General features: G+C 44.1%; 12 protein-coding genes, 1 non-coding gene and 2 pseudogenes across 15 annotated transcripts; 5 read left to right on the top strand and 10 right to left on the bottom strand.

Moving 5' to 3' along the window:
• Nucleotides 1–12878: 12878 nt before the first annotated feature.
• On the bottom strand, nt 12879–18886 carry LOC133889286 (putative chloride channel-like protein CLC-g). 2 transcript variants are annotated; one of them, XM_062329798.1, is made up of 7 exons: nt 18340–18886; nt 18032–18232; nt 17750–17927; nt 16442–16704; nt 15700–15969; nt 14290–15418; nt 12879–13215 (listed from the first exon to the last, which is right to left on the bottom strand). In XM_062329798.1, exons 1-7 carry the CDS (start codon nt 18594–18596, stop codon nt 13150–13152), a joined length of 2364 nt encoding a protein of 787 aa, XP_062185782.1. In that variant the 5' UTR covers nt 18597–18886; the 3' UTR covers nt 12879–13149. The 2 variants fall into 2 exon arrangements, with proteins under 2 accessions (XP_062185782.1, XP_062185781.1); XM_062329797.1 differs by having other exon boundaries at nt 12879–13301; nt 18340–18884.
• A 5435-nt stretch (nt 18887–24321) lies between these two features.
• LOC133889144 (coatomer subunit epsilon-2-like) lies at nt 24322–28458 on the bottom strand (annotated as a pseudogene).
• A 1790-nt stretch (nt 28459–30248) lies between these two features.
• Nucleotides 30249–35528, top strand: LOC133888493 (uncharacterized). Its single transcript, XM_062328766.1, has 11 exons — nt 30249–30801; nt 30925–31000; nt 31409–31494; nt 31948–32041; nt 32108–32184; nt 32277–32404; nt 32946–33017; nt 33180–33250; nt 34382–34457; nt 34810–34953; nt 35125–35528. The coding sequence occupies exons 1-11, from the start codon at nt 30448–30450 to the stop codon at nt 35162–35164; spliced, it is 1218 nt and encodes a 405-aa protein (XP_062184750.1). The 5' UTR covers nt 30249–30447; the 3' UTR covers nt 35165–35528.
• A 65-nt stretch (nt 35529–35593) lies between these two features.
• LOC133888494 (36.4 kDa proline-rich protein-like) lies at nt 35594–36673 on the top strand. Its single transcript, XM_062328767.1, has one exon. It carries the CDS (start codon nt 35813–35815, stop codon nt 36455–36457), a length of 645 nt encoding a protein of 214 aa, XP_062184751.1. The 5' UTR covers nt 35594–35812; the 3' UTR covers nt 36458–36673.
• Nucleotides 36674–36945: 272 nt separating this feature from the next.
• LOC133888241 (uncharacterized) lies at nt 36946–41732 on the bottom strand. The gene is made up of 11 exons (XM_062328404.1): nt 41270–41732; nt 40292–40420; nt 40112–40208; nt 39905–39940; nt 39627–39814; nt 39090–39192; nt 38775–38956; nt 38604–38681; nt 37734–37836; nt 37610–37655; nt 36946–37506 (listed from the first exon to the last, which is right to left on the bottom strand). Exons 1-11 carry the CDS (start codon nt 41608–41610, stop codon nt 37163–37165), a joined length of 1647 nt encoding a protein of 548 aa, XP_062184388.1. The 5' UTR covers nt 41611–41732; the 3' UTR covers nt 36946–37162.
• Nucleotides 41733–44607: 2875 nt separating this feature from the next.
• On the top strand, nt 44608–46886 carry LOC133888793 (protein ANTAGONIST OF LIKE HETEROCHROMATIN PROTEIN 1-like). Its single transcript, XM_062329158.1, has 2 exons — nt 44608–46003; nt 46577–46886. Exons 1-2 carry the CDS (start codon nt 44702–44704, stop codon nt 46661–46663), a joined length of 1389 nt encoding a protein of 462 aa, XP_062185142.1. The 5' UTR covers nt 44608–44701; the 3' UTR covers nt 46664–46886.
• An 8474-nt stretch (nt 46887–55360) lies between these two features.
• On the bottom strand, nt 55361–56192 carry LOC133889106 (uncharacterized). The gene has a single exon (XM_062329568.1). It carries the CDS (start codon nt 56112–56114, stop codon nt 55611–55613), a length of 504 nt encoding a protein of 167 aa, XP_062185552.1. The 5' UTR covers nt 56115–56192; the 3' UTR covers nt 55361–55610.
• Nucleotides 56193–57455: 1263 nt separating this feature from the next.
• Nucleotides 57456–60121, bottom strand: LOC133887806 (uncharacterized). The gene is made up of 8 exons (XM_062327787.1): nt 60010–60121; nt 59378–59568; nt 59101–59282; nt 58712–58996; nt 58540–58598; nt 58406–58442; nt 58231–58302; nt 57456–58125 (listed from the first exon to the last, which is right to left on the bottom strand). Exons 1-8 carry the CDS (start codon nt 60119–60121, stop codon nt 57456–57458), a joined length of 1608 nt encoding a protein of 535 aa, XP_062183771.1.
• Nucleotides 60122–61962: 1841 nt separating this feature from the next.
• On the bottom strand, nt 61963–63840 carry LOC133889747 (uncharacterized). Its single transcript, XM_062330209.1, has 5 exons — nt 63684–63840; nt 63555–63598; nt 63365–63446; nt 62691–62743; nt 61963–62596 (listed from the first exon to the last, which is right to left on the bottom strand). Exons 1-5 carry the CDS (start codon nt 63745–63747, stop codon nt 62393–62395), a joined length of 447 nt encoding a protein of 148 aa, XP_062186193.1. The 5' UTR covers nt 63748–63840; the 3' UTR covers nt 61963–62392.
• Nucleotides 63841–85240: 21400 nt separating this feature from the next.
• Nucleotides 85241–88934, bottom strand: LOC133889644 (pentatricopeptide repeat-containing protein At1g80550, mitochondrial-like; annotated as a pseudogene).
• Nucleotides 88935–97300: 8366 nt separating this feature from the next.
• On the bottom strand, nt 97301–104437 carry LOC133887627 (probable cyclic nucleotide-gated ion channel 5). Of its 2 annotated transcripts, XM_062327575.1 has the most exons (9): nt 104196–104437; nt 103496–103700; nt 102600–102697; nt 101480–102053; nt 100528–100740; nt 99642–99931; nt 98541–98652; nt 98226–98462; nt 97301–98137 (listed from the first exon to the last, which is right to left on the bottom strand). In XM_062327575.1, the coding sequence occupies exons 2-9, from the start codon at nt 103511–103513 to the stop codon at nt 97463–97465; spliced, it is 2217 nt and encodes a 738-aa protein (XP_062183559.1). In that variant the 5' UTR covers nt 103514–103700; nt 104196–104437; the 3' UTR covers nt 97301–97462. The 2 variants fall into 2 exon arrangements, with proteins under 2 accessions (XP_062183559.1, XP_062183561.1); XM_062327577.1 differs by lacking the exon at nt 103496–103700 and having other exon boundaries at nt 104194–104437.
• Nucleotides 104438–105380: 943 nt separating this feature from the next.
• On the top strand, nt 105381–105454 carry TRNAE-UUC (transfer RNA glutamic acid (anticodon UUC)). The gene has a single exon. It is a non-coding gene; the product is annotated as a tRNA-Glu (tRNA).
• Nucleotides 105455–106210: 756 nt separating this feature from the next.
• On the bottom strand, nt 106211–110677 carry LOC133889097 (beta-ketoacyl-[acyl-carrier-protein] synthase III, chloroplastic-like). Its single transcript, XM_062329558.1, has 8 exons — nt 110183–110677; nt 109019–109167; nt 108331–108467; nt 107589–107691; nt 107398–107516; nt 107157–107221; nt 106854–107070; nt 106211–106784 (listed from the first exon to the last, which is right to left on the bottom strand). Exons 1-8 carry the CDS (start codon nt 110365–110367, stop codon nt 106563–106565), a joined length of 1197 nt encoding a protein of 398 aa, XP_062185542.1. The 5' UTR covers nt 110368–110677; the 3' UTR covers nt 106211–106562.
• Nucleotides 110678–116008: 5331 nt separating this feature from the next.
• On the top strand, nt 116009–120760 carry LOC133887613 (glutamyl-tRNA(Gln) amidotransferase subunit A, chloroplastic/mitochondrial). The gene is made up of 10 exons (XM_062327556.1): nt 116009–116695; nt 117071–117382; nt 117768–117947; nt 118068–118162; nt 118248–118323; nt 119537–119614; nt 119725–119818; nt 119897–119946; nt 120172–120285; nt 120442–120760. Exons 1-10 carry the CDS (start codon nt 116153–116155, stop codon nt 120520–120522), a joined length of 1623 nt encoding a protein of 540 aa, XP_062183540.1. The 5' UTR covers nt 116009–116152; the 3' UTR covers nt 120523–120760.
• Nucleotides 120761–121516: 756 nt separating this feature from the next.
• Nucleotides 121517–124613, bottom strand: LOC133887614 (V-type proton ATPase subunit D-like). Its single transcript, XM_062327557.1, has 2 exons — nt 123534–124613; nt 121517–121796 (listed from the first exon to the last, which is right to left on the bottom strand). Exon 1 carries the CDS (start codon nt 124371–124373, stop codon nt 123564–123566), a length of 810 nt encoding a protein of 269 aa, XP_062183541.1. The 5' UTR covers nt 124374–124613; the 3' UTR covers nt 121517–121796; nt 123534–123563.
• Nucleotides 124614–128651: the final 4038 nt, after the last annotated feature.

Below are 128651 nucleotides of genomic sequence, written 5' to 3'. Positions count from 1 at the left end.
GGAGCTGTTCGATTGGGCGTCCCGTCGGCCGGTCCTAGGACCGAGAGACGCGTGCATGGTGACAAATTCACGGCGAATTATTGAATTCTCATGCACGACAAGGTGTGGTTAAGTCCTTTCGCATGCAGTTTTGGAGCGAGCACCTTCTCCGAGTGAATGGTGATTATTATAGAATATGCGGGGGAGGTTGATTACGAGCTTGGGAAACAACGAACGATATTTAGGCCCGATTAGGACGTGGACGGAGGCAAACACGAGAGGCCAGATAGTGGAGTTTTTTATTTTTATATTTTTTTAGTTTAAATTTAAATAAATAGATTCCCGGCGAAAAGATTTGCAAAAGTATACGCCCACCGCACTCTCAGAGAGCTGCAGCCCTCTCAGAAGGCGGGTACGGTGCTAACCGCCCCCTGAGAGGTTAGCCCCTAGCCGCCCTCTGATAGGGCTGCAGCCCTCTCAGAGGGCGGGTACGGTGCTAACCGCCCCCTGAGAGGTTAGCCTCTAGCCGCCCTCTGAGAGGGCGGTTAGGGGCTTTTTTTCATGTGAAATTAATTTTTTTCCATTTTATCCTATAAAAATGTATTATTTTTGTAATTGAAGAAAAAAAAAGAAGGGGTGTAAGGAAATTAAGAAATTAAATTTGGAGTAGGTTATGTAATAACGGGAGGAAAAAATCAGTAATTAGTAGTTGCAGCATTTTACGTGGGTATGGGATGCGAACGAGGACAAACATAGTATTGAACACATGGTGAAAACATTACAATACAGTGTAACCGCGACGACACGATGAGGAAACAAAGGTGGCATGTATGGTTCGCACTAAGACCTTATTAGTGCGCCGATCCTAATCATAACATACCTTAGGGAAGGAAAGTATGTCGGGTTACATTAGGTACTCTCTACTGCGTGCATCTAGGATACTTTCCCTTTCGGAGGGCATCGGGACCTGCCGCCTTAGCACGGCGGGCTCTCTCCCGCTTCCGTTCCCTCTCAGCCTCTCGAGCCTGAGCCACGGTACGGTCGTGCGCCGCCTTCCTCATACGCTCTTCTTCCTCTCGCTTGAGACCAAGTTCCTCTTGCTGTTGCTCGTACTCCCGACGTGCGTACGCTTCCCTTCTCCACCTCATGTTCATGTCGACCCACAGCTTCTGTGAGTCATTTTGCTCATTGTCGAGCCACTGAATAAAATCACAGAGCGGTGGAGGGGACTGAACAAATGGAATAAGATGAGCGGTTAGTAAAAGAGGGTGCGTAATCGGAAGAGATGAGACGGACATCTGTTACCGTACCGGTCGATAACCAGTTGTTGCATTGCGAGGCTTGTTATACTCGTAGTTGGCACACATGAAGAAGCGTAGTCCATAGGTGTATGAGATGTCATGCGACTCGCGGAGCTTACAAAGGTCACCACAGAAGCACATTGGCGGTTCGAGACCTTCAGGTACGGTAGTCCCCCAATGTTTCTTTGGTGGGCTCGATGGAGCTGAGGAAGACATTGCACTTGAGAGATATGAGAAATGAGTGATGCTTCTCCGTAAGGAGGTTTGGCTACTTATAGTTGGGGGAGGCAGGAGCATTGGATTCGCTCTTAAAGAAAGGAATTAGGGTATGGGCGTAGCTGGCGGGAGGAGCATCGGATTCCATCTTGAAGAATGTGACAGTTTTGTCGTTGCCCATGGTCAGAGATTCCACGTTTATTGGTACCCGTGTTGTCATTTACTGATTTGAAAAAGCTGGGTAGTGTTGTCACATCTTGTTTAAAGCCTGCGGCAGGAGGCATGTGTTGTCAAGTCATGGTTAAAGTTTAGTGGTGTGGTCACTTGTTCATTGAACGTGTCTGAATATGAAATGCATTTATGAAATGCTAAGTCGACCATACAAAGTGAACGTGTCTTAATACATATGAGCACATCACGAAGCGAATACGCATATGTTAGTTACAAAAAATTTAAAATGCTACTCATGCCTCCCTCGTTGCCGTCGTCCGTGCGCCCCATCGTGGTCCCGATGCCGCTGGTTAACCCTCACGTGACCCCTGGAGTAGGTGAGGGGGTCAGGTGGGCCGACGTGTCTGGTAGGCCTAGTAGGGACCACTGGTGTCGAGGGCTCATCGTGCGTGGGCTGGGTCCGAAGCGGTGCACTGGAAACCTAGGACCGCTGAAGGACGTCGTAGTCAGGTGTGCCCTCGAAGAAGTCACGGACGATGTCGTATGCGGTGTCGGGGCCAGCCTCATCCTCCTGACTAGGGTAGGAGGACTGTGAAGGCTCGGCAGGCGTCCATGTGTACTGGCTGGAGGGGCCTGTGAACAAATAATCACATTAGATACGAACAATATGGTATTGAAAGTAGTAGTAAAAAATGTATAATTGTACCTGCGTGGTACGACAGTGCAGCAGAAGAAGGCCACGTTGACGTGCCGTAGTACGTTACGGGGGGGTGTGGGGTCGCCGAAGACGGACCGGCCTCGTCACCGAAGTAATCTGAGCACAGTTGTAACTTATTTTGCTGAAAGTACTAGAAATTAGGAAGAAGGGTTCCCGGAGTACCTGACTATGGACGTACAGGGCTCAATCTGCGAGGCTGCGTCGAGACTTGTGCAGACGGACCTAATGAATGTTTAATAACAATAAGTAAAGGATATTGATCAATAATTTTCAAAAGTATAATTCGTACCATGTTGCTCGGAACCTCCAAGACATGATAGAAGGGGTCGTGTGGGTGCCGACACTGAAGAACGTCGGTGCACGTCTGACGGCCGAGACGACTCGGCGTGTACACCACTTGTCCTGGGAGGCGGCCCTGCTACATCTGTGGTAGATCGGCAGGAGGTGAGTTTCAGGGCGCGCGTCGTCTTGTCGAAAATCCATCTAATGAAGCTCGCAACATTCGACGCACTTAGGTGATGCCCTTGCCGGACGTGGTCCATAGCAGCAGCTGCATCCCTATTACATCATAAATGATATCTGTCTGCGGATACGAACAATAGTGAACAATTAAAGTATACGGTTATGTTCATTCAATATGTAGTACGGACTTCAAAAAATGACTTACTACTAAAGCGGCGTCCTTGTCCCAATGCACCGGGTATGTCTCCGTTGTCGATGCGACGTGGCCCCGGACATCATCAGGGGTGTAGGTGACACGAGTCCGCGTACGAGGTACGTACCACCGTAGGTACTCCCTAAAGTTTCCCTCGGTTTGGGGACGCGCCTCATCAACGACGTCCTGTAGCGCTTGGGCCCATGTTGCCACGTAAGGGGTCAAGCGGTCCGCCCAGAGGTGGCCAGCTGGCTGGCCTTTCCGCGTGTACCTGCATTGAAACCACGATAAATGTAAGGCAAACTGAAACGAAGGTTGCTCAAACTAAAATTTATCAAATGTACCTGTGGACGTGCAAGGGGATTGTACCTGGTGACGGCCAAACTGCCGCATGACGCGCTGCGGTGAGTACTTGTCGACGTAGATGTCGAAGACAAGGGGTGCCTTGGTGAGCCAGTACTCCTCGTCACGGGTGCACAAGGGTGACAATCCCGACCCTGCACGTGTATGAACTGACCGAACGTTGTATGGCTCCCATACCACATCGTTAGGACGTAGCCTGTCAAACTGGTTACGAAAATACTCGTACGCGCAGCGAGGCTGCTCGTGGGCCCAGTGTGGCTGAGTGACAAACATCAATACAGATATTTAGAGAGTAACATAGTACGAACGAAACTGTTAATGTAAATTACGTACCCGTCGACGACACCACAGCGAGGCCATTGTCGGCGCGTCCTCTTCCATCTCACCGTACCACTCCTCTGGGTACGGGGAGCGATCCACCACCGGCCTACCTATGGCGAAATGCTCGTACGACCATAGCTGAAGAAGAAGTGAACACCCGGCAAAAGTGGCTAGCGCCTCCTTCTTCATGCATGCGTCGCAGAGCGCCCGATACGTCGCAGCAAGAACAGTTGATGCCCAGCTGAACTGCGGTACATCCTCTGCATACGCGTCCGCTATCGACTGGGCGTACGGCACAAGGGTCCTCATAACAAGGTAGCCTTGGCCACTAGTGAACATCACCCATCCAAACAACCAAAGGAGGTAGCGTTGGCTTGTGGGTGGATGTACGCCGGCTGCATATATGACTGGTGTCAGAAATAATCATTACGACATAATTTGTTAGAAATCGATAGGTTGCATGTTACCATACCTGGAACTGTAGGATCCACTTCTTCGTTGGCCCTCGTGCATCGGCTAAGAACTCAGGCACGTACGGGGGTGCATCCGCCTTTCGCTCCACCAGCCCAAATCGCTGATGCATGGCGTTCATCCAGTCAGCCTGCATATCGATCACCCCAACCACAACTCCCGCGCAAGGAAGGCCTAAGAGGTAGGAGACGTCCTGCAGGGTCGGGGTCATCTCTCCGCACGGTAGGTGGAACGTATGTGTCTCCGGCCTCCAACGGTCAACCAGTGCTGCTATCAGCGACCGATCGAAGTAGAAACGACGGGTCGCAACCTCGGGGTTCTCCGTCAATCGGGTCTCGACCAACCGGCAAAGCGGTAGGAGTCCGGCCGCTCCCAACCTATAAGTATTGCAGTACATCAATAATATGTAACAACAACAGCGAAATGATATGTAACACCATCAGCTTTTCTAAGTACCCGTGGGTCCAGCGCTCGTCTACCGTCAGCAGCTCTCCAGGGCCTCGTGGGCGAAACACTCCTAGGTCCGTCTGGTGCTCGGCGAATAAGAAGCTGCGATGCTTCTTGTCCACGGCAGGGTTCAAAAGCTCTGAGGTCGAAGGCTGAGCCATCTCTGCATTTGAAAGACATGTACATTAATACATTGAGAAATAAATACAAAAACAACATACTTCGAATGCAAATTAACCGTACGCGAAATTAACACATATTAAAATGGTACAAAACTAGCTGACCTAGACAACAGGTGCATCACCGCCTGCACTTTTGGGACAATATTTGTAAGTGTGACCTACTTCATTGCACTGACTGCATCGCTTAATCCTAGGGCCAGCCTCGGATTCATCCATATCGTTACGAATCCGCCGAGATTGTCTTCGGCCCGGTGCGTTCTTCATCTTTCCCAAATCAGGCACATATATTCTTGAAGGCCCTGGGTTACTTGTAAAAGTGTCAACAATGCCGTAACCATACAGCTCCTGGTTCCAGGTGTTCAGTACTTGATCTTTCATGAAATATTGTGACACATATTGCCTTGGAAGCATATGGTGCTCCGCGCACGCAGCTATGACATGTGTACAAGGTTTGTGGAGTAATTGTGGCTTCTGACAACTACATATGCATGTCCCACTCCTTAGCACACACTCTTGAACATGCCGCTCACGTCTACCCCCCCTCCGACCCTTATCCTGACACAGGACACTTAACCTGTGCTCTGCTGTGCCCTCTTGATTTGCGCGATGCATGTGGGCCTTCCTATTTGCCTTCTCCATGTACTCATATAGCATCCGGTCATAAAGCATATGATTGTCCTCCATTACAACCTTAGCAGCTGCAAAACGATCAATGAAGTACTTGCAGGTGCCATGCAAAATGCCTTCTACAATTCCAACTAGTGGTAGGGACCTCATTCCTCGCATGACCCAGTTATAAACCTCTGCAAGGTTTGTAGTTATTACTCCATACCTGGCACCACCACTGTCGTACAGCAGAGCCCATTTTTCATTGGGCTCATTGCGTATCCACTGTGAAAAGCTCCTAATAGATGAGCCAGATCTCCGTACAATCTGCGGAGTATCGGTTGGGAGCCGACCGAGAGCTATTGGTCCCTCACAGTTAGGTACGGCCTCCGCAGTTTGTTTAAGAGTCAGTTCATCAAGTCTTGCCCATAATGCATTGAACTTACGTTGTTGGTTCTGACTGTACAACTTCTTGAAGAGCTTCATTAACTCTTTGTTTTTAAACTGTCTGTAGAAGTTCGCACCCATATGTCGCATGCACCACCTGCTTTTGAGATCTGGTAACTGTACTGGTACACCCCGTCGCACGCTACCGTGTTGCATATCCAGCAAAGCCTGCAACAATCCTGCATGTCTATCATGAATGAGACACACATCTGATCGGTCAAGAACAATTGCATGCTTCACCCGCTCTAGGAACCAATACCAGCTGTCCCCATTCTCACTCTCCACGAACGCAAACTCTAGTGGCAGCACTTGGTTGTTACCGTCGACCCCTATTGCAGACAATATCTGCGCTTTGTACTTCCCAGTTAGGAATGTTCCATCTAGGCATATGATGGGTCGGCAATATCTAAATGCTTTGATAGTTGCACCGAATACAAAGAAAGCACGCTGCAACACTCTTTTTCCGTTGTACTCCACATCAGTAGAGGGGTAATGCTTGATATCATAGTAGCTGCCTGGATTTCTTGCACAAATTGTGGCTAATTGACGAGGTAGATTGTGATACGAATCTTCATATGTACCGAACCTAATCTCAATAGCCTTTTGTTTCGCCCTCCATGCCTTCGCATAATTTATTGTGTACTGGAACCTTTGCTCAATAGCACGGATTATTGATCGTGGCTCCTACCTTAGGTTGTCCACAATCTCTCCGTACATAACATTTGCAATGAAAGCAGAAGACAGGTTCCGATGGGCGAACTCTATTTCCTCAATATGACAATTATGTTCCTTAACTATTGAGTATTGCCAGTAGTCTGCCTATTTCCCTCTAAATGCGTGCACCCGCTAAGGGTACTCAAGAACCAAGCACTTCACATCGTACTCTCTTTTACTTGATTTAACAACCTTGAATTGCCTACGAAGAGACAACGACCAGAATTTCACAGCATCAATAACTGCCTCTTTTGTAGGGTACATAGCACCCTGTGACACCTCATTTTCATGGTATGGCCACGGTGTCTGGTCAGCCTCGCTAACCACCAACTTCGAAAATTCTTGATCCCGCCACTCTGCAGGAACTGCAGCATTACCCTCCTCATCAGAAGAATCCCCCTCGGCAAGGCCTTCCTCCAACTCTTCATCCTCCAAATCCATATCTTCAATGATGCTAGGGATGTGCTCCCCTTCATCAACTACACCCATCGGCTACAAGTCTGGAACATCACCAACCTCCTCTCTGGACCCTACATTAGCCGCCTCTGACTCATCTTCCACTGCCTCACTTGGTCATGCTACTGCTTCTTCAGAGTTCACCTCATTTTGATCTTTCAGGTACGCCACAGCTAATAAAACAAGCGGCATGCCACGTTCACAGCATATATCTACATATTGCCTCCAAGTTGATGTGGCTTCGATGGGAACAAGCTCACCAAAGTATCCATGACTAGCACGGCTCAGAACACCTTTCAACTTCAGCTCATATTGCTGCGAATCCAGTTGGAAAAAATCGCATGAGCCATTTGCACACCCCCACAATAGTCCTCTCATTAGCCTTACTAAGCCCCTTCATAACATGGCGAAATCCAAAGAGATCTACACCGTTGGGACCGTACATAATTTCACTCTTACCATAATATATCTAAAAAATTAATTTATCTCCCATTCCTGAAAACACCCGCAAACATAACACATATTAAGACAACAAACTATATTTCTGATTATCGGATAAAATAGTTTTTAAATGCCACCCTAGGTTCGTAAATTATCATCTACTGTTGACTCATACGTCCGCATGTACAAGTAATATACTATAAACTATATACTACAAACAACATACTGAAAATAATATACTACAAATAATATACTACAGGTAACAAATTGAAAATAATATACTAAAAATAATATTCTATACTCAACTATTATCGTGCAATTTTCTAACTAAATTTTACAATTTTCTAAACCCTAGATCTAAATATCTAAAATTTATGTCATATACTACTACTGCACTAATTAACAACAATAAAAAAGATAAAAAGATTGACCTAATTTTTTTTCCCAAATCCGCAGCCCAAATGCAGCAGGGCTTCGCTGATCTCTCTTCCTCCCCTCTCCTCTCCTCTCTTCTCCTCTCTCTTCTCAACTTTTCTTTTTTTCCGAATTTTATGGTTTTTTCTCCAATTTTTGGGGTTTTTATAGACTCAGGGCGCAGGGGGCCGGCGCGGGGCGGCGGGCGGGAGGAGCCCTTACCGCCCTCTCGGGGCGGTAGGCTGTGGGCACCGGGCGAGAAGGCCTACCGCCCCCTCAGGGGGCGGTTAGCACCCGTACCCGCCCTCTGAGAGGGCTGCAGCCCTCTGAGAGGGCGGTGGGCGCCTACTTTTACAAATCTTTTCGCCGGGAATCTATTTATTTAAATTTAAACTCGAAAAAATATAAAAATAAAAAACTCCAGATAGTGTACTCTAGTAGTCTTTGTAGGAGATGGTTTAATGGGTCATTCGGGTGGATCTAGTATGGGCCTAGTTTGGTATAATCTGGTTACGGCTCAGTTCGAACGATTCAGCTATTGTAATGAGTCGTGTTGTGTCGGTCCGCGTATCTTCTTCTCGGTCCACGACATGGCCTATCAGTCACTGTGTCGTTTCGGGTCGGTCTGGGTACGATTGCGGTTCGACGGTACGGTCGACCCGGCGGGCACGACGCTACACGTGGCTCAACAGCACACGGGTGACCTGTCGGCATAGCCGACTTGATAAAATTAAAAAATAGCTACAAAATTAAAAAAATATAGAAAATAGATAAAAATAGATTAAAAAATAGCTACAAAATTTTAAAAAATACATAGAAAATAGAAAATAGCTTGGCCTATGCGTGCCAGACCGGATTGTACCTGGCCGTGTCGTGCCTATACCGGCCCAACTCAACCGGGTCATGATGTGCCGCGCGCTCAGCCCACGCATGGCCCGTAGCCTCGTGTCGTGCCGTGCTAGCCCGTGTCGGCTCGAGTCCTGCCATGCCTAGTCCATGCCTACAATATCGTATCTCGGACCAGCCCAGTATGTATGACCCATTTAGACATCTTTAGTCTTTGTGACTTTTGGCTGTGATATTTCCTTTTCCTTTTGTGAATATATTTGCCATTTTCTCTAGTGCGAAATGTGCGTCAAGCATGATGGCATGAATATTGGTGCCTCTTTCACTACAACACAAAATATCTTTACTATCAACTCTAAAGTGATCTTTACTGTCAATTTTACATCTAGCAGTGATTGATCGACAATAAAAGTCACGCCCTAATCACTGCTGATTGTATAGTGAAAGTGGTTTCGTGGAAAAAAAGGAAACGAGCAAGTTTGGTTGCCGTCACTGCTAACGCGCTTCGCCGCTGCTGCAAGTCGACTCGGCCTTGCTCAACCCTACACAAGAAAACGGGACGGACCGTCGCCACCCCAGCACACACAGTCGCGCCTTGCTTGCCATCGTAGCTCGCACCCTGCATGGCGAAGACCATCGCGAACAAGAGACAATAGATGACGTTGAGAGCCGACCAGAGCTCCTTGATACAAAAGGAGCGCCACTCGAGCGTGTCGCCACCATCCTTCTTGACGTCAACCACGAGCACGAACGACACCATGCTAAAGATCTCAGCGGCCACAATGAACCGACGCTTGGGCCCATCGCACTTTGTGCCCTCGAGGCACACGCCGCTCTTGGTCACCTGCATTCGCCTGCCGTCGTGGGCCGCCAGCTCCGCTATACAAGGTGATTAATCATTTTTGTTTTTAATTAATCTTGTGTGTTTATTTTGTAAAACTTCTTAGCGTCATGGTATTTTCCAACGTTGTACAAGACCAGGCGTATTGAAAATCTATACGAAAATGCTACATCAACATATGTTTCTTTCTTTCTATTAAGTTAATAAACGTATATAATTAGATCACCATCCAACACGTCCAGCTCCCCCTCTTTTTTTTCAATGCTAGTCCCCGTTCTACCCTCCTCATCCTATCTCTAGCAGCCTCTCTGCCGCCGAATCCACATCGTGACCCATTGTCACGCTAAATCGATGTCACCGTCGCCCCCACCGTACCCATTCCCAACCGGCGCTGGCCACCACCGCCGGGCTCACCTTGCGCCCCGAGCTTCCCTATTGGCACTGGAACACCTCCCGATCCCTGAAAATCCCCTCTCCTAATCCCTAAGCTTGTCGGGTAGCCATTCCACGGCCGTCGACTGAAATGGATTGAAATTTCAGACGTCTGTATTATAGGAAGTGTGAAATCTATAAGGTCATGGAGCTGAAAACACGTTACCTTTACTCATCTTTGCGCAGATGCTGCCTCGCTCTCTAATACAAAGGGGCGACTAGGCACTAGGCAGTGAACATTCATCGCATGGTGATCTGTGAACACTTAGACCAAAGTGGAAACAGCACGGCCTGGAGGTCTAGTTTGTTGGTGGGCCCGTCCCGTAGCAGAAGAATGGTTGCATGAAGAGAGCGTCAGCTAGCGCGATGCGCTTGATCCGGCCGCCGCTGAAGCTGCGGCGGGCCTGGCCTGTTTCGCCTGGTCGACTCCATGGCAGACTCCCAGCCCCAGAGGGTGCGCTCGTCGTATGTCAGGATGGCTTGCCGATCACTCACGAACACACGCGAGAATTGGAGAAACGATGCACAAACATAAGAGTATTTTTTGCTGTCCAACTGGGCAACTTTTATGTATATTTTACTCAACTATATAAAAAACTGTATAGCCTAAATATAGGATAAAACAGCTAGCACTAAATTGCAGTTTTACCGCACTTATTCTACACCATTATGTGTTGCAGCAAATGAAAAGAAACGGAAGAAATAAATGCTGGAAACTGAACAACGCCCAGCCAAAAAATAAGTAACCGACACCCACATAAAGTGCATGAAGCATAATTTGCTCATACTAATTAAAAGGCCTAATTTCACAGGTGTAACTGCAAGGATTAATTATTTGTCATTATACCCCCCCCCCCCAATACTTGCTTGGTTCACCTGGAATCTCGGCGATGCCGATCTTCGTTCGCTGTTCCAGGAACTTGACACAGCCTAGCGGCTTCGTGAGAATGTCTGCGAGCTGATCCTCTGTACGAGTGTGCCAAAGGATGATTTTTCCTCCATCAACGCACTCCCAGATGAAGTGAAATCGAGTGTCGATGTGCTTTCTCCAGACGTGGAAGACGGGATTCTTAATCAAAGAAATCGCGGACATGCTATCCACCTTGAGCATCGGGGCGCCGGACTCTAAGCCGAGGAGATCGCTCAGCAGTCACGCCAACCAAACACCCTGACATGTCGCGGTAGCCGCAGCGATGTACTTCGCCTCGCAGGACAACAGTTCCACCACACGCTGTTTCTGTGATTGCCAGGTGATGGGGTTGCCTCCAAGGAAGAAGAACACTCCTGTGGTGTTCCTCCGGTTATCGACGTCGCCGGCCATGTCACTTTGAAGCCGATCAGTACCGGCTCGTCGTCTCCCTTCTTTGTGTAGTGAACGCTATAGTTGCGCGTCCCGGCGACATACCATAGTATGTGCTTTTATCGCAGTCAAGTGTTCTTCATGCGGTTCCTCCATGAACCGGCTAGCGTAGCCCACTGCGTAAGCAATGTCCGGGCACGTGTTTACCAGGTAGCGAAGACTACCGATGATGCTCCGGTAGAACGTGGCGTCCACCAACGGGTTTGAGCTTGACTTGCTGAGCTTCAACCAAGCCTCCATGGGCGTCAGGCAGCTGTTGCAGTCGATCATCCTGCTCTTCTCAAGCACTTTGAGTGCATAGGCCGATTGGCACAATGAGATGCCGCTTGATTCTTGCTTCACTTCAATACCGAGGTAGTAGGACAACAACCCGAGGTCGCTCATCTTGAACTTGTTCATCATCTCAGCCTTGAGCACACGAATGTTGTCGACCTCGGTGCCTATGATGATGAGATCGTTGACGTACACTCCGACAACCACCCGTCACATGCCGTTGCCGCGAGTATACACCGCATGCTCGGAGGTGCTCCTGGAGAACCCAAGAGCAACAAGGGTGGCGTTGAGCTTGGCGTTCCACGCCCTAGGTGCTTGGCGCCATACAGCGCTTTGCGGAGTCGAAGTGCCTTGTTCTCGCTGCCATCGACGATGAACCCAGGCAACTGAGCCACGTACACCTCCTCGATTAGGGTTCCGTTCAGGAACACGCTCTTTACGTCCATGTGATGAACCTGTCAGCCCTTGTGCGCCGTCATAGATAGTGCACGAGCCGACTCTATGCGCGGAGTGAAGATTTCATCAAAATCGATACCAGCTCGCTGCACGTATCCTTGGCAACGAGTCGGCTGGGCGTTGTTCAGTTTCCAGCATCATACACCTTGGGGGCTCCGAGAGCTGGCCGCTGTTGGTGTCGCCGGAGGCCTCGAGCTCGTCATGCTCGCCTCACTTGCTGAGCTCCTTGTCGGCCGCGAGCACCACCACGATCGGTGGGCGGTGGTATTTGCTGTTGTCCTCCTGCACCCCACGAGCATCATGTGGATGTTACGCGGCACAGGGACTCCGGAGGCTTCCTCCAGTCGAGGTGCATGAAGGCAGTTTTGGAACTCCAGGTGCCAATCAGATGAAAAGAAAACAAAAATAGGGGGGAAAAAAAGAGTGGCGCAAAATCTGAAAGTCGTACGGATTGAGTGGTCTGTGTGCCCACGCATTTGATACGCCGGACAGACCCAAAAAAAAAAAGTTGCGAATATCTATTTTTTTAAGAGTCTGAACATATATAGGTACATCATTGTGCCACAGCATCACGTCTCCTGCTGCAGACAAATTGGAACAAAAAAAGGTAAACTATGTGCTACCGGGTTGCACAATGATTGCAAGACAGATAGAAAATTGTTGTCAGAGTCTAGTCCTGTTTGATGTTGCACAATGAAGGATGTCCTGTTTGATGTTGCATAGGAGTCTTGTCATTGTTGTAGAGTCCTCAAAGGTCTGTATAAGGTATAACAAAACTCCATCCTCCACAGCTCCACTTCGTGTTTCTCGCATTAGTTGGATTCGTGTTGCTGGAGAACTACCACCCCAGCTATGTTCTGTCATCTTGTTAGCAGTTACAACAATATTTTTCTGCTCTAGTAGTATCAAAGGTAATTCTACATGATCCTTTCATATGATTATTCTCTGCAGAATAGCATGGTTCGTCTCGACGAGTTTGGAGTAAAACAGCAGAGATGCAAAACTAATTCAATGATCCTTCTGCGACTTCCCCAAATCATCAGTTACTAGCAAACTTCAAAATATGTTGGTGACTTTTAACTTGCCAAGTCGCACCTTCTTCCATCTGCTCTTGAAGAGGAAAGGATGAAGACCCAATATATGTTCGGGCATGAAATCGTGCCTTGTCAGTATGCCAACAACAGGTGCCCTCTGCATTTAACAGAATTAAGCGGCACAAACTTTAGCAGTGATAATCATGAGAACTAATTGCAATTCTTACTACTGAATTGTGTGCTATAGAAGAAAATGCTACTAGTAAGAAATATAAATGAAAATCGTGTGATTCGTGTAGTTACACATCATTGTCAATCTAAAGTAATCATCGTGGTTAGCAACAATACTTGCTGCTAACAAGGGGCTCAAAATTGCAACGAAGGAGCTAGACTTATCAGCTCTGAAACATCTATACTTCAAGAAGGCACCGTATCCGAATTGGATACAATATCCGATATCGATACTCGCTGGATACGTATCCGGCAAATACCCGAAAAAAATAATTATGTAAATTTCGAGTACACAATTGGATACTTCTCCGATACTTCGGGGATACGTCTCAGCCCATTTGTGCCTACATGACCTAACAAAATCGCCTGCAGTCCTGCACACCAGCCGCCGCCAGCAGTTTCACATGCCTCCTCGCAGAGATGCCCGCATACCAGCACGCTGCCCTCAGCCATCGTGGCGGTGAGTTCCTCTCTGGCTTTCTCCCTTTTCAGGTTAATTGGTTAACAAAATTGGCTAGTGGTTATTATTCACATGGAGTGGAAATAGTTTTGCATGTTGTGAAGATGACAAAGGAAATTAGTGTTGATATTGCATAATTTAAACTACCTTTTATCATCTTATATGCAAATTACTGATGAGTTAAATCTAAACATATGCTTTGGATTGATAGGACATGTTGGCAATAGTAGCATCTGAATGATTAATAATCTAAACATGCACTCCAAACTTATTACTGTTAAAAAAAAAGTAAAATGTATCCGCGTATTGGGTTTCCTGGAAAAATAACGTATCCCCGTATCTGTATCGGTGCTGCCTAGCTTATCAACATAAGCATGAAAAAGAAATACACAATAGAATCCTGAAAATAGCCATCAAACAATAAAGTAAATGAAGTGCAAATAGCATCACTAACCTTAGAGGATTTTGGTAGAACCAAAAGGTGTCTCAATCCAAGTTCACGGAAAAGTATAAGTGCCTTAGCCGAAGACATAGTCTCAAGGACGGTATAAGGGGATGTGTTTGTGAATGGATGCAAGTCTACAAACATTTCCAATTCTTCTGCACTTAATTCAATGTCCTCAATCCTGTCATGTTTTCCTGAGCCACGTTTAGCAAACTCGTCGTGTGAGAAATGCTTTGAAGCATTCAGTGTAGAAGTTGTGCAAGTACAGATGAGATCTTTTTTTCTCAATAGAACAAGCAGGTGGTCCCGAAGAATTAGACCATATAACGCAGGAGTATCTGAAAATGGTGGCTCATCAACTACAGGGAAACCATTATGACCAGTTGTCTTCAAGACATGCACTATATGGCCAACCTTCTCTATGCCACTGAATGTCTGTAGAGGACCAGTTACAATATCACTGACTGACAACTGCCTCATGTAGGGTTCAGCATACCCTTCAAGATGAGGAAACCCTTTCAATCTAACAAGCAAATCATAGACGTTTGCGTTAAAAGCATCTGCCACCACCTTTGATATGAGAAGGACAAGCATAACCAGAGGAAGCATAAGCAGATTATTGGTCAGTTCTAGGATGACAACACAAACTGAGACGGTCATTCTCATTGATCCACCTAGAAGAGCAGCAGAGCCAAGAACAGCAAAAAGACCATGGTCTAAAGTTGATTGTGACCCAATCAACATGCCTACCAGACGGCCATAAGCGGCACCAGTTAAAATAACTGGCACAAAAAGGCCAGATGGTAAAGCAAGGCCATAGCTGAAAATGCCCAGAAAATACGATGCAACAAAGAACACGAGGATTGAAGAGATGTGGAATTCATCATCAGTGCCAGCACTGTAGAGGTTTCTAATAGTGTCGTCATTGGTGTTGAAGAACAGGCTAGCCAAGTCATTGTATTCATTCATTGCACATTGGAACTTCTTGAAATTACCAGATCGACCAATTGATGGACAAGCTTCTTCTGTGTCAGCTGGACAAGTTTTGCAAGAAGCAATCCACGGCAATCCAAAGAGACAACAGGATGTACAAACAGTGACTGTTGCAGCCAGGAGCAGTTTGTATGTTTTTCCTTTCCTGAAAGTAAATAAAAGACTTTAGGCAAGAAGATATTGAAAATGTTTGACTTCAAATGGATATAAGAGTCTAATTGATAACTGCAATCAAGTACTTATAAATGGTTCAGTAGATGCACATTGCAATTTTTATTAACAGTTTTAGTTATGGTTTTTAATTGATAGAAGACAACAGTGAAAGTGACGTATTTAGGGATATTAAAGCTTAAACAAAATGGACTGTGTACAGTTCAAACTACAGAAGTGGGGATCATTTAAGATTAAGGTAACATCAGTACATACTCGTTGATAAGGTTGTAGAGACGGAGAACCTTGTCCAGGAAAAAGTTGTACAAACTCCCCAGTATTCCTCCAAGAACCCCTAGAGTGATTACCGGAGGTAAATCGACCAAATGGTAGGTGACATAATTTGCCGTCACATCAAACATTATAAGGCCACCTTTCCCAAATAAGCCACACTTGCCACTTTTACAGAAGTCTATCAATGCCCTAAGCACAACAGCCACCATTGCTGTTGTGAAAAAGGCTCGCCATAGTAGGGCACTCCTCCACCTGCAAATAAAAGAAAAAGATGTTCTAATTGCTTATGTTGGAATATGTGTACATAATAGGTTACAGATAGAATTGAGTTGTAATTGGGTGGAACTAGGATTAGAATTGTAGTCGAATTCCTAATTCCGGGCATTTAAGTAAAAAGCATCACCGTTGTAACTAGGGGGAAGACTGAAACAGTTGGGGAGGAACGCCCGGAATCATGCCCCGAGGATGTAGACAATTTGGTCAAACCTCGTTAAAAAACATCGTATCTTGTGTGTTGATCTTGTGCTTAGCTTGATGATCTTGGTGATGCTTCCACTAAAACCCTAACAACTTGTATAGTTTACACAAAACTTTGTCTACGAAGGATACAATTTTGCAGAAGCCTCTAAATATTTTATTCCTTTTAAGGGTTTTTTTGCTCCGCGATAGTAATAAAAAGATAATTACATAAAGACCTCATCAAATGCATTTTCAAATAATTTACCATGAAGATACTGTTTCCAGGGCAAAAAGGACTCCACCAGCCGGTGCCCGGAAAGCAGCAGCAATACCAGCAGCAGCGCCACAAGTAACAAGGTCCCTCCGATCCCTATCATTCTTGAAGTACCTTAACCATTTACATGTCATGTGATATTTACGTGACCCACCTTGCCCAAGTATTGATGCAATGCATGCACCTGTGTGTACCAATGGCCCAGCTTTGCCCACATGCAGTGATGATGATACTGCAGCAATGCATCCCACAACCTGCTCAAAACAAGCAAATATGAATTCAGATATTTAACAGAGGAGGAAGGCAAGTAGGCAACACTAAGTTATCTAGTATTGCGAAACAAGTTGAACTGACAAAATTGAATTCCTTTTCACAAACTAAGAACCTGTCTAGTCAACCAAATGATGTAGTCACTTCAGTCCAAACTTAAAAGAAGCTGCAACAAAAAGGATAAATCGACTTTATAAATCTTAGCAAATGCAATCACTTCCTATCAAAATAGAGTTACTAGATCGTAATCTAATTAAGAGGAAAGGCCTAAGTGCACTCCATTGTACACTTCAGCACTTCTCTCTATGGCAGATAAACACTTTTTTCAAGCCAGAAATGCTCTCTACATTATGTTCGCTTTTCATCAAAATGGTTGAGTCAGGCAGATTAAAGGAATGCTCATGTTCCAAATAAAGCTTACTTAAATGCATCAAAATTACTCTAAGAAACTATGCTATCATATCGCAAGCCCACAATTCCCAGATGCCTTCGGCATTTCCCCTAAAAAATCACCATAAATTAGCGTAACAAACACTGGCCACAGTGTATGACATGGAATGAGGAAAACTGAAATCTGGAATAAGATTTGTAAATTTTGAAGTTACAAACCATGCATGTCAGACAGAATGGTTCCAAGGTGAAAATCAAATATATTCTGGGATACACGAACATGGATTTCACAGCAGGGTGCAATAGAAATATCCAACTTATATTATACATTCCAACTCTTCCATGACTAACTCACAACTGTACCGTAAGTTCCTAGCCCGTACAAACCCGATCATGTTCACCACCCCAACTTATGTAAACCATTTCTAATATGATCTTGAATTTCACTTCAGCAGCACGATGACGTACAATAGAAACAGGACCACAGCAGAACCAATAAAAGTGTCCTACATGCAGGCTAGAAATACCTCTGCTACAGTGCCAAGTGCCGGCCGTTAACAATGCATGGTGTCACACTAAAATACAAATGACAATTTTTTTCCGTGAAATCGTACAAACGAAAGAGAGAGGAACTAGTACCTTCACTATCAGAGTTTTCAGAGAGAATATGTTGGGGGCGTCGACACCGTTCAGGTAGGCTTTCACCTCCGGGATGCCTGATCCGGCCGCCGCCGGCGCCACATACACCGTCAGCACCGCCGCTAACATTGTGAGCGCAAAGTTGGACGCAAGGAACACCGCAAAGGCCGACCCGTGTCTGACCAAATTAATTTTTGAGTCAACACTGGAAGCTCAATGCTCAAATCCACACCTGAATTCCAATCGACTCAGTGTTAGAAAGTCTCTGCTGGTGCTGCTTACTTGCCCTCGAGCATGAGGTTGGAGGTGACGACGAACTTAGCGCCGGCGACGTTCTCGACGCCCAGATTGGCGACGAAGCCGGCTGCGGCGGCGAGCGCGCCAGCGAGGAAGCAGAGTGCCCACTTGAGCGCCACGTAGCGCAGGATGTGGCCCCGCCCCCGCGCCCTCCAGTCCTGCTTGAACACGTCGTTTTCGATCAGCCTGCACGCGCACAGCACAATCAGAATCCGCATCGATCGATCTAGTCAAGGCCAAGCGGAAGCAAGCGAAACCCGTGAGATTGGGGAGGCTGGGTGCAGGGGCCGCACTCGTAGTCGAGGCTCTCGATGGGGCAGACTTCGGCACCGACGAGCGCGACCTGGGAGGTGGTGTTGGACTGCGAGCGGCCGCCGAGGAGGGACCGCCGCCGCCGCCGGCGCTGCTCCTCGTCGCCCTCTCCTTCGCCGCCGTCCTCGTACGCCGGGTCCACGAAGAACGAGGAGCTGGAGGAGATGAGCGGGGCCTCGATGTCAACCTCCGAATCCACCGCGCCGCCGCCGCCGTCTTTCGGATCCCTCGGAGCCATCGCCTCGGCCACTCCGCTGCACTCCGCCGTTGCCGCCACTCGCAACTGACACAAGCAGAGGGGAGTGATGCCGTGGTGGTCGATGGCGATGGGTTTAGTAACGATCTACTCCCCGGACAGGGACAGGGACGGTTATTAGTGTGACACTGCTGGTGGGATCAAGCGTGTCTTGGCCCACACGGATGTGACGGTGGCGCGAGGCGCGCGTGTGGGGCGTCGAGGTTGGAAACGGCAGGGGGGAAGGCTCCGATGGCAGCAGCAGCAGCAGCTAAGGTGCCCAGGACGAGGAGCAACGGGCCGAAAACGACAAGATCTTCCTGCGCTACAGTTCGAAAGTTGTGTACGTCTCGTCGTGCGTTTGGTTGGATCTGATTCCTGTGACAGTGGGATGCGTGTTGGACTGATTTTTTATTCTGATATTTTAATACTCTCATATAAACACGAGGTTCTCGCACCACCCTCCCGTACCCTCCTCCGATTTAACTAAAACCCCTCAAATTCGAATAATTAATAAATGTCTTAGTTTAATAATATGTCTAAGCTTATTATAATATTTTTTAATAATTTTTATTGAAAAGTAGTGTGTTATTTAGTTACAAAGCATAGAAAATTAATAGAAAAAAATAAAAAATATATTAATGAAAAAGAAAATTATGTATGCTTCAAACTTGTAACCGAATCGTATACACTTGCTTGTTCAATTCTTTTTTTTTTTGTCAACTGTTAAAATCGTACGTCAATTGTAAACAATCTAACCAAATCAAAATCAGTTTGCATTATATGCGTGTTGTGCCTTAGCTATGAACTGCTTGATGTGACGATCTTGAGCTATATTGTGCTTCTTAATATATTATCTTGGTAAGAATATTGAACTTTTTTTATTATTTTATTATAAATTTTAGTTATTGATTAATTGCATTTTACATGGACTCTTTATTTAGGTATTTGATTTTTTATAAGACTATGTTTGATATGGATTGTCATTTTTCTATTCTAATTCTGATTTTAATTATTATTTATTTTATTTTATTTGGACTCTTTATTTAGATATTTTGTTTCCAAACTGTATGAAAATCGAACTACTAAATTCCTATAAATTTTAATTCCAAATTTAAGTATTTGTTAATCGTATTTTATATGGGCTCTTTGATTTTTGACTTTATGTATTTATTAATCGTATTTGATATAGTCTATTTAGTTTAATCTAGACCATTAGATGTTTATAATAATAAGTGGTTTATATTTTTTCGATTGATATGGTAATTTTGTGACCTTAAAAACGAACATGGTAGCTCCATTTTTCTCTCAAATAATAATATAACTATCAAAGTGGCCACGCTAATAGCGTGGCTAGTATCGCTGCAAATTTTTATTACGATAACCTTCAATTAAAAATTAGGCTCTTTAGTTTTTATACGAGGTTAGTGCCATTTACTTACAAAACATATATATTATAATAATAGATAAAAAAAGATGTTAGTGTAAGAGAAAATTATTTATGCTCTAAATTTGTGCTCGAATTGTATACATATATTGGTTCTCATATATATTTTGATCAATTATCAAAATCGTGCGTTAAATGTAGCCAGTCTAATTAAAATCAGAATATATTTGCCTTGCTTCCGTGTTGTGCTTTGACGACTACCTATCTCTTGCGACGACCTTGAGCTATACAATATTTCTTAATCTATTATCTTATTAAAAAATTAAATTTTTATTATGAATTTTAGCTATTGATTAAGTGTATTTTATGGACTCTTTATTTAGGTATTTGGTTTTTATAATAATTTAATTTTTTCTAAGACTATATTTGATATGTATCCTTCTTTTTCTATTCTCACTCTAATTTTAATTATTAATAAATTTAATTTATTTGGATTCTTTAATTAGATATTTTGCTTCCCAAATCATATAGAAATCGAACTGCTAATTTTTATATCTTTTAATTTCAAATTTAGCTATTTATTAATTATATTTGATATGAACTCTTTGGTTTAATTTAGACAATTAGATGTTCATACTAATAAGCGGTCGAGATCTTTTTCTATTTTATATTAATGTGGTAATTTTTTGGCGTTGAAAGCAAATATGGTGGCTCTTTTTTCTCTCAAATATTAAGATAATAGATAGATTTATCCACTTTTGTTATCTAACCTCGTCCTCTAGCCTTTCCTTCTTGTTACCGGCTACGGATATGTGACCATTTTTACTAATAAAAATAAATAATTAGCGGATAATCATCTCCTCTTTTTTAAATTTCATCGCTCTCAACATATTTATTCACCCTAATAGTGTATCCATATCTCAATATTCTTCCAACATATTTATTCATTAATGGTGTATACATATCTCAATATTTTAAATTTATTATTGATATTATCGTGTTTAATATTTATATTTTTTTCAACGTGTAGACGTTTAGTTAGCCTTTTAAGTGCCTGCCCACTGGTTTTTGTACTTTTCTGGTGTTGTGCTGACAGATCTATGAAACTTTTCTGAAGAAACTAGATCCATTACAAAAATTAATCCCGGCCTTTTTGGTAGTGTCGCCTTGGATAGAGAGTTCACATGCTACCTTATTCAAAGAACATCATGTGGTAGGTCTGACAGTCGTAATTCTTAACCTATACTTTTGTCAGAAGTTTAGAGTAGAAGCATGCCAACCTTTTGTCTTCGAAACCATATTGCAGCTGATCTGGCGTCTCAAACCGTACAGAACCCTCATCAAGGAGAAAGGCCACATGCAGAGCGGCGTTGGAAACCTTAAGCTACTGAAACCTTCCTCCTGTGCTGGTCCCTCATCACGCCTGTGCCACCCCCTCGGTGGAGACGATGTGAGCCTGGGTCTCTTCTTGGTGGCGCCATGGGGCCTGTCGACGCCCTGCCTGACGGCTTCCTGGCGCTTGGAGCTGGTGGGCGCTCTCTCCGTGCTAACCAATATGTCTGCCATCGAGCTTCTCGCCACGATGAGCGCCTCCTTCGGCAGGGTGCAGACCTGCCTTTCTTCACCGCGGCTGCTTACTCTGCTTCCTTCGCGCCTCTTGATGACGACGCCTTTGCCTGCTCTATCCTCCGTCTCTAGATCTGGATGAAGCGGGACGGAGCTACATTTTGCCTCCACTCGTCCCCACCTGCACGTGCACTGCCTGGTTTGTCTCAGATTTGAGATTAGATGAAATTTTTTCTTGCTATGTCCTATTCTGTTTTGATTAAAATTATTAAAAACTCTAAATCAAATTTAATTATAAGATAATAGTTATCATAACATACAAATCAATAAAAACTACATTTAAAATTCATAAAAACTAACCTAATATAACAATAGTTATATAAGTTTAGTAAAAGTTTTATTAAAAATAATAATAAACTTCTTAATAAACTCATTAAATGTGTATGTAACATATACTCAGGACGGGGCAGGGCAAAACTTAACCCACCCCGTCTCGACCGGTGCCCCATCCTGATGAGTACCCCGCCCTATCTTACCTCAACTGGGGCGAGACGGATGGAGACCCGATGGGTTAGATGAGGATTTAGAACTCTATCTCACTCACGCTGTCACTTCTTTCTATGGCTCATTCATCACAATAAGATCAACACTAATATATTAGATAGCAAGATTTGATATTTATAATGACTATTGTATGGATGATTGGTTTAATGGACGATCAATAAATAGTACATGCGACTAATGAATAGTGTCTACGACTATGAGCAGTATCTGCAACTAGTGAACAATATCGCCGACTATGAACAATTCCTTCGACCGGTGAACAATATTTGATGATAGGGTGCCTGAATTCATTAAGTTCATCGGAGATTATGGTAGAATCATTTTAGAATATGTTGCTCAATTTATCTTGCAGTGTGGTAAAGCTTGTGCTAGCGATGCATTAAAATTGAGATTATTTCTTTTATCATTGTCTGACACTACATTCACCTGGTTTACTTCTCTGGCACCTAATTCTATTTATATGTGTCCCCAATTAGAGCAGAAATTTCATAAATATTTTTATAATGAGGACACTGAGCTTAGGTTATCGCATCTAACATTAGTTAAACAAAAACACGATGAGTTTGTTGCCGATTATATTCGGAGGTTTAGAGATACAAAGAATTGATGTTTTAATGTAACAATATCTAATAGAGATTTGTCTAATCTAGCTTATTCTAGTTTACTCTTCTACTTTTAAAAAAGCTAGAGAATCATGATTTTCTAGATATTAGCTAGATGTTACAAAAGGCTCTAACTAAAAAAAGTGGTGCTAAGGAGCCTAGGAATTTTTAGATGTGAAATGACAAAGTAAGAATCGATTGTCCTAATGTTCGCATGCTTGAATATGAGTTTGAAAGTTCGGTTGAATTGATGGTATAGATATATGTGTGGCTAAATAAGCTTGGTCTTCTAAGTTAAAATCATTCATTTGTTCTCCTCTTAAGTCGGTGCCTTCTAAAAATCAGCAAGAAGAATTTAAATTTATTTTTGATGTAGCAAATGTGATAGAAGTTTTTATTCATTGCTACAAGAAAAAAAGATTAAGTTGCCTCATGGTAATATAATTTCAGTAGTATATGAGTCAAAGAGGCAAGCTTATTGCAAATAGCATAATTTTTATTCTCATGCTACTAATGATTGTAAAATTTTTCATCGACAGATTCAATCGGACATAATCAAGAATGATTAAAATTTGCGGAGATACAAATAGACAAGCAACCATTTCCAGTTAATGTGATTGATCTCAAGACAAGAGCGTTGTAATTCGATCAACTCAAGCCAAATCAAATAAAAAATGTGATTGTTGGTGAACAAAGACCTAAGCCTTTGGGGGAGAACAAGTAACTATTGTTGTCCAAGTTGCTTCAAAGGCCAATAATCATGAAGCAATCAGTAGCAATCCGCTTTCTAAATACCTACAGTTGAGGTGGTATCCTCAAGTTTATCTCATACACAAAAGAGAATATTGCAGCAGCTGCACAAACAGTAATTGGTATAGCAACAAGCTAAAAAATTGCAGGATAACATTTTCAATGAGGTTAAACCAATGCAACCTGCAAAGCAAATGTAGAAACCAAAGTAAGATGGTATAATAGCTCCTACAACAATCCTTCACCAACAACAATGCTAGCACCTATGCAAGTGACAAGGGAGATGAAGAATTGCTTGACTATGGTGATTCTTTAGTGCATGATAATGACGCTTTGCCAACCGAATATATTGATATTAATTTGGTTTTAACATTACCTTTGGAAAATTATAATGGTTGAGGAGTGAATGAAACATATATAAATGGCTGATATATTAATCAACATTGTCCTAAGAAATATTCATGACCGATGTTTTGCTTGTCACCGCCCTAAGGAACATGAGGCTGGTGTTTTGATCATTGTCCTGAGAAAGGTAAGAGAAGAGGAAACATATTGTCTATACCGGTTATATCATGCAATTATATTGGTAAGCAAGTTGTACCAAAAAGCAGGGTGTAAGCATGCGTTAATGATAAGATTTAGTATTTATAGTGACAATTACACAGATGATTGGCTTAATGAGCGACTAATAAACAGTACATATAACCCATACATAGAATTTATGACCATGAACAGTACAAGCGACTATAAACAGTATGTGCCTAGTGAGCAATACCTCCAACTAGTGAGCAGTACCCCTGACCGATACAACAAACATGTATTTTTCAAAAAACAGAAGAACAGATACAACAGCAAAAATTCATGCCCCCGCTTGGCAGGCTCTGTCAAAGCTCTCTTCGGCAGAGGACATTCACTTCACCAGCGTACGGTCAGGGTGTGCTAGCTTCAACTGGCTGCAAAACAACATACTTGCATTAATTCAGATTAAACCATCTCGGACAGTAACAAAGATAACACTCACCAGTCTGTAATACGTTGACTCGTCAGGCAGAAAGAAAACAAGACACTACATCCAAATGAAGATTTCCCATCATTGTAGGCATCACTTGAGGTTGCGCGTAGCAGGTTTTCCCAAGTTCAGACTGCACAGCGTGAGGTTAGCAAGAGTTTCAGCATCCTTGGCGTCCTGAACAGCGAACAGTTTGGGCAGTTTCGTTAAGTACTTGTCAAACTCATCAGACCTAAGGATTTTGTTTCAGAAGCACATTGGCGTGTGCTGCTAGTGTTGAATATTGACGAAGGAAATGGCCGTTTGGGCAAGCTAAGATCGCTAGAGCTTACCTTGTTTAGTGATTCCAGAAGCACTACCTTCGATTCCTCAGTTCCTCGTGTCCATCGAACACATGGCTTTCCCGTTAAGAATCACGCAAGTAGTTGGGTACTTCTCTGACAAGTCTTGGAAAATGAGGCGTGCTTCTTGGATCTTGGAGCCACCTGAAAAATATGGCAAGTTATGTTGTATTGTGCCAACAATATTTGCAGAACCCAGAAGTTTCTTCAGAAAGTAAAGCTGCTACTGAAACTCTGAAACTGATGACAAACAACAGTAATTTTCTCTCATGACATTTCTTCCCATAGAGAACTCTCCAAACCACAGGAAAATGTGTGCGCTTACCATGACAAGGTCGACCCATGCATTCGCGAGCTGCGTCAGTGTGTGGTCTTCATCCAGCTGCTGCATGACCCTGAGTTGCTTCTCTGCATGGTCCGCCCTATGCATTTGAAGGTATATCTGAACATTCAACGCAAGCCTGCACCATCAAACTGAAGGACGAGTCCTTAATGTTTTATGCGTTTTAAAGCACCTCTGAGAAGATGAAAACTCTGCAGTTACACTATTTCAGATATGGTGTCGGGAAAAATATGATCGCGCAGATGACAGATTAAGTTACAAAAGTTGAGTGGAAGAATGGATGTGTACAATTCCATGCTCCCACCAGAGTTGTTGTGCTTCAGAGCCTCGGCATAATCTCGTCCATGCATGAAGATAGTGCCTGCAATCAACCGGAGAATCGGGTTGCTCCCAACTGCCGCATCTCCCAAGAGCTCATGAACCCTCGCCACCGCCGATTCCTTGCCAGCGATCACGAAAACGCACGTGTAAAGTCAACGGGGGAATGGCTGATGCACGGATCCTGCATTTTCAGGAGCCAAAATACGTGCAAGCAAATGGTAAACGGGGGATACAAAAAAGGTGCAGACGAGATGGACCGACCTTGTTCCCGGCGTCGCCGGAGAGGTACAAGGCGAGCAACTTCACGGCCTGGAGCGCCGTGGCCGCGCTTGGCCCGATCTCGTCGATCACCAACTGCATGAAACCAACCGACGAGCCAACGAGTCAGAACTGAGAGCGTGGAAAATTTGGATATACACGTAATGATTTGCATTGACAATGGTTCGGTATATATAGAGTACGAGAGAGGCAACAAACTAGGAAAGAGATATGCATGCATATAAACAAAGAAACTAGCCTAGGTTGTCGTAGAGATCGATCCGGCGTCCTGTGATTGCGGATGGCCGCAGGCCCGCGCACACCAGGAGGCTACGCTCCTGTAGCGCGCCGTGCTTGCGAAGGAGAGGCTCCTGTGCCTGCAACACATATAAGCTAACATGCCCCCCACAGGAGCGGAGCGTACTTGAACTTCATGAATAGTAAGGATGGGAGGTCTTTGGTGAACACATCTGCATACTGAGATGAGGTAGGCACATGAAGAACCCGAACAGCACCGGCAACCATACGATCCTGAACAAAATGCATGTAAATCTTAATATGTTTGGTGCGCTGATGCTAATCTAGTTGGTGGAGAGATAGACCACACTGATATTATCACAGTAGATCACTATAACATGTTATGGCGGCAGTGCAGCACAATCAGCAACTGGCACAACCAAGAGGTCTCAGCAACGGCATTAGAAACAACCCGATACTCAGCTTCAGTTTTGAAGTGAGAAATAGCATAATGCCGTTTGGAAGACCAGGAGATGAGGTTATCTCCAAAGAAGACGCCATACCCTGAAGTGGATCAGCGAGTGTCTGGACATCCTGCCCAATCTGCAACTAAGTGGGACACCAACGATAAAACAGAAGTACGGTGAAGCTGCAAGCCAAAGTCAAGTGTGCCCTTCAGGTATCGAAGAATTTGTTCACCAGAGCAAAGTGAGGCTCTGGAGGGTCGTGCATATGAAGATAAACTTGCTGCACAACATATACAATATCTGGTCAGGTGAAAGAGATATACTATAGAGCACCAGCTAAACCACGACAATGTATAGGATCAGCCACGGGAGGACCAGCATCTGAAGCAAGCTTTGCATTGGTATCAACAGGAGTTGAGCATGGTTTGCAGTCACTCATATTTGCCCGGCTAAGAATATCCAATATATACTACCACTGACTGAGAAAGAGACCACCATCACATCGACTGACAGAAAGGCCAAGAAAGTGATACAAGGGTCTCGGTTCCTTCATAGAAAACTCATGCTAAAGAACGCTGATAATCTGACGAAGGAGAGCTTCAGAAGAAGTAGTAAGCACAATATCATCAACATAAAGTAACAAATAAACTATGTCACTGCTATAGTGAAATATGAATAATGAAGAGTCGGACTTAGCACCAATAAACCTAATAGAGAGAATAAAGGATGCAAACCGACTGTACCACGCACGAAGAGCCTGCTTGACTCCATACAATGACTTGTTCAGCTGACATACGTGATCTGGCTTGGCTGGATTCACAAAACCAGAGGGTTGCACACGATATACTATCTCGGTAAGTGTGCCATGGAAGAATGTGTTCTTCATATCAAGCTGATGAACATGTCAATCCTGGGAGAACGATAGTGAGAACTGTTCTGATGGTAACAGGCTTAACGACTGAGCGGAAGATCTCATCAAAGTCAATGCTAGGATGTTAGGTGAAACCATGAAGAACCCAGCACGCCTTGTAACGCTTGAGGTTGTTAGTGGGAGATAACTTGTGACAAAATACCATTTTCTAGCCACAATGTTGGCGACAGGACGAGGCATAAGGTTCCAAGTATAATTAGCCTACAAATCTGTGAACTCTTCAATCATAGCATCATGCTCGTTGGGGTCAGCCAAAGCACCCTGATAGGTCTTGGGTAGCGGTGATAGGACACCAGCATGGAGATTCATGCGTGTTCATGGCTGACTAAACTCGGCTTTGCCCTATGTAACCATGCCATGATCATTAGTTACAGGTGCAATAGGAACACAGACGCTGGACGTTGTGGTGCAGGAGTAGGCGCGGCTACAGCGCCCCCTGCCGGTGCTGCAAGTAGCCCAACGACTGCAGTTGGCCCAGGAGTGAACCAGCGGAGGAGGCAGCAGTGGGCTAGCTGTGGCCAGTAGTACTAGACCCAGATGCGGTGCCACCACAGCAGCAGGGGACGGAGCCTCCTCAGGCCCGGCAGGAGCAAACGGCCCATGAAGGCCGTCATGTGCTGGCCACGCGGACTGGCAGCCCGACCGCGCATGGAGATGGCCAGGGGCACAGGAGCGCCCACAGCCGCGCCACCAGAGAGCTCCTGTGCAGTACCGACTCTGCTGGCAGCAGCCTGAGGCACAAGGCCAACAGGGGCATCGAGGCCGGCACTAGGTGGAGACCCTGCAAGAGGGTTAGTGCCAATAGGGGGTAAAGGTGCCACGTCAAGCTCCGATAGAAAATCAAAGTCGAACGTGCCAGAGTACCGCGGGAGTGACGACCGACAGGAGGAGGCCGTGCGCATGAACCTGGTGGGAGCCGATGGCGACGTAGGAGCGGTAGAGGAGGGCGTCGCGCTCGACGAGCTCGTCAGGGGAGAGGGCGTGCGCGGGGACGGACTGGCTGCTGGTGATGGCGGCGTGGTACGCGCCGATGTAGAACCTGTTCCGGAGGCTGAAGAGGTGGTCCGGCGAAGCCATGCTCTCCGGGGCGGTGCGCGCGGCCGGGCTGGTGGTCCTGCGGTGCAGAGCTGCAGACGATCGATCGAGGGGCCGCGCGTGCGCTGGGAGGAGGAGGTTTGATCTCGTCAAAGCGCGGGTGTTACGTTGGTGAGCGTGTAAAAGGGTAGCCGTGCTTACAGCGTACGTATCCCGATTTACGTATGGATTGGAGCGTTTGGTTGTAAGGCTGCGCCTGAGAAACTAGAAAAGATTAATAACGTACTCCTCTGCTTATAAATACTTACCGATTTTGATTTTTATGGTTTTCTATATGCAACTTTAATCATTAATTTCTATTAGATATAGTTTTAATACCTAATACAGATTTAAGATTATAAAAATATTTTTCAAGATAAACCTACATATATATAATTTTTATATTTTTGAACTAAATATTTTGAAAGTTATTAACGGCAAAATTTTAAAAATTTGACGAGAGCATAATCAAAGTGATAAATATTTATGGTCAGAAGAAGTAATAGCTAAGTAATCGTAAGTTACAAGAAAAATATAAATATTGAACGTGATAATCTCAAGCACAAACTCAATATATGAAGATATGAATATGATATGGGATCATCGTCGAATAAATCCGTCAAGAATGATATCGTAGTTTGATTTTAGATGGGATCCGAAAAAATATGATGAGATTATTCATTAATTTTTGTCATAATTTTTTATTTATTTTTATTAGTAAAATATATTTTATATCCGTAGCGAGCAATGAGATATGGATGTTGAAGAATGAGGATAAATAATAAAAATAAAAAAATAATTTAAATTTTAAAAAAATTTATTAAACGGGAGAGATTAAAATCCACTTATGTTTTATACCATAGAGATTCATGAAAGCAGCGCACTGTTTTCCTAAATCAATCCTTGTCTCAAGTTGTTTCAAGCTGCTAATCCGCTCTCTGCTTAAAGCCAGGTCATCGATTCGAGTTCCTAATCCGCTCCTTGGAGAGCTCTACTACATCGATCTGAACTTCATCCTTTGAGATGGCCAGCTTAGCTTTGCAGGTCGGTGTGCGACGGTAGCGGCGGGGCGGTGCGTGACCAAATCGACGATGGCGGAGCCGCTGGCTGCTGCAGCCTGCAGGCCACGAGGACGGTGGAGACCCGGGGCCCACAATACGCGATTAGAGGTCGACGACGCCTATTAACACACGATTAGACATTGATTTTGGACGCTGGGCCTGGACGAGCTGCCTGTGCCAGGCAGCAAACGAGGACTCCAACCAAACAAGTACTCCTTCCGTCTTATTATGGATTAAATATAAATTTAAGAAAAAATAAAATAATCATATTACACATTTTTAATATTATTAGTAAGAAAGCTACTTAACAGAGATATAAGACTTAAAGAACTTGAACTAAAATTATTTCAAAATTATAAAATATTATATATTTTAAATATTATAGAAGAGACTAAAATACAATCTATTTTAAGACGAATAGATTAAAATGCAACTCTCCAACACACTCAAAACCAAGTAAAACTCCTTCAGCCATGCAACCAAACGTACCTATATATATCTCACATGTAGACCCCTCCTTGTTTGGGACTTATCAACGTACAATAGTTGTTCATCGGGTACGACTGTAGAAAATTTTCATATGGCCTTGCACAAATAAAATTTATTAGAATTATTTATTTACATTGGGATTTATGTTAGAGGAGCAGGTAAAAAATCAAAGGTAAATGAAAAGGATCTCAGAAATAGATAAATATCCAGGGAAAGAAAAGATGGCTGAGATAAACGTGTGCGCAGAATTTTCTATTCCTCAGGCCACAGCCACAGGAAGAAGGAACTGGCCGACCCCACACCAATCCACGGAATCTTCCGTCGCGTGGCTCGACGCCGCTGCGCGCCTGCGCCACCCGAAGCGCCTCGCTTCCTTCACGGCCACACTTCGACGGAATCCACGACCACCCGAGCACCACCAACGCAGCGTAGCGACCCACCGGCCGCCGCCGCCATGTCGTGCTCATGCCCCTGCACGACCTCCTCCCCCTCCACCCCACTCTTCCTCCTCCTCCCCTCCATCCCCGCCGCTTCCAGAAACAGTAACGGCGTTGCCTTCCCCTCGTGCGGTGGCGCCTTCAGCCCTGCTGTGAGTGGGCGGCTGCAGGGCGGAGCGAGAGATAGAGGCCGGTATGCGACAGTCGCAGCGAGCAGCAAGGATGGGAGTGGGAGGGCGGAGGGGGGGACAGACGAGGACGAGTCGGCATTCAATCCGTTCGGGTTCGTGACGGACAACCCCTCTAGCCGCAGCGCCATCCAGCTGCCCGCGGTTCCCGCCGAAGACGGCAATGTCGGCCAGATGCTCTACGTAATGCCTCACGCCTCGCTTCGCCTCCTTGAGTAATTGAGTTTGTGTTTGATCCTTGTTACTAGAGATCAGTTAACGGTATCTATTGGAGCAGTGAGTAGTGACTCAACTTGTTGCGTCCAGAGGATAGAAGACAAGGGAAGGGAGTACGGCTCGTATGTGAGATCAGGGGAGTTTCGATGGTTCGTGAGGGAAACAGGTACTACTTGTTCATCTTTTAGTTGATGAGATGATGTGATTAGAAAGAACAAAAGAAAACCTTGGATATGTATTGTCATAGTGTCCGACCGACAAGGTATTTCACTCGATGAATGCAAATCAGATACAAGATGATAGACTGTTGGAGACCTTGACAATATTGATTTTTGTCCAATGTCATATAACCCACATCGTCTGTGAAGCTTCCACATGACCCCTACGTGCTATGCTGCTTCTGCTATAAAGTTGCTATTTGTTATAGCTGTATGTGCTGTATCAATTCGTCCACCAGTTGCATTGCTGAGCGAAAAGAACCAAAGGACTGTAACAGCAGCCTCTTGGATGATTAACTCTGGATAAGCAAAACTCATGCAATTGTTGGTCTCATGTATTTGTTGATACATTGTAGGTTCATCTGATGCACGACGGGGGACTATTGTGTTCATTCACGGAGCCCCTACTCAGTCATTTAGTTATCGCAATGTTATGTCTCAGGTTAGCTTCACTGACCTTGTCATTCACTGGACTAAATCTAACTTATGCAGCAATTAGTTGTTGTTAATGTGCATTATTCAACAGTAAATATAGCTAGTACTGGAAATTTCTTTACACTTCTTTAATTAGGAAGATATGCTTAAGTGACTATCAATTGTCAGTAAATTTGTATGTGGTTCTTCGATGTAGATTATCCCTTTTTTTCATTAGAAAAAGTTTAGAGCCTTGCACTATTTGCATGGTACTCGAGACAGTTTGACAACTGCATTTCGGGAGCCAGATGGCTCCATTTTCATTGGCTATTGAAATAAAAAGGATTTGCTTTTGAGCATTATAGTTGACAATTTCTATAAAAGCTTAAGAACCTCAAGTTTAATGTAACATTACTAATAACACTGCTGCTTTTGTTTCAATCAATCATTTCATCCCCTAAGCAGCTGTTGAACTTACTAGATGGCAGATGCTGGCTACCACTGCTTTGCTCCTGACTGGATAGGATTTGGATTTAGTGATATGCCACAACCTGGATATGGATTCGATTATAAAGGTTAGGAAAATGTCTATAAAATTAGAGGTGTTTGCTGAAGACTCATATATATTGTATCATTTGCAGAGGAGGAGTTCCACAAGTCATTTGATGATCTTCTTGGTACTCTAAATATCACTGAACCATTCTTCTTAGTTGTCCAGGTACAAACTTGGAACTTTCAGGGAATCCTGGTCCATAGTTGCTCTCATTTCTCATATAGATAGTCTGAACTGTTTTGTTCATTTCATCGTAGGGATTTCTTGTAGGTTCTTATGGGCTGACATGGGCATTGAAGAACCCAAGCAAAGTTCTTAAGCTAGCGATCCTTAACAGTCCACTTACCGTTTCTTCTCCACTGCCAGGATTGTTTCAGCAACTAAGGTGAGCTATTTCTGTTTCCCTCGATTCCTCACTCATAGTTGTTCTCCTTTATAGATTTAACCTGTATCACTGTATGCTTCTGTAGATTTCAAATGCATGACTTCAACCTTTTGAATTGGTGATGTGAATTCAGGCATACAGTCCTATGAACTTTTGCAAGTAAATTAGACATAGATATGCATGTTTTCCATAATGGAAAACAATTCCAGCATCTGCATCGACATAGTTATGCATATGTGCGCTCATATTCTGTTGTTTCTTCTTTCTTGTTTTGGATGTTTATAATTGCAATATTCTACTCTTTATAAAATATTACAAAGTCTTGAGGTCAAGGATGATTACGTTATCTGCTTTACTTACTTCATTAGTGTAATGCTGTTGATCTTTCCCTGTATAGTTTGGTTTAAGCACGAATGTGCTGTGTATTATTACCCTTGTTCTAGTCAATATCTTTCACCTATGTCATGGTTGATGTTCGTCTTGCATTTTTGCAGTCAATATTCTACCTATGTAACTAAACTGAGGGAATCTTTTGTTACAGGTGGCCACTTGTTGGTGAATTTACGTGCCAAAATGCTGTTTTGGCTGAGAGATTCATTGAAGCAGGCAGCGCGTATGTATCCTTGTCTTAGAAACTCTGTTCATTGTGCCTCTTTGCTTCTTTGCTCCTCGATATGATGCTACTCTATTCTAGTCCTGCCACTATATATGTATCATGATGTTCATTTTGCGCATTTGCTTAAACTTTTCATTTTGTCCTCAACTTGTTTGACAGCTATATGCTGAAATCGGAGAAGGCTGATGTGTACAGATTACCATATTTATCCAGTGGTGCACCTGGATTTTGTAAGTCCAGAGTCCTAAGTCATATACTTCCAAATACAAATACTTCTTCTACATAGCTTTGCATTCAGTTTGGAGTATTGTTCCCAGCCATGAAAGGAACTTATCCAAGATATATGAATTACTTATTTTGAATCACTTGACGCCATGCATTTACATAAATGCAATCTTAGTTGAATGAATGCTATCGTGTATATTCAAAATAATTCATAACGGTATATTTTCCGAAGTTTAGATTCAAGCATTGACCTTGCTACACTGCTATTTTGAAAGTTATCTTACCCAAGTTATAGTTATCACGCTTTATCTCTTGTATACTAATTAGGTATTTGGTTTGTTTGCCACACTTAGCCACACTTAATTTTGACTTTGGCCAGCATTTGGTTCATGGCCAATTGGCCATGGTTGCTGCATGCTTCAATTTCTTAGCAGTAGTGCGCATTTCCTCACCAAAACTTGCCACATGTGTGGCGGCCAATTTGGACACCACTAAATGTGTGGCTTGTCATACTTTGCCACAAAAATAGTGTGATGAACACTTTTTTTTGGCCAAAAAGGCCCCTAGTTTCCCATTTTGCATATGCGTATGTATTTTCTATAGAAGTTCTAGTATATTTCCTTAACCTTCGTGAAGAAAACTATAACAAATAGAAATACACAAGTTTTAAAAACTGACAATCCCTAAAATTATGATGTTTTAGTTAGCTTATTATAGATTACGTGCTTGCATGTTTGGGTCACCGAATTATATGTGTCAGCTAGGCTAAATGAGTTAAATCCAACGAGTAACAATGAGAAATACACATGTTAAAGCCGCTGGTTTAAGGCATTCAGTATTACAGCATCGATTGGAATTGTTATTTTGTTCAATAAGAATACGCCAGTATGACATACCAGATATCATCTTACATCCTTTAACTTCTGCAATTTTTGTGGGATTCCTTGCATCACTTAGGTAATAGTTTAATATTCAGAATCATTAATCTTTTCTTGTCTATGAACATATGTTTTCTGAATAAAGTAATAAACATAGTCATCCAATTGCAGATTTTTTTTTTTTGAGCTTGCAGAGTTTCCAGTTGCTACAACTGACTGGCAATCTTAACATCTCATTTCTTGTGTCTTTTCTTTCAGCATTGCTTGAAGCTGCCAGGAAGGCCAAACTGCAAGATGTTTCAAGTAGAATTTCAGTTGGATTTTCATCCAACAGGTAAGTTTATCCAAACAACCAAGCACCCATATTTATTATGCATATAGCCTCCGGTCTAAATAAAACAGGTAGATTATGACTTATTATCCGCATGCTTGGAGTTCGTAGTAAGCTCTAATATCACTCATCAGTCAGCAGAGCACTATCAGAAAGTTCATTCTGAACACAACATCAACATCAACAACATCAACTACAGCCTTTGTCCCAAATAAGTTGGAGTAGGCTAGAGATGAAACACACAAGATCCAACTATAAAGATTATGTGAAAACAATAATGATAATAAAGGTACTTAGACAGGCAATCTGTAAAAACGCTTTCCTGGGCTGAAATATTCTTTTTGACTTCGTGCAGCTGGGAAAAACCAATATTGCTGGCATGGGGAATATCTGATAAGTACTTACCGCTCTCGATAGCTGAGGAATTCCAGAAACGTAATCTCGACTTTGTAAAATTGAAGCCAATAGAAGGAGCTGGTCATATGCCTCAAGAGGACTGGTAATAATTTCTATGAGCTTAATGAGTTCAGCTGATTTGCGTCCCGTACTTCAAAAATTACGTACACAGTTTCACGAATCTTAGTCGATATGTTCTTGAACTGTACGCAGTAAACGTTTAGACCTCATACGTCATTCTGCTGATCCTTCACGCATGTCGCATGTTCTGCAGGCCAGAGAAAGTCGTGGAGGCCCTAACATCCTTCCTGTAAACATGGACAAGACCATGGACAAGGGTACGGGCAAAGATGATTTCGTTCGTTCAAGGAATGCTTGGATCTGGTCACGAGTACATTCTTACACTATTTCACTGCTGCGCGTAGCACATGCTGTATGACATACGCAAATCAGGACGGAGCTTAATTCAGCAAGTTATAGGATTGATCATAGCCGGGTCTGTCTTGATTATAAGAAGCCAAACTTTTTCTTGCGTTTCGTCTGTAGTTAATCACAACATTTGTTATATATGTTACTCTATACCTGTACAGTTTGTATATAACTTGGGGTGTGTAACGAGTTGCCTTGTCTTGATACCAAGAGGAAAGAGTATAAACGATCTTAATTTTCATAAGTACATTATTTCTCTTTGCTCGAAAAAAAAGGTTCATTATTTCTCACACGTTTGCTAATAGTAATACAGGAGGCACCATGAAGTTTAACTCCACGAGCGCGACGGAGGATCACGTACCAATGCCGTTGGTTCGCCGCCCTCGTCACCGCTTTCTAGTTCCGGCCCAGGCTCTCGTTGCTCCCTTGCCGGCGCTCCGAGTCCAACGTTCCTGCCGCACCGAGCCGCTGCACCACTGGCTCCGTGGCACCCGAAAACAGGATGCGTACACGTCCACCCATACGATCCAGGGATGGCACGGTCCACGCCACCCCATAGACGGCACGGCCGTACCTGCTCTGCGGCGCCCTACTTTCTGGCTCTGACCCGGAGCCGGAGGCGGCAGGTTGCTCCGGCGTCCTCCGCGCGCACGCAAGCCACCAGCCGGCCGCAGCTCGCAGGTGGAGCAACTGTCCCGCCGGTCCTCGGAGGAGGCAGCCCAGTCACCGTGCCACCCGTCCTCGGCACCCCTTTCCCCTTGCCACCGGTCCTCGGTGGAGGCAGCCCAGTCACCGTGCCACCCGTCCTCGGCATCCCTTTCCCCTTGCCACCGGTCCTCGGTGGAGGCAGCCCGAAGGTGCGCCACGGAGGCCGGAAGGCGTACCCGCCGCCTCCGTCGCCCCCGACGCCCACGCCCTCGCCGCCCTCGGACACGTGCCCCATGGACGCGCTGAAGCTCGGCGCGTGCGTGGACCTCCTCGGGAACGAGGTGCACATCGGCGATGCCAACGTGCAGTGCTGCCCGCTCGTGAAGGGCGTCGCCGGCCTGTCAGCGGCCGCGTGCTTGTGCACCGCCATCAAGGCCAAGGTGCTCGACCTCTCCGTGTACGTGCCCATCGCGCTCGAGGTGCTCGTCAACTGCGGATGTGCCGTCCCGCCGGGCTACACCTGCGCTTAATCGAGTCCATCCATTTGCCTCCTTTTCCCTCTCGAGTACAAAAATTTGTAAGGCCCTTCGATGGATTTGGGTGGTGAAGCCACTCGCTTCCGGTTTGTTCAGTTAGTACATTGTTAATTTTACCCATTTGCTATTCTTGTTGCATGTTTGTATATGAGTGTAGTACCTCCTGAACTGTCATTGTACGTTGTGTATATTGTATCAAACTATATTTTTTTTCCAAATGAATTTCTTGTTTGCAATGCTTTCTGTGTTGTACACTTCTACTCTGGACGGAATATCTCGTGTAGGAACCATTTTAAAACAGACCTTTAAATTTTGAATGGTTAAATTTAAGGTGGATTTCTTAGTTGTGACGACTAGAAATTGCAATAAAACAGTTTCAGATCTGTCCAACTAAAGATTCAGTTCTGAAAGCACCACAAACGATTCTCACCATCCCCTGCACGTCTGTCAGGCATACTATGGCATTTTGCAAACAAAGGAAATTTGCAGGGCGGATATCCCTAAAATTCTGTATGCAATCAGAATCAGTACACAAAGTTAGATCCATGAGAGAGACGGCTTCGGCCCAACAGTAAATTTCCAGGCACCATTATTCATAAGGGCAGCATTATGTACAAATCGACCCTGCTAAGTAAACTGTGAATTTGAGGCTAGCTGTATTTTCCTTCTGACGCTTGAGATCTAGTAGAGTACTGCACATCAAGAACTAGCAGCGGACTCCAATAAGCTCATGTACTCTGCAATAGCCTGTCCTTCCTTGCTGACATCAATATCATAGTCATCTAAGGCATCCCCCGTCAGTTCATGGGCAAGCTCATTTTCCATCGACATGTCTCTGACTGGAACAGGATGAGGGGGGTTTGCTTCTTCATCACTCATAACTTCATCATGGTTTACAGTTTCTTCAATGTTCACAGCCTCTCCATTGTTCACAAACTGGGCGTCATTTCCCTCTGGAGGGTTTCCATCCGCAGGATGTGGTGGAGCGATAACCGAAGTCAAGGCAGCAGCAGCCCTGGAGCTCGATGATCCTGCACCCAACCCTAGAAGGAAAGAAGAGAACAAAAAGGGGGTGAAAGTTCAGTACTCCAATTCATTTGAGGCCACTCAATTTCAAAGAGTACTGATGCATTAACCTATACATACCACGAGATGATCGAGATGATCGGCTCCTCCTTGCCAGAATTTTACTCTGCGAGTGAAGAGAAAATGTTAACTGCAGAGCAGCTTGGTAGGAGTGACAAAGTAAAGGGAGGCAAAGAAGGCATACTTGCAGGATGCAGTTTTGTTCGGGATTTGTCAAAAGATTTAATGCTTTTTCAGCATCATTTTCATTGATGCGCAGTGCTTCTGCAGCAAGATACTTCTCAAACCTTAAAATTAAAACAAGTGGTCGGATACAGATAGGAAATGCAGCAACATAAAGCAATGGTAATGTAAAATTAGTGTCACCATGCACAAGCAGCTGAAATTTCTACCTTGTATCCGACATCAGTACTCAATTTCTAGAAGATAATGCATGGGCTGCCAAGAATAGGTGTCCTAAAATTATAAAAAAGATCCTAGTTTTTTAAGGCCACTTCACAACATGATACATTAGATTGAATGAAAAATTAACCACATGGAAAAACCAAGGTAATGTTAAAGCAGTTGCGAAAGAAATCCTTTTGCGGAAAAGAAACAGTGGTAGCTATAGTAAGATGCTATCGAAATTTAGCCAATAATAGTTATGTGCCGACAAAATAGACACTACTACCTTTCCAACAAAAACATTTACTCAAAACCATTCTTCTGTAATAGCTAAGAAATCTGTACTTGAATTTAACTGGTATCATTTGCAAACATCAAGCGAATGCTCCATTAAATTAAGCTAACCGCACTCAATCTGATTGAAAAGCTGAGGTCATTTTAGGGTCTGTAGCATTGTGGTGGCCTCTCAAAGCACTTCTATTTGATTTTATATTTACTACCTGACTGGGAGTCTCTTGTTTGGTCATTATACATCTGGTTTTCCAGGTCTATCCAACAGCACTTCGATAGAACTAGGGTAAAACAGTACAAATTTATATTCCCAAAAAAGGAAAGAACAAAAGATAAAAAAAAACTCTTGAGATCGATGTCGTAAGGCCACCATTCTTACCCAATTGTAGTCAAGCCTCTCAGCTTCTGCATGTCAACTGCCTTGTTCATAGGTGTTTTACCATATGTCTTTTGTTCCCTAGGATAACACCAAGAAAAAATTATCACAGCTCAGAAAAAATGATAAAGAAAAAGAAAATAGAGGGAAAAAACCGCTTGATGAGAAGCTCACATGATCTCTCTTTGTGCCTTTCGATCCTCCTCTTTTCTACGATTTTTTTTGTCACGCTCTTCACATAAGAGGTCAACAGATGATTGAATATCATAGCCAGTCATCTTTAATGCTCTTTTTGCAGACCTTGCTTCATAGCCCATATCCATTAACATTGATATAGCTTCATCTGGTACTTGAAGCTAAATTTCAAAAGCATTTAACAAAATATAAGTGTGACATTGATTGGCAGAACGTGTGATGGTGCTAAAGCACTGAGGTGTAGAATAATAAAAGCTATAGAATAATAAAAAAAAGATGATCAAAAGAATATACCTGCAGGTATTTAGCTTGCGCAGAAGTGAGAGATCCACGTGCTTTTTCAGAATTACCATTATGATATGCTACCACTCCTTCCAAAAGCTCCAGCCTTACATAACTATTAGACATGAAAAAAATTGTGAATGCTAGGAATCAGCATAAGTCAACTCTAGAATGCTCCACAGGACATTACGCTTAAAGAACCACCCCTAAAACAAGCTGAAAAATTCTCAGTCTATTTTTTAAAAAACAAAATATAGTTTCAAAAGCTCCTTGCCACTATTGCCCCCTTTTCCTTTTTTTTTTAAGAAAAGTACATGCTAGGGCCTTCCATTCATCCACACAAACTTTTTTGCTTTAAAATCTACATATTTTGTGTCTAAGGAGCAGTCTCTCACTGCTCAATGAAGATAAACACAATCCATAACCAACATATAATACAGTAAAGCGAAGAAAAAAAGGTAAGAATTTATCACTTCTCGATGAAAATAACCATGATGCATAACGGACATATAATACAGTAAGGGGAACGAAAAAAAGTACAAGTCTTACATAGCAAGATCTGCTTGACGGCCAGCCTGGAGTAATCTGAAGCGAGTGGAATCTTTACCATGGGAACGTTCAAATCCTAACCGTGCTTTTTCGAGGCGAGTTCCTGCGACTTCTAAGCGTGATATGTCACGAAGCATAAAATAGCACCAGACTATATCCAGTTGAAGCATTGGCACATTATCAACCCTCTGCAGAACATGAACCAAGTGTAAGTAAAAACTTTCAGCGCCCTCTTTGATACAGCCACAGGTAAGAATATTCTTCACCATTCAAGTTACCTCAATGAGTTTTGCATCACAAAGGGAGAAAGCTTCCTGTTAACACAATGAAGAATTGGTCAATGTAGAGCTATTTAGTTGCATACAAAGCATGCCAACTCATAGCAGTTTGAAAGCTGCACACGTTTCTTGCAGTGGGAACAATCAGTGCAAACACATAAACCATGGGTGCAAGGAAGCATGGCAGGGCAGTAAAGGGCAGCGTACCTCAGCCATTACTAACACATCAAGTGCTTCCTTATGCATTTCCTTCTTCATAAGAGTTTTGGCTTTTTGATGTAGCATTAGAGCCATCTTCAAAGCCCTACAAATACCATGGTGGACGGTGTTAAATAAGCATACTCATATGATAAAAAAAAACCTTGAATGCGATATTTAATCTATTACTTCATATCATCTACAGATCCAAACATCACTTTCTGGCCACTTTGATCCTCGAGATCTAAGTTGTAGTCTTCTTCTTCTTCGAGGAAGGAACCATCCGTATGCCTTTGAGACAAAGCTTTTGCAGCATCCCTATAAAACCATCATACTGATCGGTGATCATCAAATAAAAGAGATAGTGAGTTCCTAGAGAATTCGGTGTATCTTAGTGGCCAATCCGGGTTTAAGTGTGTGTCATCCCTATATTCAATCAAGGTACACAATCTAAGGTTCTAAGCAAATAAACTCTCAGCATTATCCTCCACCTCATGTGCCTCAGTGTGATTTTTTTTTTTTAGTTTACAGTGAATTTATTGATTGGATTACTGAATTTTCCACATTATGACGTGCACTATGATCTATAAATGGAAAAAAGTATGGGATTTTTACCTAATTATGGTCCTACCTGTTTTTCCATATCATAAAACCATACAAACAATCATGGGTGTGTAAGGCGTGTTTGGTTTGCGGAATGAGGTGGTGATGGATCATCCAATTCTAACTTCGAACCTAATTCACTTGTTTGGTTTTTGGAATGGAATGGGTTGATCCTTCACCACCTCGTACCTCACAGGCACATGGTTAGTTTAATTACGAGGGATGGTGTCATCACACCAAAATTCATGGCATGATCCCATGATGGACCATCCCATGTAGGATGAGTTGATCCCTCAAACCAAACATCTAATAAATCACCATCGGATTGATCATTCCTTGGTACAACATTCAATACCTTAACCATGAATAAAGTGATTTTTTGTCCGTTTCGCGGTTACAGTACGTAATCGGAGCAGAAAACCCATCGTGTTTCCTAATTTTAGACTGTCAAATGGAATCCTTACCCGTTATGACTGTAATTTCGGCTCGAAACAAGGGAGGGAAACCGAACAATCCCGCAAAACCCTCGAAGGTTTTTATCAAAAGGATCGGGCCAATCCTTACCAGAGCCTGACAAGCCTAGCGGCGTGCTCCTCCTCGGCCTTCGCCACGGCGGCCTCGGCAGCGATTTCCTTGCCGCGATCGGGGGAGGTGACCGTAGAGAGCACCTTGGCGTTGCCCTTGAGTCCCGCCTGCCGCAGCGACGCGGGGGGGTCGTCCTTGAGAACGCGGCCGCCGAAGATGAGGCCGACGCGGCCGGGCTCCACGCCCCCTGCCCGCCGCGCTACCTCCGCCCGCAGAATCGGCACCGTCCAAGCGCCCAGGTCCACCTCCAGGGCGCCGGCCCACGCGCCGACCACCCGAATTCGGTCCGCCAGCGGCGCGGAGGCCTCATCGGACGCCATCGGGGTGATCGGAGTTGAGGGTTTGGGTCGGCCGATGGTTTTGTCGTGTGGTTTTGGAGTTGTAGGCTGATAGCAACAATCTTTCTTGTGGAAGACGGATATTGGAGACGCGATAGGCTTTGACGTTTCGCTGTATTTCTCTTTTACTTTTAGGTTTCGCGGATTTCTCGTTTGTTTTTAGGCTGTTGTTATGGACTCGTTTGTTTTGGGTTTTTAGAGTGGATACTTGGAGACGCGATAAGCTTTGACGTTCCGCTGGATTTCTCGTTTACATTGAGGTTCCGCTGGATTTCTCGTTTCTTTTTAGGCTGTTGGTATGGGCTCGTTTGTTTTGGGTTTTTAAAGTGAAATTAGGTTTTATAGTTTACAGTTTTGAGTGATTTTATAAGAGTATTTTTTTTATAAGAGTTTACAGTTTAATGAGTTCGATGTTGAATATGTGCTACATACAAGTGTAAAGTCGGAAGTATTAGCAAAATTTATCGTCGAATGGACAAGCATTGAAGAAACAAACCTGTATATATCGCGTGTGTCTCACTTCATATTCGATCTTTGATCTACGAAGGTAATCCTGTTATTTTCGGACACATTGTCAGAAATAAATTCTCGACATACGCCATAGGTTATTGTTGCCGAACATGGCTGTAGCTTCGACTTCCTACGTTGATATGCAACTATTGCCTCTATCCACCAACTCTGTCATGGGGGGAAATCATGCACCGCGTCATTATTGCAGCCCCATCACCCCTCCCCCTCCACGCAGCAGCTTCGACTTCCCCATCGCATGGCTATCCCCATGCGAAGAGCAACACCCGAAAGAGAATGTTCAGTGCGATCAGGACCGGTCGCCCACATACAAACCGCTCGGATCCTGGTGGCCACGAAGAACCCGGCGTCCATCACAAATTTGGCTGCCATCCACGCATGCCAACACGAGGAAACAGCAGAGGCGCACAAATCCAGGCGCCCTAACGCAAAAAGACCGTCAAGCAGGGGAAAAACCGACCACCGCCATTGGGATCAAGAAGAGAAGGAGGGGAGGGAGGGAGAGAGGGAAGAGACGAGGCCATGCGGACGCCATTTGGTACTGTCGCCGGTCGGTGATGATGGCCCTGATGACGGCGGCGTCGCCCCCTTAGCCGCCTCACATAGACGACGTGGGGCTATTGACACGCTTGTGCAAAAGAATTTATTGTACTAGTTCAATAGGGATACGATTGATTCTCACTATTGAATTGCATGGGAGCAACGACAGAGGATGAGCGTGGAGGAGCACTGTCTCCCTAACTGTCATCGCTATCTGTCTTTGAGCTGCTGTCATTACACTCTTGATAAGTTTGGCTCTTTGAGACACTATTCGTACTCTTATCACTTGTCACTTGTCTTTTGTCCTTACCCTTAATATTCTTACTCTTTTTTGGATACACAATTTGTTTCTTACTCTTTCCCATGTGTATGTCACCTACCACTTTAGTAGCCCACTATAGTAGTATACGCTCCTCAGTCTACCATTACAAATTAGCCGGGTTCACTGTGTGTGACTAGGTGAGTTGGTAGGGGTTCATCCTATCAGCACTTTACAAAATCCAACAACAATTAAACATTGAGCCAAACTAAGTACTAGGCACTAATCAACGCTATTGGACACTAACCAACCCTAACAACCTAAAAACGAACCTTAACCGACACTAACTAGTTTGTGTATGTTGCTAATCATGCATAAATGTCTCAAAAAACAATTAACTTCATCAAAATTAACTACCCTTGCCACTAGCCCACTACAACGTATTAACTGAGCTCGATCGTTCACCGAACTGATGACCTTCTAAGCACGCATATCGACCGAATCGAGTAAAAAATCACTAGAGTTTTAATGGTTACTAATCGAATCTAACGAAAAATTGCTCAGTGTCAGCACTGCCTTTGCGGTCGATAAGTAGGGATGGCAACGGGTCTACCCCCACCGGGTTTTCCTGGAATGGACCCGAACCTGAAACCCGACTCGCCAAACTTGATCCGAACCCGAAATCAATATCGAGCGCAAAACCGCCCCCGCCCCTGGCCCCGATGGGGACCCGAAACCCGACAGGGCAACCTGAAACCCGGCGGTGTGACGGTATCGGGTCGGGGCAGGCGAGCGGGGCAGGGTGGGCGGGATTTGGGGTTTCGGGTGACACCTACGGATGAAAAAATAGACCAAAACCCGACCCGAGTTAAGGCCCCAAATCGACGCGACCTGATAGCTTCGTAGGGTTTTTTTTTAATCGAACCCACCCCTGTCGGGTCTGAAACCCGCGGGGACCCGACCCGACGGGAGAAATTGCCACCATTATTGATAACCACTCTTCCCTGGTCGGTAACCGCTCCTTATCGCTTGGTAACCCCTCCTTCTCGACCGAGATTTACCTATCTCCGTCGTATTTGCATGACAGCACGTTGGATCTGGACGGCAAGGTAAGGAGAGTGAAAGTTTTGTTGTGGAATGAAGCAGGGGACCTGAGCGTGAGAAGGAGACCTTATGCACCCTTATACCATTGAGATAGGTCGAAACGGGTCGTTTACATTGTGTATTTGGTCTGTTTCGAACTTTTCTCATTTTTTGGCTTTTTTTTCAAACTCTTAATGTTTGAGCACATATTTCGTGATGCAAATAATTTTTTTTTCAAAATGTTTTTCACAGATAGTTTTAGAATCGCCTCTAGTTTTTATATAATTTTTAACTGTTTTTATTCTTTCAAATTCGATTTGAATTTTTTAAATTTAAATTCAAATTTGTGAACCCTTTACACAACACGACGACGTGGCAGCGATCCCGCTTTGGAGAAAGCACCCCGTTTCCCACTGCCAAGCCCATGTAGTCGGCAAGCCCGAGGCGAGGGGGAGCCCATCTTGACCCAGCGACGCAGTGTACACAACACGACGACGTGGCAGCGATCCCGCTTTCGAGAAAGCACCCCCGATCACGCTCCAGAGCTCAATCCACTGCTCCCACTCCCACCTGTCGCCGTCGCCATCACTACCGCTCAACTCCCCGAAACCCGCAAAAAGCAACCACCATCTCCCCACTCCGCGCGGCGCGCGCTTCCCGAGGATGGTTGCCTCCGGCCGCAAGCGCTCCCGCCGCGCGCCCATTCCCGCGCCGTCGTCCCCACCGCCGGCGCCGGCTCCGGCCCAGTCGCCGCCGCAGCTCACATCGCTACTGGCGCTGCTCGCCTCGTCCGTCACCCTGGCGCTGCGGTTCGCGGCCGACCGCGACCTCCTCCTGCTCCCGTCCCAGACGCTCGCGCTCGACCCGCTCCTCCTCTCCGCCGCGCGCGCCGTCTCCCGCCTCCTCGCGCTGCTCCCGCTCCACCTGCAGACGCTCACGCTCACCTCCCTCTCGCTCTCCCCGCCCACGCCGTCGCCTTCGCTACCCTCTTCCTGGTTCCTTCGCCTCCTCTCGTCGCCGTCCCTCCCGGACTCCGCCTGGCGCGACGCCTTCCGCATGTCCAAGCCCGCATTCTTCCAGCTCCTCCACGCCCTCGCGCTCCCCACCCCCACCGCCTCCTCCTCGTCCTCGACCCTCGCGCTGCCGCCCGACCACAAGCTCGGCGCCGCGCTGTTCCGCCTCGCCCACGCCGCGCCCGCGCGAGCCGTAGCTCGCCGGTTCGGCCTCCCCTCCCCCTCCGTCGCCGCCCGCGCATTCTACGAGGTCTGCCGCGCAATCGCCGACCGCCTCGCCGTGATGCTGGACCTCGCCGCGCCCGACCGCATCGCCCGCGCCGTCCCGGGGTTCTGCGCGCTCTCGCTGCCCAACTGCTGTGGCGCGCTCGGGTACGCGCGGTTCGGGGACGCCGCCATCGCGCAGGCGCTGGTGGACGCCGATGGCCGCTTCCTTGACGTCTCCGTCGGCTGGGACTTGGCGATGGCGCCGGCGGAGATCCTCCCGCGGACGAAGCTGTACACCTCCCAATCTATTGTGCTCGCCAATGCGCCTCAAGGCGAGCTCATTGGCGGCTCAGTGCCGCGCTACTTCTTGGGGCCGGCTTGCTGCCCGCTGCTCCCCTGGCTTGTGACACCGTACAAGGATATGGGTGCCACCGATGACTTATCCAAAGAGAGCGTCTTTAACTATGTGCACGCGCACGGGATGCAGGTGGTGAAGAATGCCTTTGGCCATGTGCGGGCACGGTGGCGGCTTCTAGAGGAATGCTGGAAGGGAGAGTGCCAAGAGGCACTGCCGTATGTCGTGGTTGCTGGTTGTCTGCTCCACAATTTTCTCATCAAGTGTGGCGAACCACTACCTGAGGAGATTCAGGGGGATGCCAATGCCGATGTGTTTGTGGACTTTGAGGGGGAGAAGGACAAGGAAGGGGAGAGAATCAAGGATGTTCTTGCTGCACACTTGAGCTTGGTAAGTCGTAACCAGTGAGCAAATTGTATTTGCTCCAAGTTTTTCCCATTGTATGTAGTAGTAGGTTGTAATTCCCAGCATCATCTGGAATGCTTATGTAAATATGTAACTTATGCTAATCTTCTATGCCAGCTGCTTTTATCTGTTCTGTACTCTTCTCAGTTGACTAGTTAACTGCTAACTTTAATGTAGCACCACAAATAATAATGTCTTCTCTGATGTTGATAAGAGTCACACAGCTCCATCGTTAGGACTTCAGTTCTGCCTATTCTGCAAGTTCTTCATCATTTGTTGAATAACAATAACTTAGAGTGAGGTTATAGTTCTAGGAGCAATTTATTCATCCTGCTTAGCATTTCACCATTTGCTAGAATAAATACTGATGCGGTTTTCATTTGACTTCAGCATATTGTATTTTCTGATGTAGCAGTTTCTGTACTCATTTGAGATCGCTCAACGCTCTCGTTGGGAATATTTTCCATCTTGCTTGCACCTTTGCGATGCCATTGCATTTGCTTTTCTAGTTGAATATAGCTGCTGCTCTATGTTTTAATGTATATGTTCTTTATTCAGGATGATTTTATTGCTATTAATCTTGGCACCCTTCCAGGAAGCTACTTAACATGTCCCTTTTTTAAACCAAATGAGGATGCCATTTGATCCCTGTAAAGTGTCAGGTCTGTACAATTCATGGTTTAACCTTTGTTGGGTTAAAATTGCATATATCTCCTTTTTAGTCCTTATTTGTTTCATGTGGGTAAAGTTCACTTGACTAGCCAACCGCTAACTTTTGTAGCACTATAATTTTTCATGCCATGTCTGATGTCGATTGAATCACACACCTCCATGTTAGGACTTCAGTTCTGCCTCTTCTGCAAGTTATTCACCGTTTCTTGAATAACAAAGGAGCAATTTATTCTTCCTGCTTAGCATTTCACTATTTGCTACAATAAAAACTGTTTAAGCATGATTTACATTTAACTTCGGCATATTTTATTTCCTGACTTGGTCGTCTCTGTACTCATGTGAGACTGTCAACACTCTCGTTGGGAATATATTCCATCTTGCTTGCTTTTTTTTATCACTTTCAATAAAGACAGTAAAGTTGCACGTTTGTGATCCTATTTTATTCGCCTTTCTAGTTGGATATAGCTGTTGCTCTATGTTTGTATGTGTATGTCTTTCTTTAAAAAAAAAAAAAAAAAACTTGCTAGTAATATTGACATCCTTCATTTCTTTTATCATCTTGAAGGTCTCTTTTTACTATATTAAAAGTAAACCTTTATACAAAATCTACTCTCCAGCAAAGTTTGTGTTTTGTACTTGCGGTTATTATGAAATAGCATATGGTCTACTTTTTTGCGTAAACCTCATGAAAACAGTAGTGATCGACCGATATTACCGTCTTCAGGAAGCTATTCGACATGTCGGGTTTTTTGAACCAAATGAGGATGCCATGTGATCCCTGTAAAGTGTGAGCACTATTCATAGTTCAACCTTTGCTGGGTTAAAATTGCACATATCTTCTTAGTCCTTATTGGTTTTGTAGGACCGAGTCAAAGGATCCAATACTTCTAGAGGGGTGAATAGAGCTCTAATTAAACTTTAAAATAACTATTGATTTTTAGAATAAAAAACAACCTTAGCTTAGAAGTAGGAAATACAACTATTCAAACAAGCAAGCTAGAATATAGAGAATAAATATGCAAGTATATAACTTAAGGGTAAATTATGGAATTGATATTTGCATAAAATAGATGCTAGAAGTAAATTGCGGAATAGAAGAAGAGTAGGAAAAGAGGACATTGATTTTTCTCGAGGTATCGAAGAGTTGTTACTCTTCTCTCATCCTCATTGGAGTATCCATATAAGGATATCATTCCTTATTAAGTTAACAAAACTCAAGTGCTTATTAGTTATCGTCATTTTTCTATCTTCAGATTAGCAAGTATCAAACTAAGTACAAGTTTTTCTTGAGACTCTCATAATAACTTCAAGTGCTCACTAAGAATACATTCAATCATCACAACCGGGTACGTGTTATTAACTACCAAAAGTAACAAGCTAACTTGTTCATTTGATCTCAATTAAGCCTAAACAACAGCTAGATATATACTAGTTACTCTTAAAGTACTAATAAAGTTTTTAATCTTCAATTAGTGACTTAAAAATCAACTTAAGTGATCTCTCTTATTGATGATATATATAGTGTATGAACTTCTCTAGGTTGCAAGAGAGACGAATGAGGCCGAGTGAGAGGGTATATATAGGCTAGAGGTCTAAATCTAATCGTTGCTTAACCACCCACGCTTTCTGTGAACACCAAATGGTCCGTTGCACACACTATTGTACACATGGGACAATCCGGTGAGTAATCTTTTCCAAAAGCTGGCATACCAGCTGTCAGTAGCCGTTGTCTAAAAAGCTTTGGTGTTCTTCATATCACATCATCGGACAATCATATGAGTTCATTTCCTATGCACCGAGATATCAAGTTTGAAAATACTCTAGTGTGTTACACATCTCAACACCAGATGATTCGGTGCCTTGAATTCCAATTCTTCTGAAAATTCCAAGTTTCTGTTAAATACTTCAATGGTCATCTTCTCTGAACATCGGATAATTCGGTGTACTTAACTTCAATTTTTCTCAGAAAATATTTTTTATGTTCAATATTCTAGTGCACATATTTACCATCATCAGACAATCGGGCGAGGTCATTCAGCTTCTGCTCAGAAGAGGAATAAGGTACAATGAGTACAAATTATTCATCACCGGACAATCCGATGTGAACAAAAATTATGAGAACAAACATTCTGAGGCTCATCCAATGCAATCGACTTTGAGCATTAATTTCTTGACTTCTCACCCATAGGTTTCTTTGAGATACCTAGTGCTAGATTTTTGTAAGTGTGCGTTCAACTAAGTTTAGACTCAACTAGGTCAAACTACAACACTTAGTCCCTTTTATAGTACGATCAAAAGACCAGAAATAAACCTATATCTACTCTAAGTGTCCTTCATTTTGACGCAAATATTCGTTTATCGTTCAATAGAATCTCATGAGGGACAAGAAAACACATACAATCATTGTGAACTAAGTTTTTAATTTCTTTCAAAACATACACGTTAGTCACAGTGATACGATTATCATTAATCATCAAAATACTTACTATTTTTCTATGTATCTAGATGCTACAATTTTCTCTTTTTTGTGATTGATGACAACATAAATAGGAATATAAAGATATAAATTGAAAAACACCCTATCGTACTAGCGACATATAACAATTAAGTAAGAGAAAGGCTAGCACTAGAAAAGCATATCATGCTAGTAGAATAAGAATTAAAATAGAGCATACAAGAAAACACAATGCGATGATAAGCGAAACACATCAATTAAGAGCCAAATAGCTTGTCATTACATTAAAAAACCATGAAGAACCAACATTCTAACCCTAGATTACCCAAGCTCACTCTAAGACTAAGAACTAAAAAGCTCACTAGCCACTCTATTATCTCTCTCCAACACAAAAGACTCTCCCTATCAACTAAACTCTCTCCCCTTTGTCATATAAGCGCAAAAAAAGAGTACACTCCTAGACATCTGAAGCCAAAGGAGAGGAGGAAGTCAGCGCTGCTGCTGACTATCGCACCTCGAACTGTAAGCTTGAATCTGTATCTGAATCTGACAGCTCAACGGTAGCGGGGTCAACAACGGGTTGAGGAGGCTGTACTGTCTTTGTAGGTGCCTCTGAAGCTGGAGCTGGGGTGGAGTTGGTAGTACTGGTACCCTAAGTAGTCATCTCTTGTCATGCTACATCGGGCTCTTCGTAAACAGACTGAACGATAGGTGGAGACTGAACGGACGGCTGCTGAGACAATACGATCGACTATGGTGAGACTGGCCTTTACATCGTCCTGATAGGCTAAGAAAAGATATCAGTGCTGAAGAGTGGTGACAAGTGAAAAGTTGTCACTGATGTACTAAAAGACCACTGACACTGTCTGGGAGAGGACTAGGTGATGGGGTTGGTGCCTGAGGAGCTACCGACAGCTAAAGGCCTGATGCATGAAAGAGAACCAAGATATTCGGATATGAATGAGAACATGCGGTTGTTGTTCTCTCTGTTAGCTTGAATGGCTGCTAATGTGGCCTGCAGCTGCCGCTGAAGCGATTGCATCAACACAAGCTGCTCCTCCTGCTGGCGTAGAATGTCTACTTGTAACTTGGCCTGCTGCTCGGCTTGGGCTGCCTACTGCTACTGCAGCTGCTGAAGGATGAGAACGAATTTTGACAGAGGTGTAGCAGGGGCACGGAGGGCAGTGTCTTAGGTGCTGAAGTAACTATAGACGTAGGAATAGCTTGAGAGGATCCTCCAGCCTCAGTGTCGTTTGACCTAGCGATCGGTGGGAAATACTCAAGATTCGAAGAGTCTGAGTTGCTGTCACTCAGGTGAAAAGCGTGTGGGAGCTATGCCTTGGCCTCTGCAAGGATCTGGTCCTCTGCCGCTACTCTCTCTGTCAGCAGCTAGCACCTGCTCCTGAGCGTGGAACATCGCATGTTGACCTCGGGGTCTGTCTGAAGGTCCCTTTTCCGGGACTTCCTCCTTTCAAAGAAAAGCTCTTCTAATGCAATCAATCTTCTTTGCAAATCATTTCTGCATCAAGAACACCATAAGGTGATATAGTGATATGTCAGTTGTGTCGAGAGAACAGATTTGACTAAAGTGTCTCTTTCCACTAAGGAGAATAATTTGTCTTTCTAGCCTGGAAGTCTGCCTCCAAGCTTATCAATCAGCGGTTGAATGTCAACCTTTTTTAATTTTCTTATGTGCAGTGGGAGCCTAAGGTACTTTCACTGGAATAATTTGATCTGCCTTGGGAAATCCGAGAGTAGTTCGTCAATGTTCACGTTCTGGCATCATTAGAAATAATTTTGTCTTAGATAAGTTCGTAATCAAATTGGAGCATCTCCCAAAAGCCATTAGAACCTCATTTAAAGTCTTCAGTTCTTGCTTGTCATTGGCATACAAAGAACACCTTAGTTTGGCCTTTGCATGTAGCACCGGGTTCAGAAAGCTTTTCTCCTCCGTCCCGCACTAGTCTTTGCAGCGGATCAATCACTATGATAAAAAAAGCATGGGTGGTAGTGGATCCTCCTGCTTTAGGTCTTGCGCATGAATTATGTCCTGACCCAACACCCTGTTCAGTAGAATGCGAGAGGAAGATGAGACCAGTAGTTGACATATCTAATCACACCATTTCTGGCCAAACCCAACTCAAGCCTGGTCGAATCGAAAGCCTTGAATATGTCAAGCTTCACAAATAGTGACAAACTCTTTTTCTTATGCAATTCCTTTGTGACGCTTTGTAAGTAAACAAAGTTACCATAATGCATCGTTTTTTGCTTTGGCTTCTTGAGACGATCTCATTTAGTCTTGGTGTAAGTCTCTTTGCTAAAAACTTGGATATGATCTTGAAGAAATTATTGACGAGGGATTTTGAAGAAATTATTAATGAGGCTTATCAGTCTGAAATCAGACACACGAGTTGCATCTTATTTTTTTAAGCAAATAAACATTGGCATTATTGAGGATATGGAAGTTTGAGCACCTTAAATCAAAGCTGCTGCCACCAAGTCATTTTTAATTATAGATCAGCACCTCATGTAAAATAATATAATGGAACCATCAGGTCCGGTGATTTCTCCGACGGTATTGATTTTATTGTTTTGGGAGAGCTAGTAATTTGCACGAAACGGAAGATTTTCCCCACCGGACCGGCATGGAATGCTTTCAGCTTTCACTGTTTCATGAATGAACGTCGCCTGATTAAGTGTGATCTCTTTCTCAGCTAAGTTTTTATTTATTTCAGCTTGTAGATTATAATTACATTTCATAATCTACAAGCTGAAATAAATAAACATGTGCAATATAGCTTTTAGTAATTCGGTAATCTGTCTATGATCATAATCTGCACGCTGAAATAAATAGACATGTGTAATATAGCTTTTAGTAATTTGGTAATATGTCTTTTACCAGTTTATACAGATTATGTAATTTAACTTTTATAATACAGCTTCTTATAATTCACGATCTATAAAATATTTTTTATTATCTCTAGCTAAAATAAATATACCTAATAAGTGTGACTAGAACACCTCTGGTTAGAAGCTCTCGGCAATTTTTCTCGATGTGGACTGAAATTAAGCCGCGATATAGAAGGCCATCGTCTCTTCACGTTATCCCTTCACTGTCACCTACAAGAAAATAGAACGATGCTAAGGAGAAGGGTCGGCAAATCGCCTTTCCCTCAGATCCGTCGAAAACAAATGGACCGGCAACGAAGCACGGGACAGTGAGCAGTGAACAACGCAGCCAGGCTGGTGGTGCTCACGGCGTACACCGCTCAGGAGCAAAAGCAAACTGCGATGGTTCATGCCCCGGACCTTGACGGTGTAGAAGTAGGACTTTTTGTTTTGACAAGAAATGTAGAAGAACTTGTTCACGAATCCACGGTTCAGGGCTTTCAGGCAAATACTTGTCCGCGAAGGAGAATACCGGCTGACAGAAACACTTGCATGCGTGTTAAAGTGTGCAAGCAAGTAGTCTGACTGGCGGTTCACCAGATAGGCACCGACTAAATGCAGACAAGAGAGGTAAAGGGGAAGGACGCAAATTAAGCACCTCTTTCGTGCATCTGCAAGCTGCCATTCACGTCTTGCGAGGGAGAAGACCCATGGCGACGCTGAGGAACTTTTGTTCAATAATTCTGTATTTGTCATCTCTTGACCATTTCATTTTCATTGCTGGTTTAGCATCCAGTCACATAAAGTGAATTTAAATCATTCGATGTACTATCAGAAACCTTTGAGTTTCTCGAGTTGAATGAATTCTGCAAGAAAATTCAAATGAAAAACTGCACCACTGTTTTTTTTTGTTCTATGTATTCTTTTGCGACGGAGATGCCCATGCGCGGTCGAAGTAGGTCACGTCGTCGGTCTCCAGCTCGTTGCGCGCGAACACCAGCGCGTACTCGTACACCAGCGCCGGCTCCAGCCGCGCCGCCGAGAGCCACGCGTGCCATTCCATGCCCGTCTTGTCCGGCACCGAGAGACGAGAGCTGGCACGCGTAAATGAGGGCCACATTTGGATTCGATGGGGGTCGGTAATTGTGTTCCATCCAAAAACAAAGGCAGTGCTTCTCCTTTTCCTTTCTTTGTCTGTAGATTGAGTTAGAAGCTGAAACTTTATATGATTCTGAAGTACTATATTTCCCGCCACCATGTATTTTTTCAGGGTTTTTCTGCATCTGTTCCGCCGGAGAAAATAGGATCTCCCCTGGCCATTATTTGGGTTCTTCAGCAGCAGCAAGCAACAGGGTGCTGAAGCCATGGTGGTCGCTAGCCAGACTCCAAGCGGCGCGGGCGAGGTGCCGTCTTCGTAAGTGCCGCACACAGGGTAGGAAAATTCGTTACCGCTACATATCGATTTTTTGAAATTCGTGAAAACCAAAAAAATTAATTGAAATTTAGCAAGAATTTGGACAAATTCATTTAGTCAAATTTATAAATTGAAGACAAAAATCAACCGAATCGAGTGAGAAAACCGGTCGAATTCTACTGAAAATCGAGCAAATTCTCCAATTTACTGATCACATTTTACGTATTGAACGCATTTTGAACGAATTAATAAAAAATCAATCGAATTTTCTGATTTACCGAGCGCATTTCTCGAATATCAATGAAGTTTTAAAAAAAATTGCTCAGCCTTGTAAAATCAATAACTAATTCATCTGATCTTCAAATTAAATGAAACAAATTTTATAGATTTATTTGTACCTTGAACTCATGAAATAGCTATTGTACTATGTAGGATTGTGTAAATGTGTTACAACTAGATTAATTCATAAATAACTCATCATACCTCTAAAATTAGTAAAATCACTTTTATTAGTTTACTTATACTATGCTTTATGTAAAAAAATAATGGTAGACATGAGCAAAATAATTACAGTGTTGTTTCTTATGCTTGTGAATTTTGTAAAAATTATGGAGAAATTAATAAAACTCTAAATAAAGTGAAACTAATTTTATAGATCTTTTAAGTACACTAAAAAAATATGTGTTTGTACATTAATATTTTCCTTAATATAAACCCTACTAAATGAGTTGCAGGCTTTTTAAAGCATGCTTTTGTTTTCAAACTTCTTCTCCGTGAAATAATGCAAAGGATATTATTATTGAAAAAAAAAATTCATAGAAGATCTTAGAATTGTCTCTGATATTTTTTTATTTTTGAATTCAACTTTGAAATTTTGGTGCAGGCCAAATTGAGCGGTTTTCATGAATATCAACTGGTTTTCGTTGAATTTTTGAACCCTAGCCGCATTGAGGCATCGCCGACTGGCAGTGGGTTCAGCAAGGGTTAATGTAACACCCCACGTTTAAAATTCACTCTTCATGGGTTGACACGTATACACTCGTGCAGTGAGAGTTAGCTCTGAATACCATCTATAACACTTCATGTTCAAAATTCGCCTACAATCCAGTCCAACTGTAGAGCGGATCCACATACGTATAATACCTCTATTACACCTTCATCATCATTTCGTATAAAAAGATTAACCCGAAATATTATATTTAGAACCTAAAGATTTATAAGTTGACACGAATCTATTTAAACTACTAATATATAACTAATCCTATCATACCAGAATATTTACACTATATACTGAAATCAGAAATACTAATAGACTAAGGTATTATTACGTCAGGTTCGCCGGAAGGCGGAAGCTGGAGGTATCGTCGTGCGTTCATAACGACAGCATCACGGTCTGTTGCACTCTTCTCGTCGGCGTCAGGGAGACGAAGCCGTCGTTGTTTCCCTGAAGATGCACGACCAAGGTCCCAGCGCCTTCGTCGACTACTTGCCCAGGTTGCTGGTTGTGAAGCAGAACACTGAAGCCTTGCAGCCAACTGACGTAACGTTACAGTATATGGTGCCACTCGATCGGCTTGATCGGGCATGATTTTGTTTCTGCCATGTATTGGTACGTACTTGGCCGCTCGATGTGTAGCAATCAGGCATGCAAGGTAGTACATACTGGCGCTCTGTTGGTACAAAACGCCGCACCTAACTACGATTTCGAGTAACCAGCCACTGCATGAGAGCTAGTGATCAACCCCCAATATTGTACCCAATACTGAAAAACAACTTTAGAAATAGCTCATCATAAATATTATTTCTAACAGATGCACAAAATATGAACTGGAATTGCAGAGAAATTTTTCTCTCTTTTTTTAGGAAAAGCTCAGAGCAACCTTGTTTCAATTTGCGCGAAAGAACAGAAGCAGAAATCACCGTGTTTATTATTCAGCAACAACCACATCGCGAGCCATCTGACGACACAATAAGCAAACCAAAACCAAGCGTCCGACGGCTTGTTCCGATCTTAAACTATGTAGCCTGTACATGCAACAAGATCGATAGCACTGAACTTGGGAAAGAGCGCACCAACACTATACGCACTTATCAAACATAAGCACAATCACTAATTAACACTGAGCAGTGATCCTCCATGCACCATGCACTTGATCATGGCGTCAGTTTGGCTTGAGGTCCTGGAACAAGCGGTCCCACCTGACCATCTCGTCGCTGTCACCTCCACCGCCGGCGCCGTTGTCCACGTCCCTTACAGCGTGCACCGCCGCGGCGCCCCTTCCCCTGATGGTGGCTTTGGGCGTCGACCCCTTGGGCTCGGACTTGGCGGCCCTCCTCAGCGCCTTGCTGCCGCGCTTGGGGTAGTCGGGCTGGTGCTGGCTCGGGTCGAGCACGAGCACCGTGGACTCCTCGAGGCGGACGAGCGAGCGCACGTACCTGGCAACGCGGTCGAGGAGGCGGGAGAGCGAGCGGGCTCGGTCGCGCCTGGCGAGCTTGAGGATCTCGAGGCGGTGCTTGGCCACGGAGATGCCCATGCTGTGGAGGAACTCGTGGTCGAAGTAAGCCACGTCGTCGGCCTCCAGCTCGTTGCGCGCGAAAACCAGCGCGTACTCGTACACCAGCGCCGGCTCCAGCCGCGCCGCCGAGAGCCACGCGTGCCAGTCCATGCCCGTCTTGTCCGGCGCGCGCGCGCCGTGGCCGAGTGGGTTCGCTTGGCTCTGCCACTCCGCCGCTGTGTGCTCTGGGCGCTGGCGATCGCGCGATCAGCTGGAGTTTATACGAAGTTATCACGGGCGGGGAGTGGTTGCGTATGCTGGAAAACGATGGAAGCGGGCGGCGAGTGATCTGGGCCGTCCGTTTTCTTCAAGCCAGATGGTGGCACGGCATGTCACAGTTGGTGCTTGTGACTTTTGTCACGTACTCGCTCATCTCCACGAGACAATGCCAGATCGTACTCTATAGTCTTTACGAGCCGAATAATTGCGTGTTACTATCACGATTAATTTTGTTGCAGCACCACAGCTAATAACTGAGATGCCGAGTCTGAAGATACAGAGCTTTCCTCTGCGAGACATGCAGTAAGTGGTAAACTGTCTATGTTTCCAGAGGCAACAGAGGAGCTGTGCAGAGTCATCAATGTACCAGCCTGAATCATAGAAAGAACACTTTTCTTTGACCTTGGAAGCATGTTCTTTCGTAGAAATAAAAGAGCTGAAGCTGCGAAGGAGACACTTAAACAAACACGAACAAACATGCGCACTGAATTCTGTTCGACAAAGGAAACTGAATCAGTGTCGTCACAATCACCTAAACATCTACTCATATTGTCAAGCATGTGTACGCTACTTGCCACAATCTCAATTAGGTAAGCATCTACGACACCATCAGCCTTGCATAAAATTCTTGCAAACTGCAAATTGCATTGACCTAAGAAGTTTAAATAAAACATCTGCAAATACAAGATCAATTCCACAATCACTATTCATAGCAAAGCAATTAACTATGTTCTTGAGATACTTTGATTGTTAAAAAAACATGTTTATTTCTTATAGATTTATATGGTCTAAATAACATTTCGGTCATTTTCCTGCCAAGGCTGGCTGTTAGACCATATAGGTCTCCAGATATAATGATCAAAACAGGCCCTCTTGGATTCACGATTTATTGTCCTTAGTTGGTGTAGGCTTTCATGAAACAAAGTCTGTGCTACCAAACTCACGGGTAAGCATACGTCCGAACTCCGAACACCCCATGTTTTGTTCTTTCCCCGTGCATTAATCAGTTCCCCTTTTGTTATGCCCGCAAACATATGGACATTGCCACAGTAGAATTGGCGCAGAACCAACCAAGAGAGTAATCATGGGTTAGCTTTTCACCGCTTTCACTTTCAGATGCACAATGTCATATAGTACAACTTAATCAGATGGACGAGGTGTCATGTTCGTAGCCACGGTTGGGTTGTCAGTCGAACGATGCCGCTCGATCGTGCCTGCCATGCCATCACGAATTCACAACTGCTTGCACATCGTGCGCCGCCGTCGTTGCCGTGTGTGCACCATCCAGAAGACGATGGACAGCATCACGGCGGCGGAGATGACGAGCAGGCCGATGCAGACGTGCCTGCTATACCGCTCGAGCCCGGGGCAGTTGTTGTCGCTGATCGCGGTGAACGTCTCCCGCACGAAGGAGCAGTCCTGCAGCTGCATCAGGAACGGGCCGTACCGGTACAGTCCTTGGCTGATGCTCGCCGCCGCCGTCATCTGGTTGTACGCCGCAGGCGTCACGCGCCCCTCCGTCACGCACACCTCCGACCCGGGCGGGCCCGTCGTCTGGCACTCGAATCGCTTCCACTCCCCCGGCGCGCTGTTGAAGTCGGCCTCGCCGGGGCCGCACGCTCGCGGGCTCATGTCCGGGTTGAAGGGATTGCAGAGCACGGGCATCAAGGGGCCCGACTGGTTGAAATAGAGCGGCCGGAACGCCGGCGGGAAGTCCCGGTTGGAGATGTTGACGACGACGTTGTTGACGAGCGCCACCAGCTGCGCGGTCACCTCCTGGCTCCGGTACATGGACTCGTTCGCCGTCACGACGTCGACGCAGGGGAGGATGTCGTCCAGCGCCGTGTGCGCCTGCGGGTGGGTCACCCACTCATCCATCGCCACGCACGTGTCCGCCACCACGCTGCCACGCACGGTGCAGCTAGTTCTGTCAGTGCCTGAACGTTCTGAACAATGCATTGCTGCATCTGCTTGTCCAGAATTCAGAAAAAAAAAATGGACAGCTTACTTGTGCAAGAGGAGGAAAACAGCAGACGACATGATCGTGACGGCGAGAATGATCCATCCGGCGATCACCAATCTGCAGGGATACGAGATGAGTGCCTCTGGATGGGGAAGCAACATGGACAGAATAATGGAATGAATGGCAAAGTTGCTATAAGTCGAACATTTTTTTTACTTACAGGGAGACAAGAAACCGCAACCCCAGTATGGAGAACACTGCCAGAAGGAAAAAACAACCGAGTTCAGACTTCAGATCAGTACATCAGAGGGCTCCGGTAGCAGAAACAGAATCAGGTAAGAGATTGATGCTTACAGAATCCGAGTACTGCAAGGCCAAGCATTACAGCTGCAACAAACACCAAATCTTGCTGCCTAAAATCAGCAAAATGAAAGCACATTGCTGCACTTAGAAGTTGATCTTTGAGGACAAGAAAAACTTGAAGTAAAATATAGTGTAAATCGTGTTAATATAGAGCCATACGCACATGCGGTTCACCACATGCTTGATCTTCCTGGAGTTCTCCAACGCGCGAGTAGAGAACTCGTTTGCCGAAGAGTTCAGCTTCTCTTCGATGACATCAATCTTCTGCTGGACATCAACTGGTAGGAAGATTTGGTCCACGCCAATGTTCTTCGCCGCCGCCAAGCAGCCGGAGAAGTTCCTCAGGTTGTCAACCGTCAGGTTGCCCTGCCCGACGACGTAGTCGATGGTGTTGATCGCGCTACTGTGGAATAGCTCCTGACCACAGTGTAACATCACACACCCGACGCTGTGTGATAGGACAAGAGCATGATCATTAGCACATACATAATGTTTCGATGAAACAACTGACATTGTGACGAGGTAAGCTGAAACAATGGCTGGAGCAGTTACATTGTCACCAAGGTGAGTATGATGAGAAGCGCCAATGAGCTGAAGTAACACCCTGGCGAGTACGTGTTGTTCTTGTTTCGGCAGAAGCAGCAGCAGCAGGAGATGACGAGCAGCACGACACCGAAACCGATCAACCACAGCATTGCGACGAGGAAGAGCGGAACCGCGGTGAACGCCACGGACTGCAGAAGGGTGTTCATAGGAGAAGATGAGAAGGATGGACACATGAAATTGACGCGGAAAATTGCGAGGTCGAGTTGGATAAGATTTGCCGTACAGCCCAGTAATGCTGGTCGCTGATGTTCCAGCCGCCGTGGTACGTGGTGAGGTTGGCGAGGGGGTCGCTCCGGTGAGTCCTCGCCTCAGCCAAGACGAGAGAATTGTTTACGGGAGGAGCAGCACCGGGCAAGGGTTTCTCCTCGACAAGCGATCTCCTCCATAGAGCCACTATGCCCTTTCCGTGTCCAACTGTTGAATCCGTGGCAAGTTATGAGTTGTACCAATCGGCAATAAAGTTCAATAAATCAGGACAAAAATATCAAATTCTAAAATTTTCTTTTACTGACCTATGAAACCTGCGGAACAGAGAACAAAAAATAATTAAAATTTCTTTCTTTTCACCGGTGAAAAAATAAACAAAACGAAATTAAAATCCCTGCAATAAATTGCACATCCATAACTCCATAAAGAAAAAATGTATCGTCCTGTTGGAAACTGATAGGAAATTTATTACGAAATTTCATTACTACAGGTGAATTCAGCAACCACTTTTGTTTGAGTCGCAAACAAATTAACAAAAAAGCTGAAGGGATTCAGAATTTCAGATTCGACGGACGAAATGAAACTGGTGGCGAAAACAACCATATCAAATTAATCTACGCGAAACAAAGCGATGAGCACATCCCGCACCTGATAGAACACGCCTACCCTCAAAAGAACCATGCGAAACGGGGGCGCCAGCGAGGAACAAGAGCAGGACAGCACACGCGACGCCGGCAGACGAGGAGGAGGCCGGCGCCATGCGAACAAATGCGTATATCGTCTGTCCTCCGATTCCTATTCAATCAGTTCGCCTAGATGATCCAACGGGATGGGTGGAAACTTTTACGGGAATCCGGCTGATCGATCGAGCCCGGAATGCGTTGCTCCGCCTAGGGAATTCACACCATACTCTCTCCCTTGGGCATCCTTCCTTTCTCCCCTTCGCCCTCTTCTGTGTTTGCTCCCATCTGGGAGTTCGGTAATGGCGACGGGCGGTGACGGAGGCTCCTGGCCTGCTGTAGCACCCTCCGAAACAGCCATGCCCATAAATAGCAACACCACCAAAGCGTCTGGTTTGTTCGTGCATGGCCATGGCCTGCCTGACAAGCTTTTCTCCCATTCCCTCTCTCCCTTTTTTCCCGAGGCTCGCTCGGCCCAGATATTTGGCCCAAGGGAAGGGAGGACAAAGAAACACATGCCTCTCAGCCCAGTAAGCTCAAGCTGGAACATCCCAAGGTCAGGCCCATGATAGTCTCTCGAGTACTTCTTCTTATCAAATGGGTCGGGCCGGCCAGTGCATCAATTGGTTTCTCCCCTCAGAAAGGAAAAATGAGTCTCCTTGCACTCCAAAGCTGAAACTTTCGAGGAAAATAACAACTAACAAGCTAACATAATTCACCGGACCTGATCTGAATAGTTTTGCATTTCTCTATGTGCATCCGCCGCTGCAATCCAGCATAATATATTCAAGGAGACAGTTTGGTTTTTCAGTTCGTCCCGAGTACATTATATATTCAAATTCAAATATTCAATAGCAGGTTCTCAAGTCTTTCTGATCGAGTAGGATATGTTATCACAGGATGGGCAAGCTCTGAAAACATATCTCCATCCGTCTTGTTCCATGATGCCCGCTGCGACTTATTATTTCCGTTTCCGGTCAGAACGGCACGCACTCAGGCAATGATCAACAGCGTCAGGTGGTTGTCAGCATAGAGCCATACAAAAACGCAGGCACGGAGAAAACACTAAACAAAGGTCCCGTCAGAGCTGAATCGATCGCAATACATGCGTTCCGGTGGTTCTACACCTGCTACGTACTATAGCAGTGTACACATCCCAACGCGCGCATCATGCATGCATACATGTGCGACAGAGGAGTGAAGAGTACCGGATCAGTTGCACTGTAGCGAGCAGTAAGAACATCAGAAACTTACAGTCTGGTAACAGCATCGATCATGCTCTGTGCCGTTTACTTGAGCTCAATACTTTTCTACTGCCCTTTCAGTGGAGAGTATGTAAGCATGACAAGTTAACAACATCGATCGTAAAGGTGCCTTACGATTTACGAAACAAGTGCTCAGTTTGTCAAAGCGCTCGAGCGGCGAGTTTACGTCGTCGACACGGTACGCGGCGTCTCGCTGTCTTGCCCGGCTTTCGCGTCGCAGGCGCTGGTCTACCACGCCACGGCTGCAGCCTCGCAGCCCAGCACGCCGTAGCGATATCGCCATCGGCGGAGTGGCGCGCGCGGCACAATGCGCGCACTACCCGCATCACATGCCTGCCTGACCCGCGCGGGCAGCCGCGCGCCCAACCCAATCGGCCTCGCCGGCCGGAAAGCGACGGCTCGTCGGGCGCGCGACGGCAACGTGCCAGGCCCATCCATCCATCCGCGCGCGCGGTGCCACAACGTCCCAACTCACGTACGTACGGGCCGTACGTGCACCTGCTCACCACCACCACCACCACCCGGCCGCATATATAATTAACTAAGCATACAGCTGCATGTGACAGACCCCTCCCTGTCGATCGTCGTCTCACCAACTCGTCTCTTGATTGGAAGCGTTAATATATATTTGCATATTACTCTCACTGTCACCGGTAAACAATGGAGTAGCAGAATATAGTATCGGAGAGTAGTGCCAGATTAACCGATGCAGATCAGAAGCGGTCAAAAGCGCGGTGTTACACAGGCAGGCATGTTACATCCGCGGGGCACTCGAGATGAAAACAAGCGGCAGAAGTTTTGTAGAGTAGTATCGTCGTCACAAAAGGTGCAGCATTTCCTTCGATGCTGTCCAGTATCGAGTGGTCACTAGCTGTACGCGCTATTCTATTCAGGACTCAGGGATCAGGATCGGAGCACTTGCTAGCTATTACTAATTCTAGAAGATAGCCCAGCTATAAGCAGCTAAACTAATGAACGAAAAAAGCTAATGGGCACTAGAAGCTAGCTAGCTAGTAGAGTACTTGTACTGCGTGCTGCACTCACGTGCTGATCTTTCTCATCGAAGGTCGGCTGACCGGCGTTCGTTCAGTTGTGGATGGGAGGTTTTCTTGTGGCCGGTGAGTAATCCATTCCGGCAATGTCGAGGATGTCGGGGTATGTCTGCCGCTGCCGCGGCGCGCCCGCGCCGCGGACGACGGACGCTGCTTCCTCTTGGGAACCGTGGCTCGCCACCTCCGCTTTGTGAGACGTGGCCTCGGCGACACTTGTGTGACCGTTCCTCTCGGTGATCTGTAAATATCATGCATGCATGCATGAGATGCGAAAATTTTTCATGGTAAGAATGTTCAGTCGGTGGTTGCTGAAAGCCTGAAAATTCACTGACCTGATTCTTGGCTGCACTCGTCTCAGCGTGCGTCAGTGGGTTTTTCACCTTTCCTGCATCAAAGATTACAACGACCTGTTAGATTAAAAAGCTGGTACGTGGACGAAAGTAAAAGATGCGAAAAGTTGCCAATTATACCGCATTTTTTAACTTGTTACTACTGACTGTACGCGATGTGTAAAAATGTTACTGTAATGCCTAGACCGGCGACTCAAGTGCCGAGTTTTACGTTTCTTGCTACCATGGCATCTATGCTAGCTAGTAGTATCGTTACTGTACACCGCTCACGTGAATCAATGCATGCATCCACAGAGAAAATCTGAAGATAGTAGATGGAAACAGATGGGTTCAGAACTAACATCTGCTAAAACTAGATTCAAAGTACATAACAACGATCGAGCTGGTGCAGAATAGAACACTACAGCTATAGATTCTCCCTTTACATTCTCCAAACCAAGATAAAGCATGAAGAGAGAGAAGAACTAAGGCTAGCTAGGGGATAATAGAGGTAAATATAATGCAGCTATATGCTCAGACAGCTCAGTGATGAATAGGTTCATGGCCACTTGGCCCATAGTAATCCTCATGGAACCTTGGTGCCGCATACGCACTGACCACCACCTCGCTATCCTTCGCAACAACAGTAGGAGTAGTAGTCATCTGCTTCATTGTACCTGAGCAATGCCCATCGGGAGTGCAGTGCTTGTTCACCGAGTAACCAATGGATGCTTCGCCGGACTTCGCATCGCCCATCTCCTGCTGGATACAGAATGAGCACAACGAAATAAGCAAACATTGTAAAACTTGAATCATACTGCCGGAAGACGACGAACCATAATCACACTAGTTCATAGATATACTAACCTTGCTGTTGATTGCTCCATGTAACCGCCTCTCTAGCCTGATTCCTGCATGCAGAAATGAATGATCAGTCATTCAGTCACCTCAAAGAGCCACTAGCGCAGGAGATAGGTAGCCATGCATGAAGCATACCATGTGCTCTTGTAGCCAGTAGTAGGAGAAGAGACGCAACAAAGGCCACAGCAGAAGTCCTCATCTCTGTGCCTATCCAAACAAATTAAGAAGCAAGATGCAGTGGTTCGTCCGACTGAATGAGAAGTAGAGCAGATAGGAGTGGAGAGAATGGGAGCGAGCGGCGAGCCTAAGGCGAAGTGACCTCAGGCGCTTGTAAATTTATAAACAGGCAGTGGTCTCCCTCGCCCCACTGCACCGAGCACTGACATGTCAAACTCCACGATTAATGACAGCTTCAAAAACAATTAGGAAAGGTAATCTTTAATCCAGCCCTGTATGGCTGTATCTTGAGTTTTGGTTGGGCTGTCACTTTTTAAGGAAGGATGTTCCCCCAAAACTCGGTGCCTGTTTAAGTTACCTTGTGCTTGTCCTGGCTCAGTTATACACTTTATAATACTGCAGTAGCAGATTACCTTATGCTTGTCCTGACTCAGTTATAATACCGGAGTAGTACAAGATAACCTTGTGCTTCTCTTGGCTCTGTTATACTACTGGAGTTGCAGGTTCGCTTCTTCTTATTACTGTTCCAAACTCAACTGCAGTAGCTGAGCCTTAGCAGGTTTGCTACCTGTGATTACTGTTTCAAAGTCCAGACTCCCCTGTGGCTGCTGAGCCTTAGCAGGAGAGGCAGTATGGTCCCTACTGCTTGCAGATTCTGCTGGATTAGGTAGGATAGAGATTGACGATTAGATGGGTAAATAGGTGTTTTAATACACCTTAAAATTCAAGTGAAAGTAAAATAGAGATAAGTTTTAACAAAAGAAAATCGAGGCAACACGACTCTACAGATGGTATAAAAACCATATATTCTATTTAAAATCAATCCATATGTCTTAACACTTGAAATATCACAACTTACAAAGAAATAAGGAAAGATTAATACCGAGCAACGAAACTCTCAAAGTTGATTGTCTAAAGGCAAGATAATTCAAGACCCCATCACATAAGCTTGTGTATATGAATTTTATGTTTCTAGCAATAAGAAGAATGGTCTTATAAGGTGCTAAAATTTTAGCTAAAAATAAAAATAAACTTTATTTTAGAAAGGGTCAATCCTATTTTAGATGGGTTACAAAGATTTTTCTCATAAAACTCTCACCTAATACATAAGATAAGTACTTATATTCCCCATCTCTGAAACCCTAGTACAAAGCTATCATACGGATGACACTAGGAGATCAAAATGGCTGGTTTATCTCCTTCCATAGCACTACCTATTTATTTTTATAAGCTTAGAAAAATTGACCCTAAGTTTTCTAGTTTTTCCCAAAATACTCCTTTCTTGTAGTACATTCCTACTTCCCACCGAGTGTATTTTGGTCTATTTTTTTTCGATTCATCAGACTGTCATGGCACCTTCACAACTTAACTTCGTCTCGACGTAAGCTTCATGATGATACCACGTACTCCTTCAGTCCTCCCACGATTTTGAAACCAAACCGCGAAATCATAGCACACTTCTCAAAGCGTTACTCCCTACTTGCTTACACCTTAAGCAAACGCTTCGATATCGATGCGTGTACTCCATCTTGCAATTCTGACCGTCGGCAAGTCTCTCCCACACCCAATCCCTCAGACTGTCTTCTTACTTGCATCGACATCCCCTTCATTTGACTTTATCAATACGCCACCTCCATTCGTTTTTCATGTTTTACTTGACCTTCACGTGTTCAGCAAGTATCACCCTTGACTCTGCCCAGCCTCCTTGATCGTCTGGCACCAAGCACTGCGCTTGGCCCTGATCATCCCATCACCGACCACTAAGTTGCATCCATCACCTACACACAGCGAGATAAGCAAACACATATCTCCAACTCCGATTCTAGTTAGTCCATAATTAATATGCTCAAATGAAATATCAAATCAATTCAAATCACATTAAAGCGCATGCAAAACTAAAGATTATCAAACCAAATAAATATCAATGTCAATCACTCATCATAAGTAAACCAAAATATATTTCAACTTAATTTTTTAATCTCCCTCTTGATGAGTCCACTAACAACCCTCAAGACACAAAGATTTTAGTTTGAAAAAAATTAAAATAAGATAACCTCATCCAAGTGAACAAAAACTCAAGAAAGAAAAAAATATGTCACTTAGTATAATAAAGGTTGCAAAAATCCAAAGAGAGGCAAAGACGAACCAAAAACATCAAAAGGACAAGAAAAACTCAAAAACCCTAAAAACACATGCTCCTCCTTGATGATTGCATATTTTCTATTTTACCCCTTTTCATTTATAGATAAATGCAATTTTCTCCCACTTTGTTGAATATTTGTGCATAATATCTTTGAGTATATTTACTCCCCTTTGGCAACGCAAACATCAAGAATACAAGATAATGTTAAAGATGTGTAAATTAAATATAAACCTACAAAGTTTCACATATATATCACAAAACACTTGCAAAGACTAAAGATATCAAAGCACTATAAAGAGTAAACAATATAACTCAAAGACGCACAAAGTCTCGAAGTGAGTTCATATCACAAGCACCGAGAATGAAGCAAGTTTTGATTATATTGTTTAATTATCCAAAAGATGTCATCACAAAAGCATCCACAATTTCATGATCAGTGAAAAGATTAGAGAAACTAGTACTATATCAAGTTCAAACTAGGCAACCAAGTTTGACCCGATGGGCTATACAAACACCCACATATTAATCCAAACCTTAGTTTGACAATATGAAAAAGAATATGCTTAGCAAATTAAAAAATATAAGTTAACTTTCTCATTTGATCATTTAACTATCATCAAGTGAACTTTAAGCAACCATGAGTTTACTTCTTTTGCAAACCACATAAATCCTTAAGTCATCATATTGAATTCAATTTTAGCTCAGAACTTGATCATTCATTTTATTATCTCAACATAGGATTCAAGATATGTAATTTTTTCACAAAGCTAAAATAAATTGTGCCTTTACGACACAATAGAGCGCATGCTCTTCTAAGGGTTAATCATGAGCTAAATATTTACATAGATAAAGGTCAAAGAGCCCCAATCTGCTGAACTGAACAAAGCGTTCTAGCACAAGCTTTTTACAGAACTAGCCTAATTTAAGCATTGATCAAGCTAAAATAAATACTCAAGGCTGACAAGATATTATTTTCATATTTCAAGTTCATTCTTAGAAAAGACAAGCTTGCACAACAGATTTTATGTCATGTTTCAATAAAAACTCAATCTTGCACAAATTGTTATACATCTAGTACAGTTAGCACAAATTCACAACTAGTATAAGAAAGTGCAAATAACATATAAGTGAAGCTTGCTAACATAATTATCTTACAAAATACTATACAATGCAAATGTAATAAAAGTAAGATAGAGTATGTACAAAGGCAACTCTCCCTCACACAATACCATAGGAATGGCACACACTAAGCTCTACACTTAGAAAGGCAAACTTTGTTGCATCTAGAGACTTGGTAAAGATGTCGGCTAATTGGTGTTGGATATCTATGTAGCTCAACTCAATGTCTCTCTTCTCATTATGCTCTCTCAGGAAGTAGAATCTCATATCTATGTGTTTGATTGTGAAGTGTTAAACTCGGTTATTGGCTAAGCTTATGGCACATGTGTTATTACACAAAAGTGGCACACTATTGAAGTCTAACATAAAATCTCTCAAAGTAGCAACAATCCATAAAATCTGTGAGCAACAGCTAGCAGCAGCTAAATATTCAGCTTTAGCAGTAGACTGTGCAATGTTAGACTGATTGCAAGAAGACCAACACATAAGAAAAGTATCCAAGAAATGACAAGTACCAGAGGTACTCTTCATGTCAATTCTATAACCAGCAAAATCCGCATCCGAAAAGCCATGAGGAGAAAGGGAAGAGGATACAGAAAACCAAAGGCCATACTCAAGTGTGCTTGAGATACCTTAGAATGTGTTTCACCGCTTGGCGGTGAGACATTCTCGGTAAAGCCTGGAAGCGAGCACACAGACATACGGCGAAGTGGATGTGAGGTCTTGTCACAGTTAGATACAGGAGGGAGCCGATTATGCTCATGTACTCCCGTTGGTCCACCTCCTCGCCATCTTTATCTGGATCAAGCACGGTCGAGGTAGCCATTAGTGTCGCTAATAGCTTTGCATCGCTCATGTCGAACTTCTTCAGTAGATCCTTGGTGTACTTCACCTGGTGGACGAAGGTGCCTTGCTTGCACTACTTGATTGAAGTCCAAGGAAGAATTTGAGCTCATCCATCATCGACATCTTAAACTCCCTACTCATAATTTCTACAAACTTAGTCACAAGTGTATGAGAAGAGCTATAAAAATAATATCATCCATATAAATATAACAAGTAAGAAATCATTGCCATGTCTGAGAGTGAATAAAGTTTTATCAGCTGACCCCATCACATACCATGCCCTAACAAAAGACTTAAACCTATCATACCAAGCCTCAGGCATATGCTTAAGCCCATACAAAGCTTTCTAAAGCGTGTATACTCTATGAGGGTATTTAGGATGCTCAAAGCCTCGGAATTGCTTAACATAGACCTCTTTATCTATGAAACCCTTTAGGAAAGGCACTCTTGACATCCATTTGATACAACTTGAAATCTCGGGATGCCGCAAATGAAAGGAGTATTCTAATAGCTTCTAGCCTAGCTATTGGTGCAAAGGTTTCTCCAAAGTCTATTCGCTCTACCTGAGTGAAACTCTGAGCTACCAATGTAGCCTTGTTTCTTACTGCAGACCCATCCTTCTCCTTTTTATTTTTCAAAACCTATTTGCTGTGAACATTTGGGGTGTCTATAAGGATCCAAACTTGGTTTCTCTTAAAGTTTTCTAGCTTTTCATGCACGATATTGACCCAACTTGAATCAGATAAAACATGTCCAACATCATGAGACTCAAAGGAAGCAACAAATGTACAATCAGTGAAATAAGCATAGTGAGCATATTTGGATCTCATTACCCTTTCATTGATGTCGCTGATCATCATTTGTCGAGGGTGTCGCCGCTGAATGTGTTGAGGAGCTTCGCGCTGCGAGATGATCTCCCCCTTAACACTGCTGATGTAGGATCGAAATCAACTGATGTGGAAGTAGAGGCCGTAGGACCCTCTACCGGTGTAGAAGAGGCAGGAACTAGCTCGGGAGAAAGTGTGATGGTAGGAAGTAGTGGATCATCCTTGTCATCCTCAAAAGTTGAAAGGTTACCTTCTACAAAGATGTGTTCACTCATCTCCTAGTCACCTGCACACTCAAAGATATGGCTAGCACAAGGGGTCGATTCATTAAAGGTCACATCACAGGACTCCATGATGATGTTAGTGTCAAGATTAAAGACCCTGTAAGAATGACCATAAAGAGAATACCGTCAGAAAATATCATCGGAAGAATATGACTCAAACTTGTCAAAATTGTCACGCTTTAGGAAGAAGCACCGATACCCAAAAACTCTCAAATACGAAACATTCAGCTTTCTCCTAAAACACAACTCATAAGAAGTTAAATTCAAGATCGAGCATAAGAAAATTCAATTGGAGATGTAGCACGCCATGCTAATGGCCTCAGCCCAAAACTTCTTAGGAGTCGTATGCTTATCAAGCATCGTCCTAGCCATCTCCACCAAAGTACGATTCTTCTTCTCAACCATGTCATTCTGCTGAGGAACGCGTGGGGCAAAAAATTGTCATGCTCAAGACCGAAAGTATCAAAGAGATAGTTCTCAAATTTAGTGCCATTATCACTACGAATTATTTTCAATGCACCAGGGAGTTCTTTTAACAATCTCAAAGCCAAAGTTTCGAAAGTGTGAAAATACTTCATCCTTGCTCACAAGAAAGAAGACCCAAGAGTAGTGAGAGAAGTCATCAACAATGACAAGAATATACCACTTCCCACCTGTCGAACGAACCTGTGAAGGATCAACAATATCCAATGGAGAAATTATTCCGATCGTTTAGTTATCTCCAGATTGACTGGTGAGTGAGAAGCAGCAACCATTTTGCTATGCCGACAAGGAGTACAAACAAGGTTCTTCTCAAATTTAAGCTTGAGCAATCCTCGAATCAAACTTAGGTCACTCAAACAAGTAAGCAAATCAAAACTCATGTGTCCAAGTCTCCTATACCACATCCAAAGCTCAGAAGGAGGTTGTGCGATCAAACAACAAGAAGAACCAATAGACTCAGAAAATTCAGCTTAAAGACTCTCCCAACTCTGCAAATTCGGCAAATCAAAACGCCAGAAGAATCAAAAACTCGAGAAGTAACACATTTGAAACGCACTTCCAAGTCCTCATCTAGCAACTAAGACATAGACAGAAAATTGTATCTCAGAGGCTCCACCAAAGGCACATCTTTGAGAGTAAAACTCTCATTCACCCTTACCATACCTTTGACCTTCACTCTTCATTTCTGATCATCCTCGAAAGTGATGTACTTGTTCCGCTTCATTGGGGTGAGGATGGAGAACCATGATACATCTCTAGTCATATGGCACGAACAACCGAAGTTGACGAGCCACTTATTCTCCAGGACTTGACATGCCACCTACATATAAGAAGAATATTAGGTGGATGTCTCAGTACTGGGGTTAGATAAAAATCCCTTAGGAATCCAGTACTAGGTCATCCGCTCTAAAGCAATGAAAGCAGGTGAATGCAGATCAACACTAGCACACTGGGGGTGAGAACAATGATGAGGAAAACCTGGTCCGCCAAAGTGCTGGGACTCAAAGTCTCTTACACGTGGAACAAAACTATATAAGTCATGGTAAAATTCAAGCCGGAAAAAGCCTCTGGAAGAAAACTGATGAGCGTCTAAGACTCATGGGTGAGAGCGAGGAAAAGACTCATGTACACCAACAGATGGGCGCTACATATCCCGGGTATTCCCACTCATGCCGCTCATCTCTCCCACAATGAAAGTAAAACCTAACAAGGTGACACTCTCTCTGGCAGTAGGTGGAATGGTAGCGTCTTTCTGGAACTCTACTGCCGGTCACTCTAGGTTCTCTCACTAGGGCTCTCACCTTAGGTTGTGGAGGTTTCTTGGATTGTGGTGCTGAATTCTTCTTGATAGGCTATGGTATGGGTTTCTTCTTGATGGATTGTGGTACAACATTGATTTTAGACCTCTCAACTTCTAAGGCAGTAGGTGTGGTGAAAATAGTCTTACTATCCCCACTGTAAATAACCCTCTCAAATCCCAACCCAAAAGTCAAACCCACCTTGTCAGCATACATCTTGGTCTTAGCTAAGATCAAATTTATTTTTCCCTTACCTTATGAGTACTTCTCCACTAGAGAAAGGAGATACTCATTCTCATCCAAGAGTTTCTTAACTTACCCTCTAACCCAGCTGAGCTTATCCTGAAAGACTATACAAGTGGAACAGTTCGGCTACATATCATTCAAACACCTAGCACTCTCTAATCTAGATTTTAGCTCTTTAATGTGCTTGTCTTTCAGTTTAACATCTTTTGTAAGCAAAGGGCAATTCTTACAAACACCTAAGAGTGTAGATCTGGACTCCTCCTTAAGGAGTTCCTTCTCAGCATTCTCAAGCTGGCTGGTGATTTGAGCATGCACATTCTGAAGCTCGGTAAGTTCAGTCATAACCAACAAATAACTCTCACACTCCTAATCATCAGACCTAGACCTAAGCAATACAAGCTCAGAAGAAACATATTCATACTTAGGCATAAGCTCCTTGAACTCACGCATAAATTTCTTAAGTAACCTATCCTGTCTTATGAGAGTATCATTCAAGATATTGACTTGGACAGAAAGCTGATCGTAGGGAGGTAATACATCGGAGGGATCAAGCTCGGGGTCTATCGTTGTTCGCATCTGCCATGAAGATAGGCCGGTGAAGTCCTTGTTCTTCTTCTTCTTGTCCTTCATCGGCAGCTCCTCCTCCTTCGAGATCAACTCCTTGCTAGAAGAGATGTCGATGTCGTTGAGAGTAGCCACGAACGCCCTAGAAGCCGCCTTAGTCGCCTTCTTGGCCATCTTGTCATGGTTCTTCTTGAAGAAGGGTTTCTTGTTTATCATCTTGTGCTTATTGTGGTCATGGTCACAGTCTTCCCTCTTCTTGAGCTTGGAGCAGTCCGTCTTGAAATGGGTGGTATCACCACACTCAAAGTAGGCACAAGAACTGCCCATCCTCTGGTCTCGGTGATTATTGTAGAAGTGGGTGAACTTCTTCACAATGAGAACAAGGTCCTCATCATCTAAAGTGTCTACCTGCTCCTCTGTGATAGAAATCAAAGAAGACACAGCAAAACCACTTGATGAAGTGTTAGCACAAGAAAAGCTAGCTCCAGCCTGATTGCCACCATTCGATCCGGAAACCAACGCTATGTTCTGAGACAAGGGATTTCTAAAACCAATTCGAGTCACCTTGGTTATCTTGGTGGACTTGAGCTTGCTAAAGAGTTCATCATAAGTCAATGTGTTATAACTTGTTGACTCTTTAATGCTCGAGATCTTCACTTCCCATATGCTACGGTCAAGAGCATAGAGAAGCTTAACCACTCTCTCGTGGTCAGAATAAGGCAGAACACCAATTGAGCAAAAATTGCTAACGATCCCATCAAAGTGAGCAAACATTGTATCCAAAGACTCTCCAGTGATTACACAAACATTTGATATTTTTGGTTGTATGTGTTTTGGCATCTAGCCTTAATATGATTAGTGCAATCATTAAAGACACTCAGAGTAAACCAGATCTCCCGAGCAGTACAGATGTGTTGGACCCTGTCAAACTCATTTCGACTCAGACTTGTAAACAAAATATTTCTGGCCTTGTTGTCAGCCTCATACTGTCGGCCTAATACTTCTCGATTTGAATTTGAGTCGTGTGAGCAGTAGGAATCATACAGTTGAAATCAACTATTTTCCAAATTGTACTTGACTTAGAAGATAAGGCTCCATGTACATCTTCTAGAACAAAAAATCTTGACCATAAAATAGAGAAATCTTTCCATTTCTCTCCATTGTTTCCTACGGATCACAAAGCTGATAAAGATCAATAAGTGATCAAATCGGCTCTGATACCAATTGTAGAATCGAGATTGGTGACTAGAGGGGGGGGGGGTGAATAGGATCCTCAACAAATTTCTTACGAAATCGATGACGTTCTCCTATTTGGATCACCCAACGCACCCTCAAAACTCAAGTAGAAACAAAAAATAGAGAGAAATTTTAACAAGAGAAAATTGAGGCAACACGACTCCACGGATGATATATGAACCATAGATTCTATTAAAGACCAATCCAATATTTTAGCACTCAAAAGATCATAACTTGTAAAGAAACAAGAAAAGATAAACACCGAGCAACGAAACTCTCCAAGTTAATTGTCTAGACACAAGAGAATTCAAGACTCCCCCACATAAGCATGTGCATACAAATTTTATGCCTCTAGCAATAAGAAGAATAACCTCACAAGGTGCTAAAATTTCAGCCAAAAAATCAAAACAAAAATCAAATTTGGAAACCGAAAAACTTGCATACTTTCAAGGGAACTAATAGAAGGAAACTAGAAGGAGTTGAGCATAATAACATGAAGAAAAATAAATTTTATTGGAGTAGAGATCCACCCTATTTTAGTCAGATAACAAAGATTTTTACTCACAAAGCTCTCGTCTAATACATAGGCTAAGTACTTCTCTTACTCTTCTCTAAAACACTAGCACAAGACTCTCATATGGATAGCACAAGGGACTTAAAATGGTTGGTTCATCTCTTTTCATAGTCCTACTTCCCTATTTATAAGCCTAGGAAACTTGACCCTTAAGTTTTCTAGCTTTTTACTAAAATACCCCTCTCTTGTAGTACACTCTAACATACAATCGAGGATATTTTGGACTATTTTGTTCTCGATTCATCGGATGACCGCAACGCCTTCACAACTTAGCTTCGCATCGATGCAAGTTTCGCGATGGTACTACGTACTGCTCCAGTTATCCCACGATTTTAAGGACAAACCGTGAAACCCTAGCACGCTTCTCAAAGCGTGACTCCCCACTTGTTTATACCTTAAACAAATGCTCCGATGTCGACACGTGTACTCCGTCTTGTGATCCTGATCGCTGACAAATCTCTCCCGCTTCCGATCCCTTGGGCCACCTTATCATTTACACCGGCATCCCCTTCGCTTGACTTTATCAACACGCATTCTTCATCCGTCTTTCATGCTTTGCTTGACCTCCACATGTTCAGCTAGGATCACTTTTGACTGCGTCAGCCCTCCTTGATCGTCTAGCACCAAGCAATCCGCTTGGCCCCGATCATCCCGCCGTCGACCGCCAAGTTACATCTATCACTTATACACTATGAGACAAGCAAACACATATATTCAACTCTAATTCCAGTTAGACCATAATTAATATGCTCAAATAAAATCCCAAATCAATTCAAATCACATCTAAGCTTATGCAAAACCGAAGACCATCAAACTAAAAAATACTAATATCAATCACTTATCATAAGTAAATCAATGTACATTGATTCTCAAATTCGGATATGTTACCATAATTGGGTTATTGGGTTCAGAAGCAGCCAATTTGCTACTGTATTTTAACTTTTAGATTTTCTCTTGGTAATAAAACTTATGGCTTTCTTCAGAAATGCCAGGGTTGAACTTTTTTCTAGATTCTCTGCCTGACATGAAAGCTGAATTGAATTAAAACTATTTTGGGTTAACTCTGATAACCAGAGATTTGTTGGCTGCTGAAATCTATAATAGACCATTCATCATCAGATGCATGCACAACATAACCATGTAATAAATCAACGAAGCTTAGTCAAAATTAAATCTTTACAGCTACTAAACTGCTCCATGAGAGTGCATTAATCACCAAAACTAAATAATTTTTGTTATTGTGGTATCGTATGTGCACACATTGGAATAACAAAAAGAATGTGAAGGAATGTACGTGCGTTTGAACAAATTTCGGTCCCAAGGCAAAGCTCCCGAGTCCCAACCGAGTCAATGCCGCTCATACAGCAAACATGCCATGTACCACCTGATCTTGTGGCTATCCATCAAACCGGCACAACGCCCTGTCTCTTGGGCAAGAACATGCAAGGATTGATTAGTATACTCTGCCTGACCTACCTACGTACCAACTAAAAACTGATTAAACATTACCTCAACAGCACATCAGAACACTAGAAAATTATGCACGTTAGATCCATACTAGATCCTCTGTGACTGGAATGGTTTCAGACACTATTCTTTTGAGGTCAAATTCACTAACAAATGGAGAATAATAAGTTGCTAGTGCTGAACTGTACGAGCCCGTACTATACCTATAGCTTCCCTGTTTGTACTAGTACCTGCATGCTTTTGCCATGAACAAGAACCCTGCCCCCTCTTCCAGCTGTGTCAGTTTAAGTGTTTAACTAACAATAAGATTCCTCTGAAAGAATTTTCAGAAGTAACAGAGTTGAATTGAAGGTGTGATAGTATACTAGTGGTATAAAGCATGCATGGTAAATTGGTAATGGTGTAAAACTTGCTGCTGGCATGCAGAGGTTCGAAGAAGAGTGGAGTACGAAGAAGTTGAGGCTGGCCCAGGTAAATTGGCAGTTAGCTAGGGTGGCATGACATGGCCAGGTGGGCGTGGGAGTTTGGGCACGTTGGAACTTGGCCTAGGGCATGCATGCATAGGCGTATCATAGGTATAGGTTCATCAAAGCTCCTGTGTCGATCGGGAGGTGTGTCGCTGTGCGTGTGGGCGTTAGCACCAAGCGGGAGATCGATCTCGACGGCGCCTTTGACCAGATGCTGTTCAAAGCCCAGGCACGCACGCCGGGCGCGCGTGAGGTTACGCGCGGTCCTGTGTACCAGTGTACGTACGTACGGCGAGCATGGACGATCAAGCTAGCTACTGTACTTATCCTCTAGATAGTTAGCTGCTGCGGTGCATTATTCCTCCTAACTGTTCTCGTGTCAAACTGTCACCTGACCATACATGCATGCGTATGGCATAATACAACATCTCATGGTCTGAAACAGCGTGAACTGCATGCATGCCTGAATCCTGATGGGCGTAAACCGTGGACAGCATGCATGTTATGGCAGTTCATAGGCGGGAGAAATATCATGGATGCATAGACACGGATTGTCCTTTCTGTCGGCATACGTATGATACGAAGTGCACCGTTGGTCCAAATTAACAGCGGTGTTCAATAAACCTACGAGCACAGCAGTTGCGAGTTTTTTTGACGAAGAATCAACAGAAGGCTGGATGCAAGAAATGGGAGTATTAGTAACGAAAAAGTTAGCGAAATTCTCATGTTAACCACCATCAAACTAAATTCCCTCACTATTATATAGTTTATTAGTGACTATGGAACCGAGAACGGCGACTAGAGAGGTGAATAGGCGTCTCACTAATTTCTTTAAAAATGTATGATATTCTTCTATTTTGATCACTCAACACACCTAAAAACCAAAACCGAAAGTAAAAACAGGATAGAAATAAAGTTGTGATAAAAACACAAAGAAATTATAGCTCTCATAGATCTTAGTGAATCCTAGATTCAATTGAGACTCGTTCCATAAGTCATCACTATAATAAGATAGTAACTTAAGAGAAAAATACTTAGATCTAAATAAATATGTATCGGGTGAAGAAAACCTCCAAGTTGATTATTTAAAGATAAGATAATTCAAGATTAATTTTGAATGTGAATTTTATGCCTCTATCAACAAGAAGAATAAAATTTTAGCACAACAACTAGAACGAAACTCGCAGCTAAAAAGGGAAAAACTCACAACAAAGCAAGAGAGCTAAAAGAAGAAAACTAGAAGGAGATGACCATGAGCGTCGGAGGAAATATGCACTTCATTTTTTGCAAAGTTCAACCCTATTTTCGGTATATTAGAAGATAGTTTACTCATAAAAAACTCTAACCTACTACAAAGGCTAAACTCTTCTATCTTATTTTCTCTAAAACTATAGCATGCAAACTCAAATAGCTGGCTCTTACTCTTCCAACAGTTCTACCCCTCAATTTATAGTACTTAGGAGCTTAATTAGATGTCAAGTTTTCTTATTCCCAAAATACATTCTCTTATAGTACACTCTTAGCTACCACAAAGAGTATTTTGATCTATTTTCTCCTCCATCTATCGGACGACCGTGGCGTCTTCACGACTTAGCTTCGCCTCGACGCAAGCTTCGCGATGATGCCACGTGCACTCTATCCTTCCATGGTTTTGAGGCTGAACCGCGAAACCGTCTAGTTCGCTTCTCAGAGCGTGGCTCACTGTCACTTGAAGCAAGCATCCCGATGTCAACACATGTACTTCATCTTGTGATTTTAACCGCCGGCAAGTCTCTTCAGCTTCCGATCCCTCAGACCGCCTTGTCACTTACACTGACATCCCCTTTACTTGACTTTGTCAACACGTCATATTCATTCATCTTCTCATGGTTTGCTTAACCTCCATATACACAGCTAGTATCACCCTTGATTCCATCCAACCTCTTTGATCGTCCAGCACCAAGCACCCTACTTGGCTCTGATCATACTGTCGTCGACCTCCATGTCGCATCTTTCACCTCAACAATATAAGACAAGCAAACACATATCTCCAACTACATTATAGATTAGTCACAATCAAAATCCTCAGTCGAAAGCACATCTCAGAGAAAATATGAACGTCGGATGTTCTGATGTTCACTCCTCCTGAGCGACGAATCATCCGACGTGTTCATTTTGTAACCTCTTTGCAAATATTAGTCTAGCATCCATTTCACCCCATCGTCGAACCATCCGACGAGTGCAAGTACAGCAGAACCGATCTACAACCTCTCTAGAACAAATGCTCCGGCGTGCACTGATGTCCAACGCCAAACCATCCAACGTGTACTTCAACTTTTTCTTCTGAGTTCAAATGCTCCAGCGTGAAATCCTTCTAAACATCAGACCATTCGGCGTGTTCAATTTCTCAAGCGTCGGATCATCCAGCATGTACAATTCTCCTGCCACAAAGACAAAACACTCAAACTCCATTTTTCTCTGCAACTTTGGTTAGTCATAATCATAATTGCAGTACATAAATATGTTCCTGCAATCCAACAAATCATCAAATTAAAACAACAATATTGTCAATCGTTTATCATATATAAATTAAGGCACATTTCAATTTAGTTTGTCAGTGACAAATTTTATATCGCCACAAGATATATCATTAGTGATAAAATATAGTGACAAAATATTGTTTTGCCACTGTTTACCAGGTTAATTGTGACTAAATAATTTTTTCCACACTATTATATAGTTTATTAGGGACAACTTTTATATCGCTACAAGGTATATCATTAGTGACGAAATGTAACAACGAAATATTGTTTTTCCACTATTTACTAGGTTAATTGTGACTAAATATTTTTTTCTCCCTATTTTGTAGTTTATTAGTGACAAAAAAAACATAACGTCATGGGATATGCAATTAGTGACGAAATGTAGGGTAGAAATATTGTTTTCTCACTGTTTATCAGGTTAAGTGTGACTAAATAGTTTCAAAATATTATTTCTCCGCGTGATATCACATTAGTGATGAAAATATAATGACTAAATATTGCTTTGTCACTGCTTATTGGGTTTGAAGCAACAGAATGTAACTAAAAATAAACAAAAACACCTAGTTAATTTGTAATAAATACTCTGTAGTTGTTTGAACTTTTATCGTGACTATTACAATAATAATTGTGATGATTAAAATGTTATAAATATTTTGTAGCTGTATGAATTTTTATCGTTGCTAAAAGAAATGTAAGTGACAACAATTTTCTGACTAAAATCAATAAGTGATGACAATTTCTGTTACTAATTTATACAATTTTTTAACCACAAATACCGTTACAAATGGGTATATATACCAATAGTGATACTTCCATTTGTCACTAATAAGCATAGTTATTTATAAAAAATAAAAAGTCATCACCATATTTTTTTGACTTGAGCATTTGTGACGACTAGCTGTGATTGAAAAAATCACCACAAACGTCTCTTTATAATAAAAAAATATTTTGTTCGTCACAATATCCTTATCCCTGTAGTGATATGCCCACCTAAGCTTTCGATTAATTGAGGCAATCAATCATACATGTCTATGCAGTAGCGATGTTTTTGTTTCTGCATACATACGTCGATCATATACATGCATCGATGATCGATCAAGGCAGGTAGTCAAAAAGATGGGTATGAAGCGAAGATCATAGCAAATGTTCGCCATCGCAACCTCAAAGGGCCGGCCGAATATTGCGCCTACACACTCTCCTACGCCCACGGAGAGAGAGAGAGAGAGAGAGAGAGAGAGAGAGAGAGAGACGGGCTCGTGTAGAAGAAAGAGGGCACCTTTCGATGACCTTTAGCCTGACGAGGCCGACATATGTTTAGTTAGCTAGGTTCCATGCCGGAGATGGCTGTGCCGCTGTGCGGATCAACCGTGCAACGCACCGCGGTGCGGCGCACAAAAAGGAAGGCTCCTTTTCGGTCGATGCGGCGGCGAGGCAGCAGCTTTGCACTGTGCCACTTGGCTCAAGGAGCGAGTCGGTCGCCCGTCCACGACGCGCGCCGCTCGCGCTCGCGCTTTTTGATGCGCGCCGGAGGTAAGGATGCATGATCCGCCCCCAGCTCAGCTCATGTAATGCCAAAACAGCAGGATAAGAAGAGATCAGAGTGAAGCATACATATTACTAGCTAGATAGGGATTGTTAATTAGTTGCTTGATTCTACCTTATCCATAGGTCACATCTTCTTGCCGTTGGATCGTTACAGTTCGTACTCCAGCCGACGGCATCGATGTCATCCTCTCTTTCGGATACCGAGGCCCATAGCAAAGTTCTTACTGGCATAATGTACTTCCCCGGTTTTTTACTTCCGTGTCAGCATTGCTGTTCAGGAGGTGAGCAGCACGAAAGCACTACTCTTTTTGAATTGGGTGATGCTATACTTCATGCATCTGAAAAATCAAGATTTTTCGGACAATAAATCTCGGTTGTCGGATATGATTTTAATGATGAATGAATCATCTTCAATCTCCGGACACTCTTCTGCTCGCATATTAATCATCTCATCGTTCGCTCCCGCCCTACCCTCCTTCACAGTCTCCACGTGATGCCTCATCGTCGGATTCACATCCACAGCCCAACGTCACGCTAACCTCTCTATTTTAAAACTTCCCGTCTCGACATCAGCACATCTGGCGGTCCTTCATCATCCGAGGCTGGCAGTGTCCCCGCCCTATATCCGTCTCCTTCGCTGAACCAACTTCCCTCCCCAACACCTATTCTAAGCCCAGTGATAAAGGAAGCCTCCCTTCCTACCATAATCCTTGCCGACGAGCTATTCTTCGTCGCCTTTGCAACACCTATGTTTTCAAGTGTCCCAAAATTAGGAAGTGTGTTTTAAATTTCATAAGAAAGCCCAACCCTATCGGATTCTAGAAAATATCCACGTGCCAAGACATGGGCTTAAAGTGTATTAGGCCGCACAATTACGTGTGTATTTTTTCGACCAAGAATTACACAGGTATCTTAGCTAACAGTTTCTGAAAATTACAGCATTCTGCGGTTGACAAAACGTGATGGGAGCCAAGAAGCCATGCGTGGACTTAATGAAGTGGTTAGCTAGCTCGTCAATTCTAGGAGCCCAGTTGCTCACTACTAAAAATAATTTAGTAGGATATTTTCTATACAAACATCTATTTGAGGTTGTTTATGTAAAATGTATCATAGATAGTTCTAAACTAGAACTGTCTCACGAAGTGAGATACTTTAGTACAAATATTTCGTATTTAAGAATCATTCGTACTAATAATACATACGACTCTAAAATATATTCATCTATACAAAATGATATAGTTTAGACGATTCCAATAGAAACCGTGCATCCCGCAATGCCTATACGTCTCGGCTCTCAAAGCCTCCACGTGTTCTGTACCCGTCTATACTAAAGCTATCGCCTATTAGTACACCGTGAACACCACCATCCACATAACTCTAGCCGCCTCCGTTCTCCTTTGCCTCCTCCGCCTCCCTTCTCCTCTGCCTCCGATCCTCCACCTCCTATAGAACCCTAGCCATAGCCTCTCCGCGCGTCCTCCTCCGGTGCGTTTAGATCTGATCACCATATCTGTCGCCCTCTATATCGATCTAGGCGTCCTTCCACCACCTCTCTTCCTCATCTCTAAGCCTCGTCCTCGTCATTCGCTAGAGCGGAGATCCGCCCCGACTCAGATTGGTTTCTTTCATTACTGATAAGGAATTGAAGCTCTAGCTTGCCTCCATGTCTGTCTCTCCCTAATCCATTTGCTTTGTCACGGATTTGTTTTGCTTTGAGCGATGTTCCGGTCCTACGGTGCGAGATCTCGGAGAGGAGCTCGATCCGGTGCGATATGCCCCTACGCTGCCGCTAGTCTGCACTACTTGCTTGATTTGTCTCCAGTGTCAACGACGAAGTCCCGCGACTTCACAGAGCTCCAGATTAGGTCAAGGTATGTACTCTGTAGCCGAGATAAGTTGCTCGTTTTACTTGGTATTGTTTCAGATTTCTATAGATCTACAATTAATCGGTCTGTTGATCAAGCAATAACAAATGGTCTGTTTAAATAAGTGTGGCGTGAGAGGTAGTGGGCGTGAACTCATCTCTGGCTCTGGCCAAGTGGCCATATGGTACGGCCGCATGATATTCCCCTATCGACCGGCGCCCCGGCTGGCTGGCCGGCAGAGTCGCCACCACGGTTCCTTGCCCCGCCGACGGCCGAAAAGTGACTGTGTTACGACGTGTCGGGCGTGGGCCGTGTACCGGCCCGGACACCGTGACCGTTCTGTGTCGGCGCCGCGGGCGTTCCCGTGTATGCCCCAGCGACCCACTCCACTGCCTGGCTGAATATGGAATGCGATGGGAGCGCTCGATCTGATTCGTCCACTGCATGATTCGACGGTCCAAAATCCTTGCAATCAACTACCGCAACCGCCTTGGAAAGAGCAGATTCATTCCCAGCATCGTTTTATCAAGCTTGCACCAGGAGAGATGCATGCCTAGAGTCAGATCCGAATCTGATATGACAACGAGGGCTCGTCGACGTTTTTCGGTGATCTATCCGGCCGGCTACGCGCGCGTTTCTGCGGTGCCACGCGCCGACGCGGACTGCCCGGCGCTGGCGCACGCCGCCTTGTCCGGGGGCAACGTCATTAACGCACGGCCACGACCCGCGAGGCGCCCGTCGTCGCTGCACGCACTGCGGTTGCGATCCGCAGCGACCTGCGGGGCTCGCATGCCGTCGACATGTTCCAGGCCGTCGGCATGGCGCCATTACTGCGTTGCTCTCCATATGGTCCCGATCGACCACCCGATTGATACGGACGGCACGCGCGGCTCCAACCACGCACGCCCCCGGCCGCGTGCACGTCGAGCGGATTTTTCCAGGTGCAACAACCGACTAGCTGCATTCTGTCTGCGTACGTACATGACCCATAGCCATAGGCCATAGAATTCACCTGGCCCGGAGATGAGGTGATACCAAGGGAGACAATGTGGGCGGACGCCTAGCTGTGCCGGTATACGCGCCCGCAGACATGCGCATGAGCGCACTGTAGTTTACAGGAAGCAAGCCGTGAATACGTGCTCGTGGCCGCGGGAGAAGGCAGCAGATCTGCCGTTCTGGTGAGGCTGTCGACGGTTTGGTGGATAAGCAATGCCGTGGACCTACAAATGCACGCCCGTAGCCACATGGTCGATCGTCTGTCTACAGATCGATCAGCTCTTGGTTATGACATTGTTCATGTCGCCGCTCCAGCCTCCAACATTTTTTTTCAAACGGATGGCAAGAGCTTTGCCGTTTTTATATATTAAAAAAAAGAGATTACAAAAACCAAAGAAGAAAAAGTTATCTTCTTACAACTATCAACTAACATCTGATAATCAACTTAAATCTAAACCTAGCCTCTTATAAAACCACGTCAATGAAGAGAAGTAGTCATAAGCCCGATATGGAGAAAAATGGCCTAGTTGGTACCATCATATGTCTGCGCATTGATGATCACATCGATTCGCTTTTGGATTGGACATATATCCCCCGGTTACTATAGAAACCAAGGGCATGTGCAACTGTAAGCACGGTAGAGAGTGGTAGCTACAGAAAGCAAACTAAGCACAAAACTGCAGGTGGTGCCTTGCTCCAACTCACAGGTTTTTCGTCAGCTAAACAGTAGGAAATCTGATTTTATGTTACACTCCCAGCAAAAAGAAATACAGAAGCTAAACAACAGTGCAGCTAGTAAAAATATATCTTGTCTCCCAGGCTGCAGATTCATTGCTTCAGACTCAGAACTACCGGTAATTCCTTCATGCAACTTAAGCATGCAGAACTTTGTCGTCTAGGTTACAGCTCCAACTTTTATAAGCGCTTAGTATCCTCCTTGTGAAACCTTGCAACTTTCAGTAGATCTGTGGATGACCCTCTAACATCTGCATATTCCTTCTGATCCCTGCATTTGATAGAGTTGCGCAGTATTAGACAAAAGAATTATGCGTAGAATAAACCCGATCAGGTGATAAAATTGCTTGATTTGACAGCAACGTTCATGAGCTTGCAGACAGCCCAAACGAGAGCTGCTCCATACATATAACCCCTATAACTTTAATCATGATGATCACAGGGACTTTGTCACTGATCCTAATACTAGTAGCATGTATGAAGATCATATTACCAAAAACCAGTCAGCTAAAAAGCGCTTAGTTGATCCAACGCTAGAGTAAGCAATGCTAGAAGCCTTTCTACTTTTTCTTTAAAAGTTTTCTTCAGAATAGTTTCCTTCAAAGTGAGCTGATATCATTTACAGCCGTATGACAGATGATTAAAAAAACTATGCTCTGTCCTGTTGACATGCCAGAGTTCAAGGCAAAGTTAGCCAAGCTGTGCCATATCCATTGTACTGAAAAAAAAAAAACGCCGGTACACTGGCAGACGAGGCTTCCTGAAGCACGCACCATTGAAGCCTGTTCATATGCAGTAGAAAGCAAAACCAGAGGACCAGGATTTGGGTTCGAGGATCATCTTTGACATGACGTTGACGAGAAGGGGGCAAAGAAAGAGTTAGCACGCGGCCTCTGAGCCATTCCGTCGAACACGTTGAGGCGGAGTCGGAGACCCTGAACTCGGGGCAGCGCGATCCACAGTACGACGGCGTGGTGGTCAAGCCGAGCGCGGAGGCACGAGGACAAGGGTGCGGTTGACCAGCGCGGCGTTCCGAAGCTCGCCCACCTGGTTGCTGAACTCTCTGAGCAGCGCATACCCCTCGCCCTCGATCTAGGGGGCCGGAGAAGGGGAGGTGGGCGGAGGAGCACGAGGAGGGGAAGGTGGCGGTCCGGTTGAACCACCGGCCGCGAATGTCCTGCAAGTCCATGTCGCGGTGTCGCCTACGGCGGCGGCGGCAGCCGTCGCCGTCGGCGGACGGGAAGCCATGGACATGAGAGGGGAAGAGTGGCCGGATGAACCAGACCAACAGCTAGACAAACCGGATGAGGGCGCCAGTGGGAAAGAGGAGGTTGGCTCCAGTGATCTGGCCGGATCGCTGGCGCCGGCCTAAGGATTGGGGAGCAGCACAGCATGAGATTGACGGAGATGTGGAGGAACGGCGTCGGAGAGGAAGGGCTAAACTGAGCCAATTGGTAAAGGAGGTCGCCATAGTGTCTCCAAGGACTACGCCGGTGCCTGTGGCGGATCATGCAGTCACCGGTGTTCCTTCGGGGCGTTTTTGGGCGACCGATTCCGACGGCGAGGACGACGAACAACGTGGTGGTGATGCGCCATCACAGTTGGTACGTGAGCTTTTCATGCAGGTTACTCGGTGCAGGAGTTGGCATGCGCTGTAGCCTGTAGACCATCTTGTTCCGGCGAACGACTCTGCGAGAACGGAGGTATGCGATCCTTTGTTGTCTGCAGGTCATCGTAATTCCACGGCGGCGGAACGGATTATGCTAAAGATTGGAGGTTGTCGCGATTGAAGTCTTCGTTAAAAATAAGTGATGATTTAATAACAAACTACGGTGGATGGTATTTTAATTATTATGTAGTTTGTTTTTTATTTCTTCATTCAATATGTTGCGTAATGCAGTAATGATGCAATAATTAATCAGGTTGCCTACATCGACATGGTATAGAAGCTGGATATACTTTTCCATTATCTAAACACGAGAGGGGAGAGGAAGATAGCTGGCGTAACCGAGAGAGCACTCCCCAAAATATTAGGGGTTCCAAATATTTGGATTATAATTAATAGTCACGATCTAATTTAGAGGGTTATGTGCCAATATTTTAAAGGGTTATGTGCCAATATTTGAATCATGATTAATAGTCATGATCTATTTTAGAAGGTTATATGTAAATATTCGTATCGTGATTAATAATCATGGTCCATTTTAGAGGCTACATGTAAATATTCAGATCATAATTAATAATGTGATTCAATTTAGGGGTTATATGCAAATATTTGGATCACCATTAATAGGCACGATCTAAATTAGGGGGTTATCCACAAATATTCGGATCACATTCTTAGTCGTCATACAAATTAGGGGGTTGTCTAAAAAAGGAATCGCGGAATTGTTGGCCGCAGTCAGGCAGCCTCCCCTTGTTGCCGCCTGCCCGGCGGCCGACGCCCGACACAGACGGCGAGCCTGCTGGGGCTTCCCCCGCCCATTTTCTGGATAGAGAACCCCTTAATCTCCTCCAGATATTCATCGGCTTCTGCGTAGAACACCGTCGGGAGGCTCTACGCTGGCCGTCGCTCCCAATGCCGCCACTGCCCGGCGCCGAGACGTATGCATCATTCCTTCAGTTCAACAACTTGCCTCTCTCGAATCGCTGCCCTTCGCGGCGCTGTTCGCGTTCGCCGCTCCTCCCCCTTCGATTTATGCCGTCGAGTTCTTTGGTTTCGTTTCTCCTGCTGATGCCGAACGAACAGACCAATGGCAGGACGGTCTCCGAAAACCAATGGTGGTAGTCGAGGCAGGCCGAGCGTACAGGTCACCGCGGTACAGCACCGTACTGTACGTGTGGGAGCGGATGTACATGGTAGCTGAAGCGGATACATATGATGTAAAATGGATTATAAAAACATTTCAAGAATCACGATGAACATAAGAGCATTGATTTCAATTCAGACTAGGAGAAAGTTGAAGTTTCGCTAATATCAGGTGCTAGGAGAAAGATAGTTGCATGAATAACGGCTAGATAGCTTGGTTGCAAAACAAAAATAATGCAAGCATAAAAACCTTATAGTACCAGAAACAAGATCGGGAAGACAAAAAGTTTAGTAGCAAACTAGAAAGAGTATAGTTCATTTACCTGCCATTTGTATGAATAGTTCGCGCATCTTATATTACGCATCGGATGCTGTTGTTTTAAGCTTAGTCATGGTATGAGATGTCCGTCGCATTTTTCCTTGGATTCTCGGGAAGCATCCTTGTGATTACTGATGATGGCTAGGAACAAGTCTTTCTCATTCCATCTCACTTTGATTTACATCCAGGAGTCAGTATCAAAATCCCTTCAAGGCAAGGCATCCACATCCTTCATTTTTGCAGTTTCCAACATAAATCTTCCTGCCCAGCTGCTAGAATACACCATTCTGCACATTCTATGGGACCCACTCTGCTCCCATCCACACAGTCCCCAGGTCTTTTGTCAAGTGTTTTATTTTTTTAACAGAAAATGGCAGGTACTCTGCCAATTTATTGAAGAGGAGTCAAATTACAAAAGGGGTATGGCTAATGTGCCAGCCTGAGCAAACCGAAAAAAAAGGAAAAAGAAAAGAAAGAAGAAAAACTATTGTACAGCTTCCGACAATATAAAGCAAAGAGAGCGATGCAGACTTCCTACACCAATTCATTTCCTTCCTCCTGCACTGTTGACGACACAGTACCTAGCCTGCCAATGTTCTGTTTGATGATCTTGACCACCTGCATGACAATATCAAAGCTTTTGCTCTAAAAATGTCATTGGTTTCTTTCATTCCAAATATTCCAAACTGTATTTGTGAGGAATTTTCTCCTCATTGGCCTGGATGATACTTCCTTCAACATATGCCTGTGCCACCAGTTTCTGTTATTTTGTGAGGAATTCCAAGGCTGGAGAGAATTCATACCTAACAAGCTCCCATTGGGTGCTGAATTGATAAAAAAAATGTGAAGCAGTTTCATCTCGCTGATCACAGAGCTGACAAGTTTGCATCCCATCCCCTCGCTAGAAGTTTGCCTGGTGTGAAGTTTGTACAGAAGGAGCAACCACGTGAAGAATTTGCATTTCATCTAAACTTCTGCTTTCCAGTTATGATCCCACTTTAATTCGACAAAAGACCCAACAAATTACACATGATACGCCAACTCAGCTGAATAAATACCTGGAGTGTTCTTGTTCCATGTTATGCCGTCATGCTAAGTTGAACCGGCCTGAGCATGGACCATAATTTTACAAATTCCCTGATCCATGCTTCATTTCTGATTCTTCTGAGTCCTTTCATCAACATCTTATGACAACTTGGGAGGGAGCGCCTTCAGCAATTCATAATCATTCTCCCTACACGTGACCATGTCCACCAATGCTTTTCCAGCAACCCATAAAAACTCTGTGCTAAGCCCCTGCTCTCACATATTTCCCAGGCAATATGATTCATTCTAGTTTTAATTAAATGTAAAATCCATGAATTCACATTAGATCTCCTTCAATGCAAAGCAACCTATATTTGGGAGCATGAGCATCATCACGTCGTTGTTTTAATCAGCCTCCAATGGTCAAAAGAGAACCAATGGGTAGCAGAACATGATAATGTCATTAATCCTGTCTATCTCTCAGAAATCAAAGCACAACATTCAGTACATTATCACTGTCAGACTCTGCTCCCGGCAACTTAGTTCCCAGCTCTTTCCTTGGCTTAGGTGAGAGTCCCTTCGCAAGCATTTCCTCATCATACTTCCTAGCCAAATCCACCATACCCTTTTGCAGTAATGCATCAATAAGCGCATTGTATGCAAATGCATCCGGGCTGAGTCCCTGCTCTTCCATTGCCTTCCACACAGTGAACACAGGCCGAAGGAACCCCCAGCGCCCAAATCTCTTTATGAGCATGGCATATGTGTCCATCCTAGGCTGGCAACCCCTCTCAAGCATTTTCTCAAACAGTCCAAGGACCTCCTGTGGACGGCTCAAATACTGGAAAAAGCAATGGTATGTGAGCACATTGGGCTCACACCCGGCCTTGTGCATCTGCTGAACAAACGAATACCCTTCCTTGAACCTCCCCTCCTTGCAGAATAACTTGATAATCGTATTGAAAGTGGGGGCATTCGGCTTGCAACCAGCATCAACCATCTGTCTGTACAACCGGACAGCAAAATCAAACCCTGGGCTTGCCCAACAGCATGGATCGCAGTATTGTATGCAACAATATCAATTGGAATCTCCTTGAAAATCTTGAGTGCCTTCCACGGCTTGCCTGACTTGGCAAGGGCATCCATGTATATCGAGTAGGAGTGGAGGTCCTTGGCAACGCCGCGGCGGTCCATGTCGAACCAGAGCTGGCGGAGGCGCGCCCAGGCGCGGGTCTTCGCCCACCCGCGGAGGAGCAGGTTGTGCATCTTCGTGCCCGGTGGGAACGGCGGCGGGTCCTTGCCGAAGCATAGGTGGTCGGCCTCGTCGATGCGGCGGTGGTCGCAGAGCGCGTCGACGAGGAGGTGGAAGGAGGCCTCGTCGCGCAGGCCGATGGAGGCGGCGGTGGAGTCAAACGCGCGGACAGCGTCGTCGACGAGGTTGGCGGCGGCGAGGCGGTTGAGGAGGGCGCGGAGCGCGGGGCGGAGGAAGGAGGGGTCCGCCCGTGCGGGGTCGTGGTGGGAGAGAAGGAGGGAGGTGGCGAGCGGGAACTCGAAGTGCTTGCCGAGGATGTCGACGGCGCGGGCGAGGGTGGCGGCCGTCGGGGGCAGGTTGGCGCTGGCGGGGGAGGCGGACCAGTGGAAGAAGTCGAGCGCGCGGCGCCAGTCGTTGGCGTAGAGCGATAGCGTCTCGAGCACCGCCGCGGCGTCGAGAGATGAGGGCGGCGTGGGGGCGGGGGCGTGTAGGGTGGAGAAGGGGATGGCGAAGCGGCGGCGGCGGCGGACGAGGAAGAGCATCTCACAAGCAGAGATGGATGCAACCGCGTCACACGGTGCCTGATCAGATTGTTAGGAAAACTAGCAGATTAAGGGCACGTTTGTTTCAGAGATTCTGAAAAACAGTTTATCGAAGTTGGATTGTGAAAAGCTGGATTATGAAAAAAAATTATGTTGTAGATTAAAAAAAAATTATGAACAGTTTAGTAAAATGGACTTTTACAATCTATCAAAAGCTGAGAAAAACCAGCTTCTCAGATTCTCACAATCCAACCAGCAGATTTTAAAAAGCTATAACCAAAAGCTGTCTGTTTGTTTCAGCTTCGGATTGTAAAAGCTGAAAGTCACAATCCAAAGCTGAAACAAACAGGGCCTAAGTATTGAAGTGTGTTCGTCTTTAATCTTAGTAGGATTGAAGTCTAACTCTTATGATTTTTTGGTTTTTCATATACAGGAGAGACTTTTATTGTAACACACAGAAAAATAGATTAATAAAGAACATATGCATTCTTGGACAGAATCCAGGGGATATCTGTGGTTCTATTCAGCCGTTTTCTGGCCTGTTTCGGTACTTTATGGTGTTAATAGGCGCGTCCTCGAAGTGATCGCATATATGTTTATTATCTACCAGTAACCACGCCTTTGCAAAGTTGATCTCACAGATCATACAAATCAGGAATAATTTTTCGGATCATCGAGTGAAGTCCATTAGAATGGACAACGCTGGAAAATTTACTTCGAAAGCGTTCGATGATTATTGCACTGGCATGGGGATTAAAGTTGAACATTCTGTATCGCATGTCCACACCCAGAATGGACTAGCCGAAGCACTGATAAAAAAATAAAGTTCATTGCTAAACCGTTGTTACAGCACTGTAATTTGCCTGCTACATATTGGGGACACGCAGTTTTGCATGCAGTAGCCCTCATTAATTACAGACCCTCCTCTTACAACATCCATTCACCTATGCAATTAATGCAAGGGGTGATCTCGAAGATTTCCCATTTACGCAAATTTGGATGTATGGTTTATGTGCCGATACCGCCGCCACAACGGACTGCTATGGGGCATTTGCAGAAAGTTAGAATCTATGTCGGTTATGAGACTGCATCCATAATCCGATATTTAGAACCAATAACTGGAAATCTGCATACGGGCCGCTTCGCTGACTGCATTTTTTATGAAAATAATTTTTCGTCATTAGGGGGAGGAAATAAACCCTTAGATGAGAAATGCCGGGAAATTATATGGCAGCCCGAAGGAATTGCGGCACATGATCCTCGCACTAGTGAAGCAAATGATGAAGTACATAAAATCATCGACTTACAGAAATTAGCAAACAATCAACCTGATCATTTTTGTGATTTAAAGATCGTGACTAAGTCGCATGTGCCTGCACGCAATGCACCGGAGAGGGTGAAAGTACCAAAAGAAGATATCCCTCATCTTGTCCTAGGAGCTCCAAAAAATAATAAAAGGACAAGAAATCCGGTTACTCAAGTCCCAAATAGCCGGAGACGTCTGGCGAAAGTGGGAAATAAGAGCTTACCACGGCCGATCACAAAAGTGTCCCAAAGGAAAAAGAAGGGGAGCCAGTTGAGACCTGGCGATGGTATAGAACCTCAGAAAGTAGGCATACCATATTTGAATCTCCCCACGCAGGAAGAAACCAGCAAAAATGCGCGCGCTGAAATCGACGCTGGTAAACTAAAGGCCCTTGCCCCAAATCACGAAGAGCAAGATGAAGAAGCACCTAAAAGTGCAACCCATGATGAAATAGCAATAAACTATGTGAATTTAGGGGAATCCTGGAATAGAGCAACTACGATAGTCGACACATACTTCGCAAATAAAAATACCACGGTCATAGATCATGACCCTGAGCCTGCATCGCTCGCTGAATGTAGAATGAGGTCAGATTGGAAAGACTGGCAGAAGGCAATAACAGCTGAACTGTTGTCCCTGAACAAAAGAGAGGTCTTTGGGCCAGTATGCCGCATACCTCCCCACATCAAACCAGTGGGATATAAGTGGGTTTTTGTTCGTAAGAGGAATGAAATTGTGAGGTACAAAGCACGACTAGTGGCACAAGGTTTCACTCAACGACCAGACGTTGATTATGAAGAAACTTATTCCCCGGTGATGGATGGTATTACCTTTAGATATTTAATCTCAATGGCAGTCAACCTAGAATTGAAAATGAAGTTAATGGATGTTGTGACCGCATATCTTTATGGGAGCCTAGATTCGGACATTTATATGAAGGTACCTGAAGGAATACCACTGCCGAATCAGGATAGAGGAAATAGATATCTTTATAGCGTACAATTGAAGAAATCGCTGTATGGGTTGAAACAGTCAGGTAGAATGTGGTACAATAGTTTAAGTGAATTTTTTGAAAAACGAGGCTACACAAATAGCACAGATTGTCCATGTGTGTTCATAAGAAGGTCCCAGAATGGATTTTGCATAATATCTGTATATGTAGATGATCTGAATATCATCGGTATAGAAAAAGATATTGAAAAAGCAAGTTCATACCTGAAGTCTGAATTCGAAATGAAAGATTTGGGTAAAACCAAATTCTGCTTGGGCCTGCAGCTAGAACATGTGGCAGATGGAATCTTTGTACACCAGTCAAACTACACTCAGAAAGTGTTAGAGCGGTTTGGTTTTAAAAAATCATTTTCTACTAAAACCCCCATGGTCGAAAGGTCATTACAAGCAGATCAAAATCCCTATAGACCTAGAGAAGAGGGGAGGAAATATTGGGACCGGAATTCCCATACTTAAGTGCAATAGGTGCACTGATGTATCTGGCTAATTGCACTAGGTCAGATAGAGCATTTGTGGTAAACCTACTTGCACGGTACAGTGCAGAGCCCACTAAAAGATACTGAAAGTGCTTGAAGGATATTCTACGCTACTTGCAAGGTAGCAAAGATCTAGGCCTGTTCTACAGAAAAAATCAGAATCTAAGTTTTGTTGAATACACGGATGCTGAGTACCTGTCAGACCCGCATATAGCGAAATCACAAACTGGCTATATTTTCCTATGTGGTGGAGCTGCAATTTCTTGGAAATCGTCAAAGTAGAGTCTTGTATCGACTTTGACGAACCACTCAGAAATAATAGCTCTATACGAAACCGCACGAGAATGCGCATGGCTTAGAAGAGTGATCAATCACGTCCAGCAGTCATGTGGCTTGAACACTACTAACACACCTACCATTATCTATGAAGATAATGTTGCATGTGTCGCACAAAGTGCAAACGAGATATGTGAAAAGCAACTTAACGAAGCATATCAATCCCAAGTTCTTTTATGCTCATGAATTACATAAGATGAACGAAATAAAGATAATGCATACAAAGTCGTGTGAGAATCTTACAGATTTATTCACTAAGTCTCTCTCTGCATCTAGTTTTAAAAGATGTGTTCGTGGCATTGGGATGATGAGGCTTAGAGAGTTGCACAGTTCAGAGGGAGATATTTCACATAACACCGATAAGAAGAATTAAATCTTAGTCAAGAAGATTAAGTAACCAAGGTTAATCATGAATATTACTTGAAGCATTTGGGTGAATTGTACTCTTTTTCCCTTATATGAGTTTTCCTGAAGTTTCTCATGGCACAGTTTTTAATGAGGCAATTCGTGTGACCATGTCGCGAGCTATGTACTCTTTCTCCTAATTTTTTCCACTGGATTTTTTGGGAGTTTTGATGAGACATATGCATTCCGTGAGAAGTGCCCAAGGGGGAATGTTAGAAAACCTAGCAGATTACGTATTGAAGTGGGCCTGTCTTGAATCCTAGTACAATTGGAGTCCAACTCTTAGGGGGTTTTAGTTCTTTATATACAGGGGGAGATCCCTCATTGTAACACACAGAAAAACAGATGAATAAAGAACATACAATTTTTTCCCTACGCTTATATCTTCTTTTGTAATCGCTCTCGAAGAACCGTTAGACTACACTCGATAGCAACAGTTCCTCAATACAGATATGGCAGTGGCACTTGCCCCGGGACCCCTGCCCAAACGGCTTACCCGTGAAAGATCCTGTGGAAAATCGCGTAGAAACGGGCGTTTCTCTCGGCAAAACGGGGAAAATTTGAGCTCCGCCGTCGGCTGCTGTGCAGCGGCGCCAGTCCTCTGCTTTGTGCTGCCTCCAAAGTACTTTGCAGTTTGCAGGGAACGAAACAAGCATCACAGCACTGAACACACAAAAGATAACTGGCTGGCAATTGGCTTATAAGGCAAAACATTATACATTTACATTTCTCTAGAGGTAATTTAGGAATTTTTTTAGCCTTTTTTAAATTAATATTTTAATAATAGCCTGCCGGGATTTATATTTTCAGGAACTGGCCCCTTTCATCGCGCCAAAGGTTTTGGCGTGACTCACCACGCCGTCACGCCAAAGAGCCTGGCGTGACTCCCGTGCCACGTCGGCGGGCGGTCCGGCCCGTGCCACGTGGCCGTGCCGACGTGGCAGCCAGAGTTGCGCCAGAGGGCGTGGCGCGACTGGAGTCACGCCAGGCTCATTGGCACGACAGAGGCCCATACAGGCGCTCGGCTGTGTCCCCCTCTATCACGCCAAGGGCGCTGGCGCGACTCCAGTCACGCCGACCCCTTTGGCGTGACAGAGGGCTATACAGACCCGACGCCGGCCCCTTCTCCCGCACACAGCATAGTCAAAGTCAGGAAGCGGAGGCAGAACCCAAAACCCCGGTGGTGCCCTCTCTCTGCATTCCCACCGATTTGGTGGCCCGATAGGAAGGAATTTGAGCGGGAAGAGTCGAAGAAAGGTAGGTCATCCAATCCCTCCATTTTTTTCGGTTAAATCGGTTTGGATTGCAACTTTTTGGGTTGTTAGGGTTTAGAACTTGATTCGGTTGTTCTACGAAATTTCAACGTTTCGCTCTAGATCGGTGCTCATATATCGTGCTATGTACGTATACCAACGCATATCTATCGTGTAGATTTTGTTGCATGCAATCGGTTGAGCGTAGGAAATTGAAATTCGTATATATATATACGAAATGTATATGAGGAACGCAGGTTTTTGCATTTGTGAGATGATTTGTAGTCGAATTGAAATGAATAATGAGTAGCTTCGATATTCATGCAGTTTATCGGTATGACGTCGAATTTATGGCGCAAGCAAAAGTGAGCACATATCGGTAAGAAGTATCCCGATGTGAGTTGTAAAGATGCTCCAGTTCCCCCCGCCCTCCCTGTCCCGACTTGTGACTGTGGTAAGCGAGCCGTGGTTCTTCAGTCGCTACACGAAGATACTGCCGGTCGGGCTTACTACCTGTGCTCGGATTATCGTGTGAGTGTTTTTTTGTTAAAGATAATGGTAGAAGGAAATAGCATATGTGACGTTTTAATAATTTGTAGGAGTGGGAGATGTGCTATTTCTTCCAATGGATAGATGGGCCCGATATGTATGATCAGAGGATTCTGCAGGTGAAACGGTTTAGTTAGTATCCGAAGCCATTTGAGAAGTTTGTTCGTTGGGTCCCCCCACCACCAAATCCCCCAAAATGAACGGATAAAGAGAAGTGGCAATTGAAGAGTACACGTGTTGTGGATCCTCTGTTGTGCAATTGCGGAAAGCGAAGCGTACTTTGTGAACCTTCTGGGGGGTCGCCCTACTTTCGCTGCGAAGGGATGACAAGGGTGAGAAATGTGCAGGAGTCCTTGTTTATGATATGAATGCGGTTGAGTATTGTGTTGCGTAACATGTATGTCGAACTGTAATGCAGCGCCATGGTGCAACATGTGGCTTCCGGGATCCATTGTACGGACCTGATGGTCTATGGAAAGATGAAGAAAAAGATGAAGTGAAGGGGAAAAGGGTTATAGAACCTTGCGCCTCAAGAAAGTGCCCTTGTGGTGTGAATGCGAATCACGGGATAGTGCCATCGGAACTTGGAGTGGGGTACTACTGCGGACATGTGGTCGGCAATGATATGGTTGGTTAATGCGTTGTATTTATATTAAATAATGCCTATCGTATTTTTAATTGCTGTGCATATCTATTTTCTTAAGCAGAGAACACGAAAATGTTCGTGGGAGGAATACCTCGATAAAGGAGCGGTTGATCATGAGATTGCATGGCGGAGTAAGCATCCTCGAAACGTGCTGTCAAGCTATTTGGAGATCAGGAAGAAAGAAACTCGTGATTACTACCGTGCTTTGTATCCCCCTATGAGAAATACTACCATGGCGGGTAAAGATGTTTCGGCTACAGAGGTAGAAATAGAGACAATGAAGGCACTTGTCGGTAATTTACCAGTGGTTATCCCGGACGATGATGATGACGAGGTGTTATATGATGGGCTAGACGATTAGACGTAGCAGCACAAATTGTCTTGTGTCACCTACTTATGAACGTGATATGTAATCATCGTCGACGAGCAATGAATATTTGTATGTCGGACCTAAATTTAATATGGCAACAGTGTTGCTCGTTTTCGGGTCTAATGTGGTAATGGATTTTGTAGTATTTGTTTGAACGCTACTGTCCCTTGCTCTCTGTCTTGCATAACTTCATGTTCGGACGCCACGGCGTTCTAGTTTTTCCTTGTAAACTTCGGTTGTTTGTTTGTTTGTTTGTTAGGAGTGGCATGTGTACTATACTGCCACGGGCGCTGTCGCGAAGGGTAATCCGCGCCCTGAGGAATTAATATGCAAATATGAGTTGGGTACATTGAATCTCGTATGTAAAATGAGGGAGGGAATTTTGAACGTGGCAAAAAGCTATTGATTGGATGCGCGCGGAAAGAATGTGTTGGAGCAGTTAAGAGCCATGTTAGCAAAGAATGGTTCGTCGAACTTTTACCAAAAGGGTACAGGTCACAAACCCCTGCCGCCCTGTGCTCTCTGTCACGCCAACCTCACTGGCGTGACACGACACCTTGTCACGCCGGGCCTTGCCAATTTGCAGTACCCCCCGGGATCATTTGGGGGGGGGGATGCCGGGCGTGACTGTGTACACAGTCACGCCTTAGGTCTTCAAAACCCAGAACATGCAGGACAGCCAAGGAGTCACGCCACCGTCCCTGGCGTGACTTCTTACTCAGTCGCGCCAGATGCCCGGGGTAACTCTGCAACTGTACCATCCGCGAGTATGGTGGTACCGGCACCCTCTGCGATAGTACCTGGAATTTCCTGAGTCAATTGCTCAATAGGCTCAACATCCTGGCTAGTTATGCCCGGTACACCATCAACCGATGGCATCGAGCTTCCGCCTACAGCCACATCAACTACCAACTCCGCGCAACAAACTTGAGAACCATTCAAACATTCCTTATACAGCTTCCAATCATTTTCTGACGTCACCTCCATAACAATATAGTGCGCCTTACCACCTCTGCCGACATCCAACCTTCCCCGAAAGGTAACATTACTCCCTTCCGCATCAACTTTCAAAACTTCCCTAACCCGAGCAACTATTTCATCGAAGCAAGGAACGCTCCCAAATTTCAACACTTCCTCTCGCATCTTATCGATCTCCCCAGTTGAACTAACCGTGCCACCATAAAAAACACGGACAATGCGTTCCATCTACACAAATCATCCAAAAATTACACGTTTATCATCGCTATAGCACGTTAACAACCTACACATTAAACATTTCTATTCGACTACATTACATCTCTACAATGCATAACATCCTCCGCAAGCATACGAATTTCAATTTCCTACGCTCAACCGATTGCATGCAACAAAATCTACACGATACATATGCGTTGCTACACATACATAGCACGATTCATGACCACCGATCTAAACCGAAACGTTGAAATTTCGTAGATCAATCGAATCAAACTATAAACTCTAAAATTCCAAAACCTAGCAATGCACACCGATTTAACGGGAAAAAATTGAGGAGATTGAAAGAGATACCTTCGTAGCTTTCTTTTCCTTCAAATCTCCTTCAAAACAGGCTCAAATCCGTGGAGAATGGGGTGAGGGAGGGGGAGCCGACGTTGGAACCTTCTCCTGCTCGCGACCGGTTGAGGAAGAAACTGTGCTGCGTGCGGGAGAAGGGGCCGGCGCCAGGTCTGTATAGCCCTCTGTCACGCCAAAGGGGTCGACGTGACTGGAGTCGCGCCAACACCCTTGGCGTGACAGAGGGGGACACAGCCGCGCGCCTGTATGGACCTCTGTCGCGTCAATGAGCCTGACGTGACTCCAATCGCGCCACGCCCTCTGGCGCGACTCTGGCTGCCACGTCGGCACGACCACGTGGCACGGGCCGGACCGCCCGCCGACGTGGCACGGGAGTCACGCCAGGCTCTTTGGCGTGACGGCGTGGTGAGTCACGCCAAAACCTTTGGCGCGACAAAAGGGGCCAGTTCCTGAAAATATAAGTCCCGGCAGGCTATTATTAAAATATTAATTTAAAAAAGACTAAAAAAAAATTCTAATTTAGCAGGATCTTCCGTTATGGTCTGTGTGGTCACAGGGCTTTTACAGATAACAACCACGATCTTTCGGCGTCTGTCTTCGAAATTTGTACACAATCTACATACACTGTAAAGTACAAGTACAAGCGAGTTCAGTGTGATTGCTTCGTTAGTCGGCATCGTCGACACCAAAATCTGGTTCTGGAGGCTTTGGCAGCCTCACAATAGCGGGGATGGCCTTGCTTCTTAGTCTGTGAACCCCTCGCATGGCGTTAGCCGCGAAACGAGATGCGTAGATAGTCGCCCCAAGGCTAGGGTGGCTGCTACTTTGCCGGCTTGCTGCCTCTTCTTCCCTGCGACGCTGCTCTGCCATCTTCCTCTTGCAGTAGCGGCGCCACGCCGCTTGAATGAAGCAGGCTGCCCAAGTCCTCCATTGCTGGGAATAGAATCGGAACGTGTGCTGAACTTGCCTGCTGTGCAGCCTCCTGAACTGACTGGCCACAAATTTCAGCTCCTCCGCACATAAAGCAAATGCCTCGACCTCAGTGAGTGCCTTGACAGCCCTAGTGGAAGCTGGGAAATTAGCTGCCGACTTGGGATCCAATGCCCAAGTGAGCAACTCATCGCCACAGAAATCGCCTTCCTTCAGCTGGACCTTGTTAAAGAATCCACTTCGCCCACCATCGGTTGTCACACTCTCCAAACAACCATGCAGAATAAAATGCATCTCATCTACTGGATCACCTTCTCTCAAAATGTATTCATTTTCAGTGTAGAGTGCAGGTCTTAATCGCTCGCATATTGCATCCAACAACCTTTCATCCATATTCTCAAACAATGGTACCTATCAGCAGCGAAAACAAAACGACAACAGAAGTAAGTGGAAATCATTGAAGAAGGCAGAAAAGATAACTTGAACAGCCATAACTGACCCTTTTCACTAAACCCAAACAGAGGTGCCGTTTGATATCCCTCCTAAGATCTTTTGGAAGGGTTTGAACCAAACTTTCTTCATCTACTCCTCTGGTCTCCAACCACCTATATCGTTCATACCGCCTTACTCGTTGTTTGATTTCCGGTGGCAGTGAACGATGATGCATCCACTGTTCAGCATCACGTTTCTTAACTCTCATCTCTTCAAGGCGTATAGCGACTGATTGTAGGTAGCTCTGTAAAACTTCTACTCAGTACCAAGCAAAGAAATATGGTTGAAAAGAACGAAAGTAAAAAAAAAAAATCACTCTTACCTGCATGTTACCAATCAGGAGAGCAAAAAGAATTAGTCCAACGACACATATTGCAATAGAGAATAGCACCTCTCCAGGGTATGTGCTTGTTACAAGCCCTTGACCAAGGGTACTGTCAAATGGAAATGGAAATTAATATAGCAAGCATAATGCACCAAAAAGTAGTACACAGAAAGATGTCGACTACACTGCATATTCAACAACCAAGCACAAAATCCCAATTCACAGTCCTAAACCTAAGCAGGAGAGTTGCAAACTGATTTTAGTTCCTGGTTCTTTCCCCGTTTGTCCATTCTTCTTTGGTTCACTTCATCTTGCATAAGCGTTTATACTGCCATTCTGTTAGACATAGACAACATATAACAACCATGGAACCAGCCGGTTACTTTGGTTCTGTTAACCTGCCCAGGATAAGTCTATTGATAGAAGAAAGGACAACTTGAATTGCTGTACATTTATCAAAATAATATAATCACATTTATTCACATTCATTAAGAAATTTAGCTCAAAAAACATAATGTTAAAAAACATATATGCACATCTCATTTTGGACAGATTTTAGTTTGGAAACAAGATTTTACTCAGTTACCGATTCTATAACTCACACATTGGATAGTATATATACACATTTCATCAGCAATTTGGCTCCAACCCATGTGGTTCTTACTATCTTCCTAAATAGAAGCAACATCACCGTTATGCACTTTGAAACTACAAAATAGTCTACACTGGTTCTGTGTGTGCGACTTCATCCAATATAGTGCACATCAAATACAGGTAAGTTAGGAATGCTAGAAGCCTCCTTCACAGGGCTTTGAGATTATTTATTCCTTCCGACATATTACTCCAGTTTTGTCTTAGACCATCATGCAGACAATGAATGTTGCATAAAACATAGGTGCATTAGCTGCATAGATTTTCTTTTCTTTCTTCAAGAAAAGGGTGAACAATTGAATTTACTTCACTTCTGACCAAAAACGAATTTGTAATTTGTACTGAACTATGCTCATTTCCTGGACATTGTTGAGCTTCAGAATTGTTCAAACACATTTAAACTCCGCAACATGAGAAATCACTCGATCGACAGTGACTAGGGAGTACCTCAAATTTTGCAATCCCCACCAGAAGCAATAACAGATTTTAGAGACAAAATTTCCTGGACCAAGTATTCCAGAAACCAGAGCTTGCTGATAGATGCCAAAGTTGAAAGTAACACTACCATTGCACAGGTTGAATACTTGGGTCCTATTAAGCCAATTGCTATAGTTACCACCAAGGTTATCACTACAATACAAGTAGCCACTATCACATCCATCCTTGAGATCACAGTATGAATGCCAGCAGTCATCTTCACGTTCTATGGTTAAAAAGTACCACAAAGTACCGACATTCTGCAGAAAATAGTATATATAAAGCTACAGCACAAATCACGGGAAATATGAACGCCTACAGAAATTCCGAGAGACTGTCTAAATGAACAATGCTAAAAATGATTGTTTTTTTTTCTGCAAGAGATAGCATATATGAAATGTACAGCATGAGTCATGGGAAACATGATTGCCGGCAGAAACATATGAGAGAAACTCAACGCATAATGTTGACAGTGATTTTTCACTTACATGAAGCTAGCAACAATGACAGGAGAAAAGAATCTAGAAAGGATAGCATAAAAACTCAACAAAGAAAAATATTTTAACAATAATTTAAAAATCAATTAGATCTGATGATGTATACAATGATTTCATTTATCTCTAAAAACTGTAATGACGGCAGAAGAGTTTAAACAGTTTCTACTGGAGTATGAAACACATTTTTTAGCAAAGATAAAAATATCAGTTATTTAGAATGTAAAAGAATTTCAGGTAAGATCTCACTAATAATGTAGCCAGAGATCAACCCTGTTACGGTGTTACCCACTGCTGACTTCCAATCAGTAAAATATGATGGAAATAAAACTTGACAATACATAGCATAGTGAAGCACTTACATGACCAGCCAACATAAACCATAAAAGGTAATAAGCAGCACCAGCCCAAGCAGTTTCAATAAAAACACCAGCTGTCCTTTTCAAATCTTTGATAACAGGGAATATCCGTAGCAACCTAGGAATATACTGAATCAAGACAACCCAAACCAGTGCATTTTTTGTACTCAGGACATCTGAGCCATCTGAACTGTGGAGATATCTCCAAACAACAATCTGTCAACCACCAACAAGATAGTTCAAGGTAAACAGGGGAAATGCTTAAAACCAAGGAAGCTTCAGAATATGAATGGATTTATGAAAGTAGCCAATGCTTGATCAAGCAAAAAATGTGAAGGGAGGCAAGGTAGTGAAATAATAAGCATCTGTTGCACAAAAGGTTCTAAAGGACAAAAACAGTTGCACTGCTTGTAAATAAGGAAGAAGATTATATTTCAGATAAAGACGCGTAGAAATGTAACATTCTTTGTTGAAGAGGGACAAGATCAAAGGAGCACAATTTAATACATTGGATTCTGGTGAAATATGCAATTGAAAGAGATCGCAACTTAATATCTTCGATGCTAGTGAAATATGCATTTGGTGTCCGTGTTTGGGTGATTGGATCATGGGGATTAGGGTTTCTGAGAAGATAGGAATCGTTTCAATTATAATGACAGGGTTTACTAGGATTTCCATGCATATTTTAGCAGCTTGTAGTCCAGCCTATCTCCAGAATTACCATAATAGCAGGGATTAAATTATGTCAACAGGACTTGAACCATGACAGCATCACGAGAAACCTAAGAGGTTTGTAATCCAGAGTCTTGGTTGTTGAACATCTGTAACTACCAACAATTATTTCTGCGTGACTAAAATGAACCAGATATTACATATGCAAGGGCTCTAATAAACATCCGCGTACAGTAGAACAATCAATAGCACATTGTTTGACACAAAGAATGAAGGGCTGTACCTGTGGAAGTGGTAGCAATGCGAAGAAGTCCATTACAAAGTAACTTTTAAAGTACCGCATAGCAATTAGCACCGGATCAATCACAAGCTCACCAGTTCCAAACACTCGAGAAGATGGAGCAACATAAGCAGTACGGAATTGAAGAATCATGCGTATAAGGTAGATAAGATCAATAACCGTACGTACTATTGTTGCTGTCACTGCCAATTTTTTATCTATACCAATGCAGTTTGAATTGTTGATGATGGGTAGGAAAAAGAACAGAGGATCCACTGCAACAGCAAGAATACAAGACACAAAGAAAACCCTATTCATTCGCAGAAGAAGTTTGTCTTGGGGATCAAATATATTCTTCTTATATGCTTTAAGATCTTCCGCAAAAGCTGTCTTAGGAGCACCAGATGTAAGTGATTGCCTAAGTGATTTCAGTCTTCCAGAACCCTTTCTGACCCCTGACACGAAAGATCTTAGCGCATTAAACGAACCATAACCAAACCCAGGCATGCTGAACCTCATGATACTCCCGCCTCCCACCTCAGAAGGTACAGATGACCTAGGGCTTGACTCCTCCAGCCTATAAAAAATTACGGAGATACATTTCAAAAATCAAAATGCTCAGGCGGTTGAACAAAGAGATCGTATACAAACACTTAAGTCTCAGGTCTGTAATCGATTTGGAAGAAACATGATATTATTTTCTTTCTTTACTATGTCACTCCTAAACAGTCAACATGAGGCAACTCTTACAGGTCAAGCCAAAATTATTACCATCTAAAGAGGTAAAGACCTGTCCAAACTAAAAAAAACTGCTATGATAAACACCAGATTTCTGGGGTACCACAAAACTAACAGAGTGAACAATCTTGTCCTTGTTGAAGTTAAAGAATACTTACTTTCATTCTTACATGTTTTCCTACAAAATAAAGAGGGAACATAGGAAGAACAACTTATGAATGCTGCAGCAGATATGAACTTTACGGAAATATTAGCTGTTTCAGAAATAGGATTTCATTATACACAAGAAAAAGAACAATACTACATGAAACGTGTGACAAGTCTAGTGAGCTTTCGAACAGATGTGCAAGTATTCTAGAGGTGTCCTTAAGATAAAAAAACCAACCTCATAAACTTCTCTCTGTGCCCACCCATGTATTGAGCCTTCTGAGCAGAGTCAAACATTCTTGTGCTAGTTGGAACGGCAAAAATGCAGCAAAATACCTAAATACGATAAATAAAACAATTACTTGTGACAATTAGGCAAAAAGGGATTACAAACACAGAACTCTACAAAGCACTCCTCAAAGGAATTGAGACAGTAACTCCACCACACTGGAGGGTGAAGTGGAAACAATTATCTTGGAAGCTGATTACGGTGCAAATGGTAGATATAACATTTTCTTGACATAGAAATTCTTTGATAGTTTGATTCTACATTTGCAAGTAATATGTTGAAAAATCCCTTTCAGAAGACATAATAGTGGCATTCTTATGCTTATATCTAGCTTTTGAGTTAAGAGCAGACGATTCAGGATTATATGATAGACATCCTATGGCAGTTTAAAGGATCACTGGAAGACAGAATGCATGGCATAGATTCTCTAAATAATGCTAGTCCATAGATTAGTGAACCAGGCAGTACACAAGCAGGATATTTCCAACTTATGAGCAGATTTTTATATTAACAGGTCAGATCTGCCTTCATCTGCCACAGGTCATCGGGAAAAGATTGAGAACACCTGAAGCACCAACGTGCTTAGAACAAATGTAAGCTCCTAAATATAAATATCTGACCAAAAGAGATTCTACTCCCTACACCACCAATAGCGAAATATTGCCACCCAAAACTCATAGATGTAGGATTATATTTGCATCATACACATGTCGATGTTCTCAAACAAGGTTCATCAGATTAATGCAAGATAAAATGAAAATAGAGCAACACATGGTGTCTTTCCGTCCTAACACATTATATCAGAATTAGATATACACACCCAAGGCCATAAATTCAAAACCTACATGATATAGGGACTGCATAAATTTTGAAAGGTCGTATCAGTAAAGCAGCATATCGTTATCTCAAATGAGGTGCAGAGCTAATGGCACAGGGAACAGGTCATCCTCTACAGCTACAAGGAGTGCCAAACTGCCAATCAAACCACTCTTCCAGGAATCTACATTCATTTCCACGCGAAGCCACCCGCCACAGCACGCCAGAAACGCCCTGATCCCATTGACCAACAACACAGAATCAATACTGCCAAAAGCAGTAAAGCACAACACAGACAAAGCATAGGCATACAGAAATGGCAAGTATGAATCATACTAGCAACTAGTTTAGGAAACACGGCCATTCACGCATAACACCCTAAAAATATAAATCTAGAGCAGCAAGCTATAAGCAAGAGATAGTAAAGCTAAGGATAAGCTCAGCACGAGCAGTGCAGGGGGGCTCGTCACTGTTCAACTTCCTCAATTAGGGTGCCACGCCAGTAGACGATACACGGCTACTCCGCCGTTTCCGCCTCAAACTAGCAACAGCGGTAGCAGCCGAACTGCCGGGGTCGTCTTCCTCGCAGGCCGATTCAGATCTACTCGCATAGGGAGAAGGCACGGATCACAGCTCACACAATCGAACGGACGGTTTTCGTGACGAACTCCACGCGATAAAATGGATCGGAAGCCTTTTGAGAAAGCGAGACGGTTTTGCGTGGTTTACCTGGGAGGACGGGCGCCGCGGTGGACGGATTCGAGCTTCTGGGAGAGCGTTGGCGCCGCCAAGCTCGCGAGCGGAGCGTCGCGGGGAGTAGAGGTTGGGGCCGCGAGCGAGCGAGACGGGGAAAGCACGGGACGGGGAGGAAGGCGAACGAGGCGAGACTGCGAGAGACAGTCAACGAGGCCTCTCCCCTCCTTCGGTTGCTCCGACCGCTCTCGGCTTGCGAATCTCGACGGGCGGACAAAAGGTGCAGCGCAAATTGACCTTTCACCACGCCCGCTTTGGCTGCTGGCCCGAGATGGCGCGCGTCGCGGCTCTGGGCCCGTGCTGTTTCGGGATCCATGGGCCGCGCATGCTGAAGTTGGGCTGACCAAGAAATGTCTCACTACTTTTCCATGTGAAGGCTCAATCCACCCACTCATATTCAATTTTTCAGGCCCAAGTGTTACAAGCGCTCTGCACTCCTCTCCTCCAGTCAAAAAGAAAAATACAACTATACAAGCACTCCTCCCCCCCCCCCCCTCAAAAAAAAAAAAGCAGTGCTACAAGCTCATCCTGGAAAAAAAAGAAATATTTTTACAAACTTTTGTACAAAACAAATAAGAAAGAAATCTCACGTCGCAATCGTGTCGTTTGCATGTATTTACAGGCAACGTCGACACTCTTCCGCAACGACCACAGAGAGACACCGGCGGCGATGTGGCGGCCAGAGGCGCTCTCCCCGTCGTGCACCTGGCACCTTCCTTTCATGTCCCGGGCCACCGAGGCCGTGCGCAAGGCGTGCCGAACGCACGGGTTCTTCCGCGCCGTCAACCACGGCGTGCCGGCCGAGCCCATGGCGCCACTCCCGGCGGGCTACGCGCGGCAGCCGGCGCACTCGTCCGACAAGAACGAGTACGTTCTGGTGTTTGATCCGAAGCTCGGGTTCAACGTGTACCCCCTCCCCCCCCCCCGGGGGCCAGTCGGGTTCAGGTTAGTTGAGTGCAAGTTTCGTTTATTGTAATGATTAAAGGAAGACTATTTGTGATATCAGGAATAATTCCTGGAAAAATTTGCTGATGCATCACATCTTGGCACCTTCAGAGAGGAAGTGGAGGAGTGTTCGGGTACGGTACATACTGAAAGCGTCAAGCTGTAGTTGTTATAATGTAATGTATTTATATGTTTAAAGTTAACCTGAGTCACAAATCCATTGTCGTCCAGCCCGGTTAGGATACCTGGCTTTCACCCAGGCGACCCGGGTTCAAATCCCGGCAATGGAACATCTTTTTTCTTCGTCCGTCGTTTCATGTTTTCAAACTTTGTGTTCCTTTGTATAAAGTTAACTTAGGATACCTGGCTTTCACCCAGCCCAGTTTTTTTTTTTTTTTTGCAATTACTAGCTACTACCCAGTATAAAGTTAACAAGAGAATTATTGGATTCAAATGCTGGTCATAATAAAATCAATTCACTAAACCGATTATGGGGGGCACTCACAAAAACCATCAAAGAAATTTCTGATGGAGTCCACTCTATTATTATTCCAGTACTGCTTCTGAAATCAGAAGGGTAAGGGGGAGAATGAGTTCTTTAATAGCCTATGAACAAATACAGTACCAATCAAATTTACAACTTCCTCTAAAAAAACAAGTGAGCATTCTGTTAAGGGGGGTCTATGAACTAAAGATGTCTGCCGAACTGAATACGTTTGACAAGGTCTCCCGTGGAACTTTGGCTGCTAAATACGTTTATAAAAACCTAATAACTTACAATACTATCAAAGAATTGTTCAGGATGAAAGTACGCATTATCCTCGCTGTATGCCAATCAGATTATTCAGAGATATGGATAGCTGAAATCTAAAAGTTCAACAACGCACAACCCAAATAGTGGCTTATTTTTTACCGTAGGGAGCACAACAAAGGCAAAACAAAGTACAGTAAGCACTGTGTTCAGCATTGGCCTACAGCATATGTCCATCGGTCCTTGTACATGCTTATTGCTTGAGGCCAAAATATAGACCACAGTTCAATAAAAATTTCAGACAAAATCTTGTTAAGAAGGCCCATTAACTTTACAATGTAATCTCTTTAATGACACCATTGTAATCTCGACGCAAACATTTCCATTCACCACTCAAACCACTGATTATAACTACATTACAAACTTTCTGCTAACCACGTGGAAAACTGAGCTGTGTAATGAGCCAAAGGAATAGATGAAAGGCAAAGTGCCACTGATTTTTCATGTGCAAGAAAGATGACAGATGCAAAAGAAAAATGTTGCACAAAGAAATGGGTAAATGAACCATTAAATATAGGACCCCAAGGCCATGCAGAGTCTTTGAAAAGCCATCTTTCTGATGTGCTGCCATGGTTCTCGTGGAATGATTAGCCCCATTTGACAATAGCTGAACCCCATGTAAGTCCGGCTCCAAAACCTGATGCCGCGATAATATCACCTGTCTTCACCTTGCCGCTGCGAACAGCCTCATCCAATGCTAACGGAATGGATGCGGCACTTGTGTTGCCGTAATTAGCAAGGTTTGAAATAACTTTATCAGATGGAATATCTAACCGACTGGCAGCAGCATCAATAATCCGCTGATTAGCCTGTAATGCAGAGGATGAATTGGATCAGCAATGCTTCAGGTCAAGTATTTTCTTAATTAGTATACTCACTTGATGCAGCAATAGCCAATCGATACTGGAGGCAGGTAAACCAGCTTCTTCTAGTGCCTTCTCAATGGACTGTGGCACGCAGCGCACAGCAAAGCGGAAAACTTCCTTTCCATTCATTTGAATGCAAGAGTAGGTTGCCTTTTTTGGTGGGAATCCAGGACCCCCGTTGGTATTGGCCAAGATTGACTCATCGTTTAATGTTGCAGCATTTAGGTACCTATATACATAAAGAGAAAGCAAGTAAGCCAACATATATATAATATTGAATTTCAGTATTCACAACAGTTCAGAAGTAAGTCACACTTTTGTCCGTTGCCATCACTTTGAACGCAAAAACCTAGCAAGCCATCTTCATCTGCACTGCAAGCCTGCAAAATTCTAAATTAAGAAGTTGGACAAAAGAATTTGCAGAAAGGTTCTGTAATTTATAGTGCCACACCACCCAACCAACTTCTCCTGTGTCTTACTCAGCAAAGGTCCATCCAAAAGAATTCAATCGAATTTAGTCATGGAACATTTACTAGTTAACTGAGAAAGGGGGCACCTGAACCAACACAGCACCAGCAGCATCACCAAAAAGGATGCATGTACCCCGGTCTGTCCAATCCACGAATTTCGAAAGAGCATCTGCACCAACTACCAGGACATTCCGAAGACCTCCACCTACAACAGCAGCATACTAGTAAAATGATGTGCCAATAACAAGCTCACACAAGTATTTAATAGCTGAGTTACCTTTGATAAAACGAGTAGCTGTGATTAAGCCAACTATGAACCCACTGCAAGCAGCTGTAATATCAAATCCAAATGCATTTGTGCACCCCACTTCGGTTAGCACCTGTTTGCATTTTACACAGATGATTTTTAATATATGTTACCACAAACTGAAAATGAAAGAAGCACCAAAATAGAGTAGCCTGGCTAATATGCATTTGCGGCTGTAACTAACATTTTAGTGCTGGTTTAACATGCAAATAGTACTGGACAGAACACACATAAATAAGAAAATTAAGTGTAGATAAGCCAATAACAAACTCCTTCAACAGATTTAACAGGAAACTTGTTCCCTTGTACCCAGGCCAGCTTATGGTATATACAGTAAATGTGTAAAATAATACTGACTCTCGAACGAGAATTGGCGCCCACTGGAAGTAGAAGCAAGCACTAGCTCTCATAATGCAGACAGGCACTAGATAAAAGAAGTGTGTGACATTATTTCATGTTTAACAATGAGCAAAATATTTACTTTTAGTTTCAAAAGATTAAGCGAAGGCTTAGTAGCGTTCACCTGAATGGCCGCCTAAGCCTGGCCGACCGCGTAGACTAGGCCCTAAACGGTGCTCTAGTCAAACTATGTGTGTGTGTGTGTGTGTGTGTGTGTGTGTAGGGAGCTTTGATCTTCTTAGGAAACATAATCCAAAAGGCCATATATAGTAGTGAAAACTGTTATAATGCTTAAATATATGTCACACACTACCTGAGCAGCACCTCCAAACAGATCATCTGGAGTAGATGTACAAAGGAGAACAAGGTCAACATCATCAGCTTTTACTTGAGCCATCTCAAGAGCCCTTTGTGCTGCCTGTATTGAGAGCCCCCGCAATGTTTCATCTCCTGTCACATTTGAAAAGTACAGACATGAGGAAACGAAGCAAAACTAAACAGCTGTTGCACCTAAAACTGTGAAAATAAAATCTGATTGCCAGCATACCCATGCACAGACACCAGCTTTAAGTGTTGTTACTCACATCTATATTAAACTAGTAATGCTGCACACAAATTTCAAACAAATATGAAATATCAATGAATTTCTGTTGAGGTTTATCCCGTAGACATCGTCAAATTAGATCAAATATTGATTTGAAGGTTTCATTATAAACCTAACAGATTAGTGACTTAGTGACAGTTACCTAAATGGAAAAGAGTGTTTGTAATTAAACACTTGTTCTTCTCTCAAAATTGTCAACAGAATCAAAATCATTATGATTTATGACCTAAAACTATGTCAACCATCACATGTGATGTCATTAACAGTTGCTTACATCATCAACATGGGAAATACCAACAAATATTGGCCATATACATGTAGTCTTAGGGTACACAACTGCCTCAAGTCAGGCTACGTAAGTGAAAGACTGAAAAAAGAGTATGAAAATCAAAATTACCTGAAAGAACTCTCCTATTCCGAATCCCAGTTCGCGCTGCGATCCATTCATCAGACGTTTCAACTATTTTTGAAAGGTCATCATTTGAAATGCTAAGTGTTGGGGTGGCCGATCCACATCCAACGAGCTTTGAACCCATACCAACCACTCTGCAATTCTCATGCATGTTAAGAGTATGTCAGCTCATTAACAAAATGTGCTGATAAATGAATATATCTTAGCAATACAGTTGGGCCAGCACAAGCATTACCATACAGTGGCAACTACAAAAATGGCAACATTCAACGTCACATTAATGAGCAAGTTGAGTAGATGTAGATCTCGGTCAACGATCAGAGAAACCATGGCCTACTATCTACTTTACTCTATACATCAGGGTGTCCTATTCCAGTGAGTGGTGAGACACGGTAACACTATCAACTTGAGGCATCTACACTGCAGCACATCATCGGAGCATCAAAGCATGGAACCAGCCGAACAGTTATGGCATTCTGACTATATGGATGTTATGATAAACACCGCCGGGAGGATAGCCGGGTAGCATCGGCTGCTAGGGGAGGGATTAGACTATCGATTGGGGAGACTTGAGAAAAGTCAGCGAACTAGATTGATTTCCCTTGCTTGATTGATTCCTTAATCACCGTGCTAGCCATGTATATATAGCTGCCTACAAAGTCTTAATTCAAATCCAATGTTATCTCTAACTGAATCTGATTCAAACTAACAAACCAATCTAACTAATCTTATCTCTAGCCAATCTGATCTTGTGCCAGTTCACACGCGTGAACAGTACGCGCGGACAGTATTTCCTGCACATAACAAAGGAACTACTGGATTTCGATCGCAAAAGGCATATATAAACTCCTCGTACAGAAAAGCAAGTCCCGGAGCTTCCTTTTGCGATGCGAGCCAACCCTCCCACAAAACCGGCGAAATCAAATACGTGTCACCTGACGATCCCACCATTCCCATAAAACAAGCAAAATAATTCCTCCTTTCGCACAAAAACCACCGTAATGGAGCAACATCCGTGCAGGAACGACCCAGAAATCCCACCATCTGTACGAGAGCAGTCTAGAAGATCCCATATTCCGCGTAAAAATCTCTCACCGCCCAATCATTGCGCGTATGAGGTACATACATGGGTAGGGGCACTGGCGTTACCTGAGGAGGCGGGGCTTGGAGGCCGCTGCGGATACGACGCCATCGTCGACAGTTGAGGCGCAGCACCGGAGCTGCGGCGGCGGCAACGGCGGCGCGAGTCGGAGGAATCCGGACCGGAAGCCACCGCGCGTGCGCGGGCAGGGAGCAGCCGCCCGCGGCGGCGCGATGCCGGAGGCGGCGACCATGGCGCGGGCAGCCGGAGATCTCGTGGCGGCGGCGGCGGCGACGGCGCGAGGGAGAGATGCGGCAGCTGAAGGGGGTCACTTGTGGACGGGAGGGGGAGGAGGGGGCAGTGACAGCGAGCAGGGCATGCGATGGGGGAGATATAGAGGCGGCGGCGGTGGGAACAGTGGGCGGCGGAGATGGTTGCGAGGGTTGGAGGTAGTGGGCGAGCTTCGAAAGCTCCGCCCCCGAGGCGAGGGAGGTTTTTTTTTAAGGGGAGGGCGATGTGGCTGATAGCTTTGCCCCGGAACGACCCGAGCTTTGTTTGCCCTCTACGGGCGTGCCACTGTTATGCTTGCAAAGCACCTGTTTTGGGATCCGGATCCTCTCGCTTCATTAGTGAGGTCAGATGTGCTACAGTATCCTACGGTTGAAAACAGTAGAATGGATACTATTTATAAAATATTATGTTAAATTTATTGTTTATTGGTACGTAGCATTAAATTTCATCTATCTATTTAGATCTAATGGCTCACGGCATTAAATCACATCTGTCTATTTAGGATCTAATGGCTCACGGCAAAGCAAAGTCACCTCCGCATGAAATCAGGTGCATGATTTGATGGTCCTAAATGAATGCAATTTCAAATGGATTTCGCTAGTAGTTTGATGGATCAATGCAGTGCTAGCTGGAAGGATTTTCTTCGTTAAAATGTATGTGGTTTTGTTCTGTAGTAGGACAAACTAAAAAGGAATTTTTTAAGTATCTATGAAGTAATTAGGGGCCCTTGGCAAAGATTGTCCTAACCAATTCTCGGATGAAACCATCGAATTGCTACTAAACGGGTGGTTCTCCACCGGCTCCCCACTCATATTGCAGAGAATCAATTCACCATTTTACACTGGTGAACGAATCGGCCAAAATCATGCTTCCCCTTGAATCCAACCAACCCCTTCACTACATACACCTCTAGTTCAGTGGTATTTACCCGTAAATGCTATCATACAAAACCAATTCCACCCGTAGCCCCCTAGATCGCACCCCCTCCCATCAATCTCTCAGCTCGCTCTCATCTCCTCCCAAATAGGCGAGCTAGGGTTTGACTAATCGATTATGGCCCCTAGTTGTCGCCCCTAATGTCACCTCAAACTGTCGGTCTCCGCCCTCAGCCCCTAGTAGGATTGAGCTATATGCCCTTCAGCTCCATCACAAAAGCACGATCTCCGAGTAGTTACCTACTCATACCTGCCACCCACATCGGCGAGCGTGAAGTAGTCAAAGATCAACTCCTCTACGCTAGTAGCACCTGAAAGAGAAGCTTGAGTACTAAAGTACTTGCAAGACTTAATTCATAATGAGTACTTATAGATAACACAACTCTAAGGATTATACATTTAGATATTAGCAAGAAAACAGACATATGATTAAGTAGATTCATACGAAAGCAGTTTGACATAAACATGTGAGCAACTATACTATACTAAAAGTATCATTCTATTATGTAACCAACATCATGAACATATAAGTAATTGGAACCGTATTAGCATAATTGAACAGAACCACCTCAGCCACACCAACCTATAATCGTGACTCTACAAACAATACGGATGGACAAAAGTATGCTCATGACTGATAGCGCGACAATTCGAATTTATTTTACAACCTGCAAGGGATACTCCTTTACCCACATACCCGGATCCATCCTCTTAGTCCCCAAGATAACATTTCTCATATCTGGAACAACCCACTCGCACATGGCCCTATAGCACCGGAGTTACCACGATAGTGTCACGGATATCTCTGGCTCCCCACCACCTTGCTGCTCCTCATTCTTTTTCATACGTGTCATAGGGCCACAAGACGAGCGTCAGCACTACGTATGGTACTAGGCTTATCTTACCATTAGATCAGCATATGATTAGTACGAGAAGTGCTAAAGCTAACAGCATCGATGGACTGTGCTTAACCGATGCAAGCAGTCTATAGCATCCGAGTTCCTTTCCCGACATACTCCTAGCACCGCCCACATCTCGCCTCATTTCGCACTCAAACATTCCGGCATCTTAGTTATATCCTTTGTGAACAAGTAAGTAAGCGCTAAGCTCGCGAACGGGTATTGAACCATCGCTCAACTTCTACCAAAAGATCTATGCATTTTTAAGCATTTCGAGCGGCTCTTAAATTAGACACCAACAATATTATTAAGGCTACAAAGATATAGGTTACTAACAATACAAAGAAAATACAATACATCAACATAGGTTCTACCCATATCAAACCGACACTTGACTCATTCCCATACAAACATACATAAATCATAGTTTATCACAATAGACACATATTGATCCAAAGTACTAAGAAGAGTATGCTTAGATGATTGCCTTGCTATTCTGGTGACCGTCTAATGCTATCCACGTAACACTCGCAGAATTCTGGTAGATTGACGTCGCCTTCGCCCACACTCACGTCACGCTTCAATTCTTCATTCACCAAAGAAGAACCCATGCGATAATGAGCATGAATGAGTTGTAACAATATATGCTACAGTATGTATTCAAACATATTAATAGTGCAAGATATGCGAAAGAATAATTAACTTTGGGATCTAAACAACACTAAAAAACTAACAAGAGGCCGAAGATTCCGGATTGAACTCGGAACATTCGGATTCTGGAACCTCTAGGGTGTACTCTGGGCAAGGGTTCTCGGTTAACCATTTTTGGATTAGCTCGGAAGTTTTGGACTGAGTCTGGAACCTCCGGGTTAGGTCGAAATGTCTGGGTGAGGCTCCGAGTGAGGGTGCTCAGTTAAAAGCTTCGTAAAATACCCGGACCCTCCGAGTTTAACCCGGAATATATGGGTTGGGTAGACTTGAACTTCTCGATGACTTTCCTCTATCAATTTGATTCGCATATTAAATCTACCTTACATAGACATGCACAGACACTATACAAGAGTTTCTAGACTCAAAATGCACCCTAAACTCTAACAATTTCCGAGTACAAAATAGCGGGTTTTTTCCTAGGCTACTCAGAACCTCTAGGTTTAACCCAGACTATCAGAGTTGCTGCAGAGAGGTCTTTTCGCGGGAAAAAAATGACCGATTTCATTTACGAGCTTTCTCAATCCAAGGAGAAAAGGTTTTGCACTAGTTCATAGGGTTTAAACCTCACTCACTAACTATCAACTTGATTACCGAACTCAAAACTTATTCAACATCCTCAAATTCATTCCAAGGCTCAAGAATATGAGGCACTTCATAACTTTGCAAACGAATCTCTAAACTCGGGTTTCAACCAACCAAACCACATATTCTTGCAACGAAAGCCTAGGAGACTCATCCAAGATGCTTTGCCAAGGTTGGTGACCATCAGTGGAAGGTGAAAAAGCTTGGGAAGAGGAAGAACGCCGGCACTCCTCGTGCTTCAACCAAGAACACTAAAAGACATCAAAACCGATTCAAATTCTTCAAGAAAATGAAAATGAATCAGATGGATGAGAAACTTAGGAGCTAAGGAACACATGAGTACCACATACATACCTCGATTTGACTTCTAGAAGGCGGATTCGAGGAAGAGAGAGAGAGAGAGAGAGAGAGAGAGAGAGAGAGAGAGAGAGAGCGCTTGAGGGGAGCTGCTCCCTTGCCTTGGTCGCTTGGAGAGAGCTCGGGGGAGTGAGGGGGGGAGAGAGAGGGAATAGGTGGGACTACTGCCCAAGGGAGAGAGGGAGTAGTTGGCTACCCATGTAGGCCTCACATGCTAAAGAAAGAAGCCCGTTTTAAATGAAAATTTTATTCTTTTCTCTCAACCGATTGACTCTAAATGAAATGCTCTAACGTTCTAAAACAAAAAATACATAAAATTAAATATAATACTTATAAAGTATGATTATACTTAATTACATGATTATGGTTTCAGAACGTGAAAATTTCTTCCTCATGTAACCCCTCACCACTAGATATTGACTCCGCATGGAGCCATCGGCTTTCATCAACATGCGATCTACTTGCGGGTACAAGAGACGATCAACATTCTCTCCGATTTGCAACAGGGTAGCAACGCCAACAATAAGTTTATGTGTGTTCAAATCAATAATTTCGTGAACTAGTTCCGAACTTCAGATTGGTATACTAGTTCAGTGGTTCTGAAATGTACCCTTTGCCAATTTGTACATAATTCAGACTTGTGTAATCTTTGCGTTAATGCCCCATTCGAATGTATGTTTCCTATGTGTTAATGGCTTAATGTCACATTGCAATTGAACTCGGACATTTGGGGTTAAATTTTCGAAATTTATATTGCAGTACGATTTAAGATTTTTTTTGCGCAAAAATTCTAAAAAGACACTACAAGCCTAATATAATGTTAGCTCATTATTGGATATTATTATTTGTGCAAAAATTGTTTAAAACAAAACAACAAGTAGAAAATGAAGTATGCCTCATGTACTACAAGTGAGCATATACAGAAAATGATAAAATGGTCAATTAAATCATCATTCTCTCTTTCAAGAATCAGAATTTAGTCGGAGAGCCAAACGATTTCACGGTTGAATCTGATTCACCATAGAATCATTCCACGAGTGAATTAGAATCACTTCAGTAGCAATCAGGATTTGGAGTCCTTCCAAACGTGCCCTATGTTAAAGATGAGAATTTTGTTCTCGTGTAACTTGGGGAAAATATTATCAAATTGTTTATGTAAAGGAACACTCCTTTCACAGTTAACTACCAAGTTTATGGATAAATACATGCTCAATTATTAGTTTCCTTAAGATAGACATTTCATGCAAAGTGGTTTAGGGTTGGTAGCTACTCAAACACCTACTGCTAATAGCATACACATATTGGTGCTCGCCTCACTGAATGCAAGGACAAGGACCTTGATTGCACCCAACATACTTCCAAAGTGAAATTAACTGATTAGATGTTGCAATATGTATGGATCAGAAGATGGCATCCAAGATGATTAGATGTAACAGCAGGCTTAGGGCCACAAACAAGTCCCATGTTTGATGCTGTTTCCCTGACTTGGTGTTGTTTTTGCAACGATGCTAGTTAGCTTGGTGCTAGAAATGAAAACAAGTTTAGTTAGTTTTAGTTTTGGAATATCGAGATCCATACGAAATACTCCTCCTAGCTACATAGGAGCCATGACGTTTTCTTGTAACAGCCTTAAGGGCATCAATAGTGTTTAGGTCTCCACTAGATTTAAACATAGGTTCCATATGTGTTGATTTGGTTTAAGGTCTGTTTGAATTATGATTAAAATCAATAAAAAACAATATTTAATTGCTCAAGATCTGACCTCAAACTTAAAACTCGACCATAGCAATATAAAAGATGTATAAGATCAGATCTTTAAGATCACCTTTTAGCTTTCGATCCCTTTTTGGCACACGCTACGGGTGCCCTGACTGTATGACATGGTGAAACAAAACAAATGAAACGCGTAAGATTTAGAGATTGCCTGGGATTCAAAAACTACTTCGCAGTTTTACAATTTGGTTCACACATGATTCGAGAAATATCCTCAAGTTCCCCAACTGGAACTTGGCCGATCATTCTTAACTAAAGAAGAGGAATGCAATATCTCTTGACCTCTCCTAACAGCCAATACTGATGTTATGATCGGACGGCTTCCCAGCATTCTTTTGTTGCACGTGTCTGCGATCCACCCGTCGGAGCCTCCCTCCCCAATCCCAAATCCAAATCCTCACACCTTCCCCTCTTCCCACTTCCCCATCCGCAATCCCCAAAACCGAAGCACACCGGCGTTGCCCGGAGAACCTCCCCGCCGGCCGCCGCCATGCCGCCGCCTCTCCAAGCTCACCGCCTCCTCATCTCCCACCGCCGCCTCCCCGCTCCCTCTCGCCGTCGCTTCACCGCTGTCTCTTCCCTCCAAACCCCTTCCGCCAAAACCTTGGCTCCGGGTCCCGCCACATCCTCCATCCTATCCATCCGCGAGTCGCTCCTCTCCGGCGAGAGGACCGCGGCGGAAATCACCTCCGAGTACCTCTCCCGCCTCCGCCGCACCGAGCCGAGCGTGCGCAGCTTCATCCATGTGGCGGATGCCGCCGCCGAGCGGGAGGCTGAGGAGCTCGACCGGAGGATTGCCTCCGAGGGTAAGGACACGGTGGGGCCGCTGGCTGGAGTGCTCGTCGGAGTGAAGGACAACCTCTGCACAGCCAACATGCCCTCCACAGGCGGGTCGCGGATATTGGACGGGTACAGGCCGGCGTACGACGCCACGGCCGTGCGGCGGCTGCGTGAGGCCGGCGCCATTGTGGTTGGGAAGACGAACCTCGACGAGTTCGGCATGGGGAGCACCACCGAGGGCTCCGCGTTTCAGGTTCGGGGGTCTAAAGTTGGAGTCCGTTGAAGTTTGAGCATTTCTGTTTGGGACCCTTCAGGTTGAACTGTCAAATACTAAGTGTTAAGCACGGTAAAATCGTGTTTATGTTGCAGCCATTGAAACCAAATGTGGCGACATTGCTTGTGAGGTTGCCAAATTCAGTTCATATTCCGGGTTGGTTTCAGAAGAATGTTAATGCCATGTTAATACATGTAGTTGGCTAGTTGCGTGTCACTATAGAAGTTAAGGGTGGGAGCTTCTTTTGAGAAACTACACCTACAATTCTCCATCTTGTGTAGCATAGCATTCATGTGGCAGAATTTAGATATGTGGTGATATGAGTATATGACAGATATTTTTGGTGATATGCAGGTGACTACAAACCCATGGGATGACTCACGTGTGCCTGGGGGATCCTCTGGTGGTTCTGCTTCTGCGGTTTCTGCTAGACAATGCGTAGTGTCACTAGGAAGCGATACAGGTGGAAGTGTGCGACAACCAGCATCATTTTGTGGTGTAGTGGGGTTGAAGCCGACCTATGGTCGGGTATCTCGTTTCGGCCTCATGGCTTATGCTTCATCACTGGATGTTGTGGGGTGCCTTGGTTCATCGGTATTTGACACTGCAACAGTCTTGTCTGTTGTTGCTGGCCATGACAAAATGGATTCAACCAGTAGCTCTCAGGTAAGGAAACTGAAATTTCACCTTAACTTACGTTAAATTCATCACCTTAACTAAGAAAACTGCAAACCTATCATATAGTTACCTTTCATCTTTGATATATTTCCATGTGAGTTAGCTGGGAACTACTAGTATGTGTCACATGGCGGAGGGACTACACTATTGTCCATTCTAATATCAGATTGTGCTGATTTGATTCATTATGTAACTATATGGTAGGTTTTCAGTTTTTTTACAACCCATTAACTTTTCTTGATTTTGTCCTTCCTGAGGTCCATATTTCTGCAATTGGGTTCTAATCCAGTAGCAGATTGAATCAGGTAGGAAGGCAGAACGTTGGAGCTTGGCACATTGCTGCTGAATCTATTCTCTTCTGTCACCTTTTCAGGATGTTCCAGACTATGCATCAAAGTTGGTCTCTCTAGAACTACTAGAATCAAAACCATTAGATGGTGTGAGAATTGGGATTATACAAGAAACTCTTGGAGAAGGTATAGACACTGGGGTCATTTCGTCAATCATGGGAGCCGCTTCACACCTGGAACAATTGGGATGTGCGGTGGAAGAGGTCTCTTACTTTCTTCTTCCCTGAAAAAAAAAAGAACAATAAATAAGTATATCCTTTCTTGTTTTACAACAAATTTCTGAAAGAACAATAGTGAAGTTTTCTGTTTCCATTGTATTTCAGGTTTCACTGCCTTCATTTTCTCTTGGCTTACCAGCATATTACATACTTGCCTCATCTGAAGCTTCTTCCAATCTATCACGCTATGATGGTATCAGGTGATCTTCCTGTTACTAAACATTATCATTTCCTCTGTATTTTCGAAGTCTCAAAGGATTTATGTTTTTGGAGTGTCGTTTTCAGGTACGGAAAGCAGGTTTCAGCTGATGACTTGAATGAACTTTATGCAGATTCCAGGGCTAACGGCCTGGGTCATGAGGTACAGTATCCCCATCTATCATAAACATCATACTGAGCTATTTTACTATTCAGTTGTCTTTTCAAAATTTATGGATGAGGTTAACTGAGGATGTAGCTTAGCAAAGTGATCAGGCTTCGTAGTAGCAGTCTAGCAGATTTGTCATATTGTGTACAGTTGCACAGTGCATGCTCATCCGTATCCTGTTAGCAGCTGGGTGAAAGATCACAGCTAAGGGATTAGTCACATCGTCCATAAATTTTGGCTGAAGTGCACATTTTTCTTAATGTGTTTAGAATATCGCGCCTCCTATTTCCAGCTGCCTGAAAATGCTGAAGGTCAGTTGACGGCAAGCAAGCCGGTGTGGTTAGGGTTGGGCCCAGGGGGGGGGGGGGGTAGGGCTCGGGGTTAGAGGATGTCCAGGGCGGCTGCCGGACCAGCAGTGGCATGGAGGTGCGACGAGGCGATGGCGGTGTCTCCAGCGACGCGGGCTGTAAGCAGGTGGTGCTGGCGGCGGGCGAACGCATGAACGGATTGGTTAGCGTGGTAGCGGCTGATCCGGCGGCGGGAGAGCCGCCGGAGACGGAGGAGGAGGGCAGGGTGGGGGAACCAGTCGTCGCTGCATGCGAGAGGAAGAAAGACATTGCCGCTAGAAAGAAAGAAGTGCAGTAGGTGGAAGACGATTTTTTGATCGGCGGACCGCCGTCCGCCAGTCCAAATCCGTCAATTGTGTTTTGGTCCATTTTCAGATGCCTGAAACATAGCATCACCCTTAGAATATTGGAATTTAGATATAGAGTAGTGTACTGTTTAGAAGAAAACTGCAATCTTACACTCCGCTATACTTTCAGATACCCAGCAGATAACTTTCTAAGTTAGAAACCAGATTTGGCCCCCATTAAGCAGACATTTCGAAGTTAGAAGGCATTTTTGTCACTGATGAATTGAGTATGCACCTGTAAACTTCTGTTGCGTGGCCATAGCCATGTTAATCCACGCTGCTCAGCCAATTCTGGGCATGTCCTGTTAATAACAGGGCGCTAGAATGCTAACTATATTCATACCATTATTACAGTATGTATGCATGATAATGCTAGTTGGATCTGCAATACGCCAATACCTTTTAGGGGGGGGGGGGGTCAAATAGTGTACACAATACTGGCTGGAATTTTAAGCTTTTGAATTTCAAATGGATCACAATTACATGGGAAAACATTTTGATTGTTCTTTTTAGGTCAAAATGAGAATTTTAATGGGAACTTATGCTCTATCCGCGGGATACTATGATGCATACTACAAAAGAGCACAGCAGGTAACGGCACAACAGTAGCATCCAAGGCAAACTTTGCATGTTGATTGTTTTGCCTCTTATAATATAGATTTATGCTACCCAAAAATAATGAAGTGCCTGCACCGTAGTAGGTGAGGACACTGGTTAAGGAAAGCTTCAAAGATGCTTTGGAAAGATATGATATTCTTGTTTCACCTGCTGCGCCATCAGCAGCCTACAAGATAGGTATGCTTGCATCTGCTCATAAGTACGGTCCCTTCCCCGATTTCTCTAGGACTGATAGATCCAAGTCTTTTTTGGCAGGTGAAAAGATAAATGATCCATTGGCAATGTACGCTGGAGACATCATGACGGTATTAATTGTTGAACACTTTTTTTCTTTGTAGATGTCAACTTATCACTAGTTCTCTACTTTGGGGTTTGTTCAGGAGTAATCTGGTGCCTACTTTATTGTGTAACTATTGTGCATATTGGTAAAACAACTGTGCTGAAGTAGATTCTGTGACATCACTTTCATTTTGTGATGTCAAACTTTCCAGGTAATAATTTAACGAGTGCAAATATGATGATTTATGCAGGTGAATGTAAATTTGGCTGGACTTCCTGCACTGGTTCTGCCTTGTGGATTTGTTGAAGGTGGACCTGCGGGGCTCCCAGTTGGACTTCAGATGATTGGATCACCCTTCAGTGAGGTAATACTGTGCTGTTCCTGATCTTCAATTTTGGAGATCACTCTGTGTTGTTCTAGGACTTACTACTATTCTCCTTCCCATCCTTGTTTTATATTTAATCCTATGGTTTTCCTTGTTAGAGAATCACTAATGTTAATTCCGCCCACATTTATCTAGGAGAATTTGCTGAGAGTAGGCCACATCTTCGAGCAAACACTTCAGAATTTCAGTTTTGTTCCACCATTGGCAAAGCACTAGATATTGTGTTTCATTCGCCCCTACTTGTTGCTATTCAACAAACGATTACTAGAGCTGGGGTCAGAAGATCCTTCTATAGTCTATACAATCTCAAAGCTTTGAGATCTGTTTCATGTGGTGTACTACGGAAATGTCTGTATTATTATAGAAATTGAATTTTTCTTCATGGATTGTTGAGAATTGACACAGCCGGAATCGGTTCATAACCTTGTAACAATAATGGGTTTTTTTAGTTTCATATTTTGTCCAGAAAAATAGCAGAAGTGTCAGATCTCTGGCAGCGAGGCGAGTATTGCAGCACCATCAAGCATCCAAAATACACAGTTCTACAGCTTTGACAATAATAGTTAATGGCCACTCTAGGCCTGAAGAATCAAATTGCCGGATCAATCAGTGATGTTACCGTTGCCTGGCAAGCTGTTACGATAAACATCACTGAAAGGATTGCTAGGTGGCACAGACTGTTAAGGAAAAGATTGAACTATAGATTGAAAATATTTAGAACTATTAGCAAGATTAGTGAGAAAGGAACTAAGAACTCAATTATTTTTTCTTACTTGATTGATTCCTTAATCACAATTGATGACGTGTATATATAGGTGGTTAAGAGATAATCCAGCCGACATATAAAATCCTAATTCAAATCTGACTCTAATTTATCTCTAATCACCTAACCCTTGTTTAATTTAAACTAATAGATCTCTAATCTTATCTCTAATTGAATCTAATTCAAACAAACAAACCTATCTAACTAATCTTAGCTCTAACCAACCTGATCTCGTGCTACAGTACGGTGGTTACTATTCGCATGCACATAACACAAGCATAAACAGGCATGCATATACGACTCCTCCTGTTTCCCCTTAAGCTCCTAATAGCAGAATCAGACGCACCAACTATTCAATCCCAAGGTCAGATACACGAAATAGATGATAAAAGAAACGAAACAACGAACTGCTATAAAATGCACACATCCAGAAGCCAACACATCGAGTTTGCAACTTCAGAGTGTAGGTGTCGTGCGGCAATCCCCACACACCTTTCTTGAATAAATATAACTAAAACGAACATGACGCAAAATACAGTCCAATTAAATTTACTACAGCAGTTGCACATACCACTCCGTGCTAAAGTTCCTTGGCAATGTTTGGTTTTCAAGTACAGATTATTCAGGATCTTGGATGACCAGACTCCAGATTACTCACTAAAAAAAATCTCCACTCTATAAACAGATACGATTCTGGAGCTTCAGCATCAACTTATTCTTTCCACCACTGCAAGGAGAAGCAATCCATTAAAAAAAACTGGAAATGAAATAGAATAATGCCACATATGATGACTACATCAGTGTGCATTTGAAAAGCAAACTGCATGCCGCATATAATCAGGACATCTAAGCCACAGTAAACAACAGTCTCAAGCAGAAGAGTGGGGGGCGCACATATGCCAAAACAAACCGAGATATCGAGTTCCACCATGTGAAGTACAACATCTTAGAAACCATAATAGCTTACAACCACTACCAACTTCTGGATAAAGCTGAAAATCTAAAAATTGACTGCACCAATGCAAAAAAAAACTGAGATTTCTAGTAAAAGAACATATGTTAACCAAAGTGCTACTTTATCTGGTAATCATGGATAAAAGCAATGCCAGTCTGAAATAGACTGTAATAGCTTATTCAACTTTATTTGTTGCTACAGAAAATGAACTATCGCATCAAATTTATAAAAAACTGTTTATAGAACCAATCCATAATGGTTCCGCCTTTAGTATGCTTTGCAAGAAATATAGCTGAACGTCAACTAACAGGAGTGAAATAAACTTTAGGGAGCTGACTTCAACTGGCCTCAGTTCAAGGATCAACTTGCAGTGTTACTGTTACACACATGTTCATAAACAACATTTAACATTTATATCGTGTCTTCACATCTGACACTCAATTAAGACTTCTGTGCAAAGTAAAACTATCGTGCAATGCTTGTGGAAGAGACTTCTATGTGATGTATCCTGGAGCAATTAATAGCGGTAAAAAATATAACAGTTCAAGGCTTCAAGCTAATTTTGCTGAGAAACATAACATACTTCAACACAAAACTATCACATATATGATATACATGGAGTATTAGTGCAGTCTCTGCTTAATCTTCAGTAAAGTATATGAAGTGCTCTAGATCCTCTCTTTTTTTAACATGTTATGATGAGCACCTGGAAGCTCGAACTATGCTGTTTTCCAATGCTTTAAAGTAATACTGCTAATTCACACTTATGATAAATTGCTAATTTCTTTGTAATACCCCATCATACTGATTGTTACTGATTTTAATATTATATGTCGTATCCTCATTTTCTGCTAGATACATCTTCTCTGACCAATCTAAAAGTGAACCTAATGATAGGAAGCTCAGCAAATCAATGGCCACTAACATTCTGGAGTGAAGATCTGTTAACTAGCATCCTAAAGCGTAAATGTGTTGTTTCTAAGTGAAGTGCAATGGCAATACCATGTAGCATGAGTAAATAATCATGTGTTTGTGATTACCAAATCTTGTTTACATGCATCAACAAATACTCTAGAGTTCAGATAAACTAACACAAGGAAAGAATACAACCAATGTGACCAATCTGCAGGTGAATTGTGCTGTTTTCAACCTTACTACAAACATGATGTGAAGTGGAACATTGATATCAGGTAAGCATGAAATATAAGTCATGTGATTGTGATTAGCATATCTTGTTTACACTAATAAACAGCTACATTATAGTTCAGATCAATTATCACAAGCAGGAATACTTTTGGACATCCTTTACACATCTAGGAAAGGTAACTAGCAACATCTAAGAACTAGTGTTTCCCAAAAACCGCAATACACAATAGATATTGGCATCAAAAGAACTACAGCAGCAGTCTTTACAGAAGGAAAGAAACCATCGCGGGAAACACATAATGTGAATGTTTTCCTGATCCTAGATCCAAAATAACAGCACAAGGCATTGATGATGCTACGCACCGATTGAATGATTGGATGACCAAGAGATGATCAGAAGATGATGTCGTCGTCCTTCTCGCCACCAGCAACCAGCAGGTTTGTTGCGGCCCCCACCGAAATGCCCCTCTTGAGCGCGACCTCCTCTGCGAGCTGCTCTTCCGCGAATAGCTTGGAGGCGGCCATCTGGCGCTCGATCTCCCTCTTCTTGTAGCCCTGGATCTTCTTGAGCCTGAAGAAGTCCTCGCGCTCGAGCTCGTCAAGCTCCCCCTTGATGTAGGTGATGGTGTTCTCGATCCTGGGCTTGACGACGTTCTCGAGCGCGTTGACGCGGCGGTTGGTGGTCTTGATGGCCTCGTCAAGCGTGAGGAAAGATGTCTGGAGCGAGGCGAGCTCGACGAGCACCTCGATGGCCTTGACGTGCGCGGCGCGGCAGGCGGCGACCTGCTGCCCCCCGCGCGCGAGTCCCGTGAGGCTCGGTGACGCGTTGGACGGCCCCGCGGACGCGGCGGCGGGGTCGACGAAGTGCGTGAACTTGGGGAGCTTGACCCCGGCCACGTTCTCCTGGTGGGAGCGGACGCGGACGGACGCGGCGCGGACGGACTGGAGGACGACGTGGCGGACGCCGTCGCCGGCGACGTACTTGGCCTCGGCGAGGGAGAAAGAGGACGCGCGCATGGTGTCGCCCATGGACTCCTTGGCGGCGACGATCTTCTTGAGGATGGCGCGGAACTGGACCGTGAGCGCGTCCGACTTCTTCTTCAGCAGCGCGTGGCCGCGCGTCGCGCCGACGAGCCGGGCTTTCATCACCCCGAGCATCGTCACCGTCGGCACCACGTTGAGGCGTTGGTTCTGCCCCGCCATCGCGCTGCTCCGCCGCCGATCAGACCGTCTCGCTCACGAATCCGAGGAAGGGGACGAGGGGATCGCGGGTGCTGTCGACACCCTTGGTTGGATCGGGGAGGGGACACGGCGATGTTTCGATGTGAAGCTGAGTTGGATCGGCGACGCGCTGGAGAGGGTGGTGATGAATTGGGGAAAAATTAGTGCCCACCCAGGAGCCAGCTGCCGTAAGCAGACTTGGAGCCGCAATAAACTTGGGCTGAGAAAGAACTGACTCGTTGCCTGGTTGGTTACGGAAAAACCAACGCGAGGCCTGCACGAACTACGGTTGTAGAACGTACATGTGGCTGGGCCGAGAGAACGGGTCGGGCTTCAACAAGAGATGTGTATTGGTGGACCGAACCCTTGTACTACACGTTCTCACGCACACCGTCCTTCTAGTGTGCGTGGAGCCGTGGACGCGCATGCATGTGCGTGTGCAGTGGAGTGTGTGATATGCGTGTGTAGTGTGTTTTTTTATCTCTCAAATTAAAAAAGTATCGCTATTTGCAAATTTTTATTTTTTTATTTTAAAAATAAAAATATAAAAATGGACGTTTTTTAAAAAAATTATAAAAATAGGCTATTGTCACCCGTTAGAAGTGTGATAGGTGCATGTCACCTTTTCAATGGACGATAAGTTAAAAAAATTAAACATATCACTATTCCAGTGGGCGATAGTTAAAAAAATAAAAATACATTGTTCTGATACTCTCAAAATTCAAAATACTATTGAAATAGTCATAATTTTCTTTAAAATAAAAATATGATGTAGAGGATGCTATAATCTAGCTCTAAATTTTTAACTCAAACAATTATATTTACGATGAGAAATAAAAAGGATAAATTTCATCATACACATAAATTTATCTTCTTTTTTTTGTTTCTTATAGTACAAATCACATTTTTCTCCAATTTTTTTTCAACTAGATCATAGTATCCTCTATATCACTATTTTTTTTTCAAAAATTTCATGACTATTTAGATAGTGTTTTGAATTTTAAAGCAATGCAATACATTATTTTTTTAACATGTCATATGTTGTAAGGGTGACATGTTTATTTTTTAAACCTATCTTCCGTTGGATGTTTAACATGCATATTGTTGTTCTTTCAACATGTGACAATAACCTATTTTATAATTTTTTTCAAACCCTCTCCCAGTGGAAGAGCAGATAGCGGATACCTATTTTTGTAAAAAAAATATTTTCGATATATAAAAGCAAAAAAATTCCGCTATTTGCATCGTCGCTGTACGGCTCGCCCAGCCCTGCCGGAAGCGGCCGCCGCCTTGCAGCTGTAGGAAGTCGCATCATCTCAGTAGACCAATTCGGCATCATAATGCAATTCACTGCTCGTACGGGTGCCGGCACGTAGCCGTCGGTGCTGCACACGGAAGCGTTGAGCCTGGAGGCTGTGTCATGCGCCCTGTCGGCGTCGGCGTCATCTGCACGGCCCTGCCGCCGCGGCGGGGAGGTGCTGCTGCACGGACGCCATGTGGGAACGCCTGACTGCCTAGGGGAAACCTTGACTGCCTGAGCTAGGTAGCCTTGGGAGAATTGGAGTGGTAGAAGTTTTACAGTATTATCTTAGTTTTCGTTTACATATCACATTTATTTACTATAATAATTTTAATCTTATTTTTTAAAAAATTATAGGTATTTAAAACTTTCATATTATTAGATTCTTTGTGAAACATACTTCATTAATATCGTACACTTTTAAATATTTATAATTTTTTTGTATAAAATAATATAAGTTCAAAATTGCTACAATAAATAAGTTGTGACAAATAAACGAAAATAGAGATAGTGCTCGCTTGATGTGGGCATGTAAAGAAAGGTGGTTCAAGGCTACGAGCTGAGTGCGTTGCTTAGGACCTGTTTGGTTGAGTGCATATGCCTCAACTAGACTCACATGATGTAGCGTCTCAGTGTTTGGTTGCATGTACCACATTCGTAGCCTGGCTCACGAGATGCAAAATCATTATGAGTCTGGCTCCCAGAAAACGGATTTCAATTACGTTTCTCCAGACCTAGGCTCACGTGATGCAGGTCTGGCTCAGCTAATGATGATATTAGTGTATAATTAGTGAGTATTAACTTATCTTAATACATTTTAAAATAGATTAAAACTTAATATGATAAATTAAGTACTATAGAGTATATTTATACAAAATAAACATCATGTTAACAATTGCTATTTTATTTCAATCTAATGTAATATATACTCATACGGCCAACCAAACATAATCTAATTTATTTCTTCTCAATCAGGCTGAGGACATACAGTCAACCAAACAAATTACTACCGCACGCATACCTTAGCCAGACTAACATAAACAAATCATGCTCAGGCATGCAAGCAAACAAACGTCCCCTTAGAAATAGGCGAGGGGAGTGCACGCACCGGAGAAATGAGCCCACCAAACACGAGGTCTTTGAGGACACGGCACCGTGACTCGTCAAACGATACGTTGAGCACACACTGCGATGGCCCCGTCGAATGTAGCCTTAAAGTGTACGCAGAGACGCCATCACCGAGCACGTGACACACAGCCGCATGCCTCCTTTGAGCTCGCCAAGCGTTGCCTCCGAGTACGCTACCACAAAACACCCCATTGCCGCTAGCGCTCCCCTCCTCCATCCACGTTGAGCTGTTTTGGCCAGATCATGCCAACTGTAAGGGAGTGGATAGGCGACGGGCGGTGCGGTCGGATTTCCTTCAGCGTTGTCGGTGTATCAGGAACCGGGGGTCCCCGAATCCCGAGGCCAGGCCAGCCATCCGCCACATGGCGCCATCCCGCGGGGTCTCCCTTGCAAGATGAGAAAAGATCAAGTCCCGGGAGAAGGACCCTGCGACTGGAGTTAATCCTCCGACAACTGGCGCGCCAAGTAGGGGAGGATTAACTACAGTCGCAGGGATCCCGAGACCCCTTTTTAGAGATTCGGCTGGGGAGATGATCCTGAACAAGTTCGTCGGGGAAATAAATAGGAATGAATGCAACAACCGACGGTGGGGGTGTTGCCTAGTGCAAGAAGAAGTAAATGCACCGGAATTTAGACAGGTTCGGGCCGCACGGGAGCGTAATACACTACTCCTGTGTGGATGCTATAACTATCCTGAGGAAGTCCCTCAAGGATGTTGCTGGTTACAAAAATATTGATCTATCTAAGAACTTGTGGCTCCTTGTTCCTCGGCTGGAACTGAGCTCAGCCTCCCTCACAGTATGTCTCTCATGCTGTGTTCTTCGCTTGGTCTCTGTTTTCCCCTTGTCCCTTACTCTTTTTTTCTCCTTGCTCCTTCCTGTGCCGCCGGCTGCTCTAAGTACACCCGGCCGCGACATGCCCCGAACGGAAGGAGGGGTCTCGAGTTCCGAGACGCCATAAATGGAAAAGGCGTCATCATTTCCTCTGGGTGAAGTGACCGGGGGTGGAAAATGCGTTGCACGCCCAGTCATCTGTCACCATAAATGCCCTGGCAACGGGCGCCGTGGAGAGGGCCCATTGGGCAGCCGCAGTGCAACCCGGCGTGCCCGCCCTGTCTTGTTCCCCCGCCACAGCAGCGCGGCAGACAGAACGTCTTGGTCCTTACGATGTTATCCCGAGACGAGCCAAATGGCACGGGACGGGACTCGTGCAATTAATAACCCCATGCCTCTCTGCCAAAACATGGCAGTAACTGACGCTGAGCGCGGCGGGAGCAGTTGGAGGTGACAGGCCACGCACGCTCATTAAATGCGGCCTCGAGCCTTTAACTAGTTGACACCTCAGCGGTGGGCCCCGCGGGGGCCTTTCTGGGTCGTCGGGGTACCGAGTGCTCGGGGGTACTGTACACCTCCCTGAGCACTCTCTCCCGAGCACTCCTTCAAGTCCTCGGGGAACTGAGTGCTCGGGGGTATTGTTCACCTCCCCAAGCACTCTCTCCCGAGACCTCTGGTACGGATCCTCGGGGAACCGAGTGCTCGGGGGCCGCCGCGCGCAGCCCCGAGTACTCTCTCCCGGAACTTAGCTCTCCTGGTCGTCGGGGGACTAGGGTGCTCGGGGGTGATCGCACACCTCCCCGAGCACTTTCTTTCTGGTACTTGGGCTCCGTGGATCATCGGGGAACTGGGGTACTCGGGAGCCTCGGACTGTGGCCCCGAGCTCCTTCTCCTGGGACTTGATCTTTTCTCATCTTGCAGGGGAGACCCCGCGGGATGGCGTCATGTGGCAGATGGCTGGCCCGGCCTCGGGATTCGAGGACCCCCGGTTCCAGATAC

Source organism: Phragmites australis, chromosome 13 (assembly GCF_958298935.1).
Source record: "Phragmites australis chromosome 13, lpPhrAust1.1, whole genome shotgun sequence".
NCBI classification, from domain to species: Eukaryota; Viridiplantae; Streptophyta; class Magnoliopsida; order Poales; family Poaceae; genus Phragmites; species Phragmites australis.
Note: the sequence above shows the minus strand (reverse complement) of the source record. Positions and strands in the feature narration are given on the sequence as shown.

Excerpts from the sequence above, each read along its gene's own strand:
- LOC133887627 (XM_062327575.1), bottom strand. Across the intron at positions 99,932-100,527 it reads GGTTTATGTTGGCTGGTCAT|AATGTCGGTACTTTGTGGTA; the intron begins GTAAGTGCTTCA and ends TATTTTCTGCAG. Across the intron at positions 98,463-98,540 it reads TCCTGATTGGTAACATGCAG|AGCTACCTACAATCAGTCGC; the intron begins GTAAGAGTGATT and ends GAAGTTTTACAG.
- LOC133887614 (XM_062327557.1), bottom strand. The coding sequence starts at position 124,373 with ATGGCGGGGCAGAACCAACGCCTCAACGTGGTGCCGACGGTGACGATG.
- LOC133888793 (XM_062329158.1), top strand. The coding sequence starts at position 44,702 with ATGGTTGCCTCCGGCCGCAAGCGCTCCCGCCGCGCGCCCATTCCCGCG. Across the intron at positions 46,004-46,576 it reads TTGCTGCACACTTGAGCTTG|GATGATTTTATTGCTATTAA; the intron begins GTAAGTCGTAAC and ends TTCTTTATTCAG.
- LOC133888241 (XM_062328404.1), bottom strand. The coding sequence starts at position 41,610 with ATGGCGTCCGATGAGGCCTCCGCGCCGCTGGCGGACCGAATTCGGGTG. Across the intron at positions 38,957-39,089 it reads CGCAAGCTAAATACCTGCAG|CTTCAAGTACCAGATGAAGC; the intron begins GTATATTCTTTT and ends TTTGAAATTTAG. Across the intron at positions 37,507-37,609 it reads ATCATCTCGATCATCTCGTG|GGTTGGGTGCAGGATCATCG; the intron begins GTATGTATAGGT and ends CTTTCCTTCTAG.
- LOC133889747 (XM_062330209.1), bottom strand. The coding sequence starts at position 63,747 with ATGAGGACTTCTGCTGTGGCCTTTGTTGCGTCTCTTCTCCTACTACTG. Across the intron at positions 63,599-63,683 it reads ACTGGCTACAAGAGCACATG|GAATCAGGCTAGAGAGGCGG; the intron begins GTATGCTTCATG and ends TTCTGCATGCAG. Across the intron at positions 62,597-62,690 it reads CGAGTGCAGCCAAGAATCAG|ATCACCGAGAGGAACGGTCA; the intron begins GTCAGTGAATTT and ends TGATATTTACAG.
- LOC133889106 (XM_062329568.1), bottom strand. The coding sequence starts at position 56,114 with ATGGACTGGCACGCGTGGCTCTCGGCGGCGCGGCTGGAGCCGGCGCTG.
- LOC133889097 (XM_062329558.1), bottom strand. The coding sequence starts at position 110,367 with ATGGTCGCCGCCTCCGGCATCGCGCCGCCGCGGGCGGCTGCTCCCTGC. Across the intron at positions 107,222-107,397 it reads CTGGTGCTGTGTTGGTTCAG|GCTTGCAGTGCAGATGAAGA; the intron begins GTGCCCCCTTTC and ends AGAATTTTGCAG. Across the intron at positions 107,071-107,156 it reads AGTGATGGCAACGGACAAAA|GTACCTAAATGCTGCAACAT; the intron begins GTGTGACTTACT and ends TTATGTATATAG.
- LOC133887613 (XM_062327556.1), top strand. The coding sequence starts at position 116,153 with ATGCCGCCGCCTCTCCAAGCTCACCGCCTCCTCATCTCCCACCGCCGC. Across the intron at positions 117,948-118,067 it reads TGGGATGTGCGGTGGAAGAG|GTTTCACTGCCTTCATTTTC; the intron begins GTCTCTTACTTT and ends ATTGTATTTCAG. Across the intron at positions 119,947-120,171 it reads ACGCTGGAGACATCATGACG|GTGAATGTAAATTTGGCTGG; the intron begins GTATTAATTGTT and ends TGATTTATGCAG.
- LOC133887806 (XM_062327787.1), bottom strand. The coding sequence starts at position 60,121 with ATGGCGCCGGCCTCCTCCTCGTCTGCCGGCGTCGCGTGTGCTGTCCTG. Across the intron at positions 59,283-59,377 it reads GCGACCAGCATTACTGGGCT|TCCGTGGCGTTCACCGCGGT; the intron begins GTACGGCAAATC and ends ACCCTTCTGCAG. Across the intron at positions 58,443-58,539 it reads CCTTGCAGTACTCGGATTCT|TGTTCTCCATACTGGGGTTG; the intron begins GTAAGCATCAAT and ends TCCTTCTGGCAG.
- LOC133889286 (XM_062329797.1), bottom strand. The coding sequence starts at position 18,596 with ATGGCTCCGAGGGATCCGAAAGACGGCGGCGGCGGCGCGGTGGATTCG. Across the intron at positions 17,928-18,031 it reads AACCTCATGCTCGAGGGCAA|ACACGGGTCGGCCTTTGCGG; the intron begins GTAAGCAGCACC and ends TAATTTGGTCAG. Across the intron at positions 13,302-14,289 it reads TTCTACCAAAATCCTCTAAG|AGGGCACCTGTTGTTGGCAT; the intron begins GTTAGTGATGCT and ends TGTTAAATGCAG.
- LOC133888494 (XM_062328767.1), top strand. The coding sequence starts at position 35,813 with ATGGCACGGTCCACGCCACCCCATAGACGGCACGGCCGTACCTGCTCT.
- LOC133888493 (XM_062328766.1), top strand. The coding sequence starts at position 30,448 with ATGTCGTGCTCATGCCCCTGCACGACCTCCTCCCCCTCCACCCCACTC. Across the intron at positions 32,042-32,107 it reads ATATGGATTCGATTATAAAG|AGGAGGAGTTCCACAAGTCA; the intron begins GTTAGGAAAATG and ends TATCATTTGCAG. Across the intron at positions 33,251-34,381 it reads CAGTGGTGCACCTGGATTTT|CATTGCTTGAAGCTGCCAGG; the intron begins GTAAGTCCAGAG and ends CTTTTCTTTCAG.